Source organism: Heterodontus francisci, chromosome 3, assembly GCF_036365525.1.
Source record: "Heterodontus francisci isolate sHetFra1 chromosome 3, sHetFra1.hap1, whole genome shotgun sequence".
Classification (NCBI taxonomy): domain Eukaryota; kingdom Metazoa; phylum Chordata; class Chondrichthyes; order Heterodontiformes; family Heterodontidae; genus Heterodontus; species Heterodontus francisci.
This window is the reverse complement of record NC_090373.1, coordinates 76,907,116-77,051,294: the sequence shown is the minus strand read 5'-3', so window position 1 is coordinate 77,051,294 and position 144,179 is coordinate 76,907,116. Positions and strand designations below refer to the sequence as shown.

At 43.9% G+C, this 144,179-nt stretch overlaps 1 long non-coding RNA gene across 1 annotated transcript; it reads left to right on the top strand.

Annotated features, from left to right (window-relative positions):
* The first annotated feature begins 73,125 nt into the window (after window positions 1-73,125).
* On the top strand, window positions 73,126-143,943 carry LOC137352378 (uncharacterized). The gene is made up of 3 exons (XR_010969694.1): window positions 73,126-73,215; window positions 95,781-95,950; window positions 143,382-143,943. It is a non-coding gene; the product is annotated as an uncharacterized lncRNA (long non-coding RNA).
* The last annotated feature ends 236 nt before the right edge of the window (window positions 143,944-144,179 follow it).

The following is a 144,179-nucleotide window of genomic DNA, read 5'->3' as shown; positions in this document are numbered from 1 at the left end:
TATTTCCAGCATTTTCCCCTTGTGTTTTAGACTTCTAGCATCTGCAGTATTTGGTTGGGTAAATTCACTCTCTAGCAGGGAGTCGGTCTCAAAGAGATTGCCAGTTAGACAATCAGGGCCACAGTGTTGTAGCCCTACCTCTAACACATTCTCCCTTCGACTAAAGCTTCCAGTTAGGATGACAAAATTCCTTTGGAATTATCCTCTTTGTCTTCCTGCATTACAACAGTGATTGGCTGTAAAGTGCTTTCAAACATCCAGTGGTCATAAAAGGCACTATATAAATGCAAGACTTTCTTTCTTGTAGTAGGAGGACTATATCTCATTTACACAGAGCAGATGGGAGACAGCACCACTTTGGGCACATCTTTAGCACCCTTGATGCAAGAGTTACCTAGCAATTCTGCCAACATTCTGATTGGTGCCCTGGCCAAGGGAGCCAATCAGTGGAGATTCTAGGCCACATGGGCTCCACTCACTCATTGACTTACTGGCTGCCACATAATGCTGGATCTCAACTCGAGTAGGAATTCTTGGTTTAGGGAATACCTGCCTCTGACTTTGCCTCTGCCCATTATTTGAATTGCATGGGGCAGCCAGAAGTACTGCCCCTTACAAAGCACAAGGGAAACTCCTGGAAACAGTAGATACCCCTGTGAATTGTAATTATTATTCTGATCAAGAAAAGGGACATCAGCATTAGGAAATGAAGTACTTTACTAGCGCCCACTGTCTGGGTAAAACACTCCATGGATCAACCATAGCAGAGGTCAGATGCAATGTAAAGATATCTCAAACTCTGCTCTGCTATATGCCTTAAGTGAGGTTGAAATATTTTACAGGGTAACTAAATTGTAATTATGTCAAGTAAATACTTCAGATCAGCATTCACAAATGGAGAAATGTACTATAGGCAGACAAACAAACCTTGTATTATGATGAAACTCAAGGAATTAAACGCCTACCAAGTACCTGGACTAAAAGGTATCTGATGTCATGACCAAATTTAAATTGTAAATATCACCCAAACTGTAGTGGTGATGTTGGGAATGGCATTAAACAGGTAATTAGAGACGCATGCGATAAAGGAACATCAATAATTATGGGTGACTGTAATCTGCATATAGATTGGGCAAATCAAATTAGTCACAACACCATAGAGGAGGAACTCTTGGAGTGTATACAGGATGGTTTTCTGGACCAATACATTGAGGAACCAACTAGAGATCAGGCCATCCTAGACTGGGTATTGTGTAATGAGAGAGGAATAATTGACAATCTGCTGGTGTGAGACCCCTTGGGAATGAGCGACCATAATATGATAGAATTCTTCAGCAACATGGAGAGTGACATAGTTGATTCTGAGACTAGGGTCCTGAGTCTTAGTAAAGGAAACTACAAAGGTATGAGGCATGAGTTGGCCATGATGGATTGGGAAACATTACTTAAAGGGATGACGGTGGAAAGGCAATAACAAACATTTAAAGAGCGCATGGATGAACTGCAACAATTGTTTATCCCTGTCTGGTGCAAAAGTAAAACGGGAAGGTAGCCAAACCATGGCTTACAAGGGAAATTAGAGATAGCATTAGATCCAAGGAAGAGGCATATAAATCTGCCAGAAAAAACAACAGACCTGAGGATTGGGAGCAGTTTAGAATTCAGCAAAGCAGGACCAAGGGATTGATTAATAAGGGGAAAATAGAGTACGAGAGCAAGCTTGCAGGGAACATAAAAACTGACTGTAAAAGTTTCTATAGGTATACGAAGAGAAAAAGATTGATGAAGACAAATGTAGGTTTCTTACAGTCAGAAACAGGGGACTTTATTATGGGGAACAAAGAAATGGCTGACCAACTAAATGCATACTTTGGTTCTGTCTTCACAAAGGAGGACACAAATATCATACCAGAAATGTTGGGGAACACAGGGCTTAGTGAGAGAGAGGAACTGAAGGAAATCAGTATTAGTAGAGAAATGATGTTGGGGAAATTGATGGGATTGAAGGCCGATAAATCCCCAGGGCCTGATGGTCTGCATCCAAGAGTACTTAAGGAAGTGGCTCTAGAAATAGTGGATGCATTGGTGGTCATCTTCCAAGATTCTATAGACTCTGGAACAGTTCCTACAGATTGGAGTGTAGCTAATGTAACCCCACTATTTAAAAAGGGTGGTAGAGAGAAAGCAGGGAATTATAGACCAGTCAGCCTAACGTCGGTAGTGGGGAAAATTCTAGAGTCCATTACCAAAGATTTTATAGCAGAGCACTTGGAGAACAGTGGTAGAATCAGACAGAGTCAGCATGGATCTACGAAAGGGAAATCATGCTTGACAAATCTACTAGAATTCTTTGAGGATGTAACTAGTAGAGTTGATGAGGGAGAGCCAGTGGATGTGGTTTATTTGGACTTTCAGAAGGCTTTCAACAAAGTCCCACATAAGAGATTAGCGTGTAAAATTAAAGCGCATGGGATTAGGGGTAGTGTATTGCGATGGATAGAAAATTGGTTGGCAGACAGGAAACAAAGAGTAGGGGTAAATGGGTCTTTTTCCGAATGGCAGGCAGTGACTAGTGGGGTACCGCAGGGATCTGTGCTCGGACCCCAGCTATTCACAATATATATTAATGAATTAGACGAGGGAACTAAATGTCATATCTCCAAATTTGCAAATGACACAAAACTGGGTGGGAAAGTGAGTTGTGAGGAGGATGCAGAGAGGCTTCAGGGTGATTTGGACATGTTGAGTGAGTAGGCTAATGCATGGCAGATGCAGTATAATGTGGATAAATGTGATGTTATCCACTTTGGTAGCAAAAACAGGAAGGCAGATTATTATCTGAACAGCTATAAACTGAGAAAGGGGAATATGCAATGAGAACTGGGTGTTCTTGTACACCAGTCGTTGAATGTAAGCATGCAGGTGCAACAGGCGGTAAAAAAGGCAAATGGTATGTTGGCCTTCATAGCGAGAGGATTCGAGTACAGGAGCAGGGATGTCTTGCTGCAATTATACAGGGCCTTGGTGAGGCCACACCTGGAATATTGTGTGCAGTTTTGGTCTCCGTATCTGAGGAAGGATGTTCTTGCTATAGAGGGAGTGCAACAAAGGTTTACCAGACTGATTCATGGGATGGCGGGACTGACGTATGAGGAGAGATTGAGTCGGTTAGGATTATATTCGCTGGAGTTCAGAAGAGTGAGGGGGGATCTCATAGAAACCTATAAAATTCTAACAGGACTTGACATGGTAGATGCAGAAAGGATGTTCCTGATGGTAGGGGAGTCCAGAACCAGGGGTCATAGTCTAAGGATACGGGGTAAACCTTTCAGGACTGAGATGAGGAGAAATTTCTTCACCCAGAGAGTGGTGAGCCTGTGGAATTCGCTGCCACAGAAACCAGTTGAGGCCAAAACACTGTATGTTTTCAAGAGGGAGTTAGATATAGCTCTTGGGTCTAAAGGGATCAAAGGGTATGGGGCGAAAGCGGGAATGGATTACTGAGTTGGATGATCAGCCATGATCATAATGAATGCCGCAGCAGGCTTGAAGGGCAGAATGGCCTACTCCTGCTCCTATTTTCTGTGTTTCTATGTAATGAAGAATTGAGGAAGAAAGAGAAGTGGAACTCCATTACTATTTCATGCTCTAGAATTCCTGGCTTAGATCTTCTACCTGGTCATAATACAAGGGTGGAGTTTCCAGTGCAAATATTGTCGGGTGGGATCATGCCAGTATTCCAAAGACACCTTAGTTTTGACCACTGTCCATGGCCACTTTTATACTCTTATCCTTCCACCACTTTTGCACAGAGTGGGAGCCTGATTTGCACTGCATAGCCTACAAAAACTGTTTGCATCCTTGTCTCAGAAAATAAAATTATGCGATCCAAGGAAGATCAGCCCTAGTAGGTGAGCTAAGAAACATTGGGCTTCTAACCATGGCAGCAAACCCAATCCCCACCACTGTTCTCTCGATATTGCTGTCCTTGTCCTTCTGGCATAGGAGTACCATCACATATCTCCTATTCTTTAGATGTTCGACAACCGTGTCTTTGGTAACAGTATCTCATGATTAATAAGGGTGATTCCATGGTCCCAAATTGATTGGAGCATGGAGGTGGACAAAAGTGCTTACTATCTTGTTGCCCTATCACTGGCCCTTTGTTCATGGATTTCCAGCTGCATCATGGTATCATGTATAGAATTGATTATAATCTAGATTTTACAAAGCTTATGCTGATTTTAACTACCAGCAGAAGATGGGCAAGCAGTGGCCAGAGCGTGCCCATTACTCACCCATTCCCACTGGTGCGATGCCTGCGTCATTTTGAGACTCAGGCCTTTTTTACATTCTGAAGCTTGCCTGTTTTGGAGGGGCAGGAATTGGCCAGCTCCCACGCTGAACTGACCGACAGTTGGAGCTGGAGGTGGGAGCTGGGGAACAGGTGTTGGGCAATGCTTCTCCCAGCCCCAGCAAAATAACAAATAGACATTTTGTGACAAAAACAAGAAATGCTGGATTCACTCAGCAGGTCTGGCAGCATCTGTGGAAAGAGAAGCAGAGTTAACGTTTCATTTTGTGAGCCTCTTCCAGCTGTCTGTTTAAACAGTTCCTCTGCCCATTTGTACCTTAAAATTATAATTATATATAATCATATAATTATATTATGTCATATAATGTCATTGTATATGACATCTATGTCTGCCATTGGACTCCAATTTGCACATTACAAGTAGCTGAAACAGGCAGGCACTCCAGCCAGCCATCTCAGGGTCCTACCACAAGGTGGCAGCAGCCAGAGTGGAAGTGTTAGTGGAGCAATAAGGGCCCTGATGCCATTTTCTAACTCTGCAATCTTATTTATACCAGGCAGAGAGTGTTAAATTTGACCCTCTTGTTTAAAACCAAATCACCTAGCACTTATTATAAACAAATGATATTTCATATAAAGCTGAACCTGTGCCATAAGAGGGAAAGGTAACCGACACTCATCATGGCAGATCTTGACATTGAATGAAAGTGTAAAATAGGTGATAGCAAGTTGGCAGCCCATTTTACATCTCTCCCAACAAACTGCCAACCCACTATCACCCCTTTATATGAACAAGCTTTACCCCATCCTCTGCTAATACTTCTTTGACGAATACTTTAGGAACTAATGAAATAAAGAGGTGGCCAAGATGGGGTCTTAAGCTGAAATGCTGCTTTAGCCCAAATTTAACGCAAAACGCCATCTTGGTAAATGAGTTGAAGCCAGAACTAGGAACAGCCGCCTGAAAGTTTGCTAAACAGCTGATTGCCACTTTAAATTCACGCTAGCATTCATTAAAGAGATTACACTGCATTTTGGTGGCTACAGCTTCAAATAAAACCCTGTCCTAACAGTTGCCAGCTGATTGGGAGTAAACACAGCACTGAGGTTGATTTCAAGTAGTACTTAAAGAGAAACTCACCATTTCATGATCATTGCTGCTGGAGCTATGAAGAAGATGACTGAAAGACATTGAGAGACTTTAATGGGACACTTTGTCAAGATTTCACCAGCACTTGAGAAACATTTATTCCAGAAATTCTCTGAAGACTTCACCTAAAAAACAGTAAATGATGTGCTACTCCACCTTATAGGAGTCGCCAGGAGAAAGGCAGTGCTTGGTCATCGGCATCTCACTAGGAATCGCCCTTGCAGCTTGACAAGGTATGGGAGGAGGACATTAGACCAGGCACAGTAGAACAGCACCAGCTGCTGCAGGAGGGAAGGGATCGGAGGTGAAGGTGACATCTTCTCCCTCTGCAGGTGCAGGATATTCCTCCTCCACTGGACTCCGAGAACCTGTACGCCCTGTCCTTTGGTCCTTAAGCCATCCTGCAACGTGGCACTGTGTGCCTAATAGAGCACACCATAGCTTCAGTGGCGGTGGGTAAGTGGAGCCCACATATACTGCTCCATGAAAATGTGTCTAATCAGCACTTGAGTGCTACACCTGCAGTTGTCTGATCAGCACCTACAGGCAAGTTCAAATTACAATAATCAGCAATTTGGACCAAAATTGTGTGCTAAATCTGGACTTTAAAATAGGCGTGAGTTATCAGCACTGCACACATTTAGTGCATGTTTTGGCCAAAGTAAACACCAGAACATTTGAAAATAAATGTTCCTAATTTTTCAAAATATAGTCTTAATAAACATTTTATTTTTACTAATTCTAATTTAAAATAAGGTCTTTTGTGTTTTGTTGTTAGCTAGGTGTCATTTTCCAATTCGCTATTGTTCACCTAACCATCCACGACTTACCTTCAATAATAAACTTTTGATGCTAAAATACCTTTCAAACAGCATAATCAATGGACTCTGTAGATGCAACTGTGCTGAGAAGAACATGTTGGGGATGAGTAGAAGTACAGAAAGCGTACTTTTCCAACTGGGATCTTAATGTCCTGATACAGAATGTTGAGTTGCCATACTTGGCATGTAGGACGGCAGTATCTAATAAATCACATGAGGACAGAGAAAGCATAGCAGAGTATCGCAGGCTGAGTGACCTCTAGCTCCATTGAAATCTGGACCTGATAAGAGATCTGTAAAAAGTTCTGAGACCTAGCAATAAGTGAAGACTGTCCCACTGCCTTAAATAGAACATAAGGGACTTATTTTGCCATCTACAATTGTGAATAATATTCAGTTGTGAATGACAAATGCCTTCATTAAAGACATTAATATGCTACAGAACAAATTATGGTCGAAATTTGATTGTATGTCCTGCAATTTTCTGGCGCTAAATTGATATTCCATATGCCAATTTCACAGGAGGCCATCCTGCGCTGTAAGCAAATGTGAAATCCGATGACTGCTTTATTGGTTAAGGTGCTCCTGGCAGCCGCGTGAAATGAACACTGAGTTCATTAAAATATGTAAACAGGAGTCCAGTGTTTCAATTAAGACCCTTTTGGGAATTTGGTGCCTGCAGAACTCATGATTCTGTTATTCTTAAACCCACCCAGAAAAAATATGGCACAAACACATAGGAAGCAAGCAGAAACCATGGTATTCAAAGGAATCCCCAGTTCTATTAAGGTAATCGCTCAGATAATTGTGTTTGGCTCCTGAGCATTTTGTAGCCCATTTTATGGCTGGTTTGGCTGACTTTGTAAAGCCTTTAATACTAATTAGCTGTTGGATGGCTGACTTTTGGCTGCAGCTGTACCCTGTCGCTTCACTGACTGCAGGAGTATTGAAAAAGATGGGAATGTTTCTGGGATTGCCACTGAGGCTGCCACATCAGGGAGAACAGCAGCAGCAACAACAAACACAGCAGACAGGACAGAGCTGCAGAGGGTAAAAGAAGTGGGCAAAGGAGGGCTCACAGAATACAGCTGCTCAGCATGGCAGGTGCAATGTATAAGGAGGTTGTACTTCAGCGGTCAAGCAGTCACTGACCTATGTCACCTGAACGTCCTGTAACTATAAAATGCAGTCTTTAGTTGTTGGTGGCAGAAATAAAGAAGAAAAAGACAGAAAGAAGCAGAAACGAGAGACAGGGAGAAGAACGCCTAGACAAAGACAGCAGAAATAGATGAGAGACAATGGGGGGAAATTTATGCTGGCAGCGGGAAACCGATGCCGAGATCCCCATGTCACCTCTTCTACGGAAGGCCCACCGAATTTAGTGCCAATCAGGCACTAGAGTGGACAGTGGCGGGTCTTCCATAGGATTTAGGACCCTGTCACCATAAGTCCCAGCCTTGCAGAGCTCCAAATCTGCCACGGGGGAGAGCATAAAATTCCACCCCATATTATCTGACATACCGGGCTGAATTTTACCAGACCCCAACGTCGGGGGTCGTGGCAGGGGTCCCGGAAAATACTTTCGGGAGAAGCCCGCCACGTTCCCCGATGCCGGGAATGCCCTGCCCCATTTTACCAGCAGCGGTGGGACCTCGGAGCAGCCCCCATCCCGCTGCACGGCAGCAGCACCCCAATTTAAATATTCAAAGTGCTACTTACCTTGCCTCATGATGCATCCCGCTGCCTCTCAGTCCACAGTTCCCCATTTTTCAATGAACGGGCATGTCACACGTGCCGTCCTGTTCACGACTAAGAAAAGCCAGTGGGACAATAGAAGTAGCAGTCATCGGAGCCTGTGCAGGTAAGTCTTTTGAGACAGGTCCCAACTCCGCATACGTGTGTACGGAGGTGGGATGGCGGATGGCATTACTGGGGACACAACTCTGCAGGCATGAAGGGAGGTGGGAGGGGGGTTGGTATTACTGGAGGCGCAACTCTGCAGGCATGAAGGGAGGTGGGAGGGGGGATGTTATTACTGGAGGCACAACTCTGCAGGCGTGAAGGGAGGTGGGAGGGGGGATGTTATTACTGGAGGCACAACTCTGCAGGCATGAAGGGAGGTGGGAGGGGGGATGGTATTACTGGAGGCACAACTCTGCAGGCATGAAGGGAGGTGGGAGGGGGGATGGTATTACTGGAGGCACAACTCTGCAGGCGTGAAGGGTGGTGGGATGGGGGATGGTATTACTGGAGGCACAACTCTGCAGGCATGAAGGAAGGTACTGCGTACCCGACCTCCGTAAAGGGTGGCTGCTCTGCACCATTGTTTGTTTGTGTGAGCGAAGGAGCAATGGCAATCCAGTCACCCTGTGTGGGGAGGGTGCCAGAAATGATAGGCATGTAAAGGTTATCTGGCTGGTGGGCCAATTGAGATCGGCGGCGAGATTCAAAAACGGTGGTGCATGAGATCTTCTCCGCGGAGCCGCAATATTTACATGGCTGGGGCAGTCCGCCCATTCCCGATGATGTGGAGGGGACGGGAGCTCCGTCCCCAGCAACGCCATCCAGGACCACTGCGCAGGCACCGACACCATTTTTAAAGTTAAAGGAGAGATAAAATTAAAATGCAAAATTGAATAAAAGTTTCATCCCCTCTCCCATCACCCCCATGACTAAACAATTTATTCATTGTCCTCTCCCCCCAAAAAAATCATCTAATGATCCCGACCTTCCCCCCCCCCCCCACAGAGTTTATAACCTTTTACCTTCAACCTCTTCCCACCATCACCTCCACCAATCGCAATTGTTTTCCCTGCTCCCACCACCGCCCCCCCCACCGCACTGCAAACATACCTGCTCCCCTCTCCCAACCAGTGTTCTGCTTCAGATTTCTGAACGGAGATCCGAAGGGGCGGGAATTCCGGCAACCGGCTGGAACATCGCAGCGGGACAGCTGGCGTGACGAGGTAAGTATTTATTCATTAATTTAAATAGATTAACATATTTTACTGATGTTCCCATCACTGAGCGGCAGAAGGCTGCCAGGAGGCCTCACCGCCGCCCGTAATATAGGGCAGGGCCTTCCCGGTGTCGAGGCCAGTGGCCTCTCCCGGAGGTATTTTCTGGGGCGCCTGCCAGGACCCCCGATGTCGGGGCACCAGTAAAATTCAGCCTGTTGGCAATATGTTGGTTATTGTCCCGTTGTTCTGTCACACCCTCATCGTTGGCATGTGCTCTTTCGTGTCCGCTTTGCACAATTGGAGCATTGCACACTTCTCTTAATTGGCTTTGGTTCCGCCTCAGCACTGCTCCACTCGATGTTATAACCTCGTAGGACCTAGGCTCACTGCATACTTTAGATACCTCTGCGGGTAACCATGTTCTCATTGTGGGGTACTTGACCCTGACCTTTTGTCCTTCTGCCCCGGCATGTCGGTCATGCACTATCTTCATTCTCCCCTGTTTTTTGAGCAGTGTCTCCCGCATCTCGGAGAATTTAGACAGACGTTGGCTTGGTAGAGTCATTCACACTTGTCTGCCAAATATGATCTCTGCTGGTGATGGTAAGCTCATATCCATAGATGTAGCTCTGAGGTGTAGCATGGTAACATGAAAATCTTGTTTTGTTGTTCTACACATCTGATGTGATTTAACTGTGCAAACCATTCGCTCGGCAAGATCATTAGATCTAAGGTAATGTGGTGAGGACGTCACATGGTTTAAATGCCATTTGGGACACATATCCTTGAATGGTCTGCCTATATACTGTGGCCCATTGTCTGAAATAATTTCTGCAGGTGCACCGAACAGCCTGAATATGGCACTCAATATGTCTGCGATAACCACGCTTGAAGTGTCTTTTACCTCTCTGACAATTGGAAATTTGGAGAAATAATTGGTGACTAAGATAAAGTTGTCTCCATTAATGGAAAATAGATCAGTGGCAATTTTGGACCAAGGGACTGACAGAATCTCGTGAGGGTGTAGAGGTTCTTTACATTGTTGCACCTGGTGGCTCTGGCATGCCTCACATATCCTTAGTAACATTTCGATGTCACCATTGATCTCTGGCCAATAAACAGTGTCTCATTCACTCTATGCCCATATGGCCTTGGTGAAGTTGTGACAAGCTGTCCTCTCGGATAGCTTTGGGCACAATCACTTGTTTTCCCTTGAAGGTGACACTTCTCGAGATACCAAGTGCATCTCTATAAGGCCAAAAGCATCTCAGAGTTTCTGGCACTTCCTTTACTGCATCCGACCAACCTTCTATGTTGACTCTCCACAGTGCCTTCAGTTGTGGGTCAATGGCTGTTTCTGATTTTAGTTGGTCACATTTATGCTGACCAAAATGCAATAAATTGATTTTGAGCACATCTTCCGCCTCAATGTCTAGGGTACCTACTTGTAGATCCAGTGGAACTTCTTAATTCTTGTTCGGGTTTGGCAATCTGCTCAGCGTATCCAAGGTGACCATTTTTAACCAGTTTGTAGCAGACATCGAAGTCGTACCCCTGTACTTTCACTAAGAGTCGCTGTAGTTGAGGCGGTTCGCTTGTCAATGGTTTGCGCCAGATCATCTCCAGTAGTTTGTGGTCAGTTTCCACAGTGAACAGCTAGCTGAACAGGTAGGTGTGACACCATGTGATCCCAAACACCAGAGCAAATGTTTCACGCTCTATGTTTGAGTAACTGGATTGTGCTGAGGATAAACACTTGGATTCGAATACAATTGGTTTGCCATCCTGCAGGATGCATGCTCCTAGCCCTTTCTGTGAGGTGCGACTTCCAGGATTGTCTTCTTCCTTGGATCATAGTACTGCAGGGTACAGGTTTCTGCTGACAATGTTTGTTTGAGAGACTCAAGCATATGCTGATGGTCCTCCTGCCATAGAAATGGTACGCCTTTCTTTAGGAACTCTCTCAGCGATGGTGCTTTGTCAAAAAATTTGGAATTTATGGTGCCAAAAAGTTGAAAAATCCAAGACATCTCTGGAGATCTCCTGTCTTGTGGGATACGCATATGCCTTACCTCTTCAACTTTGCCTGGGTTAGGATGGATTCTGCAACCTGAATAGATGGAGCCAAAGAAATTGATCTGACTCACATTCACCTGGCACTTCTTGCTGTTAAAAACGAGCCCTTCACGACAAGCTACTGCCATCAATGAGTGAAGATTTCGATCAAGCTCTTCTTTGGTTTTGCCCATTACCGCAATATAATCGGCAATACATATACATCCAGGGACGTTTTCTATAATTCTGTCCATATGCTACTGAAACAGATCGTGACTGACAGATAAGCCGAAGGGTAGTCTCTAGAAGCAATATCTTCCAAATGGAGTTATGAAGGCGGTGACTTCCTGAGATTCCCTAGCTAGGTGTACCGACCAATATCCATGTTTAGCATCCAACTTGTGTTGGAAGCTTGTGGGGGCATGTCTTCAGGGAGTATTTAGACGCCTCAGATCTAGACATACTCTGATTGCTCCATCCTTCTTCAGTACGCATGTAATTTATCTGCACCAGTCTGTGTGATGATGCACACAACAGATGATGCCATTGCGTTCCATGTCATCCAACTCGCACTTAAGCTTTTCTTGTATGTGCACGCTGCACATTCTGGGAGGGGCAATTGACAGAATTGCATCCTCTCTGTACGGCATCGCCTTTGAAATCTCCTATGGCATCAAACCTGTCCGGGTATATTTGTCGTAGGTCATGGACTGACTCAATGTGGGTACCCTTGATATCTTCTGCTGTAACGGGTACCTAGGTGAGCTCGTCGATAGTTACAATGTTGAGGTCCTTACACGCTGGTAGCCCTGTCACTGCTGGTCCGCTTGTGTCTACCAGGTAAATTAATTGTGGTTTCCATGCCAACTTGTCATCGCTGCATTGTATTGATAGTGTGCCACTGCAAGGATTGGGTGACCCATTGTATACAGTTAACTTTGCAGTTGTCAGTTGTATGACTAATTTCCAACGACCCCGGTACATATTGTTCATGATTCAGACTGGTAGGATGTTTGCACTAGCTCCCGTGTCAATCTTAGCCTTGAGTGTGTGTTTGCTAGCTTTCAATGGGTACTTGATATTGATAGTAGCAAAAGCTTACAGTTGTTTGACTTCATCAACACAATGTGTTAGGTTCACAATGTGACATGCCTGGTCATCTTCTAGCTGAGAATCGCTCCATTGTCAGCCTTGTCTTAGGTCTGTTTCGCTATGGACTACATGCATCGGCTTGTGTTTACACAGGTCTCTTGCGCTCTCTTTGCTGCTGTTGCCCTGTTGCTGCACTTCTCTTCTGTTTGTTTGTGTTCTATTGTGACTTCTGGTTGCATCCTTAGAGCCAGATTTCATGCGTAAGAGGGTCCAGTGTCCTTTTGCACCACAAGCCTTGCACAGGCTTTGAAATGCATGACAGCTTCATGGTGAGTGGGACAAACCACATTTATCACACATCTTGCTTGCTTTTTTCGACCTGGTTATCATGCCAATACTGTCAGTTGCACCTAGTGCTTGTAGATGCCATTGTGCAGCGACAATGACTTCGTATTTCCTGCTATCTTCCAGCAGCATGTCAATGCTGTGACCTTTCTTTTTCCGAAGAGGTCTTTCTGAAATGTTTCAATAGGTGCTGAGACAATCACCAGCTCCATTATTTGCTCCGACAACTCAGCTTCTGGAAAATCGCATTCGTTGCCCTTACTATGGCATCTACTGATGAACAGATATATTGGTTCCTGTGGCTGTTGTCTATAGGACATCAATTCCAGGTGATGAATTCTAAAATTCATTTTTATCCGAAGCTGATCTTCTAGCACTTTTCATATCTTTGCGGGATCTTTCTGGTCCTCTTCAGATAGGCCAGAGGTATTGATTCTGTATAACCCCTCATTTCCAACTGCTTTCAATATTTTCACAGCTTGCCTCGCTGGTTCTACAACTGCTTGGTCTGTGAAGCATAACTGCATTCTTTAAAAAGTTTGAAGGTAGATAGGATATCAATGGCCTTCCAGTTCATGCTGGGAAATTTGATATCCATCTTTCTGCTGTCCTTCTGCTTTATGCTCTGTATTTAACATTGTTCAGCTCTGCCTGCAGCACTGTATTAATTATGACTTGTCTATTCATGACTTAAAAGCTGCTTTAAGACTTGTGCTCTTAACTGCACTGTTTCTCCTTGAAGAAATTCTCTTTTATTTAGACTAGCTGCTTTTATGAAGAGTTGCAGATCCTTGACCGTGTTCTTTGTTTATATTGCTTTCATTACTTCAGCTGTATGTTTACACAGCTGTTCAATAGGCAATTCAACGGCTTTCCTCTCTGCTTTGATCTTCTAGAGATTGCTTATGTTCTTCACACTTGAGTGGTTTAATGATTTTTTTAGCTTTGGCTGAGTGAATGGAGGCTCTGCAGTGTTTGGGGCTACCCACGCTTTTTTTTTCTGAATGCCTCCTGTAATGGTGCTGACTTGATTAGCCTGAGAGCATCTCCTATGGCGCCTTTAAAAAATCAATTTTTTTAAGCACTTCAAAGCTTTTTTTAAAACCAGGATCCTTCGACCATCAGCACAATGACTCATCCAATCACAGGAATGTGTTTGCAGCCTGTCATTCAGTACTCTGTCTTCCACAGCTGGAGGTAAGTTCTTCTGCTTTCTACTGTTTGGGTCAGTATTTCTTTCACTCTTTTCAGGTGCTTTTTAAAGTTTCTTCATTGGTTTACTGGTTTTGCCTGCAGTCTTCAAGGTTATGGCTTGTCTTTTCACTGCAGCTGCCACCATATCATGTGTTCTTTGTGGTTAGCACTGCAGCCTCACAGCTCCAGGGACCCGGGTTCGATTCTGGGTACTGCCTGTGTGGAGTTTGCAAGTTCTCCCTGTGTCTGCGTGGGTTTTCTCCGGGTGCTCCGGTTTCCTCCCACAAGCCAAAAGACTTGCAGGTTGATAGGTAAATTGGCCATTATAAATTGTCACTAGTATAGGTAGGTGGTAGGGAAATAGAGGGACAGGTGGGGATGTTTGGTAGGAATATGGGATTAGTGTAGGATTAGTATAAATGGGTGGTTGATGGTCGGCACAGACTCGGTGGGCTGAAGGGCCTGTTTCAGTGCTGTATCTCTAATCTAAAATCTAATCTAACACAATGAGTTACGTGGATTCCAATTCTTTGAAGATCTCAAACAGGTTTATTAACAGCTAAACTATTACATACTATACAGAGCAAACTATGTACAGAACCTTTGTCTAAGGAGTTACAGTTGCAAAGTGACTATGGCTCGAGTCACATGGCTACATCCTGGCACTTAGCTCATTAGCATACTGAGATCTTAAAGGGACATCACTCTTGAAGCAATCATACAACAGGGTGGGCACCATCTTCTGACATCTAATAGGCACCTTTTGTGACATTCAAGGCTGTGAGCTTAGTGTTATGGTTTCCACTCATCTTGCCAGACTGCACCAGGTCATTAATTTGCTTCCAAAACTGGAACAATGTCCATGGAGCCACCCCGAGCCTACTAGCCATCTCTGCGACCTCCAGTCTTGCCCTCTTGGTCTGCCTTGCTGGCCTCCTCCTGCTCTCACATGGGAAGAGGGCCTTTTCTCTGACTTTGTCGCCTGGAGGAACACCTCCAGGGAGGTATCTGTGAACCTGGGTGCCACCCAGCCCCTAGCAGCTGCCATTGCGCTACCGCCACCCTTGTCTGGCCTCCCTTTCAGTCTTCTCTGACTTACAACGGAGTGCTGCCTCCTGTTTAAGTATGGCGCCTGCTTCTTAGGTACTGGGACATACCCTGCCTGCTCCCCATTATTGACCGGCTCCCAGCCATTAATTGGAAGGTCCCGAAGAATTCCCTTTCATTCCTGGTCCCGCATGGCCACACCACCCACTTTGAGTCCTGTCGTTGGGACTTCCTCACTGGCAAAAAAATTGCAGCCCCTGTTTCTGGAATCTGCTAGTGGGTCAGTAGTCACCATGAATTCAAACATAGCAACCCGATGGCCAGCAGAATTTCTGACCCAGAGGCCAAATTACTACCTTTGAGCCAAAGCTGACATTTATAAAGCTATATTATCATTGAAAGAAATAACAGTTGGCCAAGTATTAACAATTGTTGAATATTATTTGCATAATATGTGTGACAAACTGCTGTAACCAGCCTATATTTGGGTAGATAAGAGATGGTGCGCTGGAAACCAACTTTGGCATGGAAATGGACAGTGCCGTCAGAAAGAACAAATATTGTTGCAGAATCTGAAAGTGTTCTGAGAAATTATGTAAAACATGTTTATAAATTACACGCATCTGCCATTTATACCAAATATGTATAGTTTTCATGGCTGATAGCTCTATTTTGATGGGTTTCCATAGTTTACGTTGAATCAACACTTAACTAGAATCTATAAATCTTTTTTTTTTAAGTTATAAAAAGAAATAAGGAAGAATTTGTATTCCTCAAGTTGAGGCACAACAGGGAGTGAAGAACTTTTGCATTTTTACAGTGGGGTAGATTTTAACTTGTGTCACAGAGTGAAAACAGGGTAGCAGCAGCGTTAAAACAGCTAGGCAGGACTTGCCGCTGGTGATCCAGACTCCATCATCCTGAAAGGGAGCTACCAGTGGGCAGCCAGCGGGCCCATCTGTTTTAGGTGGTAGGCCCCTTGAATGTGCAAATACATGGTGTACATAGGACTTCCACTGCTACTGTAGGACTCAACTGGGCACAGCACTCGCTATGCCTGTTCTGCCCAGTTTTATGAGTGGTATGTCAGAAGGGGCCCCGAAAAGGGAAGTTTAAAATGATTTTTATGATGCCAGGAGCAAAAATTAACTGGGTCACTGCTGCCCCGGCTGCACCTGCTCTGCGATCTCCGGCCCCGCACTCCAGGACTTATCTTGTTGCTGGAGAGGCCACCCAGTGTTATGCCAGTCCCATTTGGTGAGTTTCATTGAGAGATCTATTTGACAGCCACAACGTGCCAATTCTATTAAAATGAGGCCCATGTCTCAAAATGGCTCCTGCCTCTTTGCTCCCAGCAGGGATGGGAAGCTCGTTCTCTCTGCCAATTGGCCTCCCAAAAGTTAGCATCTACCTCGATGTCAGCAATCATTCCTGATGTAGTCTCCCGCACAAAAATACTCTTCTTCCAGGCAAGTACAACCCCTTACCATGGCAGAAAATGTGAGTTTACACAGTGGCATGGGGTTAATAATGTTCCTTACAAAAGCAAAATACTTCAGATGCTGGAAAGCTGAAATAAAAATAGAAAGTTCTGGAAATATTCTGCAGATCTGGCAGCATCTGTGGAGAGACAGAGTTAACATTTCAGATTGATGACTTTTCATTAGAACTAAGGTGCATTGCTAGTTCCAGAGATTTCTTGTGAATAGTATATATTTCCTTTCACCTTGTTAATGATGCAGAGAGGGCATGATAGGTAAGGGCGAAGATGCAAATGTCTTTCATTCCTACAGGATATGCCTGGGAAATAAAGCTGTCGCTTACCTTAGCCAACTTTGTGGGGTTAATAAACCTGTTTCTGCACTGTGCAGCAGTTTATCAGATGCTTGAAGTTGTCTTGACTGCCACTGCTGCCTCCCTCCATAATGTTTCTCCCACTCCTTTATGGGGCTTCCCGTTCTCAGTTCCCAAGAGTCGATCTCTTCTAGCTTCCACGTCAGCAAGCAGAAGACTCATGGATGCATCAGAAAACTTGGAACTCTCATAAGGTTGCTTTTCCATCAATCATTCATGAAGTCTTTCACTTTTTTTGGTGCAGTTCCAGAATTCATAAACAGCATGTGACTTTTCAAATGCTGCAGCAAAACTTGATTTCCCTCATTCTCAGCGGCAGTAAACCAATGGCCAGTGGTTTAACACTGTAAACCAGTCCTGCTTATAGAATTAGAATGATCCCATGAAAAAGCAGGTATGCACTATGGTCCTACTGTTAATCCATCAATGGGAGTAGCATATATCCCTGTATGAAGCAGGCTGTATAAAAACAAAACTGGACATTGAATTCCAATTGAGGCCAAACCAAGGTCTTATAAAATGAATACAAGAACACAAGAAATAGGAGCAGGAGTAGACCATATGGCCCATCAAGCCTGCTCCGCCATTCAATACGATCATTCATGATCTAGGCTTCAATTCCACCTTCCCGACCGCTCATCCTTGATTCCTTGAGAGACCAAAAATTTGTCGATCTCAGCCTTAAATGTATTAAATGACGAACCATCCACAACCCTCTGGGGTAGAGAATTCCAAGGATTCACAACCCTTTGAGTGAAGTAATTTCTCCTCATCTCAGTCCTAAATGATGAGCCCTTTAATCCTGAGACTGTGTCCCCATGTTTTAGATTCCTCAACCACCGGAAACAATCTCTCAGCATCTACTCTATCCAGCCCCTTCAGAATCTTGTATGTTTCAATGAGATTGCCTCTCATTTTTCTAAACTACAGAGAATATAGGCCCAATTTACTCAGCCTCTCGTCATAGGACAATCCCCTCATCACGGGGGCCAATTTAGTGAACCTTCGCTGTACCGCCCCCAATGCAATTATGTACTTTCTTAAATGTGGACACCAAAACTGTACACAGTGGGCTGGATTTTATTAGTGCGCCACACTCCCCAGCGGCACACTGTGAGAGCGGCGGCTTTCTGACATGGAAATGCCACTGCACAGCCCCGCGATATTAGACGCGGGGGCTCATTTAAATAGAGGGGGCAGAGCGGCCGCCCCCGCTGACGTAGAGGGGGCAGTCGCCAATTCCCTGGCAACGGTGTCCAGTGCCAACGCACAGGCGTGGTGCCATTTTTAAAGGGCTCCAAGCCCTTAGAAGTCATTTTAATTTTTAAAGGTACTGTATTCATTTATTTTTTATTTAACAAACAATAATGATATGGAGGCCCTTTCCCAACTCTCACAATGGTTATTTCATTGCCTGATGTTACCAAATCTTGCCTTTTTCCTGACCTGAATTTTACGTCCTCGCTTTTGCCCTTGAACCCCTTCCCACCATCCCACATCCAATCAAAATTGTTTTCTCCACTCCCTCACCCCTCCCTCCCTCCCTGAAAATTGTATTCCTCCCCCCTCCCCACCAGATTCTCACCTTGGAACTCCATAAGGAGTTTCAAAGGCGCGCGGGGAACGAACGGCGGCCGTAAAATTGGTGTGGGACGGCCGCCGCCAGCACCTAAGTGAATTTACATATAATTTAGGCTAATTTCAATATGTAGATGAAGGCCTCGCCACCAAGCAGCAGGGGGTCCGCACCAATGTCGCCCCGCCGCCGGTAATATGAGGCGGGCCCTTCTCGACATTGGGCCTCTCCCCACAGAATTTTACGGCCCCCCCACCACGACCCACGGTATCGAGGGCTCGTAAAATTCAGCCCAGTATCCCAGATGTGGTCTCGCCAAAATCCTGTACAATTCCTTATTCCTGTCCTCCAATCCCCTTGTAATTAAGGCCAACAGCCATTTGCCTTCTTAATTAATTGTTGTACCTGCATGCGAACTTTCTGTGTTCCTTGTACAAGCACACCCAAGTCTCTTTGAACATCAACACTTACAAGTTTCACATCTTTTAAAAAAATTCTGCTTTTCTATTCTTACAACCAAAGTGAATAACTTCACACTTCCCTACATTATACACCATCTGCCATCTTTTTTCCCACTCACTTAACCTTATAGACATATAAATAGTAAAATGGTGGTAAAAGGTGGAGGGGGGCTGATGCGGGATCAGAAAGGGGATTTACACATGGAGGCAGAGGGCATAGCTGAGGTATTAAATGAATACGTTGCATCTGTCTCTACTCAGGAAAAAAATGCAAGCGAGACCGTGGTGAAAGAGGAGGTAATTCAGACACTAGAAGGGTTTAAAATTGATAAGTAGGACATATTAGATAGGCTGTCTGTACGTAAAGTGGATAAGAAACCAGGACCAGATGAGATGCATCCAAGGATACTGAGGGAAGTGAGGGTGGAAATTGCAGAGGCACTGGCCATAATTTTTCAGGCTTCCTTAGACTCGGGTGGTGCCAGAGGACTGGAAAATTGCAAACATTACACCCTTATTCAAAAAAGGGTGTAAAGATAAGACCAGCAACTACAGGCCAGTCAGTTTAACATCAGTGGTAGGGAAACTTGTAGATAAAATAATTCGGGAAAAAAATTAATAGTCACAAGGGCAAATGCAGGTTAATTAAAGAAGGCCAGCATAGATTACCAAAAAGAAAATCATGTTTAACCAACTTGCTGGAGTTTTTTGAGGAGGTAACAGAGGGGTTGATGAGGGCAATGCTGTTAATGTGGTGTACATGGACTTTCAAAAGGCATTTGATATAGTGCCACACAACAGAGTTGGGAACAAGGTTATAGCTCACGGAATAAAAGGGATGGTAGCAACATGGATATGAAATTGGCTGAGTGACAGGAAACAAAGTGCAGTGGTTGATGGATGTTTTTTGGGCTGAAGGAAGGTTTGTAGTGGAGTTCCCCAGGGGTCAGTGTTGGGACCCTTGCTCTTCCTGATATATATTAATGACCTCGACCTTGGTGTACAGGGTACAATTTCAAAGTTTTCAGATGATACGAAACTTGGAAGCATTGTGAACTGTGAGGAGGATAGTGTAGAACTTCAAAAGGACGTAGACAAGTTGGTGGAATGGGCAGACAGGTGGCGGATGGCGTTCAATGCAGAGAGATGTGAAGTGATTCATTTTGGTAGTAGGAAGAACATTCAGAGATAATATAGAATAAAGGGTACAATTCTAAAGGGGGTGCAGGAGCAGAGGGACCAGGGTGTATATGTGGATAAGTCATTAAAGATGGCAGGACAGGTTAAGAGAGCAGTTAATAAAGCATACAGTATCCAGGGCTTTATTAATAGGAGCATAGAGTACAAGAGCAAGGAAGTTATGTTGAACTTGTGTAAGACACTAGTTCGGCCTTAGCTGGAGTATTGCGTCCAGTTCTGGGTGCCGCACATTAGGAAAGACATGAGGGCATTGGAGAGAGTGCAGAAAAAATTCATGAGAATGGTTCTAGGGATGAGGAACTTCAGTTATGAAAATAGATTGTATAAGATAGGATAGTTTTCCTTGGAGAAGAGAAGGCTGAGAGGTGATTTGATAGAGGTATTCAAAATCATGAGGGGTTGGGACAGAGTAGATAGAGAGACACTGTTCCCACTCATGAAAGGATGGAGAAAGAGAGGGCACAGATTTAAAGAATTTTGGTAAGAGATGCAAAAGTGCCATGAGGAAAAACATTTTCACACACTGAATGGTTAAGGTCTGGAATGCACTGCCTCAGAGTGTTGTGGAGGCAAGTTCAATTGAAGCATTCAGAAGGGAATTAGACTGTTATATTAAAAGGAAGAATGTTATGGTTACGAGGAGAAGGCGAGGGAATGGAACTGAATGAATTGCTCTTTCAGAGAGTTGGCGCAGACATGATGGGCCAAGTGGCCTCCTTCTGCACTGTAACAATTCTGTAATTCTCTGTGATTCTGTCTGTATCTCTTTGTAGCTTCTCAGTGTCCTCCTCACAGCATACCTTTCCACCTATCTTTGTATCATCAGCAAACTTAGATACAGTACGCTCTGTCTCTTCATCTAAGTCATTAATATAGATTGTAAATAGCTGAGGCCCCAGCAATGATCCTTGCAGCACTCCACTATTCACTGCCTGTCAACTTGAAAATGCCCCAATTATGCCGCTCTATGCTTCCTGTCCATTAACCAATTCTCTATCCATGCACATATACTACCCGCAACTCCAAGAGCCTTATCTTGCATATTAACCTTTTGTGTAGCACCTTATTGAATGCATTTTCGCATGTATACTAGATTCCATTTATTTACCTACTAGTTACATCCTCAAAAAACTCCAATAAATTTGTCAAAAAGGGTTTCCCTTTAGTAAAACCATGTTGACTTGTTCTAATCATACTGTGCTTTTCTCAGTGCATTGTTAAGACTTCCTTAATAATATATTACAGCATTTTCCCAACGAATGATGCTAGGCTAACTGGCCTGTAGTTCACTGTTTTTATCTCCCTCCTTTCTTGAAAAGCTGTGTAGTGTTTTCCAACTCACAATCTGATGGGACCATTCCCAAATCTAAGGAATTTTGGAAAATCATAACTAGCTCATTCACTGTCTCTGCAACTATCTCTTTTAGAACCCGAGGGTGAAGGCCATCAGGTCACAGGGATTTGTCAGATTTTAGTCCCTTATGTTTCTCCAATACTTTTTCTGTGCTGATGTTAATTTATTTATTTAGAGATACAGCACTGAAACAGGCCCTTCGGCCCACTGAGTCTGTGCTGTCCAACAACCACCCATTTATACTAATCCTACATTAATCCCATATTCCCTACCACACCCCCACCATTCTCCTACCACCTACCTACACTAGGGGCAATTTACAATGGCCAATTTACCTATCAACCTGCAAGTCTTTGGCTGTGGGAGGACACCGGAGCACCCGACGGAAGCCCACGCGGTCACAGGGAGAACTTGCAAACTCCGCACAGGCAGTACCCAGAACTGAACCCGGGTCGCTGGAGCTGTGAGGCTGCAGTGCTAACCACTGCGCCCTACAGCGCCACTGTGCCGCCCTTAATTTCCTCACTCTTTTTAGCTCCTAGGCTACCATCTATTTTGGGTATGAAACCTGTATCTTCTACTGTGAAGACAGACACAAATTATTTGTTCAATGCCTCTGCCATTTCCTCATTCCCCCATGATAATTTCTCCTATCTCTGCTTCTAAAGGACCAACGTTTACTTAAGCTAATCTCTTCCTTTTTATATATCTATAAAAGCTCTTCCAATCTGTTTTTATATTACTGGCTAGTTTACTGTGAAAACAGTGCTTCCATTTTGTTTTGTTAAATTTTGAGGACTTGAGTTTTAAAACTGAAAAGGATTCTATAGAGGCTGGACTTTGTGTTTTCTTTTTTTAAAAGAGGCTATTGGAAGGTCTTTGGGACTTGGTTTATAAACAATACTTGCTGGAAGTCACCTGTCTTCAGATAAGTACCCAGTGGGGACTTTTTGACCTGGGAAAGATGTTTACGGAGAAGTGACAGGTCAAGATTTATAGGGGTCAGGGGGCTTGACTCTTGAGATATTTTTTTGGTTTCACTTTGGACAGTCAGTCGGGGTATGGTCAGTGTTTTAAAAAGGAGTTAAAAATCAACCTGCCGGGTACAAAACCCCACTTCTCCTTTCCCATCTCTTTAAAACACCTGCCAGTTCTTTCATCTCTTTGAGATGCTCTTAGAAGCCAGTGTAAGAAATAGAGAAATTGATGCTGCATTCCTCCTGAAAAGCCTGCTTGAAACCCCTGTTGCTGCATTTCTCCTGAGATACTCGACAAGCCTGCCAGATAAATCCTCGACGCAGCCTGAATGAATTGCTCGAGAAAAGGATCGCAGTGACCAGTCACCGTATCCCCGGATGCCAGTCAAAAAAAAGGAACATCTGACATCTTTCCATATCTTCTCTTTTTTGTTCAAGAATTAGCAACGACTTGCCCAAAGTATTCTTTTTCTGGGTTTTTTTGGAACAGAGCTCTAAAGAGAAAATACCATTATTTTTGAGTTAACTAGTGTGTGTGTGTGTGTGTGTGTGTGTGTGTGTGCGGCTAAGGTAAAAAGGGAACTTTCATATTTCAATCTGTGTGTTAATGCTTTGCTTCATTACTGGTTAAGACTTGTTTTATAATAAATTGATAATTTTGTTGTTTATTAAAGAAACCTGGTTGGTATTTTTATTCTAGGATAAAATTAGAGTCCATGATTGACCGTATCTGAGTGAAAATTTAAATATATGCTGTCACCTGTGGAGAAGTGGAACTAGAAAAACAGTGCACTCCTCCCGCCTCAGTCGTGATGACTCTCATTCTATTTTTTCCTTTTTTATCAACTTTTTGGTGGCCCTTTGCTGATTTCTAAAACACTCCAAATCCTTAGACTTGCTACTCTTTTTTGCAACTTTGTAAGCCTCTTCTTTTAATTTAACACTATCCTTAACCCCCTGAGTGAGCCACAGACGGGTCTTTCTTGCTGAGTTTCTGTTTTTCAATGGAATGTATTTTTGGTGAACATTTTGAATTGTTTCTTTAGATGTTTCCCACTGTTCATTTACCGCCATACCTTTTAGTCTACTTGCCCAATTTACCTTAGCTGGTTCACCCCTCATACTTACATAATTGGCTTTGCTTAAGTTTAGGTTTCAAATCCATTTCCTGTGGAGTTTATGTATTTGAGCATTAGACTTTGCCATCTGCATAACACTGCAGTTTTCGAAGATAAACATAATTTGCCAAACATTGGCCGATAATGAAAATATATTGGGACCTACCTACAGTAGTTGAGCATCCTCTAGACTTCTAACACTCACACATAACTTGGTATCATCCACAAACTTGCAAATCATTCCCCAACACCCACATCTAGTTCATTAATAAAAATAGTAAAGAGCAAAGGTCCTAACACTGATCCTTGCAGTACACCAGGTAACCAGTTTCCAAACAGATACAAATCCATTGACAACAATTTTCTGCCGCTGGGCATTCAGCCAATTCTCTATCCAACACAGCAGGTTACCACTAATTCCACAGGATTCTATTCTGTAAAGAAGTCTCTGGTGAGACAACCTTATCAAAGGCTTCTGAAAGTCCAGAAGAAAATGTCCAAGGAACTTGGCCATGTTTCCTGCCTTCCTTCTATTGTACCTCCGGCCATTTATAGTGACAGAGGAAGATTCCACTGGTGGCTATACTGACGTGTGAGGCCATGGTAGGGCCACATTTTCATCTCTTCTGCCACCACACTTTTACAGGGACAGTCCAATGGTTCATGGTGTACTTTTAGTTCCAATGTTTAAAAACACATATGGGGCACTTCTTCCCACTTTAAAGCTGCCTCCTACTCTTCCTGAAACTGTATTAAATGTACCACTGTAGTGCCATTACTTTTGTTCCCTGGAATTGGTGGAATTTTTTGATTGGCAGGGATATTTGAGAAGCGCAACTGCTCTATAATGACCACTGATCCAAGAAAATGCATCTGGTTCATGACAGAGGCAATGGAAGAAACTCCTACTCTGATCCATTGGCGGCAGCGAACTCACACCCGCATGTAAGTCCAGCTTGTTATGTTTCAGTCAAAGAACAGCACTTCCAACTCAGTGCTGCTGCACTGCAATTTATGTACTGCAATAAAATAGTCCTGCTGAAGCTCACAGAAATCCAAACACAAATCATGTCAGTAACCAGTCAGATATTATGTAGATAACATGAACAATATGAGCACATTCATTTTAAACAAAACAGTCTGGCATACAATTCAATCATAGTTAACATTTCAGGTCTGTGACCTTTCATCAGAACTGGCAAAGGTTAGAAAAGTATCAGGTTTTAGGCAAGTGAAGGGAGGGTGGGGAAGAGAACAAAGGGAAGGTGTGTGATAGGGCATTAGGCAGGAGAGATTAAATACGGACATACATACGAACATAGGAATTAGGAGCAGGAGTAGGCAACTCGGCCCCTCGAGCCTGCTCTGCCATTCAATAAGATTATGGCTGATCTGATTGTAACCTCAACTCCACAATCCCACCTACCCCCAATAACCTTTCACCCACCATGCTTATCAAGACTTTATCTACCTCTGCCTTAAAAATGTTCAAAGACTCTGCTTCCACCGCCTTTTGAGGAAGAGAATTCCAAAGCCTCACGACCCTCTGAGAGAAAAAAATTCTCCTCTTCTCTGTCTTAAATGGGCGACCCCTTATTTTTAAATGGTGACCCCGAGTTTCAGATTCTCCCAGAAGAGGAAACATCCTTTCCACATCCACCCTGTCAAGACCCCTCAGAATCTTATATGTTTCAATCAAGTCGCCTTTTACTCTTCTAAACTCCAGTGGATACAAGCCTAGCCTGTCCAACCTTTCCTCATGAGACAACCTGCCCATTCCAGGTATTATTCCAGTAAACCTTCTTTGAACTGCTTCCAATGCATTTACATCCTTCCTTAAATAAGGAGACCAGTACTGTACACAGTACTCCAGATGTGGTCTCACCAATGCCCTGTATAACCTCCCTACTTTTGTATTCAATTCCCCTCATAATAAATGATAACATTCTATTAGCTTTCCTAAATACTTGCTGTATTTACATACTAACCTTTTGCGATTCATGCACAAGGAGACCCGGATCCCTCTGCACCTCAGAGCTCTGCAGTCTTTCATCATTTAGATAACATGCTTCTTTTTTATTCTTCCTGCCAAAATGGACAATTTCACATTTTCCCACATTACACTCCATTTGCAGATCTTTTCCCACTCACTTAACCTATCTATATCCATTTATAGCCTCCTTGTGTCCTCTTCACAACTTACTTTCCTACCTATCTATGTGTCATCAGCAAATTTAGCAATCGTTCCTGCGGTCCCTTCATCCAAGTCATTCATATAAATAATAAAAAGTTGAGGCCCCAGCACTGGTCCCTGTGACACACCACTTGTTATATCTTGCCTACCAGAAATGACCCATTTATGCCTACTCTCTGTTTCTTGTTAGCTAGCCAATTTTCTATCCATGCCAAAATGTTACCCCTACACCATGAGCTTTTATTTTCCATAATAGTCTTTGACACTGCACCTTATCAAATGCCTTCTGGAAATCTAAGTACAGTACATCCACCGGTTCCCCTTTATCCGCAACACATGTTACTTCTTAAAATAACTCCAATAAATTGTTTAAACATGATTTCTCTTTCACAAAACCATGTTGACTCTCCCTGATTACCTTGAATTTTTTGAGGTGCCCTATTATAACGTCTTTAATAATAGCTTCTAACATTTTTCCTCGGACAGATGTTTGGCTAACTGGCCTATAGCTTCCTGCTTTCTGTCTCCCTCCCTTTTTGAATAAAGGAGTTACATTCGCTATTATCCAGTTTAATGGAACCTTCCCCGAATCTAGGGAATTTTGGAAAATTAAAACCAACACATCAACTATCTTATTAGCTACTTCTTTCAAGTCCCTAGGATGAAGTCCATCAGGACCCGGGGACTTGTCAGCCCGCAGCTTCAACAATTTGCTCAGTACCACTTCCCTGGTGATTATAATTTTCTTGAGTTCCTCCCTCCCCTCCATTTCCTGATTTACAGCTATTTTGGGGATATTATTTGTATCCTCTATGGTGAAGACTGATGCAAAATACCTGTTCAGTTTGTCTGCCATGTCCTTATTTTCCCTTATTAATTCCACAGACTCACTTTCTATAGGACCAACACTCACTTTGTCAACTCTTTTCTTTTTAAATATCTATAGAAACTCTTACTATCTGTTTTTATATTTCTAGCCAGCTTTCTCTCATACTCTAACTTTTCCCTCCTTATTAATCTTTTAGTTGTTCTTTGCTGCTTTTCATATTCTTTCCAATTTTCTGATCTGCAACCCATCTTTGTGCAATTATATTCTTTTTCTTTAAGTTTGATACGATCTTCAACTTTTTTAGTTAACCATGGATAGCGGGTACGCTCCTTGGAATTTTTCTTTCTCATTGGAATATATCTATTCTGTGTATTCTGAAATGTCCCCTTAAATGTCTGCCACTGCGTCTCTATTGACCTATCCCTTTACCTACTTTGCCAGTTCACTTTAGCTAGCTCTGCTTTCATGCCCTCATAATTGCCCTTATTTAAGGTTAAAATACTAGTCTTAGACCCACTTATCTCTCCCTCAAACTGAATGTAAAATTTAATCATATAAATAACAAATATGTCTTGGGACAAAGCCAAAGAGAGTGTTAATGGGTGTGGTGAAAGACAAAGCATTAGTCCAGAGAGAGTATTAATGGCAGAATAATGAGCATCTCTGTACAAAAGCACAACATGAAAAACAGGCACATGGTTAAAAAATTAAAATACAATAAAATAAATTATATATAAACAAATAAGAAAATAAATTAATGAATAAAAATAAAAAGGCCAGTCATGCATTGAAATTGTTGAACTTAATATTGAGTCCACAAGGCTGTAGAGTGCCTAATTGAAAGATGAAGTGTTGCTCCTCAAGCTTGCATTGATGTTCATTGAAACATAGCAGCAGGCCAAGGAGAGAAACGTGGGCATGACAGCAGGGGGGTGTGTTGAAATGGCAAGCAACCGGAAGCTTGAGGTCATGCTTTCTGACTAAGTGAAGGTGTTCCGCAAAGCGGTCACCCAATCTATGTTTGGTCTCCCCATTGTAGTGGCAACTGTTTTGTTAGCAGTGAATACAGTATACTAAATTGAAGGAAGTACAAATAAATCATTGCTTCACCTGGAGGGAGTGTTTGGGGCCTTGGATGGTGAGGAGAGAGGAGGTAAAGGGGCAGATATTACACCTCCTGCGATTGCATGGGAAGGTGCTGCGGGAAGGGGACAAGGTGTCAGGGGTAATGGAGGAGTGGACCAGGGTGTCGCAGAGGGAATGATCCCTTTGGAATTCTGACAGGGGAGGGAAAGGGAAGATGCGTTGAGTGGTAGCATCATACTGGAGGTGGCGGAAATGCCAGAGGATGATCCTTTGGATGTGGAGGTTGATGGGGTGGAAAGTGAGGACAAGGGGAATGCTGTCACAGTTCTGGGAGGGAGGGGAAGGAGTGAAGGTAAAAGTGCGGGAAATGAGTCGGACATGGTGAGGGCCCTGTCAACCACAGGTGGGGGGAATCCTCAGTTGAGGCAAAAGGAAGACATGTCAGAAGCAGATGCAATGGAGACGGAGAAATTGGGAGAATGGGATGGAATCCTTATAGGAAACAGGGTGTGAGGAAGTGTAGTCAAGGTAGTCGTGGGAGTCGGTGGGCTTATAATGAATATTAGTGGACAGCCTATCCCCAGAGATGGAGACAGAGAAGTTGAGGAAGGGAAGTGAGTATCAGGGATATATCATGTGAAGGTGAGAGAAGGGGGGAAATTGGAAACAAAATTTATGAAGTTTTCCAGTGCAGGGCGAGAGCAGGAAACGGCACCAATACAGTCATTAATGTATCGGAAAAAGAGATGAGGGAGGGGGACTGAGTTGGACTGGAATAAGGACTATTCGACATATCCCACAAAAAGACAGGCATAACTAGGACCCATGCGGGTACCCATAGCAACACCTTTTATTGAAGGAAGTGAGTGGAATCGAAGGAGAAATTGTTCAATGTGAGAACAAGTTCAGCCAGGTGGAGGAGGGTGGTGGTGGATGGGGACTGGTTGGGCCTCTGTTTAAGGAAGAAGCTGAGAGCCCTGACACCGTCTTGGTGGGGATGGATGTGTAGAAAGATTGGACATCCATAGTGAAGAGGAGGCAGTAAGGGCCAGGAAACTGGAAATTGTCGAAATGATGTAGGGCATCAGAAGAGTCAGAGGTGTATGTGAGAAGAGACTGGACCAGGGAAGAAAAGATAGAGTCAGGTCAGGAAGAAATCAGTTCAGTGGGGCAGGAACAAGCTGAAATGATGGCTGTACCAGGCCAGTCCTGTTTGTGGATTTTGGGAAGGGGGCTGCGTGACTATGAGGTTGGAAGTTGTAGAGGGAAGATCTCTGGAGGAGATGAGGTCAGTGACAGTCCTGAAGGCAATGGCTGATGTTCGGTGGTTGACCGCTTTGACGAACACCTCCACTCAGTCCGAAAGCATGACCCCGAGCTTCCAGTTGCTTGCCATTTCAACACACCACCCCGCTCTCATGTCCACATTTCTGTCCTCAGCCTGGTGCAGTGTTCCAGTGAACATCAATGCAAGCTTGAGGAGCAGCACCTCATCTTACAATTACGCACTCTACAGCCTTGCGGACTCAACATTGAGTTCAACAATTTCAGAGCATGACTGGCCTATTATTTAATTATTCATTTATAATTTATTTTATTTTATTTTATTTTTTAACCATGTGCCTTTTTTCATGTTGTGCTTTTGTACAGAGCTGCTCATTATTTTGCCATTAACACTCTCTCTAGACTAATGCTTTGTCTTTCACCACAACCATTAACACTCTCTTTGCCTTTGTCTGAAGACATAGAACATAGAACAGTACAGCACAGTACAGGCCCTTCGGCCCACGATGTTGTGCCGAACATTTAACCTACTCTAAGATCAAACTAACTACCTACCCTTCATTCTACTATCATCCATGTACCTATCCAAGAGTCGCTTAAATGCCCCTAATGTATCTGCTTCTACTACCACCGCTGGCAGCGCATTCCACGCACCCACCACTCTCTGTGTAAAGAACATACAAAGAACAAAGAACAAACAAAATTACAGCACAGGAACAGGCCCTTTGGCCCTCCCAGCCTGCGCCGATCCAGATCCTCTACCTAAACATGTCGCCTATTTTCTAAGGGTCTTTATCTCTTTGCTTCCTGCCCATTCATGTATCTGTCTAGATACATCTTAAAAGACGCTATCGTGTTCGCATCTACCACCTCCGCTGGCAACGCGTTCCTGGCACCCACCACCCTCTGCGTAAAGAACGTTCCACACATATCCCCCCCTAAACTTTTCCCCTCTCACTTTGAACTCGTGACCCCTAGTATTTGAATCCCCCACTCTGGGAAAAAGCTTCTTGCTATCCACCCTGTCTATACCTCTCATGATTTTGTACACCTCAATCAGGTCCCCCCTCAACCTCCGCCTTTCTAATGAAAATAATCCTAATCTACTCAACCTCTCTTCATAGCTAGCGCCCTCCATACCAGGCAACATCCTGGTGAACCTCCTCTGCACCCTCTCCAAAGCATCCACATCCTTTTGGTAATGTGGCGACCAGAACTGCACGCAGTATTCCAAATGTAGCCAAACCAAAGTCCGATACAACTGTAACATGACCTGCCAACTCTTGTACTCAATACCCCGTCCGATGAAGGAAAGCATGCCGTATGCCTTCTTGACCACTCTATTTACCTGCGTTGCCACCTTCAGGGAACAATGGACCTGAACACCCAAATCTCTCTGTACATCAATTTTCCCCAGGACTTTTCCATTTACTGTATAGTTCACTCTTGAACTGGATCTTCCAAAATGCATCACCTCGCATTTACCCTGATTGAACTCCATCTGCCATTTCTCTGCCCAACTCTCCAATCTATCTATATTCTGCTGTATTCTCTGACAGTCCCCTTCACTATCTGCTACTCCACCAATCTTAGTGTCATCTGCAAACTTGCTAATCAGACCACCTATACTTTTCTCCAAATCATTTATGTATATCACAAACAACAGTGGTCCCAGCACGGATCCCTGTGGAACACCACTGGTCACACGTCTCCATTTTGAGAATCTCCCTTCCACTGCTACTCTCTGTCTCCTGTTGCCCAGCCAGTTCTTTATCCATCTAGCTAGTACACCCTGGATCCCATGCGACTTCACTTTCTCCATCTGCCTACCATGGGGAACCTTATCAAACGCCTTACTGAAGTCCATGTATATGACATCTACAGCCCTTCCCTCATCAATCAACTTTGTCACTTCCTCAAAGAATTCTATTAAGTTGGTAAGACATGACCTTCCCTGCACAAAACCATGTTGCCTATCACTGATAAGCCCATTTTCTTCCAAATGGGAATAGATCCTATCCCTCAGTATCTTCTCCAGCAGCTTCCCTACCACTGACGTCAGGCTCACCAGTCTATAATTACCTGGATTATCCCTGCTACCCTTCTTAAACAAGGGGACAACATTAGCAATTCTCCAGTCCTCCGGGACCTCACCCGTGTTTAAGGATGCTGCAAAGATATCTGTTAAAGCCCCAGCTATTTCCTCTCTCGCTTCCCTCAGTAACCTGGGATAGATCCCATCCGGACCTGGGGACTTGTCCACCTTAATGCCTTTTAGAATACCCAACACTTCCTCCCTCCTTATGCCGACTTGACCTAGAGTAATCAAACATCTGTCCCTAACCTCAACATCCGTCATGTCCCTCTCCTCGGTGAATACCGATGCAAAGTACTCGTTTAGAATCTCACCCATTTTCTCTGACTCCACGCATAACTTTCCTCCTTTGTCCTTGAGTGGGCCAATCCTTTCTCTAGTTACCCTCTTGCTCCTTATATATGAATAAAAGGCTTTGGGATTTTCCTTAACCCTGTTTGCTAAAGATATTTCATGACCCCTTTTAGCCCTCTTAATTCCTCGTTTCAGATTGGTCCTACATTCCCGATATTCTTCCAAAGCTTCGTCTTTCTTCAGCCGCCTAGACCTTATGTATGCTTCCTTTTTCCTCTTAGCTAGTCTCACAATTTCACCTGTCATCCATGGTTCCCTAATCTTGCCATTTCTATCCCTCATTTTCACAGGAACATGTCTCTCCTGCACGCTAATCAACCTCTCTTTAAAAGCCTCCCACATATCAAATGTGGATTTACCTTTAAACAGCTGCTCCCAATCTACATTCCCCAGCTCCTGCCGAATTTTGGTATAGTTGGCCTTCCCCCAATTTAGCACTCTTCCTTTAGGACCACTCTCGTCTTTGTCCATGAGTATTCTAAAACTTACGGAATTGTGATCACTATTCCCAAAGTAGTTCCCTACTGAAACTTCAACCACCTGGCCGGGCTCATTCCCCAACACCAGGTCCAGTATGGCCCCTTCCCGAGTTGCACTATTTACATACTGCTCTAGAAAACCCTCCTGGATGCTCCTTACAAATTCTGCTCCATCTAGACCTCTAACACTAAGTGAATCCCAGTCAATGTTGGGAAAATTAAAATCTCCTATCACCACCACCCTGTTGCTCCTACATCTTTCCATAATCTGTTTACATATTTGTACCTCTATCTCACGCTCGCTGTTGGGAGGCCTGTAGTACAGCCCCAACATTGTTACCGCACCCTTCCTATTTCTGAGTTCTTCCCATATTGCCTCACAGCTCGAATCCTCCATAGTGCCTTCCTTCAGCACAGCTGTGATATCCTCTTTGACCAGCAATGCAACTCCTCCACCCCTTTTACCTCCCTCTCTATCCCGCCTGAAGCATCGATATCTTGGGATATTTAGTTGCCAATCATGCCCTTCCCTTAACCAAGTCTCAGTAATAGCAATAACATCATACTCCCAGGTACTCCCAGATACCTCTGACATCTCCCCGAAACCTTCCTCCAATCACCTTAAAATTATGCCCCCTAGTGATAGCCCTTTCACCCTGGGAAAAAGTCTCTGACTATCCACTCTATCTATGCCTCTCATCATCTTGTACCCCTCTATCAAGTCACCTCTCATCCTTCTACGCTCCAATGAGAAATGCCCTAGCTCCCTCAATCTTTCTTCGTAGGACATGCCCTCCAGTCCAGGCAGCATCCTAGTAAATCTCCTCTGCACCCTCTCTAAAGCTTCCACATCCTTCCTATAATGAGGCGACCAGAACTGAACACAATATTCCAAGTGTGGTCGAACCAGGGCCTTATAGAGCTGCAGCATAACCTCGCGGCTCTTAAACTCAATTCCCCTGTTAATGAAAGCCAACACACCATACGCCTTCTTCACAACCCTATCAACTTGGGTGGCAACTTTGAGCGATCTATGGACATAGACCCCAAGATCCGTCTGTTCCTCCACACTACCAAGATTCCTGTCTTTAAGCCTGTATTCCGCATTCAAATTTGACCTTCCAAAATGAATCACTTCACACTTTTCCAGGTTGAACTCCATCTGCCACTTCTCAGCCCAGCTCTGCATCCTGTCAATGTCCCGTTGCAACCTCCAACAGCCTTCCACACTATCCACAACTCCAGCAACCTTCGTGTCATCGGCAAACTTGCTAACCCAGCCTTCCACATCCTCATCCAAGTTATTTATAAAAATCACAAAGAGCAGAGGTCCCAGAACAGATCCTTGTGGAACACCACTGGTCACCGAGCTCCATGCTGAATACTTTCCATCTACTACCACCCTCTGACTTCTATGCGCCAGCTAATTTTGTATCCAGACAGCCAACTTTCCCTGAATCCCATGCCTCCTTACTTTCTGAATGAGCCTACCATGGGGAACCTTATCAAACGCCTTGCTAAAATCTATATACACCACATCCACTGCTCTTCCTTCATCAATGTGTTTTGTCACATCTTCAAAGAATTCAATAAGGCTTGTGAGGCATGACCTGCCCCTCACAAAGCCATGCTGACTTTCTCTAATCAAACCATGCCTTTCCAAATAATCATAAATCCTGTCTCTCAGAATCCTCTCCAATAATTTGCCCACTACCGACATAAGACTGACTGGTCTATAATTCCCCAGGTTTTCCCTATTCCCTTTCTTGAACAAGGGAACAACATTTGCCATCCTCCAATCATCCGGTACTACTCCAGTGGACAGTGAAGATGCAAAGATCATCGCCAAAGGCGCAGCAATCTCTTCCCTCGCTTCCCATAATATCCTTGGGTATATCCCGTCTGGCCCCGGGGACTTATCTGTCCACATATCATTCAAAATTTCCAGCACATCCTCCCTCTTAACGTCAACCTGTTCGAGCATATCAGCCTGTTCCACGCTGTCCTCACAAACGACCAGGTCCCTCTCACTAGTGAATACTGAAGCAAAGTATTCATTTAGGACCTCCCCTACCTACTCCGACTCCAGGCACAAGTTCCCTCCACTATCCCTGATCGGCCCTACCCTCACTCTGGCCATCCTCTTGTTCCTCACATAAGTGTAGAACGCCTTGGGATTTTCCTTAATCCTACCCGCCAAGACTTTTTCATGTCCCCTTCTAGCTCTCCTAAGTCCATTCTTCAGTTCCTTCCTGGCTACCTTGTAACCCTCTAGAGCCCTGTCTGATCCTTGCTTCCTCAACCTTAAGTAAGCTTCCTTCTTCCTCTTGACTAGCTGTTCCACATCTCTTGTCATCTAAGGTTCCTTCACCCTACTATCCCTTCCCTGCCTCATCGGGACAAACCTATCCAGCAGTCGCAGCAAGTGCTCCCTAAACAACCTCCACATTTCTGTCGTGCATTTCCCTGAGAACATCTGTTCCCAATTTATGCTCCCCAGTTCCTGCCTAATAGCATTGTAATTCCCCCTCCCCCAATTAAATATTTTCCCATCCCGTCTGCTCTTGTCCCTCTCCATGACTATAGTAAAGGTTAGGGAGTTGTGATCACTATCACCGAAATGCTCTCCCACCGAGAGATCTGCCACCTGGCCTGGTTCATTGCCAAGCACCAAGTCCAACATAGCCTCCCCTCTAGTCGGCCTATCTACATATTGAGTCAGGAAACCTTCCTGGACACACCTGACAAAAACTGCTCCATCCAAACTATTTGCACTAAGGAGGTTCCAATCAATATTAGGGAAGTTGAAGTCACCCATGACAACAACTCTGTTACTTCTGCACCTTTCCAAAATCTGCCTCCCAATCTGCTCCTCCATGTCTCTGTTGCTATTGGGGGGTCTATAGAAAACTCCCAACAAAGTGACTGCTCCTTTTCTGTTTCTGACTTCCATCCATAATGACTCAGTAGACAAACCCTCCTCGACGACCTCCCTTTCTGCAGCTGTGATACTATCCCTGATTAACAGTGCCGCTCCCCCACCTCTTTTACCTCCCTCCCTATTCCTTTTGAAACATCTAAACCCTGGAACATCCAACATCCATTCCTGCCCCTGTGATGTCCACGTCTCCGTAATGGCCACAACATCGTAGCTCCAAGTACTGATCCATCCTCTAAGTTCATCACCCTTATTCCTGACACTTCTTGCGTTAAATCTTTGTTATTTAATCTCTCCTTCTCTCTGCCCTATCACACACCTTCCCTTTTGTTCTCTCCCCACCACTCCCCCTACTCACTTGCTTACAACCTAATACTTTTCTAACCTTTGCCAGTTCCGATGAAAGGTCACAGACCTGAAACATTAACTCTGCTTCTCTCTCCACAGATGCTGTCTGACCTGCTGAGTATTTCCAGCACTTTGTGTTTTATTTGAGATTTCCAGCATCTGCAGTATTTTGCCTGTATACAACTCAACCAGTTGTCCTTGATTGAATAAATCAAGTACAAGTTTTGCTTATAAGTGAATTGAAAAACAATCAAAATTGAAGAACATTTAGACCAAACATTTAGGGGAACTTTTGCAAACACAGCCTATTTTCCTTTCGTTTCCCTCATCTGGTGATGGTGCTGACATGTGCTGAGACCCAGTTCTACATGCAACAGCGGCCCTCAGTTATTTTGCCAAGAAAACATTCCTCAAGTTTAACCCTTAATATTGAGAGATTGTATTTCCCTGGGAGTTCCTCCAATACTCTGCCGTAACTTTGGTGCAAGATCTGTGGAAAACCAGGAAAAACCTATCCACACTTTTTATGCCATTTCTCCAGAGTTTCCACAAATCTTCCTCAAAGTGACAGTGAACGATTGGGAAAACACCTGCCAAAATTCAGCTGAGTGTTGGGAAGCTACTGAAATGCAGATAGCATTACAGCCAAAATAATGCTGTTCTCCAGTGACTTTCATATATGTGCTCACACACTCTTTGTGACAATGCACTGGATAGTGCTCACCAGAGAAAATCCTGGCCAATTATTCCCTTTTGTAGCTGAACAACACTGAGACCAACTGCAGTTATCTCACATAAATAAAAACAGAAAATGCTGGAAATACTCAGCAGGTCTGGCAGAGAGAGAAACACAGTTAACCTTTCAGGTTGATGACCTTTCATCAGAAGTGATCTCATTACTGTCTTGGCATGTTGAGCAAACTCAGCACAGATCATCGACTAAACCTAAGATCCTCCTGGTTGTGCATTTTACCAGCACACCATTGAGCCATTGGGCAATTCCCACATAGAGCCTCTTATCAGGCTTATCATTAACATTTTCATCTTATTTTAGACTAAATCGGTAATCTCGGAGAAGATAAATCACTGGATATTTAGATTCCACCCTATGAAGATATTGTGCAGTAAGACAAAACATACAATGATGGAAATTGAGTGTTTTTCCACATGTAACTTTCGATATTCCAGCATAGTTGGTTATTTCTAAATGAAGTATGTCTCAGGTCAAAAGGAGCTGCAGCAGAACGGGGCAAAGTCTGCTTTGCCTAAACAATGATTTCAGAGGCACAGAAATAATTATCATCTCTTGCATATGACATTTCTAAGAGGATTTAGTACTTATTTGTTTTCTCTGAACTTTTGTCTAGTGCTGTGGATTATGTGGATATGAAAGATTAATTAATATACAATTTGAATTATTTACATTTATTTCACCATCTGTTGACTAATTTATAGACTTTCCTCTTTATAATGGAAATCTTTTAAGTCTGAGCATAAAACAAGTCAAATTCCTAGCCCTGCATTTAGTTGAAGCAAAGCAAAACTAAAATTTTATGATGTGATATCCTGTTCAAAAGCAGTTAAACTCACACAGCAACTCAATTTTTATATATTTGATAAGAAGGCAAACTTAGTGCACATAATTAAAGCATCAGAAAGTAGAAAATAACACAATGTCCATCTCTAATGGTGCAGTTAAATCACTGGTACCAATATCTTACTAATACAATTTTTGCAATGTTTTGAGTGGGTAACATTCAGATACACTTCCATTTTGCATCACTCTTCAGTTCAGGAAACCAAAGTTTTACGAACGCATATTTAAACACACGCAGAATTCTCACTGGCCTCCAAATGTTGGTGGCAACTGAAAGTTTCTTGTAATAAAAGACAGCGACCTTAACAGGCATCTCTTTTCTATTTAAAATAATTCAGGTATTTCACCAAACAACCTTTAACATTACAGGTTCAATATTTCAAAATATACGACAAACCAGTGCAAAGCTAAAGTGAAGAATACCTCCTGTGCTTGGAAAACATTGAAATTATTCCAATTAAGCTACCATTATACCATTCATCCTGCATCAGAGCAATAAACTGTTTTGCACCAGTACATGCAATGTAACTATTCTCAGAGCTTTAAACACAAAGAGAAAATGCGGACGAAGTACCCAAACTAACGGAATCACCCAGAATAAGAAAGAGGGAAGAAAATAAATAATTTCATTGGAAATTGATCAGAGTCAACTGTAAAGACACAGACCAATACACACACACACACACACACACACATTAAAATAAGTCAGAATCAATGGGCACAATTTTCCTCGCCAGGTGCAGGCAGGTTTTGGTGCATGAGGGGTGGGAAAATCCTGAAAATTGGTGCCAGGTTGGGATCCTGACATCATTCCACCCTCTTTTGACTTTCCCTGGGGCGAGAGAACCCCCATGGGTCTGGTGGGAAAGCAATTGAGGTGATTAAAAAGGCAATTAAGTGCCTTTAAAACCATGGAGTCCTTTATCCCAACAGTGCCGAGTTCAATGCTGTGTCTTCAACTCGTCAGGATAACTGTGGCAAGTGCACACGGGAAGATCTTCTTCAGTGAAACTGACAAGCTGGGAAGGCTTTGGTCAGTGAAACTGAAGAGCTCCAGCAATTCTTCTCTCAGACAGTGCTTTCACTGACTGACAGGTGATTGCCAACTTCATGAAAGGCACTTCACCTGTCTTGCACTTCACTCACCTTCAGCTGCACTTCCCTGCTGCCAGCCTTCACCAGGGCATGGGAGCAACTTAAGCAGCTGATCCTTCCATCCCTGCTAAGGGGCAAGGGCAGAGGCCACACCACCACAAACAGCTCCAGCAGCAGGAGAAACACCAGCAGCAACACGAGCTACCTTCTCCTCAGCCACATGCCCCTCCACAGAGCAGATGGGATGGACACCAAGATTCAGCTAGAAGGAGGTGAGACCCCCAAACACAGGGTCTATGGGCAGAGGATCAGTTCTCTCTTCATGTCTCAGCATCAGCACCTCAGGAGCCTAAGGCTCACAAAGTAGGTTGTTGCTGACATCTCCAGCCTCCTCGAACAAGACCTCCTTCCCAGTGCAGCATTGGACACACATTGTAGGTGGCTGACAAAGGGTTGAATTTTATCAGCACGCTGCATATTGCGGCGGCACCCTTTGACATCAACGGCCTTCAGGCACAGATGCGCCGTCGCTGAGCTCCTGCGAAATTTCACACGGGGGCACGTTTAAATGGAGGTGAACGGCCACCCCCGATGAAGTAGAATGGAACAGCTGTTCCATCCCCAGCAACAGCGGCCGGCGCCACCACACAGGCGCCAGCAAAATTTTTAAAGGACTTCGAGCCCTTCTGTGTCATTTAAATGTTCCAAGAGACAGGTTTCTGAAAAAGTGAAATAAAATTTTACTAACATTTCCAATCCCCTCTCCCACCTCCCAATGAATAAATTGATTTTTTTCTTCCATCCCCCACAGAAAAGTGAGTTTTCACTCAGGTCCTTCCCCACTGAACTTTATTCTCTTTGATCCATATCCCCTTCCCACCATCCCTGCAACCAATCGGAGTGGTTTTCACCGCTCCCCACCCCCCCGCCCCCTGAAATTTTCACTCGTCCCCGTTCCCTACCAGTGTCACACCTCAGAACTCCAAACAAAGTTCCAAAGGCATGCGACTTCTGGCCGGCAACCGTAATGTCGGTGTGGGGCGGCCGCCAGGGCAAGGGTAGTTGATTGGCATGTTTATTCATAACTTTTAATATTTAAATGAAGGCCCTGCCACCGAGTGGTGGGGGGACCACACTAAGGCCTTGCCACTGCCAGCAAAATGCGGTGGGGCCTTCTCGATGTCGGAGGTCGTGGCGGGCCTCTTCCAGAAGAATTTTTCCGGGCCCCCCCACCACGACCCCCGATGCTGGAGGGCTCATAAAATTCAGCCCAAGTTGTCTGACACTGGAGAGTCAAACACCTTCCTGCACATACCCACTCTTCCCCACCCACCAGGTTTCAAGGAGAGAAAGCAGAAAGATATGAGTGCTCATAATGGCTTCTATGAAGAGGAGGGAAGGACACTATTTGTGGAGGGTGACTGTGTGGCATGAGTGTGAGAGAGGTAGGCTGAGGGTGAGTGTGAGTGTTGGCTGTTTGGATGGCAATGTGAGATGCTGGAGAGATTGTGCAGGAAGGAGGGCTTTAGATTCCTGGGGCATTGGGACTGGTTCTGGGGGAGATGGGACCTGTACAAGCCAGCTGGTTTACACCTCAATAGGGCTGGGACCAAAATCCTTGCCAGGAGGTTTGCTCATGTGATTGGGCAGGGTTTAAATTAGTGTGGCAGGAGGATGGGAACCTGAGGCTAGACTCAGATGGGGCAAAATCAGAAATGGAAATGGAAGGCAGAAAACTATTGAGTGAGTCTGGAACACAGAGGATAGAAGATAAAAAAAAAGAGTTTGGCAGTACTCAAGGGTATATACTTTAATGCAAGGAGTATAGCAAATAAAGCAGAAGAGCTGAGGACACAGATAGACACGTGGCAGTATGATATCATAGCTATTACAGAAACATGGCTTAAATAGGGACAGAAATGGCAGCTCAACATTCCTCGTTACAGGGTTTTCAGACGCAATAGAGAGGGGGATAAAAAAGGAGGGGGTTGGCAATTCTGGTTAGAGAAGCAATTACAGCTGTGAGGAGGGATGATATGTTAGAAGGATCGTCAACTGAGGCCATATGGATTGAGCTTAGGAACAAAAATGGCGCAGTCACACTACTGGGAGTGTACTATAGTCACCAGAACAGTCAGAAGGAGATAGAAGAGGAAATAGGTAGGTAAATCTCTGAGAAGTGCAAAAACAATAGGGCAGTAACAGTAGGGGATTTTAATTACCCCAATATTAACTGGGATAGTTTTAACGTGAAAGGAATGGAAGAAACAGAATTCTTAAGGTGCATTCAGGAGAACATTTTTGGCCAATATGTAGCAAGTCCAGCAAGAGAGGCATGGATCTGGACTTGGTTTTAGTGAATGAAGCTGGGCAGGTGGAAGGAGTGGCAGTGGGAGAGCATTTTAGTGGTAGTGATCATAATTCAGTTAGTTTTAACATAATTGTGGAAAAGGGCAGAGATAGAACATGAGTTAGAGTTCTAAATTGGGGTGAGGGCCAATTTTACTAAGATGGGGAGTGATTTAGCGAAAGTGGACTGGAAACAGCTACTTAAAGGTAAATCAGTGTCAGAACAGTGGGAGGCATTCAAAGGGGAGATTCAAGGTGTTCAGGGTAAACACGTTGCAACAAAGAAAAATGGTGAGACAGCCAAATCTAGAGTCCACTGGATGTCCAGGAGCTTACAGGGTAAGATAAGGCAGAAAAGAAAAGCTTATGTCCAACACTGAGAACTCAATATTGCAGAAAGCTGAGAGGAGTATAGAAAGTGGAGCGATGAAATCAAAAAGGAAATCAGGAAAGCAAAGAGAGGGTATGACAGAATATTGGCAAGCAAAATCAAGGTGAACCCAATGTTGTTTTATCAACACATTAAGAGTAAGAGGATAACGGGGGAAAGAGTAGGGCCCATAAAAGAACAAAAAGGTAACTTATGTGTTAGGGTGGAAGATATTGGTATGGTTCTTAATGAATACTTTGCATCTGTCTTCACAAAAGAGGGGGAACAATGCAGACATTGTAGTGAAGGAAGAGGAGTGTGAAGCATTGGATGTGATAAACATAGGGAGAGAGGAAATATTAAGGCGATTAGCATCCTTGAAAGTGGATAAATCACCAGGGCTGGATGAAATGTACTCCAGACTGTTAAAAGAAGCCAAGGAGGAAATAACAGAATGTCTGACCATCATTTTCTAATCCTCACTGGATACAGGTGTGGTGCCGGTGGATTGGAGGTCTGCTAACATTGTACCTCTGTTTAAAAAGATACGGAGGGATAGACCGAATAATTACAGGTCAATCAGTCTAATGGGCAAATTATTGGAATGAATTCTGAGAGACAGGATAAACTGTCACTTAGAAAGGCATGGATAAATCAATAAATAAAAACAGAAAGTGCTGGAAATACTCAACAGGTCAGGCAGCATCTGTGGAGAGAGAAGCAGAGATAACGTTTGGGTCAGTGACATTCCATCAGAACTGGCAAAGATTAGAAATGTAATAGGTTTTAAGCAAATAAAGTGGGGGTGGGGCAAGAGATAACAAAAGGGAAGGTGTTGATAGGACAGAGGGTCACAAAGAATAGCTGATTTGGAGGTCAGGAGAAAAGGCAAAGAGAGTGTGTTAATGGTGTGGTGAAAGACAAAGCATTAGTGCAGAGGGAGTATTAATGACAGAATAATAAGCAGCCCTCGCCAAAAGCACAAACATGAAAAAACCAGTAAGCAGGCACATGGTAACAAACAAAAAAAATGGAACAAAATGACATTAAATAAAAATTAAAAACGGCCAGTCATTCTCTGAAGTTATTGAACTCAATGTTCAGTCCGGTAGGCTGTAGCGTGCCTAATCGGTAAATGAGGTGCTGTTCCTTAAGCTTGCATTGATGTTCACTGGAACACTGCAGCAAGCCCAGGACAGAAATGTGGGCAAGAGAGCAGGGGTGTGTGTTGAAATGGCAAGTGACAGGAAGCTCGGGGTCAGGTTTTCGGACTGAGCGGAGGAGTTCCGGAAAGGGGTCACCCAATCTATGTTTGGTCTCCCCAACGTAGAGGAGATTGCATTGGGAGCAATGAATACAGTATACTAAATTGAAACAAGTACAAGTAAATCACTGCTTCACCTGAAAGGAGTGTTTGGGGCCTTGGATAGTGAGGATAGAGAAGGTAAAAGGGAAGGTATTACACCTCCTGCGATTGCATGGGAAGGTGCCATGGGAAGGGGACGAGGTGTTGGGGGTAATGGAGGAGTGGACCAGGGTGTCACAGAGGGAATGATCCCTCCAGAATGCTGACAGGGGAGGGGAAAGGAAGATGTGTTTGGTGGTGGCATCACGCTGGAGGTGGTGGAAATGGCAGAGGATGATCCTTTGGATGTGGAGGCTGGTGGGGTGGAAAGTGAGGACAGGGGGAACCCTGTCGCAATTCTGGGAGGGAGGGGAAGGGGTGAGGACAGAAATGCGGGAAATGTGTCGGACATGGTTGAGGGCTCTGTCAACCACTGTGGGGGGGATCCTCGGTTGAGGAGAAAGGAAGACATATCAGAAGTGCTGTTGTGGAAGGTAGCATCATCAGAACAGATGCGTCGGAGATGAAGAAATTGGGAGAATGGAATGGAGTCCTTACAGGAAACAGGGGATGAGGAAGTGTAGTCGAGGTAGCTGTGGGAGTTGGTGGGCTTATGATGAAAATTAATGGACAGTCTATCTACAAAGATGGAGACAGAGAAGTCGAGCAAGGGAAGTGAAGTGTCGGAGAAGGACCATGTAAAGGTGAGAGAAGGGTGGAAATTGGAAGCAAAGTTGATGAACTTTCAAGTTCGGGACGGGAACAGGATTAATCAAGGGTAGTCAGCATGGATTTGTGAAGAGAAGGTTGTGTCTGACTAATTTGATCGAACTTTTTGAGGAGGTATAAGGAGAATTGATGAGGGTAGTGCAGTCGATGTGGTCTACATGGATTTTAAAAAGGCTTTTGACAAGGTCCCACATGGCAGACTGGTTAAAAAAAAAGCCAATGGGATCCAGGGGAATGTAGCAAGCTGGATACAAAATTGGCTCAGTGACAGAAAACAAAGGGTAATGGTTGACGGGTGCTTTTGCAACTGGAAGGCTGTTTCCAGTGGTGTTCCGCAGGGCTCAGTAGTAGGTCCTCTGATTTTTGTGGTATATAGTAACAATTTGGACAAAAAGGTAGGGGGAATGATCAAGAAGTTAGCAGACAATACAAAAATTAGCCACGTGGTTGATAGCGAGGAGGATAGCTGTAGACTGCAGAAAGATATCAATGGACTGGTCAGGTGGGCAACAAAGTGGCAAATGGAATTTAACCCAGAAAAGTGTGAGGTGATGCATTTGGGCAGATCAAATAAGGCAAAGGAATACACAATTAATGGGAGGATACTGAGAAGTGTAGAGGAAATGAGGGACCTTGGAGTGTATGTTCACAGATCCCTGAAGGTAGCAGGACAGGTCGATAAGGTGGTTAAAAAGACATATGGAATCCTTTCCTTTATTTTCTGAGGCATAGAATAGAAGAGTAGGGAGGTTATGCTGGAACTATTTAGAACATTAGTTAGGCCACAATTTGAGTACTATATGCGGTTCTGGTCACCTGATTACAGAAAGGATGCAATTGCACTAGAGAGGGTATAGAGGCGATTTACGAGGATGTTGCCAGGACTGGAAAATTGCAGCTTTGAGGAAAGATTGGATAGGCTGGGATTGTTTTCCTTGGAACCGAGGAGGCTGAGGGGAGATCTGATTGAAATGTACAACACTTTGAGGGACCTGGATAGAGTGGATGCGAAGGGCCTATTTACCTTAGCATAGAGGTCAGTGACTAGGGGGAATAAATTTAAAGTGATTGGTAGAGGAAAGAGGGGAGATGAGGAAAATGTTTTTTCCCCAGAGGCTGGTGGGGTCTGTATCAACAGCTTTACCCTCATCTACACATCTAGTCACCGCCTCGAAAAATTCAATCAAGTTAGTTAGACAGGATCTCCCCCTGACAAAGCCATGCTGACTATCCTTGATTAATCCCTGCCTCTGCAAGTGGAGATTAATCCTGTCCCTCAGAATTTTTTCCAGAAGTTTCCCAACCACTGATGTTGGAGTCACCGGCCTGTAATTACCTGGTTTATCCCAGCTACCCTTCTTGAATAATGGTACCACATTTGCTGTCCTCTAATCCGCTGGTACCCCTCCTGTGGCCAGAGAGGATTTGAAAATTTGTGTTAGAGCCCCTTCTATCTCCTCCCTTGTCTCACATAACAGCCTGGGATACATCTCATCTGGGCTTGGGGATTTATCCACTTTTAACCCGCTAAAACAGCTAATACTTCCTCCCTTTCAATGCTAATACATTCAAGTATATCACAATCCCCCTCCCTGATCTCTACAGCTACATCGTCCTTCTCCATAGTGAACACAGATGAAAGTAATCATTTAAAACCTCACCTATGTCCTCCGGCTCCACACACAAATTGCCACTTTGGTCCCTAATGGGCCCTCTCTTTCCCTGGTTATCCTCTTGCCCTTAATATACTTATAAAACGCCTTAGGAATTTCCTTTATCTTCCCCACCAGTGTTTTTTCATGTCCCCTCTTGTCTCTCCTAATTACTTTTTTTAAGTACCTCCGTACACTTTCTATACTCCTCTAGTGCCTCCGCTGTTTTCAGCGCTCTGAATCTGCCATAAGCCTCCTTTTTTTCCTGATCCAATCCTCTATATCCCTTGACATCCAGGGTTCCCTGGAATTGTTTGTCCTACCCTTCCTCTTTGAATGACTCCCACTGGTCTGATGTAGACTTTCCTACAAGTAGCTGCTCCTAGTCCACTTTGGACAGATCCTATTTTATCATATTGAAATCGGCCTTCTCCCAATTCAGTACCTTTATTTCCTGTCCATCTTTGTCCTTTTCCATAACTACCTTAAATCTTACAGAGTTATAGTCACTATCCCCGAAATGCTCCCCTACTGACATTTCTACCACTTGTCCGGCTTCATTCCCGAGGATTAGATCCAGTACTGCCCCTTCTCTTGTAGGACTTTTTACGTACTAGCTCAAAGAGCTCTCCTGTATGCATTTTAAGAATTCCTGCCCTTTAAGCCTTTTGTACTAATACTATTCCAGTTGATATTGGGGAAGTTGAAATCCCGTACTATTATTACCCTATTATTTTTACACCTGTCTGAGATTTGCCTACATATCTGCTCCTTTAGCTCTCCGTGGCTTCCTCCTCATCCCAGTCTTAAATGGCCTGCCCCTTAGTCTGAATCTGTATCCCCTGGTTCTAGACTCACCAGCCAGAGGAAACATTCTATCCACATCTACCCGGTCATGCCCTCTAAGAATTTTGTAAGTTTCAATGAGATCACCTCCATTCTTCAAAACTCTAGAGAATACAGGCCCAGATTCTGCAATGTCTCCTTATAAGACAATCCCGTCATCCTAGGGATTAGTCTGGTGAACTGCTGCACTCCCTCTATGGCAAGTATATCCTTCCTTCGGTAAGGAGACCAAAACCATACACAATATTCCAGGTGTGGTCTCATCAAGGCTCTATATAACTGTAACAAGACTTCTTTACTCATGTACTCAAAATCCTGGGTCAAAATCCTGGAACTCACTTCCTAACAGCACTGTGGGTACACCTACCCCATGTGGATTCCGGCGGTTCAAGAAGGCGGCTCACCACCCCCTTTTCAAGGGCAATTAGGGATGGGCAATAAATGCTGGCCTAGCCAGCAATGCCCACATCCCATGAAGGAATAAAAAAATTCCCCTTGCAATGAAGGCCAACATACCATTTGCCTTCCTAATTGCTTGCTGCACCTGCATACTAGCTTTTAGTGATTCATGAACAAAGACATCCAGGTCCCTTTGGACATCAACACTTCCCAACCTCTCACCATTTAAGGAATATTCTGCCTTTCTGTTTTTTTCGACCAAAGTGGATAACTTCACATTTATTCACATTATATTCCATCTGCCATGTTCTTGCCCATTCACTTCCAGGTCCCCTTGAAGCCTCCTTACATCCTCCTCACAACTTACATTCCCAACTAGGCCGTGATTTTACAGAGCTCCCGACATCAGGCTCCATGGCAGGGGGGTCCGGAAGATTAATCGAGAAGCAGCCCGCCACGGAGCCCGATGCTGGGAGTGCTGGGCCCAATCTTCACGGTGGTGGCGAAGCTCTGTGGCGGCAGTGGCGAGGCTCCATGGCGGCCGCACCCCCCACCACCGCCCGTGGGTGATGGGACCGGGATTAACATATTTAAATTAATGAAATGAATATATTTAAATAAAATCAACAGCGATCTTACCTTTGGGCCGCGATCTTCGAGCTGCAGCCAGCACCCACGCACCTTCTCATTCCCGTCCAGGGAAAGCAGGTGCCACCCTGGTGAGGGAGGTGGGAACCTATGACTTTTAGTGCAGTTGGGGGGAGGGCTAAACAGGCTCTAATGCAAATTACTAGTGTAGGGGAGGGTGGGAAGGGGAGACCTCTGCACTTTCATCTGTTTGGGGGGGTCAGAGGGCAAATGTTGAATTTAATTGTTATTGTGGGGTCAGGGGCGATAGATTTATCGGCGGTACATTGTGGGGGCTTGCCCTTTAAAAATTTAAATGACCTGTAGGACTGGCCTCCCTTTAAAAGTGTCACCAGTGCCTGTGCACAGGCAGCTGATGCCATTGCTGGTGTTGCAGAGCCCGCCCCTCCATGTGATTGGGTGGGGGTGGGGGTGGCCCAACCAGCTCATTCTCCTGGGCTGCATGGGGAAGATCGCGGTGGCATGGCAGCACGCGGCCTGCATGTGTGGGCAGCCATTTATTTCACCCGCCGCTGCTCCCGGCGACGAGAGAAGAAAATCCAGCCCCCTTTCTACCAAAGTGGATCACTTCACACTTATTCACATTATATTTGATCTACTATGTTCTTGCCCATTCACTTAGCCTGTCCAAATCCCCTTGAAGCCTCCTTGTATCCTCCTCACAATTTACATTCCCACCTACTTTTGTGTCATCAGCAAATTTGGAAATATTACATTGGTCATCACATACAAATCATTGATATAGATTGTGAACAGCTGTGGCCCAAGCACTGATCCTTGCGGTACCCCACAAGTCACAGCCTGCCACCCTAAGAATAACCCATTTATTCCTACTCTCTGCTTTCTGTCTGTTAACCAATTCTCAATCCGTAGCAGTATATTACCTCCAATCCCATGTACTCTAATTTTGTTCACTAACCTCCTGTGTGGGACCTTTTCAAATGTCTTCTGAAGTTCTTAAGTGGCTTTCATATATGTGATCACAATGCACTGGATAATGCTCACCAGAGAAAATCCTGGCCAATTGCAGTGATCTCACATAAATAAAAACAAAAAGTGCTGGAAATACTCAGCAGGTCGGGCAGCATCTGTGGGGAGAGAAACACAGTTTCCGTATCAGCTCTTTGACCTTTCATCAGAAGTGATCTCATTACTGTCTTGGCATGTTGATCAAACTCAGCACAGATCATTGCCTAAACCTAGGATCCTCCTGGTTGTGCATTTTACCAGCACACCATTGAGCCATTGGGCAATTCCCACATAGAGCCTCTTATTAGGCTTATCATAAACATTTTCACCTTATTTTAGACTAAATCGGTAATCTCAGGGAAGATAAATCACTGAATATTTAGATTCCACCCTATGAAGATATTGTGCAGTAAGACAAAATACACAATGTTGGAAACTGAGTGTTTTTCCACGTTTAACATTCGATACTCAAGCACAGTTGGCTCTGGGTGGCACAGTGACGCAGTGGTTAGCACTGCAGCCTCACAGCTCCAGTGACCCAGGTTCAATTCTGGGTACAGCTTGTGTGGAATTTGCAGGTTCTCCCTGTGACCGTGTGGGTTTCTGCTGGGTGCTCCGGTTTCCTCCCACAGCCAAAGACTTGCAGGTTGATAGATAAATTGGCCATTATAAATTGTCCCTAGTGTAGGTAGGTGGTAGGAGAATGGTGGGAATATGGGATTAATGTAGGATTAGTATAAAATGGGTGGTTGTTGGTTTGCACAGACTCCATGGGCCGAAGGGCTTGTTTCAGTGCTGTATCTCTCTATGACTAAGTATGTCCCAGGTCAACAGGAGCTGCAGCAGAATGGGTCAAAATCTGCTTTGCCTAAATTATGATTTCAGAGGCACAGAAATAATTATCATCTCTTGCATATGACATTTTTAAGAGGATTTGGTGCTTATTTGTTTTCTCTGAACATTTATTTGATGCTGTGGATTATGTGGATATGAAAGATTAATTAATATACAATTTCTTCCGCCATCTGTTGACCAATTTACTGACCTCTCTCTTTCGTTAGCGTGGGAATCTTTTCAGTCTAAGCACATATCCAAGTCAAATTCCTAGCCATGCATGAATATTGTAGTAAAAGCAAAATACTGCAGATGCTGGAAATCTGAAATAAAAATAAGAAATGCTAGAAATACTCAGCAGGTCTGGCAGCATCTGTGGAGAGAGAAGAGTTAATGTTTCAGATCAGTGACGCTTCTTCAGCACGAAAGAACTAACGTTCTGAAGAAGGGTCACTGACCTGAAACGTTAACTCTGCTTCTCTCTCCACAGATGCTGCCAAACCTGCTGAGTATTTCCAGCATTTCTTGTTTTTATTTCATGAATATTGTAGATTTATTTTATCTAACATGTAAAAATTAAACCAGTGTTGAACTTCAAATAATGACACTGAGCCACATAAGGTGATATTAATGCAGGTGCTAAATAGCTTGGTCAAAGTTTTTAAGGAGCCTTATAGGAGGAGAGAGACCTATGGGCCCCCCTGAGTTGGGGGGGGGGGGCACAGAGTATCATGATTGATGGCAGGCGGCAGAGGGCCCTTCGCCTGCCCGTCACCAAGCAACCTTCCGGGGAAAGGATCAGCCGATGACAGCTTTCCTGCCCAGAGGCCAATTAAGGGCCTTATATGGCCTATTAATGGTCAATTAACGGCCTCCCCGCCGCCACTGGGACCTTACCAGTGGGGGAAAGGGTGGGGGGGGGTTCTCCACCAAGTGGGGGGGCACCTTGTAACTCAAAGCGCACTCCCTGTGGGCTTGGAGTGGGGGAGGGGTCCCTCCTCCATGGGTAATCTGTGGCCATGGGACACCCCCTCCCACTGCATTACACAACTACCGCACCACCACCCCCTCACCAGGGTCTTCCGGACTGGCCCCAGTGACGCCGCCTCACTTACCTGAGGCCAAGAGTTCCAGCGCTGGGCCTGTCACCAAGGCCTCTGCAGTACCAGCAGTGGCACTGCTGATATTGCTGAGGTGCTGGCCCTCTGATTGGCCAGCAGCTGTTGGAGGTGGAATCCCCATCTTTAAAGGGATGAGGATTCTGGCACAGGACACTTAGGCCAAAAAAAATTGCAGGATCGCTCCGTGGGCGGTGGGGGGGGGGGGGGTGGGAGGGGGGGGTGCACAAAAGGCGGAGGTGAGCCTTCCTCTGTCTTTTTGACCACAAAATCCAGCCCGTAGAGAGGCAAATAGGCTTAAGAAGGGAATTCCAGTGCTTTGGACCTAAGGATGTGAAGGCATGATGCCAATGGAGAAAAGAAAATAGGGATGTGCAAGGTGCCAGAATTGGAGGTGCACAGAGCTATCAGAGGATAAGGTGGAGAAGATTACAAAGATAGGGATGGGTGAGGCCAGGGAGGGATTTGAAGACAAGAATGAGAATATTAAAATCAAGGCATTGCCAGACTGGGAACTAATGTTCGTCAGTAAGCACAACGTTGATGAGTGAATGGGACTTGGTGTGAGTTTGGATACCTTGGTTAATTGCTTCCCGACTCAGGCGTTAGTTAAAAATAGTGGTCACTCCTTGATGATATCAATAAAGTCTGATCTGCAAATTTAGAGAAGGACCCTCTCTGGATTTGTTTAAAATTGCAGTCAGCAGGACAGTGGTTGACAGAATAGGTAATCTCTGCCCCTGCTGCATTTTATCTGCCCACCACCTAGTTTCTGCAAGGCTAGGGAATTAAAATCTACTCTATGGTGACAATTGCAAAACTTATGTAAAATCTATAATGTTTTATCACAGATGAAGAAACTGTGACACAGAAATGAAAATTCTTTGCCAGTTTTGGCAGATCATAGTGATCTGATGGTCTCTGGTCCCAATTTGAATGCAATGAAAGTGACCAAGATTGATATAATAAAATATTATAAAATTTGGAGGTAAATTATCTATATGTCTGATAAGCCTGAAGAAAATGAGAGAGTTTATTAAGGGAAGCTAGGAATAGATTGCCACCTTAGGCAAAGTGAAGCACTGAATTAATTTTTGAAACTGTCAAACATTTTGACTGAATTGAAGCCCATATTGAGCTTTAAGCTGCTGAGAGAAACAAAACAAATCCGACCAAAAAATGTCAGATACTAGCACCAGCAAGATAACTCTACAAATAGGACTGATATAACAAATACTCCTTTGAACTTAAAGTGGGACAAAATGTTCTATATCTTGAAAGTTGTCATTTCCGGTGCCTAGGTTGATGCCAGGTGGGCTGTCCAGTTTTATTCTTTTTTGACTTTTCTGTAGTGGTTTGTTACAACTGAGTGGCTTGCTGGGCCATTTCAGAAGGCAGTTAAGAGTCAACCACATTGCTGTGGGTCTGGAGTCACATGTAGGCCAGACCAGGTAAGCACGGCAAATTTTCTTCCCAAAGGGCATTTGTCAACAAGCTGGGCTTTTAAGACAATCCAATACGTTTGTAGTGGCTTTATAGCACCACAGAATCACAGAATAATACAGCGCAGAAGAGGCCCTTCGGCCCATCGAGTCTGCACCGATGCATTAAAGACACCTGACCTGTCTACCTAATCCCATTTGCCAGCACTTGGCCCATAGCCTTGAATGTTATGACGTGCCAAGTACTCATGCAGGTACTTTTTAAAAGATGTGAGGCAACCCACCTCTACCACCCTCCCAGGCAGTGCATTCCAGACTGCCACCACCCTCTGGGTAAAAAAGTTCTTCCTCAAATTCCCCTTAAACCTCCTGCCCCTCACCTTAAACTTGGGTCCCCTCGTAACTGACCCTTCAACTAAGGGGAACAGCTGCTCCCTATCCACCCTGTCCATGCCCCTCATAATCTTGTACACCTCGATCAGGTCACCCCTCAGTCTTCTCTGCTCCAGCGAAAACAACCCAAGCCTATCCAACCTCGCTTCATAGCTTAAATGTTCCTTCCGAGGCACCATCCTGGTGAATTGCCTCTGCACCCTCTCCAGTGCAATCACATCCTTCCTATAATGTGGTGACCAGAATTGCACACAGTACTCCAGCTGTGGCCTTACCAAAGTTCTGTACAACTCCAACATGACCTCCCTGCTTTTGTAATCTATGCCTCGATTGATAAAGGCAAGTGTCCCATATGCCTTTTTCACCACCCTATTAACCTGCCCTTCTGCCTTCAAAGATCTATGGGCAAACACGCCAAGGTCCCTTTGTTCCTCGGAACGTCCCAGTGTCAAGCCATTCATTGAATATTTCCATGTCACATTACTCCTTCCAAAGTGTATCACCTCACACTTTTCAGGGTTAAATTCCATCTGCCACTTTTCTGCCCATTTGACCATCCTGTCTATATCTTCCTGTAACCCAAGACACTCAACCTCACTGTTAACCACTCAGCCAATCTTTGTGTCATCCGTGAACTTACTGATCCTACCCCCCACATAGTCATCTATGTCATTTATATAAATGACAAACAATAGGGGACCCAGCACAGATCCCTGTGGTACGCCACTGGACACTGGCTTCCAGTCACTAAAACAGCCGTCTGTCATCACTCTCTGTCTCCTACAGCTAAGCCAATTTTGAATCCACTTTATCAAGTTACCCTGTATCCCATGTGCATTTGCTTTCTTGATAAGTCTCCCATGTGGGACCTTGTCAAAGGCTTTGCTGAAATCCATGTAAACTACATCAACTGCACTACCCTCATCTACACACCTGGTCACATGCTCAAAAAATTCAATCAAATTTGTTAGGCATGACCTCCCTTTGACAAAGCCATGCTGACTATTCCTAATCAAATTTTGCCTCTCCAAGTGGAGATAGATTCTCTCCTTCAGAATTTTCTCCAATAGTTTCCCTACCACTGACGTGAGACTCACTGGTCTATAGTTCCCTGGCTTATCTCTACAACCTTTCTTAAATAGTGGGACCACATTAGCTGTTCTCCAGTCCTCTGGCACCTCCCCGGTGGCCAGAGAGGAATTAAAAATTAGGGTCAGAGTCCCTGCAATCTCCACCCTCGCCTCCCACAGCATCCTGGGACACAAATTGTCCGGACATGGAGATTTGTCCACTTTTAAGCCTGCCAAAACCTCCAATGCCTTGTCACTACCTATGACAATTTGCTCAAGAACCTCACAGTCTCTCTCTCTCTGAGTTCCATATCTACTTCCTCATTCTCTTGGGTGAAGACAAATGTGAAGTATTCATTCAACACCCTACCAATGTCCTCTGGCTCCACCCACAGATTTCCCCCTTGGTCCCTAATGGGTCCTACTCTTTCCCTGCTTATCCTCTTCCCATTGATATACTTATAGAATATCTTGGGATTTTCCCTACTTTTACCAGCCAGAGCTTTCTCATGTCCTCTCTTTTCTCTCCTAATTGCTTTCTTAAGCTCCATCCTACACTTTCTCTACTCCACTAATGCTTCCATTGACTTGCTCTCTTTGTATTTGCTAAAAGCCTCTCTTTTCCTACTCATCGTACCCTGAATGTTTCTGGTCATCCATGGTTCTCTGGGCTTGTTGCCCCTACCCATTACCCATCACCACTACTGACTGAGCTGGCTAAATGCTGAAGGACATATCTGCCAGCCTGAGACTGCGGTAGGTGGTAGTAAATCTGCAAGAGGGAAAAACCTGCTTGACCTCGCCCTCACTAATCTACCTGTTGCAGATGGACCTGTCCGTGACAGTATTGGTAAGAGTGACCAACACAGGCCTTGTGACGACGAAATCCCTTCTTCACACTGAGGATACCGTCCATCGTGTTGTGTGACACTGTGCTAAATGGGATAGATTCAGAACAGATCTAGCAGCTCAAAACTGGGCATCCATGAGGCGCTGTGGGCCAATAGCAGCTGCAGAAAAGTATTCAACCACAATCCGTAATCTCATGGCCTGGCATATCCCCCACTCTACCATTAACATCAAGCCAGGGGATCAACCCTGGTTCAGTGAAGAGTGCAGGAGAGCAAGCCAGAAGCAGTACCAGGCTTACCTAAAAATGAGGTACCAACCTGGTGAAGCTACAACACAGGGCTACATGTATGCTGAACAGAGAAAGCAGCATGTGACAGACAGAACTAAGTGATCTCACACCAGCAGATTAAATCAAAGATCCACAACTAGCCACGCCCCTACAGCTACAACACTGGCATTTATCCCGACAATATGGAATATTGCCCAGGTATGGCTTGGCCACAAAAAGCAGGACAAATCCAACCCGACCAATTACCGCCCTATCAGTCTCTTCTCCATCATCAGTAAATTGCTGGAAAGTTTCATCGACAGTGCTCGCAAGTGGCACTTACACAGCAATAACCTGTTCACAGTTGCTCGGTTTGGGTTCCACCAGGGCCACTCAGCTCCAGACCTCATTACAACCTTGGTTCACACGTGGACAAAAGAACAGAACTCATGAGATGTTGTGAGAGTGATTGCCCTTGCCCTTAACATGAAGGCAGCTTTTGAATGAGTGGAGCATCAATGAGCCCTAAAAAAACTGAAGTCAATGGGAGGGAATATGGGATTACTGTAGGGTTAGTATAAATGGGTGCTTCTTGGTCGGCACAGACTCGGTGGGCCGAAGGGCCTGTTTCAGTGCTGTATCTCTAAATAAAAATAAAAAAAAAAATCAGGTGGAAAACTCTCCACTGGTTGGAGTCATATCTAGCACAAGGAAGATGGTTGTGGTTGTTGAAGGTCAAATAACTAAGCTCCAGGACATTGCTGCAGGAGTTCCTCAGCTGCCTAACCAATGACCTTCCCTCTAACATAAAGTCAGAAGTGGAATGCTCGCTGATGATTTCACAGTGTTCAGAACAATTCGCGACTCCTCAGATACTCAAGCAGCCTGTGTCCACATGCAGCAAGACCTGAACAATGTTCTGCATGGGCTGATAAGTAGCAAGTAACATTTGTGCCACACAAGTGCCAGGCAATAACCATCTCCAACAAGAGAGAATCTAACCATCTGCCATTGACATTCAACGGCATTACAATCGCTGGATCCCCCACCTGGGGGTAACCCTGGGGCTGAAACATAACTGGACCAGCCATATAAATACCGTGGCTTCAAGAGCAAGTCAGAGGCTGGGAATTCTCTGGTGAGTAACCCTCCTCCTGACTCCCCAAAGGCTGCCCACCATCTACAAGTCACAAGTCAGGAGTGTGATGGAATACTCCCCACTAATCTGGATAAATGCAGCTTCAACAACACTCAAGAAGCTCGACACCATCCAGGACAAAGCATTTCAATTGATCAGAACCCCATCCAGCAACTTAAACATTCACTCCCTCCACCAACAGCGCACAGTGACACCATATACAAGATGCACTGCAGCAACTCACCAAGGCTCCTTCGACAGCATCTTCCAAATCCGCAACCTCTACCATCTAGAAGGCCAATGGGAACAGTGGTGCAATGGTTAGCACCGCAACCTCGCAGCTCCAGTGATCCGGGTTCAGTTCTGGGTACGCCTGTGCGGAGTTTGCAAATTCTCCCTGTGACCGCGTGGGTTTCCGGTGGGTGCTCCAGTTTCCTCCTGCAACCAAAGACTTGCAGGTTGACAGGTAAATTGGCCATTGTGAAATTGCCCCTAGTGTAGGTAGGAGGTAGAAGAATTGAGGGAAGGTGGGGATGTGGTAGGGAATATGGGATTAAATGTAGGATTTGTATAAATGGGTGGTTGTTGGTCAGCACAGACTTGGTGGGCCGAAGGGCCTGTTTCAGTGCTGTATGACTCTATGACCACCACCTGCAAGTTCCACTCCAAGCCACATACCATCCTACCTTTGAACTATGTATCATTCCTTCACTGTCACTGGGCCAAAAACCTGGCGCTCCCTTCCTAACAGCACTGTGGGTGCTCTTACATCAGATGGACTGCAACAGTTCAGGAAAGAAGCTCACCACCACCTTCACAAGGGCAAATACGGATGGGCAACAAATGCCAGGGCAATTCAGCTCCAGATCTCATTACAGCCTTGGTTCAAACATGGACAAAAGAGCTGACATCAATGCAGCATTTGACCAAGTAAGGCATCAAGCAGCCCTAGCAAAACTGGAACAGGGGGAAAACTCTCCGCTGGTTGGAGTCATACCTAGAGCAAAGAAAAATTGCTTTTGTTGTTGGAGGTCAATCATCTCAGCTCAAGGACATCACTGCAGGAGTTCCTCAGGGCAGTATCTTAGGCCCAACCATCTTCAGCTGCTTCATCAATGACCTTCCTTCAATCGTAAGGTCAGAAGTGGGGATGTTCACTGATGATTGTACAATGTTCAACACCATTCGTGACTCCTCAGATACTGAAGCAGTTCGTGTGGAAATGCAGCAAGACCTGGGCAATATCCAGGCTTGGGCTGATAAGTGGCAAGTAACATTTGCACCACACAAGTGCCAGGCAATGACCATTTCTAACAAGAAAGTATCTAACCATCTCCCCTTGATATTCAATGGCATTATGCTCGCTGAATCCCCCACTATCAACATCCTAGGGGTTACCATTGACCAGAAACTGAACTGGAGTAGCCATATAAATACCGTGGCTACAAGAGCAGGTCAGAGGCTAGGAATCCTGTGGTGTGTAACTCACCTCCTCACTCCCCAAAGCCTGTCTACAATCTACAAGGCACAAGCCAGGAGTGTGATGCAATACTCACCACTTGCCTGGATGGGTGCAGTTCCAACAACACTCAAGAAGCTCGACACCATCCAGGACAAAACAGCCCGCTTGATTGGCACCCCATCCACAAACATTCACTCCCTTCAGCACCGACGCACAGTGGCAGCAGTGTGTACCATCTACAAGTTGCAATGCAGCAATGCACCAAGGCTCCTTAGACAGCACCTTCCAAACCCGTGACCTCTACCAACTAGAAGGACAAGGGCAGCAGATTCATGGGAACATCACCACCTGAAAGTTCCCCTCCAAGCCACACACTATACTGACTTGGAACTATATTGCCGTTCCTTCACTGTCTCTGGGTCAAACTCCTGGAATTCCCTTCCCAACAGCACTGTACGTGTACCTACCCCCCATGGACTGTAGCAGTTCAAGAAGGCAGCTCACCACTAGCTCCTCAAGAGCAATTAGGGATGGGCAATATATGCTGACACAGCCAGCTGCACCCACGTCGAAGCAATGAATAAAAAAATACTCTGCATTTTTAGTGAAGTTGAGGGAAAGGGGTCAACTCTGCACTTAGTGCAGTTGGGATTGAAAAGGGGTAATCTAGGCTTTTCTGGTGTAGATGGTGGGGGGGAGCTTTATTTTTGTTGCATTTGTGGGGAGGACAGGGTCAACTTTGATCTGTCAACGCAGGCCTGACAGCCCTTTAGAAATGGAACCAGAACCTGCGTAGAAACAGGCCGCCCTCGCCACATGATTGGCAGGGGTGTGGCTGCCCTGCATATTATAATGAGCTGCTGGGCTGAAGATCACGGTGGTGTGGCGGCGCACAGTCCATATGCGCAATCTGCCATTTTTGGTGGCTCAAAAACAAATTTTGGCCCATAGGGTGGAATTTTATGGGCTACGCAGGAGTGAATTTGGTGGCATGCGGGGTGATTTAATTGGGCAGGAGGTGTTTTTTTTGGATTCCTGACGGCAGGATATTTTGGAGAAATTAAGCTGGCAGCATGTTTGCAGTGTTCCAGAGCTCCCCCAGTGTGGTGGCAGATTGCAGCTTTGCATTCATTTAAATAACATGAATACTCATTACCATATGCATAGTTACAATTCAGTCCTACCTGCCAGATTAAGTGAATGGTGAGTGATATGCCAACTGGTTCACAATTGTTTCAGCATGGTGTGCAGCAGTCAGACTTGTGCAGTTCAGTCTCAGGTCTGTGCTCCTCTCTCTTTAACTCATCTGCTGAACTAACGTCAGCATTGCAATTTGAAGTTCCCCTCCAGACTTGGCACCAGCAAAGGTGAATCTTCTCAGGAGATGGTGGCAAAGGCATTTATTTTGAGATACAGCACTGAAACAGGCCCTTTGGCCCACCGAGTCTGTGCTGACCATCAACCACCCATTTATACTTTTTTTCTTTTGGGCCTCCTTATCTCGAGAGACAATGGATACGCGCCTGGAGGTGGTCAGTGGTTTGTGAAGCAGCGCCTGGAGTGGCTATAAAGGCCAATTCTGGAGTGACAGGCTCTTCCACAGGTGCTGCAGAGAAATTTGTTTGTTGGGGCTGTTGCACAGTTGGCTCTCCCCTTGCGCCTCTGTCTTTTTTCCTGCCAACTACTAAGTCTCTTCGACTCGCCACAATTTAGCCCTGTCTTTATGGCTGCCCGCCAGCTCTGGCGAATGCTGGCAACTGACTCCCACGACTTGTGATCAATGTCACACGATTTCATGTCGCGTTTGCAGACGTCTTTATAACGGAGACATGGACGGCCGGTGGGTCTGATACCAGTGGCGAGCTCGCTGTACAATGTGTCTTTGGGGATCCTGCCATCTTCCATTTATACTAATACTACATTAATCCCATATTCCCTACCACATCCCCACAATTCTCCTACCACTTACCTATACTAGGGGCAATTTACAATGGCTAATTTACCTATCAACCTGTAAGTCTTTGGCTGTGGGAGGAAATCAGAGCACCTGGCGGAAACCCACGCAATCACAGGGAGAACTTGCAAACTCCACACAGGCAGTACACAGAATCGAACCCAGGTTGCTGGAGCTGTGAGGCTGCAGTGCTAGCCACTGCGTCATTGTGCCGCCCATTGAGGGATCTACATGGAGGAGCAGGGAAGGTTACTCAGGGAGGGAAGGGTGGGGTGATCAGGTGCATGGAGGAGTAGGAAGGATATTTGGGGAGGGAAGTGATGTGATTGGGTGCATGGCGGATCAGGGCAGGCTACTCAGGAATGAAAAAGTGGGGTTGTTTGGGTGCATGGAGGAGCAGGGGAGGGAGGAGTGGTGTGTCCAGGGTGCGGAATGGTTGCTGTTGATGCTGAAGCTGCATGTTGTTGGCTACAGGGGTGGTGGTTTGATGAGAGCAATACAGTCAGAAGATACTTGGCAATGGCCTAAAGGGAAGGATGAGTGCTGTCAATGTCAGAGAGCTGTGAGGCAAATTGATGGTACTGGCTGGCAGAGGGAACGGTCACAGTCAATGGGGGCAAATGTAGGGGGGAAGGTCAAGTCTAATGGGTGGGTATTTGACAACTTCATAGGGAGGGGAACGGGACTCGGCAACAATGGTCAGTTCAATGTGAGGAAGTTCAAGGTTAAGAGTCGGCAAGTCGATAATAACGGGAAGAGGAACAGTGGGGAGGGATGACATTAATAAATTAATGATGACACTGTGCACCATAATGGGAGAATGGTCAATGGTAACGGAGGGAAGGGTAACGGTAACCTTGGGTGGGTCAAGGGTGTTGGGTTCAACCTGGAAGGTTGCAGGAGGAGGTTGGAAGGTGGGGAGACTTGCCCTGAATTCTACACACACCATCCTCTCCATCGATAATGCAAACTACGTGGCCATTCAAGGATTGCAAGGAGAGTGGGAGGAGGCAAACGACAGTGAGTGTGTCTTCTACCTGGCTGCAATTTGAAGGCAGATGTAAGGGAACTGCTTATTGCCTCAATATTTTAGCTCAAAGGCAACAGATGGCTGAATCACCAATCTCTGATTATTTATTGTTCAGAAAAGCCACAACGACATGGGTCTCATACACTCAATTTGTCTCATACTGGGGAAGAAGAGCAAAGAGAGAGACTAAGGAGGGCTCTTTTCCCTGAACTCATGATGCCTGAATGCCAGCAACAGGGAGAACAGGAAGGAGAGGATGCTTCGAATGATAACATCCAGGAATGGCCTTATGGAAGACGGGCACTGGCACGTCATCGCATCCTCAGGACAAGATCAAATTACCTACAAATATCAGAGAGGCAATGTCAGAGACGCCTAAGGATGTTGTGTGAAATGGTCACAGAAATTTGTAGGATCCTGCAGCATAACCTGCAGCCGCTTGGCTTAGGTGGGAATCCCGTGCCAGTTGCCCTCAAGCATTCAATTTTTTGCTAGCAGGCACTTCCAGGGATTCACGGGCGACATATGTTGCATCTCGTAGTCTGCGACCCACAAGTGCATCAACGAGGTGACCAATGCCCTATTTCGACGTGTCAATGATTTCATCTACCTGTAGACGAGGACAGCCAGGCAGCAAGGTCTGCAGCCTTTGACACTATCGCTGGATTCCCTAGCATGCAAGGGCGGCACAGTGGTAAGCATAGCAGCCTCACAGCTCCAGCGACCCGGGTTTGGTTCTGGGTACTGCCTGTGCAGAGTTTGCAAGTTCTCCCTGTGACCGCGTGAGGTTTTCTCCCACAGCCAAAGACTTGCAGGTTGATAGGTAAATTGGCCATTGTAAATTGCCCCTAGTGTAGGTAGATGGTAGGAGAATTGTGGGGATGTGTAGGGAATATGAGATTAATGTAGGATTAGTATAAATGGGTGGTTGATGGTTGGCACAGACTCGGTGGGCCGAAGGGCAAGTTTCAGTGCTGTATCTCTCTATGACTGTACTCATGTGGCCATTAGAGCTCCCTGGGACCAGCCTGCTGCATTTGTTAATCACAAAGGCTTCCACTCTTAAAGTGTGCAACTGGTTTGCGACTACAAGAGAAGAATCATGCATGTTTGCACACATTTCCCTGGGAGCTGTCATGACTCCTACATTTTGAGGAACTCCCAGCTACCAGCAGTTTTGAGGAACCAGCCAAAGTAGATGGCTGGATTCTGGGTGACAAGGGTGACCCATTTTGTACATGATTGATGACACCTGTACGTCATCCTCAAAGTGCTGCTGAAGAGAAGCACAATGCTGCACACGCATCCACCAGAGCCATCATTGAACACATCATTGGCATGCTGAAAATGTGATTCCACTGCCTTGACCAGTCTGGAGGTGCTCTTCAGTACGAATAATCATTGTCTGCTGTGCCTTGCACAACCTTGCAATTAGACACGGCACTGTTCTGCAGGCGAAGGAACAGGAGGATGAGGATGACTATGAAGAGGGTGAGGAGGAGGACAACAATGACAATAATGCCATCATTGATATGAGGGCCATGGAGAGACATGGAAGGGACATTGGGGCGAACCTCATTTTTGCATGTTTCAACCAACAATAAGCCACATCATCAAGGAATGTTAGGAGGAGAAACATAAAAATTCCCCACAGATATTCACATATGCCTGAGATCTTACTCATAACTACAATCTTAACAAAGCATTGCTGCACTTTCATGTGATTGGCAGTTGAAATCTTCTATGGGCTAAGATGGATGCATATGCACATCACTGCAAGCAGTGTTATGTTATGACCGCAGAGACACAGAAGTAAGGCATCGCAGTATTGGAAAAAGTGAATAATCATCAATGGGAAAACAGCCATCATTGAAGAGCAAAGGCTCTAATAGCAATAAGAAATGGACACTGGACATTTTCTAAGATGCTTTGCAAGCATCAAGGTGTTCCTGCCATAGGCCTCCAATGAACATCTCTGTTTTCATCTGAAACCAAGCAAAAGATTTATGAGAGTGCATCAAATGCCAAAGTAAATAAAGATGCAATGAAAATTATTGACCAGTTGCATACTATTTACAGCACCCATGCCCGCTTCGTGCTCAAAACTGTGTCATGCTTCACTTTCTCCCACTACGTCTAGGTGCTACCCCTACATTAGCAGCTGAGGTGGAGGCAGTCTGTTCAGTGCACTGTCCCGTGCTGTAGATAACTGTGGCAGGCATCCGCTGGAGGAATGAGACCTTGATGGTTCCATCTACTGGGTGTCTGCAATACAAGTACGTGACTATCCCCCACGTACTCACCTGCTGGAGGTAAGGGGGTCAATATTAGGGGAAGGACGAGACACCGTTTACTCTGGGGGTCTCCTGAGAGGAAGATCCCAGGGCAGCTGGCATGCGCTGCTCCTTCATCTGGGTGCATGATGGCACCTACCTGTCTCCCTGAGGGGAAGGAGCACCTGGAGGGAGGTCTAGGTTCCTTGTCCCCCTCTCACTTAGCCTCTGCTGCATGGAGTCCACAGCAACAGCGATGGAGTGCAGGTCTGATCACATATGGTTCGAATGCTCAACCAGACTCGCCACGGAGCTCACCAAACTCTTGACTGAGGAAGCCATACACTCAAATGCCTGGGACATGGCAGACATCATGGCTTGCATGGACTCCTCCATGGCACGTGCAAAGCCACGCATGACCTCAGGCATCTCCGACATATTTTCCACATGGCTTTGCTGCACATCCAGCAGACTCTTCATAGCAACAAACAGAGGATCATCATGAGTGTGGGGCTGAGTAGGGGCCTGGTCCTCAGCAGTCCTCCAATTGTCAGGGGACCCGGCTGGCACATGCTCCCTCAGCTGCTGGGATATGTCTGTGTCATGCACCAGCTTGTGACCCAGATTCTAATCTTAAATCCCATGGACTGTGTGGATGTATCTGCGCTGACTGAGGTGGAAGAAGAGGCAGGTGATGGTGCACCCTCTGGGACACTATCTTCCACTTCCTCACCAGAGGAGGAGTCTTGAGTCTCGTGGCTTCCAGGACTCGAGTGCGGGCACCTGCAGTGCAGACACAAACAGAGGCACTTTAAGCATCAGCTTCGCATGAGTTCAGACACTTTCAGTGGGTGTGTATGCATGTCTACAAGACTGAAGATGACACTTCATCCTTGCACCTTGAGGATCCTGTTTCACCATCTAATATGGCCCTGCCTCCCTCCTCTTGCTATTTGTGCAGTCTCCTCTTCAGCCGGTGTCAGCGACACCGCCTCCTTGTCTTGGTGCTCCTGCACTGGTTGTGGCTGCATTTGTCCTGCAGGATATAGTACAGCTGGAACGAGATTTTTTTTTAAGAATCACAACCATTGTGAACATGTATCAACATCACTCATTCAGGACTGGCTTTCACATGACATATCCAAACACGTCAACAATCGTCAACTTTGCATGTAATCATTTGGAGTATGGCACCAAGGCTGCTCATGCAATCCAATGCATGCTTTGTTTGCCAACAGTCTTAAAGAGATGGAGCCAGGGTGAAAAACAGCAGTTTTGCCAAGACCAGTGACCCTCGCTGATCTGAGGAAGTCATTGATGTGTTTGCGACACTGTACCCAGGTTCTGCCATCACCCTACAGTTCTTGACCTCCTCTGCGATCTCCATCCAGGCCACCTTGGTGAGGCAGGAGGGTCTTGACACTCCATCTGCAGGGAAGAGGACCTGCCACCTTTCCCTGATGGCATGGAGGAGGGCCTGCAGGGAGGCATCGCTGAACCTTGGGGCGGGACACTGTCTGCTGGGTGACATCTTCTTCAGTGGGACTGCAGAAATAAAGTGATGTGACGTTGGTACTGCACTACAAAAATTAAGGGAGGCAAAAACATTTTGGATTGATTTAAAGCTTTATTTCGGGCTCCTATTCAGACACTTACACAGACACTTACATGACAGGAAGGTTTCTGATCCTTGAGGCTGCAAACACAGAATGCTTTATATCCATGGGGATCTTGGTGCTTGGCCCAATGATGGTGAGTTCCACCAATGAAAGGCCGTCCCCACCATTGAATCCCATGTGACCCCATGCTTCATTTACATATGAAATCATGTGGGAAACAGGAAACATGGTGGAAGCAGAAGTTACGCCAACTTCCAATTCTGCCAACTTCCTGTTCTGCCATCGGGAATGGTGCGGGGGTCATGAAATCCTGGATAAAATATTAAAATGGAAAAGAAAAGGTGCCCTTCTAAACGCACCTCTCTCCCCTAGTGAATCTTCTCTAATTATTTTGGGATCTTTCCCATCCAAAGAAATGTGTTAAAATAGATTTTTGTGTAAAAGTTGGTAAATGATAAAAGTAATCATTGAAATAACATACTTCATGCAAGGGTATGATAGTGAAGCTGTTGGAGCCAATCTTGCCCAAATTGATTGGGGGCGTGCAGCCATCTACTCAGATCAGATAATTTTACACAGCAAATACTGTTTCTTCCAACAATTAAATGATTAAGGTATCATCACTTATCAGCAAACTTTTAAAAGGTAAATCGTGCTACATATCTAGTGGACAATTTTCATAAAAGAAAGAGCCTCTGGTTCACTCATGCTGAACTATACTGTAGCAGAATTTATGTAACTATTAATGAATAGCAGCAAAGCACATATTGGGGCTCAAGAATCAAAATTAATTTACAATTCTTAATTTAAAAAAGAGAGCAATTCAACTTAGTTGACCACATTAAGTGACAGAGAAAGTTCTGTCCAGTAGAGTAAAATAATGGTATTCCATAGTTCGACCACCTCATCTTAGGGACACTGGAGCTCAAAGATATAAGCAGAAGATTTTACAATTTGCTATATTAATGCAGACCATTTTATATCAAGTCTAGCTTGTATTGGGGCAATTGTATTAGGATAATCGTGTCAGATAGCTGAGTTCTGCTGAGATAATTGAATGAGTAAAATATATTTTAATGTATGTGTATGATGTATGTACATAAATTTTAATTAATAAGGAAGTAATTTGGGAAATTTAAAGGCTGCAATTTGTGTAGCCTTCACATTGGAAAGTAATGGGGTAGGAATCAACAAAGAGCACACCAAAAGCAACCAGGGGTAAGTTTCGGGCCAAGAAATGTTGGTTAAGCCTTTCAAGTGACAAAGGAATTGTGTGGAAGAAAAATTACTAATATTTGGTTTACCAATTTCTTGGAGTAAAATAACAAGGTGACATTAACCTCCTTGAAGAATCCGGTAATGTATGAATGCTGCAGAATATCTCCACAGCAGGAATTACATGGACAGTCAATGAAGGTTAGAGACCTTAATGTTTTATCAACATGAGGCAAGTGTATACATGGAAGAACTATTAAAGTGGATTTCATAATGTGTAATGGGCCTTGAACCTCAATTTAGTTTTTCACAGTTGGTGTTGTAAGCTGTGTCAAACAATTTTGTCAAACAAATAAGCTAGGTGAAGATGGAGAACTGGAAAGAGAAGTGCAAATATTTGACAATTGTTTTTTGCTGCTAAAAGCTCAATAAAACTGATTTGTATTTCTAACAGAGTAAACATTATCTTGTCTGGAATTAATACCTCAGTTTTATTTAAAAAAGTATGTTGCTTCTTTTTCTTGAATGAAATAAGATCCCAGTTATTTACTCATTATAAATAAATTAAAAAATACTGACAAATGCAACATTTCTTTTCTTTGCAGAAACTGCATTTTAAATTTTTATAAACACCTAGAATAAATCACCTATAATTATTATATATAAAACATGTATGGTGACAACATTATCCCTATTATTGCCTGCTCTAGTTTTCAAAGGTGAACGTAAACTGTAGAGCTATAAGTAAACAGAGACAAGGGCTGAATTTTACCCCACCCCAAAGAGCGGGATGGTGGCAGGGGGATGGTGTATAATGGAGCGGGAGGCTCCAGGAGCCCTTCCCAACTTGCTCCCACCTCTGCCGCCACTGTACGCAGGGCAGCGATGGCAAAAAAAGCCCGCCCACCCCAGGCCAATCAAGGCTCTTAGGTGGCCACTTAAGGGCCTTCGCCCATCTCCACGCAGATTTTAAACATGGCAAGTGGGCATCCTGGGCCCAAGAGAAGTCGCCTGACAAAAACAAGTGGCTCTCAAACGTCCCGGGGGGGGGTCTTCATGAGCGGGCAGCCTGTGCTCGATGGAGGGCTGCCCCTGCTACCTCAACCACCCCCAACACGCCCCCTCTTCCCCCCAACCAACCACCCTTGCCTCGCCGGGGCCCGACTGATTACCCCTGGCGAGGCAACCAAAACTTACCTTTGCTCCAGGCTCCCCGACATCTCTTCATGCTGGGCTGTAGTCCCAGCAGTGGCCACCGCTCCCAGTGACGCTGCTGGGACTAAGAGTTGCCAGCCCGCTGATTGGCCAGCAGCTCTATTAGGTGGAACGTCCTACCTCAAGTGGCTGGAAGTCCTGCCTCACACCAATTGAAGTTCGGCAACCCACAAAATACGGGTTGGATCCTCAGGCCAGGCGGAAGCAGGTTCACCACCGACTTTTCAGTCAGTGGCCAGCTCCTGTCCGCCTCGGGTAAAATCCTGGCCTAGCAAATGATTAGCCTCTTAGAAGAAACTGATCTTATGATTTTTGATTGATTATATGCAGAATCTATTAGATTATGATTACAGTGCTGAGAAACATGAATTAAAATATTGCCCAAAGCCAAAAATAATTTGTATCATCATCACTCTAGAAGAAGCCAGTGAACCTTGAGATTCATTTAAGTAGATAGCTTTTAAAGTAGCTCTCGTGGGAAACATACAATAATTGAAACTAATGCAATTTGTTTTTCCAGCAACAGTGAGATCTGGGCGTACAGGTCCACAGGTCACTGAAAGTGGCAACGCAGGTGGATAAGGTAGTCAAGAAGGCATACAGCATGCTTGCCTTCATCGCTCGGGGCATAGAGTATAAAAATTGGCAAGTCATGCTGCAGCTGTACAGAACTTTAGTTAGGCCACACTTAGAATATTGCATGCAATTCTGGTCGCCACACTACCAGAAGGACGTGGAGGCTTTGAAGAGGGTACAGAAGAGGTTTACCAGGATGTTGCCTGGTCTGGAAGGCATTAGCTATGAGGAGAAGTTGGATAAACTCGGATTGTTTTCACTGGAACGACGGAGGTGGAGGGGTGACATGATAGAGGTTTACAAAGTTATGAGCGGCATGGACAGAGTGGATAGTCAGAAGCTTTTTCCCAGGGTGGAAGAGTCAGTTACTAGGGGACATAGGTTTAAGGTGAGAGGGGCAAAGTTTAGAGAGGATGTGCGAGGCAAGTTCTTTACACAGAGGGTGGTGAGTGCCTGGAACTTGCTGCTGGGGGAGGTGGTGGAAGCAGGTACGACAGCGACGTTTAAGAGGCATCTTGACAAATACATGAATAGGATGGGAATAGAGGGATACGGTCCCCGGAAGTGCAGAAGGTGTTAGTTTAGGCAGGCATCAAGATCGGCACAGGCTTGGAGGGCTGATTGGCCTGTTCCTGTGTTGTACTGTTCTTTGTTCTTTGTTCCTTGTTCAGCCGGTCAGTGACTGTATTCAGTTTGGTAGCAGTAAAAATTACAGCATTTATGCAGCACACTATGCTCCCTATTTTAAACTTTGAAACTGTTAGCTCTGGTAGTTTGGTGTGTAAAGTGCACTTCTACTTTTGGCCATGAACGAGCCCTACAAGTTTCTCGAGCAATTTGATCTTTCTGATACCTTGTACTATAAGAATATGGTTGTAGATATAATTATAAAGAAAAAAGGAAGACTTGCATTTGTATAGTACCTTTCATGACTTCAGGATGTCCCAAAATGCTTTACAGCCAATGAACTATGTTTAAAGTGTAGTCAGTGTTGCACTGTAGGAAACACAGCAAGCAATTTGCGAACAGAGAGGTCCCACAAACAGCAATGTGATCAATGATCAAGCAATCTTTTTTTAAAGTTAATTGAGGGATAAATATTGGCCATAAAACTGGGGAGTACTTTCCTTATCATAAGCATAACAACAAAAAACAACTTTCAAATTTAAGTGGAATGAGTATCTATATGATTAATATTATCATAAAATAACAAAATTTAACTTCTTAGCCAAAATAGCAACTGGTAACTAACATGACCTCTACAAATCGGAGATGGATTAAAGGAAGACAACGCAAATATGGTTTTAGCTCCAGTTCATTTCAATGGACCTTCTTTTATCTCTTCTTATTTCTGGAGAGTTGGATTCTTCTGGTGTTATGGAGTAAAAGGGATCTCCAAAAGTACAGGAGCAAATAAGCGTTATTCATAAGTGAAGATTTTGATGCAGCACTGAAGCACAGTGATGAGGTGTCATTGAGAATTATTGTATGTTTTTGCTGTTTTACCTGAGTTCCAATGAGAAAAATAGATCCCAAGCCATTGACTCACTTGCAACCAACAACAAAGAAAAGCCCTTCACTTATATCACTTCCACTGACTCGGTTGGCAGTATTTCTGCTTCTCAGTCAGAAGGCGATGGCTTCAAGCCTCTTTCTAGGATATAAACACATAATAATCTGGACTGACACTTCAAGTGCTGTGCTGAGAGAATGCTGCATTGTCAGAGGTGATACTTTTCAGGTGTGATATTTAATTGCAGCCCTATTAAGGTGCATGTAAACAATCCCAGTGTAGATTTTCCTACACATGCTGTCTGACTTTTGGGAATTTGCCATGTCATTTACCTGTCCAAATTTCTGGTGTCACTACAGATTGTGCATCCAAATGCAGATGGGTTGTAATGATATTCAAACAGGTGGGCAGAAGACTTAACAGAAAATGACAATCTTGCCAGCAAAGAAAATATAAGTTGAACAAAGAAGGGGAGGGAATTCTCCCAGTGTCCTAACCGACATTCCCCCACCACCAAAAATAGGTTAACTGCTCAGTCATTTATCTAATTTATGTGATTCTGCTGCATAGGTCTGCAATTGTGTTTGCCTTCATAATGGTGACAATAATTCAAAGATAATTAATTGCTTCTGAAGTGTCTTGGGGATGATGAGGTTCTATACAAATGCAATTGCTTTCTTTACATCAGAATAAATAATTCTCCTTCCTTCATCTGTCTATAGTAACCAAACTGGTTTCTCATGCTGCTAAGTCACTATGAGAGGAGTTTGACATGTTAGTTAGTGTTCCTCCTTCCTGAGCCATTAATCTGTTCCTGCAGTTTGAAAATGTTGTCTGTGTGTCAATGAAGTGTTGTATCAGGGGAAACCTAGATTTGTCGAGGGGTGATTTTCATCTTAATTCAGAATGTAACATACTGGAAAAAGGGACAGAGGCTCATAACACTGGGCATCCAATCTTGTCACGCATTACATTCATTTCTGATGTGCCTCGGGAGGGATGAGGAAACTCGATCCTGAAACAGGTGGAAACTTTAGATGATATTTTTATTATGATGTTCAAATGATGTAGGAGAAACATTTTAAGCCCCCTGTGTCTTTTTCCAACCTATGCTCCTGTACAGTGCCAGGTGAAAGTCATACCCATATGTAATGGGCAGCCAGAGTTGCTGGATCAGTTACAGGTGAAAGATCATTTAAAAGGCATGGCAAGAAGATTAAATGAACATTTTCTATGCAATCTCTGTGCTGATTTTCTTATTTTAAGTTTACTTTTTTTGCTGCCACTTTTGGATTTTATGAGACTTTGTGACAATTGCTCTGCTGCTTTTTATCTTCTATCTCCATTAATGGGTTTCCCAATCGGGATGCCCATATGTGTGAGCTTTTTGGAGGAGGAAGAAGAAGGCTGACAGCTGGTACAGCAGGCTATAGCAGAGATGCTTCATGCCCATCTGTCAATAATCCTCACATCTGCATCTATGTTCAGCGGTGCACATACCTCACTTTGGCATGTGATTAGTGTAAGTGGAGACTTCAACTCTCAAAGTTAGTTGTGACATCGTGGATATATATATGAAGGCCTGAACAATTGTTATGCTGGATGGTTCTTCAGAAGCCTCCTGATCACAGCATATTATGCCTTAAGTGCTACTGCGTGAAAGAGATCATCATCCAGCAAAGTTTGATTGGTCACATGCACCAAGATGTCAGCAACCGTATTTGCAGACATGGTTGCACCTACCTGGCAATAATCTCTGGGAACTGTCTTCACAGGGCTCAGGTCAGCAATAAGGCAAATGCAGCACTGTGCCATCTGCTTGAAGGACACACTATAGACCATAAGACCAATAATAGTAACAGTCAACTGAATCCTCTGCTCTCCAACTCCTTCTCAACCTGTTGTTACAACCAGGTGAGAAAGGTGTCTAGGGGTTCCTTTCAGCCTTCACCTGGTCTTACTGTAACAGAGTTTAATTTTAAACACACATTGTTTTGAGATCCCCCTTGGTGAATCCTTGTTCACCACTTTCCAATTATAAGGCAAAGAAATGAGCACTAACAGGCTTTCTTATGTTTAAAGAAGAAAAGTGAAATTTATTAAAACTTAAACTTAAACTCTAATTCGGTTAATGCCTACGGATACACGACGCGCCCGTGCTAGCATGCATACGTGATACACACATGCAGAAAAGGACAGAAAAGAGCAGGAGAAAAAGAAAGTGGAGAGGTTTGAGGCCGTATCTGAAGAGTTTCTTGTTACTGTGCTTCGAGCTCACTGAAGAGTCCTTTTGTAGGTAGTTCTTGCTTGTAGGTAATTCTTGCTTTTCGTTGAGACCTAGTATTCTTCTTAAACCTTGTTCGCTGTAGGAGACTTTTCTCTCTTGGGGTTCATGTGTCTTCAATGGATTCCAAAGCTGGTGAGAAAGAGATGGGAGCAGCCAGGAGAGATATGTTCTGAATCCAGAAGCAGGAGCTTTCTGTCTTCAAACACACTGTTTCTCCAATTTAAAACTCTCAGTTCAAAACTCTGCAACAGCCAGTTAGTCATGTGACTAAACAGGTCTGACCACGTCCGCTCTGTGGATTGGGAGCAATTGTTCCAACACTGTCTGCTAGAATGTAAAAAGGTCTTTCTGGCTAGAAGCCTGGCAATTCCTTGTAATAGGCCCTATTTTCTTCCCAGCAACAATTTGAAGTTTAATGTCCATGTGGCGAAATGAATGTGCCTCATTCTTGGCAGGTTGGGGCCTGCATGGCACTGTGAAAATGGAACATTAGGGAGACTAACAGGGCTAACCTCTTTTCAACTACTCAATGCCTCTCATCATTTCAGCAGCGAATGAAACATTCAGGAATTAAAATCCTATTGTCTAATGTAGAGTGAGAGGAGAACAATGTTTTGTCTCTCCCTGTAACAGGTACACCAGAATAACCGCTTTATTTTGGACTAAACTGTTATTCTTTTTAAATTGTCTAGAATCACATTGTCAAATGTCAGCAATGAAGTTAAAAATCAGAAAGGGTAATACACAAGGTAAGATCACATGGGGTTAGGGGCAATTTATTAGCTTGGATAGAGGATTGGCTAACCAACAGAAAACAGAGAGTCAGGATAAATGGGTCTTTTTCTAGTTGGCGAGATGTAACTAGTGGGGTGCCACAGGGTTCAGTCCTTGGGCCCCAACTATTTACAATCTATATTAATGACTTGGATGCAGGGATAGAAGGTACTATAGCCAAATTTGCAGATGACACTAAAATAGGTGGGATAGTAAGTTGCAATAAAGAAATAAGAAATTTACAAATGAATATGGATAGGTTAGGTGAATGGGCCAAAATTTGGCAGATGGAGTTTAACGTGGATAAGTGTGAGGTTAAAAACAGAAAGTGCTGGAAAAACTCATCATCTGTGGAGAGAGAAGCAGAGTTAATGTTTCAGGTCAGTGACCCTTCTTCAGAACTGGCAGATATAAGGAAGATAAAAGATTTTAAGCAAGTAAAGCAGGGGTGGGGCAAGAGATAACAAAAGAGAAGGTATTGATAGGACAAGGTCACAGAATAGCTGACCAGAAGGTCATGGAGCAAAGGCAAACAATATGTTAATGGTGTGCTGAAAGACAAAGCATTAGTACAGATCGGGTGTTAATGGACTGAAAACTGAACAGCCACATGCATAAACGTGAAAAAAACAGTGGGTAGGCACAGTAGAAACAAATTGAACAAACTAAAATAAAATGAACACACAAAAAACACAAAAAGTGTGAGGTTATCTATTTTGGTCAGAAGAATAGAAAGGCAAATTATTAGCTAAATGGAGAGAAACTTCAGAGTACTTCGGTGCAGAGGGATATGGGTGTCCTCGTGCATGAATCACAGAAAGCTAGTATGCAGGTACAGCAGGTAATAAGGAAGGCAAATGGAATTTTGGCATTTATTGCTAAAGGAATAGAATATAAAAGTAGGGATGTGTTGCTGCAACTGTACAAGGCATTAGTGGGACCACACCTGGAGTATTGTGTACTGTTTTGGTCCCCTTACTTCAGGAGGGATGTAGTTGCATTGGAGGCAGTTCGGAGGAGGTTCACTAGATTGATTCCAGGGATGAGGAGTTTGTTTTATGAAGAGAGATTGAGCAGTTTAGGCCTTTACTCTCTAGAGTTTAGAAGAATGAGAGGAGATCTAATTGAGGTATATAAGATGATTAAGGGGTTTGACAAAGTAGACGTAGAGAGGATGTTTCCTCTGGTGGGGCAATCTAGAACGAGAGGTCATAGTTTTAGGATAAGGTGTAGCAGATTTACAACAGAGATGAGGAGAAATTACTTCTCTCAAAGGGTCGTGAGTCTGTGGAATTCACTACCCCGGAGTGCAGTGGATGCCAGGACATTGAGTAAATTTAAGGAGGAAATAGACGGATGTTTAATTAGTAATGGGTTGAAGGGTTATGGAGAATGGGCAGGAAAGTGGAGTTGAGGCCAAGATTAGATCAGCTCTGATCGTATTGAATGGCGGAGCAGGCTAGAGGCACTGAATTGCCTACTCCTAGTTCTTACATTCTTATGTTCTTATATTTGTGGAAATAGAGCTAAAGTTATCTTCATTGAGTTATTTTTATTGACCTGGTGCCCGTTAAATTAGGTAACAATAATTCAGTAAATACCTTGTGCATCTATAGTTAATGCTTTGTTTCAGTGTTGTTATTATATAACTTACCTTCAGGCTTATACAGTCATTTCAGACATATATTTAACCTGCCTTTGTCAAAGAGCCCAACTTCTATAGGGTCAGATCATAACTACTTCCTATTTTTCCAAAGTGGCAGAACTGCATGAATGGAAATCAGTCACATTTGCCCAGTTCAATCACATAGGGACAATATTTCCTCTTTTCTTGATAAACAAGGAAAATGTCCATTTTTATCATAGTTTACGACAAGTGAATACAATTACTTAAGCATGGGTTTCAAACTGTGCACCTCCTAAGAATGTGGTTGTGTTTGTAGGAACAAAACATAGCAGCAATCTTGAGACACCTGCAGCAGCAATCCTTTAATAGTCTTAAGCAACTAACCAGCCATTTAACCAACATAAATGTTGTAAAATCATTAGTCTAGTTGTGCATTTCACTGAGACAGAAAAACATTAGCAGTAATGTAGTATTGGAGACTGTCAGAGTGCAAATTACATTACACATGCCATGATGGGAAACAGAATGAACTGCAGGAAAAAAATTCCCATGGGTCAAATTGCATCATTTCAATCCTTGCTGCTCTCACATTAAAGATAAAACTTACACAAAAATGTGGACACAAATTGAAGTAGATAGTGGAACATATAACTCAGAAACAAGTCACTACATTTGAGGAAGAAAAAGTTGTTATTCAAGGGGTGCATAAAACTACACATATGTACCATACTAATCATTTTTTGTGATTTATGCAAATCAAATATTGATTTTTTTCCACCCACAATGTCCACAGTGGGTAATTATACATATAATGGCAGTACAGTTCCAAAACCAGCAAAAGGCAAGTTCACAATTGATGGTTGAAGGTGCTCCTTAATAGTAGAGTCTATCTGCAGCCAACACAGAGAAGTTCACAACACACAAGAAACAAATGTGGCAGTGCACCATACACACAACACTTTAAACAACTTAATAAAATGAATTCACTTTAAACAACTTAATAAAAATGAATTCACTTTTAACAAATTGGTTCGTTCTACAGAAAAGAACGTGCCAGATATTCAAAAGCCAAAAGGTAGTTATGTATCCTGTTTTAGAAATGAAAGTTTTGACTTCTTTTTATTAATAAACAGTAATGAATTAGAATACTGTTGACCTCCACTTTCTGCTGAGTTCATTCAATAAGATTTTGTTAACCTCAGTGGCAGAAGTCCGGCACTAAGGACACATCTGAAGTGAAGCCTGTTTCATAAGTTTTCAAGTGACTAACTAACACCTGGGTTAGTAATTATCAGTGTCATTAACCCAGCTATAGAAAGCAATAAACTGAGCAGAGCCACAGGACCATTGTACACAAACGTTGCTTTGGCTTGAGAGAAAAAGGACAGTCTTTTGGGGCTAGCAGAATTGACAACCACCATCACCTGTCAGTAAGTAATGCAGAACAAATATTTTTCCTGCAGGTAAAGTGGGTGTTACCAAGGTTCCAGATCTGGAAGGTTTTGCAAAGATTCTGGACCTGGAGGAAGGTTTGGAAAAAGTGCCACAACCTCAATAAGAGTACCAAGATCAAAGAGCAAGATAAATTAAATTTCTTCACCCTTGAAAGGCAATGAACAAAATTAGATCTTACAAAGTCATGCAAGATATTAATTTTGAGTAGAAAAGAATGTGGAACACTATCATTTCAGGACAAGGGGAAACAGGGAAAACTGACAAATGGCAAGTTCATGATTGATGTTAGAAAGCATTTCTTCACACAAAGGACTGGATCTTATTCTCCTCCCGATGCCGGGTTTTGTGGTGGGACAGCCGGAGAATTGGAGTGGTAACGGCTGCCACGGAACCCGGGGCCGGGATTGCCGGTTCTGATTCTCCTGCCCAGAGACCAATTGAGGCCCTTAAGAGATCATACCAGTGGCGGGGGGAGGGCCTCCGCTGTGTGGGGAGGACACCTTGGAAAACGAAGTACCCTCCCTGTGGGTTTGGGGGAGACCCTCCTTCACGGGCAATTTGTGGCCCACAGAGGATCCCTACCGGGAACCAATATACCCCCAGGACACCCCCAACCCCTGGACCGAACGCCCAACCCCACTTTGCCAGGGCCTTCTGGACTAGCCCCAGCGGTCCCACCTCACCCACCTCTTCTCTGGGGTTCCAGTGCTGGGCCTGGGTCCAAGGCCTCTGCAGTACCAGCAGTTGCCACTGCTCCCAGTGGTGCTGCCAATACTGCTGAGCTGCCAGCCCTGTGATTGGCTGGCAGCTCTTGGAGGTGGGATCCCTGTCCCTCTTTCATCTTTAAAGGGATGGGCATCCCGTCTCCTTGAACTTTCACCCCAAAAAACCGGAGGATCGTTCCGGGGGGGGCCCACTTCCTGCATAAAATCCAGCCCAAAGTGTAAACAGTACCAGAAACGGGCACCCAGATGGGAAAGTGAAGGCAAAAATTCTGGAATCATTCAAGAGGCAACTAGATGCTGTACTGGAAAGTCTGGATGAAGCGTAACAACATAGGAATACAAGATCAAGAGTAGACCATTAAGCCCCTCGAATCTGTTCCATCAACTAAGGTCACATTATAACTGATGTGTATGTCAACTGCATATCCCTTGATGTGCTTACTGAACAAAAATCTATCAATCTCAGTCTTGAAAATTTCAATTGATCTTGTATCCCTTTTTAAGGGAGAATAGCCTCCTTCAGCTGCAGTTGTCTTTGTCAAGAGAAGTGTAAGTTAATGCAGGCTCAATATATGTGACCTTAGTTCCGTTTTTAAATAAATGGAAATAAAAGTCAGAAGAGATGTAAAACAGGCCGCAATTCACTCTTACCCATTTTACAGTATTGCATAAGGCCAAAGTCTACCCCTTTATTTACAGTACTGCATTTTCTGCAAGATAATAGGTTGGTGACAAACATAACAACAGGGTTAAAGTCAACCATTTTTAATCAGTAATATATCACCACTAAAACAACACTCTACCATGAATTTATGCATGAAGTACAAACTAGTTATATATAAACCTCAGCAGAAATAGTACTGGAGCACTCTATTGTTTGGGCTTATTGGCATTACATGATTGCTGTTTCTCTAAACAAAGAAACAAATCATGCCAGAGTTTAAAGGAAGTCAAATGCCATTGAAGAAAAGTAATTAAATAATCATTCTACCATGTCATATGCTTTTAGCTTTCCTACTTTCTGAAATTATCCATGATTCAGCCATTTTGCTGCAGCACTTAATCCATTTAAACATTGCCCTTGACCCATATTGTTCACAGGAGGCTTTAGTCCTGCTAAAATTCCACATTAAAGAAAAATAAGCCAAGATGGCATAAAATGGGCAATATATCTGTTTCAGAGTTTCTAAGTTTATTGCAGCAATTTGAATATGATGAATAAATGCATAATGCAGTTACAGTACACATTCTGATGGAATCCCCACATGCCAAATGGAAAATATTAATTTCATCATATGGAACTCTGTCTGAGTCCTTTTTACTGGATATTATTACAAATAACTTTTTTTAAAAAGCAAAACAGAACAGCAAAAGATGGCCACACACAATTTGCATATGAGAAGCCAAAGGGAGGCAGCTGGAAGACAGAGGTGATTGCCCAATCTAGCCAGAACAATGGGGGTGCTCCCTGATTGAATTAACTAGAAGGGTTTTGTCAATGTTGGTCATCAAAAACCATCGACACCCATTGACTTTGAAAGAGCCAAATCCATCCCCCCTCCACCCCCGCAACAAGTACGTCTAAAGAACTTTGAATTTCAAATGAACCTTCCAGAAACTTCTGTTTTCAACAAAGAGGGGGTCACATGACATACCTGCTTGGGTAACTCTGAGTTTGTGAATTGTGCCTCAGAAGAGAGACAGTAACTGAACTCCAAGGAAGGAACACCTCTCTCTCTCCTGTCTCCCGCTCCAGCAAAGTCCCAGGGGAGCCTCAGCTGCAGCTAAACCTCAAATCTACAGACCCTCACAGGCAACAACCAAGAGGATGGATAAAGCCTCTCTTCGGCCTTCTGGAACCAGAGAAGGAAGCCTGAATTGTGCACGTGGTCCAGCGAGGACTTCAAACTTCAATTTCACCTAAGGACACTGGGACTACACTGCCATATTTAAATTCCATTTTTATTAAGGACTCTACTCCAACTTCCGAACTCTGCCTTTTCCCTCTGTATCTATTTGTCTGTGTGTGCCTCTCATATGAATATGAGCATGGATGCGCATGTATTTTAGTAATTTTAACCAGTTTAGAGTGATAAGAGTAATAAACTTACATTTTTCTTGTTTAAACTCAAGAAAACCTGTCTGATTGGGTCATTTACAATTATAATTAGAGGAGCAGGAGCAGGAGCAAGTGCTCACTGAGGTGGTAAGTTAAATCATTGTTTTTAAAAGATAAGCCCTGTAGCGGTCAAACAGGGAAGGAGCGAAAGGGGATCCTGAACCCCTTCTTCACCTGGTCGTAATGACATCCATTCAAATTAGAGGATTTAGTGGGAAGAAAGAGCAAAGGATGGTAGCAGATGGCCACGGATAAATGTAAACAGTGAGGAAAACAGCTCTTTTCCATCTTCCTCGTCGCAACACTCTACCTCATCTCCATGAAGTTCCCTAAGGGAGTAGATCTACTCAACAGGATGAGTGGGAAATTCGTGGGAATCTCTTGCCTAAGACCACCCAAAATGAAGAAGAAGCATCTGCGAAGGTGCCAGCCAGTTCGAATAACGTCGACATGCGCAGGCAGCGACCAAGTGCAAACAGCGGAAGCAGCATTCGGAAATTCAAGCATCCCATTCACTCGCCTCACCAAACACCACCTGCCCCACCTGTGGCTGAGTGTGCAGATCCAGAATTGCACTATTCAGTCACCTAAGGACCCACAATCCTGGAGTGTACGAAAGTCATCCTCATTCCCAAAGACATTCAAATTAGTTTGAGAATAAGAAGTGAATATCTACTTTCTGCTGCGATCAATATAATTTACTGTTCTAATTTGGATCCAAGTAAGATGAAAGAAAGAACTGACATTTATATAATGTTTTTCATGACCTCAGGATGTCCCATAGCATTTTACATTTGAAATGTGGTCAATGTTGTAATGTGGTGCACAGCAAGGTTCCACAAACTGCAATGAGATATATAGCCAGATAATCAATTTCTGATATAAAAACAAGAAATGCTGGAACCACTCAGCAGGTCTGGCAGCATCAGTTTCTGATACTGGTTGAGGGATAAATGTTTGTCTATGTCAACAGGAAAAATCTTCTGCTCTTCTTTAAGTAGTGCCATGAGATCTTTTACATCCCCTTGAGAGGATAAGTTGGGGCTCAGTTTAACGCTTCATCCAAAAGCTTTGGAACATCCTGAGGAATGTGGAATTTTAGCAGTACTAAAGCAATATCAGTCAAGTTCATCCAAAAAACATCTCCAATCATGCAGCACTTCTTCAGTACTGCATTGAAGTGGTAGCCTAGATTATGTGATCAAGTTTCTGGAGTGGGAAATTAACCTAAAGGCTTCTTAGATGAGAGTGCCACCACCGAGCCAGGGCTGATACCTTATCAGTTGTTAGCATGATGTGCAATCTTAAGGGTAATTTATATAATTATAATAAAGGATTTACAGGTGATCTTGTCTGGCACTAATGCACCACTGACACTGTGAGTAAGATATTCATCCTAGCTGGTCAATTCATCACCTGATAGGCCACTGAGCCAGTCAAACCAACAAGGTTTGATCCTCAATCTCTGCTCAGTTAGCTGCTTTCAGATGGGATAGCTGCAAAGGTACTAAATTAGACCCCAATTTAAAGCTAAGAAGGGGAAAATCAGTCAGGGCAGCAGCTCCTGGACAATAGCCAGTGATCTCCTGTTGGAAAATGCTCCTATCTGGCTGTGATGCCACCATGATCGAATAGTCTGCAATGATTAATTCGTGCTTGAAAAAAAATCTCTTGATGAGGTATCAAAGTAGTGCTGACAACTACAGAAACTTATCCTAGTCTCGACATATTAATAAAAGCTATTTCGTTTATGAAAAGTCTGTTTACACATTTAGATATTTACATGGCTAAACTCCTCTTAATTTTTCTTGGAGCCTAAACAGTTCAATGCATTACAGAGCATTAAATGTAAAGTCTTATCATCCATACACATAATGCATTTTACAACATGACATTAATGGTCTCAATTTCTATCTTTGCAGATAGTGAACCATTAATTATTCATCCCAATACATCAGTTTATTAAACATTCATCCCAATCAACCAGTTCGTCATCACACAGTTCATTTAATGTTTGAGTGGGGTCACTATGTCATTGTAAAACTCATGCTTCATATCTTTCCACAAAGCTCATCAAAAACCTGACTTAACCTTCAGTGTATCTTATTCTCCAATTTATCATACAGATGACTTCAAAGCTTTAAACTCCATTAAGCACTACAGTTTGGTCAGCATAAATGTCCTAGGTCTTATACTTCCATTAAGAACGTTAAGATGTCTTAACTTGTCCTTGCCAGCAAAGAAGAGAAATTTAAAATAAATCTGTGATTGATAAATCAATGTCTGTCTGTCTATCATTGATTTAGCCTTATTTTAAAATAATATTTCTGTAATTTTGAAATCAGACTAAGTCAATAATATATGATGCCAGAATGGAGCTGGTTGTGTACACCTGCTAACATGTGTGCAACAGAAAAGTGAACAGGGTTGGATTCTACTCTGATATATAGCAACAGAGGAGCATGGAAAGCGGAAGGTCTACTGCCAGATCCCCACTCTTGTGAATACCACTTCACATGTTCTTCATCTCCAACCCCCCACCCCTCACTCCACCCCAAACTGCAAGGATCTCAGCCACTCACTCCTTGCCTGGCGTGTCACATGTAACTGATGTGGCAGAAGTGAGGGAAATCAAGTTACTTTTCTGTCATCTTTCCGTATACCACAAACCCCGTGTAAGATCTGTATGTGGATGGGGAGGCAGTAGGAAGATTATTGAAGAACCTGTTAGAGGGAGAGGGCCCAGTATGATAATTTGATAATTTGATAAATGATAATTTACCCATCTCATCTGCTCCAATAACTGTAGCAAAAGGGGCCTGTTACGTCCAGGTGAGAAAGGTATCTAGGGGTCCCTCTCAGCCTTCACCTGGTCTTACTGCAACAGGGTTTAATTTTAAACACACCGTGTTTACCCCTTAGTGAATCCTTGTACACTACTTTCCAATTATAAGGCAAAGAAACCAGCACAAACAGGCTTTCTTAGGTTTAAAGAAGAAAAGTTGAGATTTATTAAACTTAAACTCTAATTCGGTTAACAGCTATGGATACACGCCACACTCTACGCTAGTGTGCACATGCGATACACACATGCAAATAGAGACAGAAAAGAGCAGAAGAAAAATAAAGTGGAAAAGTTTGAGGCAATATCTGAAGAGTTGTTGTTATGTTCTTCGAGCTCACTGTAGAGTCCTTGATTGTAGGTAGATCTTACTTTTCGTTGGGGCCCAGTATTCTTCTTAAACCTTGTTCGCTGTAGGAGACTTTTCTCTCTTGGAGTTCATGTGTCTTCAGTGGATTCAGAGGCTTGCGAAACAAAGATAGGAGCAGGCAGAAGATATCTTCTCAGTCCAGGGGCAAACAGCTTTCTTCCCAAACTGTTTGTATAAATTCAAAAAAATTAGGTTGCCCAGCAGATTAGTCACGTGACTAAATGGTTTGACCATGTCCATTTGTGTATTCAGCCCTCTTAACAGTCAACCCAGAATGGTCATTAGCAGGGGAGGTAAAGCATTTGAAGCACTTACAATATTTGGATCATCCTCATCCCTGCACCCTTTTTGACACTTTCAAAGATAGAAACATAGGAATAGGAGGAGGCCATCCAGCCCCTTAAGCCCATTCAATTCGATCACGGCAGGTCATGACTTCTACTTCATTATCCTCACTACAACCTTCCCATTACATCTCCATTCTGATAGCTTAGCTAGTGGTAGAGCTGCAAAATTGTACTCCTATTATCACTGAACAAGCCCACCAATCTGATACCTGGAAGTGCTATATTATCTTCAGTGCAACATTTACAACTGCCAACAACCCCTAGCAATGAATGTGCGTCATTAAGCATATTGAAATTAACCTACATATTCTAACATAAACCAAATTTTATCAGGGCTTATGCCAAGAACAATGAATGTATATTCATGTTGGTGAGAATAGCTGCACCTACGGGGAACTGCAGTTTCTCTGATATCCAGAATACCACTGTTCATGTGCACCAATGCATGATGCGCAAAGTATTCCATACATACGTACAGTGTTCTGAATTTTAAGTTACACAGGACATTACTGATTGCAACAAATATAAACCAGCAAACCTAGGGAAGGAAAATCTATTAAATATGCCTCACTTAGACTGGCTTTCAGCAAAGGAGCGGTAGTCTGTAATACATTCTTATTTTTGTCCTCTTTGAGTTCACTTCAACCATCCTATTCTCCTCCTTCAGTTCCCTCTATGGTCCATCTCCATGGCACTGCCCTCCTGGTTCCACTCCTATTTGTCCCAGCAAAGTCAGTTCATCCCCTCCCATGGCTTCTTCCCCCATGCTGCCCACATACGATTTTTTTTTTATTCATTCATGGGATGTGGGCTTCGCTGGCTAGGCCAGCATTTATTGCCCATCCTAATTGCCCTTGAGAAGGTGGTGGTGAGCTGCCTTCTTGAACCGCCGCAGTCCTTGTGAGGTAGATACACCCACAGTGCTGTTAGAAAAGGAGTTCCAGGGACATGATTCTTTGGTGTCCCTTCTATGCCTCATCAATGTGCTGCATCTTGGTGGCATCATATAAAACATAGGGTCAGCTTTCATTTGCTTATCAACGATAGTCAATGCCACAAGTGTATATGTTCACAAAGTATAATTGTTTGATGCTGCAATAACATTGGCAGTGTTTTATTTAATGGCATAAATAGTCAGATGGCTGTTTTTTGAAAACTTATTTTAATGGGATATCACGTGAGATCTCTTCTTGGATTTAATTATTTTTATCTTGTGTGGTAGAGCAGCACTAAAAAGTATTTTGGAAATACTGTGCTTTACAAGAAATAAAAAATCAGAAATATAAATTTCACCAAAAATAGTGAAAATTGCTGAATTCACACTGGTGCGGAAATGGGAAAGTACTGACCTTTAATATGTAACATGCCTCACTGCATTTAAATTGGTAAAAGTTTTCAGCAAATATTATACTGGTCTTCAGAGATGGAGTTACTCTGAACTAAAATTAATTAAAATGTACAAGTGGTAACCAAAAAACTCATAAATATTGCTGATGATAATACTTAACATTTAAATGGTTCATTTGCATTTAATATCATAGTGAAACAATTAACTGATATTAATTATTTTCTCCATTACTTTTTGAAGGTCATTGCCTGTTACAGGAAATTACTTTCATGATGGTAGCGACAATACAGAAATATGAAATGTATTGATTTTAATGCTTCCCTTGACGAAAATTCTTTGATTGAAATCAAAATCTACCATGAAAAAGTGACTTTCTGGTATATAAAGCCTATATAAATATCAACAGGCTATAAGTTTCATTTGTAATTACTCTGATTATTCAACACCATTCTTTTTGTTAGGAATGTCATTATGCAAGCAAAATAGTCCAGTTATCTAATCATTCCTATAAAGTACATAAGGAAAAGAGTTGTCACCTGATAAGAAGATTAATCTGGTTATAAACCCCATGGTCTGACAGTGTGTTTTGATAATGAAAGTTTTCATTGTAAGGAGGAACTGCCATGTTCTGCAGTGATGCCAAATGAATCCACTGGCAATCAAGGTGGGGGTTGGAAAGAGTGGGCTGAATTTTACTGGCTCCTGGACGCCGCAGGACGCATCGCGGGGACCAGTAAAATTTTGCAGGGAGAGGCCCGCCTCGACCCGTGACATCAAGAAGGGCCCGCTGCAAATTACCAGTGGTGGGGGGACCTTGGTGCTTACCTCTGCAGATTATGCAGCCTGCCGCCTTTCCTGCACACTTCCTGATTTTACCTTGAATGGGCGGCCATCACATGCCATCCCGTTCACCATTAGAAAAGCCGGCGGTCATCGGAGGCAGAAGGTTTCACGTCAGAAGGTAAGTTCTGTTTTCAGGGCTCCCATAGTGGCAGCGGTTCTCAAGCTTGACGCCTATGCAGCTTTTTAGGGGTCCACCAGAGACCTTTGTGGGATCACACAGTCAGCAGTGCACCGCTGCATCAGGGAGGTCACCAATGTCCTGCACCGGAGGGCCAGTGAGGATGTCCGCTTCAGGACAGAGTCTCACAGCCAGGCCCAGAGGGCCATCAGTTTCGGCACCATTGCCGGAGAACCATAGATTGTAATGTTCATAGTCTGCACTCATGTGACCATCAGGCCTTCCAGCTGGCTACCACCTGCAGACACCATTAAAGGAGTCCTCTCAATCTAGGTGAAGCTGGTATGTGATCACCGTAGATGCTTCATGCAAAACAGTGACCGCTTCTCAGGCAGCTGTCATGACACCAGGGACCTGCGCCAATCCCAGCTGCCACCGCTGTTCACTGAACTGGCTCAGATGGAGGGGTGGCTTCTTGGAGATAAGGGCTATCCTTTGCAGACATGGCTCCCAACACCAGTGAGAGGTCTCACCACTACTGCAGAGGAGAGATGCAACGCCAGCCACTGAGCTACAAGAGCCACCATTAGGCAGGTGATCGGCATGCTGAAAGAGCATTTCCAATAGCTGGATGGCTAGGGCGATGCCCTGTACTACGGGCCGAAAAGGCCAGCTCCTTTCATGGCTGCTCTGCACAACTACGCACCCAATAGGAGCCAGGCCTGGCATGATGAGCAGGGACGTCAACAGGATTTGTCCTCGGACTATGAGGACGCTGAAGACCTACAACATGAAAGATGCATGGGAAGGCAGATGGCACCCAGGCTCTGTACGCAGGGCTAGCAGTGAGCTAGGGATGTACGGAAGTGGATTATCAGACAAAGACTGTCTGTTCCATAGGAACCAACATGAGCTCTGCAAGCCACACATCACCCTTGCTCATCTGCTGTGCACCTGTCCACATCTGCAGCATCCTTGTGTAAACCATCAGAGGCCGCAGCTGACTGAGCCAATGTCCATGTCACTGCATCCGTGGAGACGCTCATGAGTAATGGTGGTATGGCAATGATGTTATTGCATACATTGGCTCAACTGAAGGGCCAACAGTGCAAAGGGATGTGACATTGGCACTGCATGCTGGCACACATCGCTCGCACAGAGAAAAGGACACACATGCGGGTGAGGAACTTTTCGTGAAAAACGTATTTACATTGCTGTGACACCTGTGCATTCCCATTTGTGTCAGTGTGTTCTCTGTAAACAGAGAGGTTGCCCCTTCTTGGTGCAACCTCTGCACTAGCAGCCAGACTGGAGGAAGGCGGCTGATCCGATTGCCCTTTGTGGATGACTTTGGTGCCAATACCCTGTGTACACGAAGCCTAGCGGGCTCCGGCTAGCTGGAGGAATGTTTATTCATCCCCTTCCAGCATTGGACCCTTTGACAGCGGATGGCCCCATGGCTATTCGCCTCCTCTGCTATCTCCAGCCAGACTGCCTTGTTCTAGCGGAAGGGCCTCTTCTTAGCACCTCTGGTGAAAAGGACCTCCCACCTTGCCCATACAGTCAGGAGGAGAGTGAGCAGGGAGGCATTGCTGAACTGTGGGGCCACCCTAGAGCACCCCTCTGCCATCCTCGGCTTTTGGTGTGGTCCTTTAAATGCAAAGGTGACTCCACCGTGTAACAGCTTTAACTTCTGGCTGCAAGGGTTTTTCTTGCACATGTTCGAAAACCAATGCATGACTAGTGAGGAAATCTGTGCTGTTGTCATGGTTTTTCAACTATTACACATTGACACATGTTCACGAACACTTTGCTTCTGCAGCAGCTGATCATGTTTATTGAGGTAATATTTCTAGTTGGCAATGCAGCTAGAAAATGAACATATTTTCCTGTTTTCTAAACAAAGATCGTATAATAGCAGTTATATCTATTTTCACATAACAGTTAGCAGAGAAATGAATACAGATTCCAAATGCAAATTAGTCTGCGGCTTTTTACAGTCAGATGATTATATGCTCATAGTAGGTAATTATTCTTCAATTATGGTTTTTTTTCTGTTGTGTATTTGTCTTTTATGGTACATTTAAGTCTCAAGTCCTGGAATGTGCGAAATTAAGATTATTCATCCAGACGAGGCACACCTACAAGAAGGAATGTTACACTTGTGGGGGAGAAGAGGATCACAACTTCACAGGACACTGGGACACAGCAGGGTAAGTATGTGGCAGCAAAGCAGAAAGTGCTGGGGAAACTCAGCAGGTCAGGCAGCATCTGTGGAGAGAGAAGCAGAGTTAACTTTCCTGTCTGAGAATTTAGTGAAGTTAACTCTGCGTCTCTCTCCTCAGATGCTGCCTGACCTGCTGAGTTTCTCCAGCATTTTCCATTTTGCTGCCAGATTGACAGCAGCCCCACTCTTCAGCAGTCAGGTAAGTATTTCTTTGACAGCTGTCAGAAAGCAGGTGCTGGGGCGCTTTAAATAGGGCCCCAGCACCTGCTACACAGTTGTCAAAGGGTTCCTCACTGCACCGAATGTCCCACCTCCCCCCACGTAATATGACAGGGGTGTGGGCGGCTCGGCGCAGTGATGCTAATGAGCCCCTGCACAAAATATCGCGGGGGCTCTGCGGTGGCCGCTAAATGCGGGCACCCCGCTGAGTTTAAAGGGCGCCGCCACACATCTTTCACGAGAGGATGCTTTATAGAAAAGACAGAGGTAATGTATTGATTCAGTAGCAACACTGCCAGCTAGTCAATTACCCAATTACTATACTTTTAAATATGTCTTCTGCCTTTCACTCACTCATTCCCTTCGTAACATACATTAAGATCCATGTTTTGAGAAGAAAAAATGATTATATCATTCTATGAAATTTCCTTTAAAGGCAGCAGTCAGAGGAAAGCAAAGCCTGGAAATGACTGTGAGCAATATTATTTCATACAAATGTTTGGTGCATTCATACTAATTTGTTCTCTCTGCTGTTTTAACAGAGGCGTTAGCCCCTTCAAACCCAGCAGTTTATTATTTCCATTGAAAGAGTGGTGAGAGGAGTTTGCAAAAATGGCACCGATGATAATGTTTCTCACAGTCATTTCAGGCTTAAGCATGCAAGAGCAGTTTATTATTGCACATAAACAGAGCAGAAGACTAAATAATTGTTTTTAAGGTTGACAAATCTAGGTTTGGACCAAATCCAATCACGCAGGATACTACCAGAGCTGAAAACAAAGCTAAGCAAAAGAAGAAATGGCCAGGTGATGCCAAGTCTAAGCCCTAAAATGTATACAATGATAGTTATAACATAATTTAATAAAATTCAAAACTTACATCATGTACAAAGAATTGTCATGGCAGTATTTTAGATTGGTTAGAAGTAGATAATGGTGTCCCATAAGGTTCTGTTCTGAGACTATATACATTTCTGTTCACTATATATCGATGAATTGGATTTTGACTTAAAGAGAGTGTTGTCAAAATGGATTACCAAATTTTAAATTTCTAAGGAACATGTAAGAAGACTGTTGGGAAATCACAATATGATTAGGCAGAGTCAACACTGTTTTATGAAAGGGAATTTATGTTTGACAGATATATTAGAGTTTTTGGGGGTATATCTAGCAGGGTAGATAAGGAGGGAACCAGTGGATGTACTTAATTTGGATTTTCAGAAGGCATTCAAAAAGGTGTCAAACAAAAGATTGTTACTCAAGATTAGGGCTCCTGAAATTAGGAGTAATATATTAGCATGGATTGAGGATTGGTTAGCAGCGAGTCCGAATAAATGGGTAATTTTCAGGATGGCAGAGTGTATCTAGTGGAGTGTCGCAAGGATCAGTGCTTGGGCCTCCGCTATTTACAATCTATATCAATGACTCAGGTGAGGGGGCCACGTGTAATATATTCAGGTTTGCTGATGATACAAAGCAACGTGGGAAAGTAAGCTGTGAGGTGGATGCAAAGGGCCTGCAAAGGGATATAGACCAGTTAACTAATTGGGCAAGAAGGTGGCAGACAGACTATAATATTTAGAGATACAGCACTGAAACAGGCCCTTCGGCCCACCGAGTCTGTGCCGACCAAGAACCACCCATTTATACTAACCCTACAGTAATCCCATATTCCCTACACGAAGGGCAATTTACAATGGCCAATTTACCTATCACCTGCAAGTCTTTGGCGGTGGGAGGAAACCGGAGCACCCGGCGAAAACCCACGCAAATAATATGGGGAAGTGTGAAATTATCCACTTTTATAGGAAGAATGGCAAAAGAGAATATTTTTTAAAGGTGAGAGATTACTTAATGTTGGTATTCAGAGGGATTTGGAAATCCTTGTAAGCAAATTGCAGCAAGTGAACATACAGGTACAGCAAGCAATTAGAAATGCAAATCCTATATTGGCCTTTATTGCAAATGGTTTGGAGTATGATGAAGTCTTTCTGCAATTATATAGGGATTTTGTGATGCCACACCTGGAGTACTGTGTACGGTTTTGGTCTCCTTACCTAAGGAAAGATGTATTTGCCTTAGAGAGTGTGCAACAAAGGTTCACGAGATTAATTCCTGGTATAAGAGCCCTATGAGGAGAGATTGAGTAGAATGGGCTTATATTCTCTGGAGTTTAAAAGAATGAGAGGTGATCTCATTGAAATATATAACATTTTTAGAGAGTGCTTGACAGAGTAGATGCTGAAAGGCTTCTTCTTCTGGCGAGAAATAGGGTCTGTGTCTCAAGATAAGAGGCAGGGGAAGGTGGCAGATAGTGAAATTTGAATTCAATTAATAAAAAAAAGTCTGGAATTAAAAAGCTAGTCTAATGGTGACCATGAAACCATTGTCGATTGTTGTAATAATTCATCTGGTTCACTAACGACCTTTAGGGAAGGAAATCTGTTATCCTCACCTGGTCTGGCCTATATGTGATTCCAGATCCACGGTAATGTGGTTGACTCTTAAATGCCCTCTGAAATGGCCACTCGGTTCAAGGGCAATTAGGGATGGGCAATAAATGCTGGTCTAGCCAGTGATGCCCACATCCCAAGAATGAATTTAAGAGATAAGGAGAAATTTCTTTACTCAGAAGGTCATGAATCTTTGGAATTCTCTACCCCCAGACAGCTGTGGTTGCTCATTAAATGCATATATTCAAGAGTGAAAGTGATAAATTTTGGGGCACTAAGGAAATCAAAGTATATGATGAGGTTAAGGCTAGAAAGTGAAGTTGATATAGAAGTACAGCCATAATCTTATTGAATGGCGGAACAGGGTCAAAAGGCTGTACGGCCTACTCCTGCTCCAATTTCTTATGTTCTTATGTTCTAAAATTTACACTAAGTTTGAAAAAAGATTTGGCTGCTGCAATCATATTGTTTATGTGGTTCAGGAAAAAAAACAGATGTGGAAATAGGTTTGTTTAAAAATCATACCTTAATGGATTAGTTAATGCTAACACAGAGAGGAAAATATTGGTGTCTATTTTATTATATTTTAAAGTGTATGAGCAATTCTACAAAAGTCAAAGTGATACATTTTTTCAACTCCATCTTACATTATTTATCCTTGACTAATTGCATTCCTTAGTGTGACATTTCTGTCATGCCAGGAAATCATTAATAATCAAGTGACACAGTGTATCAAACCAACAGCTTATAACTCAATTCTATTCCTAACCAATCATTTTATTCAGAATTTTTTGAAAGATGTGAATTCACACAGCAATAATTGTTATCAAATATTTTCTTATCTTTCATCTTGTTTGAGGTTGTTCGTTTTACACTTCTACTCAACTGCCATCACAGGCCTGATATTCCTTTTCTTGCGTTCACTGAAGTATTGTAGACTCTCATGGTTAAGATTTAGTCAAAGTCGGTGGCGAGGATCCTGTTATGATTTCTCAGGTGGGGAGTTTTCAAAATCACCTTGCAGCCTCTGCCTCTGTGGTTTAAAGATATTACAGGCAGAGTCTCCTTCTTGGCTAGAATGAATCTCTCAGCTTCCTGGCTGGCTGGCTTTCTGTCTCTGTCTTTCAGAGAGCTCTTTTTTAAGAAAAAACCTCATCAGGCTTGGTTTTGGTCAGGTGACCATAGATGCCATTGTTTCATAATGTGGTTTGAATGTGGCTTATCTTGATGAAGTGGTTTTATGTCCCACCTATTATGTCCCATTTGGCTTTGAATCCAGAGTCTTCCTGTTTTCAAAGGCCTCTGTCAACCCAATTCTTAAAGATAGGAGCCATTTAGCATTGAATGGCTGTTTATCATTTTAAAGTGCCTTCCCCAGGACTAGTCCAGCCACTATGTATATTTACAGTACAGGAGAGGGAACCTTACCTCTTAATCCATCTTGTCTGCATCAAAAGTGGTGTCCATTTATTGGAGTTTAGTTCATCACTTCATTTTTACAGTTCATAATTGCTCCAGTTCACTTTAGTTCATAACTGTTCCTTGCATGAGCATGACACATGGACTTGACAGATTGTATAAAAGATTGACAAAATTCAATTTGGAGATCCCTGGATCAGTACTAGCATTTACGTTGCTGGATTAGGCTAAGATTTCTCATATGGACAGGCTACTGGTTCTAACTGGTATTCATTTCTCAGAGAGGGAGACCCTGTTGGATCGGATGTCTACCGCCTTGGTGGCACAAAACAATAGAGGACTCAATGACTGCCAGATTTCAGAATGGTCCAGATACCGGATGCAGGTGTTAATACAATGGAAGATTAAAAACAGGCAGAATGAGGATAAAAACATTTTTATCAGATCTGGCTACTACAACAGAAAACAGTAGCAATGATAGGTGAATGAATCCCAGGAATGCCAAAGGAACAGTTAATAGGTGCTTCAGGTGTGACTTTATGCATTGAACTGCCCAAAGTGGAAAGGCAGGGTCCTCAAAATGAATCTGAACAAATGATACTAGTCACAAGGAGTTTTGGTCCTCTGATGAATATATTAGTCATGAGCCTGTTTAACTGTGCTGTGCTTCCACTTCGACAGTGGAACAGATTTGTTGAAATGTTATCTTGATTCATTAAGTAGTGAGGATCAACACAAGGTCAAGGAATATAAAAGTACTATTTACTTTATATTTGATAATGATAACACATTGAAGTCAGTATATAATTCCATGTAAAGTAGTTGGAGTAAGCCATTTTATAAGTACTGATGTAGTCTCTAGTGAGACAGCTATGCTGCTGAGTAAACTTTCTATGAAAAAGGCTTAAGTTAAACTTGACGTGGAACATGAAAAGGCAATTCTTTTTGGAAAGTCAGTTGAACTGCAGTTTACCCAGTCAGGGCATTATTGATCCCCTTAACAAAACCTAATGTTTCTCATCAGAGTATTAGACAAGTATTAATGGTATCAGGTGATAAGAATCAGAGAGAAAAAATGCAAATTGTCTTAAAGTTACATAAACAATTTGCTCACCCTACTTGTCAAAGGTTAAAAATCCTGCTAAAGGATGAAGGTGTAGTTGATAAAGGGTATACGAAGCTAATAGAAGAGATTAGTGAGAAGTGTGAAATCTGTAAAAAGTATCAGAGGACTCCACCACGTCCTATTGTAAATCTTGGCCCATGACTTTAACAAGGCAGTTGCCATTGATGTAAAGGTATGGGATAAAGAGAATATTTTTATTCTACATTTTGTAGGCCTGGCAACCAGATTTAGTCTTTCTATAATAATAAACAGTAAGGACAAAAGGATTATCATAGGCAGATTCATGGAGAAATGGATAGGAACCAGAATTGGGACACCAGTGAAATTTCTGACTGGCAAATTCCCCTCTATTGTCAATGATGAATTCAGAGACATGTGTGAAAACATAAACGTCATGGACATGAAAGTCCTTTCAACAATGGACTCTGTGAAAGGAATTATGCAGTGAGTGATGAAATGCTGCATAAAATTTTAGCTGGTCATCCAGACTGCAAGCTGACAACTGTCCTGGCATGTTCATGAACCGGTGGTTCATGCAGAAAATTCACTCCAGATGATTGGAGGGTATAGTCCCTATCAATTAGCCAATGGGTGAAATCCCAAATTGCCTTTAGTGCTGTGTGATAGTCCTCCTTCTGCGAATGTACGACTATTAGTCGCAATTTTCTGCACGCTTAAATACTTTACATGCAGGCAGATGGACTTTCATCAAGGCAGAGGTCTCGGAGAAGATTGGGAGAGCATTGAGACATTGTATAGACCATCCAAGAATTTGGTGTACATTAAAAAGGAAAGTCATAGGGAATGGAACGGTCTGGTAAGATAGTAAGTAATGATGGTTAAGACAGTACTTATCATACATGGAAATCAAACTAATAACCATTTGATTGGAACATTCCTCATGATTAGTGAGAAGTAATTGCAAAATCTCAGACTCTGAGCAAATGATAGAAGTAAACAAGGCACCTGTATCTCAAATGCTCATGTGTTTTGTGATGAAGGTCCTGAGGAACATAATATGGCAGATCAAGGGCTGGATAGTGGTAATGTGAGTGATCATGACACACAGTACAGAGCTTTCACATCCAAAGGCCAATTGCCCCGAGTGCGTACTCAGGTAACATATATTCCAGAGGGGTCTATTGGATTGGAGGATGTGACAATTGTGGGACGTGCAGGACAGATAGTGGCAAGTTTAAATATTGGTTGAATGTTCAGAATGATGATCAAGATGTGAGTTCCATGGACTGGCAGAATGGGGTGAAAGACTGGAGAGTAAAAGGAAAGTACAGTGCAAGTACTGATAGTGGGTCCTGAATTGACTCTTGTGTCAGAAAACAATTATGTACCAGAGAAAGAGCCTCTGCTAGTGCAAGAAGGAGATCTCATGGTAGTAGTCCTGACAGACAGAAAATTGCAAGTCGAGACCATAGCTTAAATAGATTACATAATGAAATAAAGGCCACAGAACTGTCTCAAAACAGGACTAGAAGAAGTCGGTTCTGATGGACGGTCACAGACCTGAAACGTTAACTCTGTTTCTCTCTCAACAGATGCTGCCAGATCTGCTGAGTATTTCCAGCACTTTCTGTTTTTATTAAGGAAGAAGTCGTCATCATGGTCATGAGGTTTTGGTGCCTGCTAATAAACTTGAGGATAAACTAATGGCTGAGATTTTTCCCTCGGCGGACGGAAGCCATCCACCGACAGAAAAGTCAGTGGCGAACCCGCTTCCACCTGGCCTGGGAAACGATCCGCATTTTGCAGATCCCCAGCCTTTAATTGTTCTGAGGCAGGACTTCCACCTGTTTGAGGCAGGAAGTCCCGCCTAATAGAGCTGCCAGCAAATCAGCAGGCCAGCAGCTTTTAGTCCCAGCAGCGCCACCGGGAATGGCAACCACTGCTGGGATTGCACCCCAGTTCCGTGAAGAAGGTGTCGGGGAACCCCGGAACCAAGGTAAGTTTTTGTTGCCTCGCCAGGGATGATCAGTCGGGCCCTGGCGAGGCAAGGGTGGTTGATTGGGGGGTTGGGGGGGCGTGTTGGGGGTGGTTGGTGCAGAGGGGGTGGCCCTCCATCGAGCACAGGGTGCCCGATCATAAGGGCACACCCCCAGGCCGCCAGAGAGCTGCCTGCTTTTGTCAGGTGGCTTCTCTCAGGCCTGGGCCACCCGTTTGCCAACAGTAAACTCCCTGTGGCGACGGGCGGAGGCCCTTAAGTGGCCATTAAGTGGCCACTTAAGGGCCTTGATTGGCCTGGGGCGGGTGGGCCGTTTTTCACCGCTGCCGCCTTGCATAAAGTGGCGGAGGAGATGGGAGCGGGTCAGGAAGGGCCCCCCCCCGAGCCTCCAGCTCCATTTTATGCCTCACCCCACCACCGTCCTGCTCTTTGGGGCGGCATAAAATCCGGCCAATAGCAGGGGAAATATGAAGGGAATTAGATAGTTGGAGAGATTTTGGAGTTTATTCTGAGGTACCAGATAAGGGGCATCCAACTTTGTAGCATAGATGGATTTGTACTGAAAAAGTGCTTGCAGGTTGGACTGAGAAGGCTAAAGCAAGGCTAGTTGCTCGGGATCTTGAAGAGCGACTGAGTGATACAGATGTTAGAGTGGACTCTCCCACAGCTGGAAAAGTAACTTTGAAAATCTTGTTAGCTATTTCAGCCACTTACTGGTGGGTGTGTAGATCAATTGACATAAAAGCTGCATTTCTGCAGGGTGACATTTTTCAGAGAGAAACGTTTCTGAAACCACAGAAAAAGGCAGCACCTGCAGAAGGAAAACTATGGAAACTAAACAAATGCATCTATGGTCTGAACGATGCTTCCAGGGTGTGAAATTTTTTGGTGAGATCTGTTTTGTTGAAAAGCGGATGTGTTCAACTAAAAGCAGATCCCACGATGTTTTATTGGTATCATAAAGGAAAACGTTCAGGCATTTTCATGATCTATGTTTATGATTTCTTATGGGGTTGTACTGCAGATTTGAGAAATATGTTATTAATAAAAGAGTCATTTACGGCACAGAAGGAGGCCAATTGGCCCATTGAGTCCATGAGCGTAGAATGTAAAATTGGGAGTCAAACTTGTGGGACTTTAAAATATATTGGTTTAGACATTAAACAGAGTAGGTCTAGAATAACTTTAAATGAACAATCCTATTAGAGTGTTATTCCCTTCCCAGTTGTTCATTCTAGGTTCTCACAGAAAGATGATGTTATATCGAAAGAAGAGACAGAGCAATTGTGAAGCATGATTGGTCCATTGAACTGGTTAGCAGTCAGACTGGACCAGATGCTAGTTTTGATGTGTTGAGTTAAGTACTACAATGAAACACCCTAAATTTGAGAATGATTTAGCGGCAAATAAAGCATTTACAAAAATTAAACCTGGAGAAATGAATACTTATGTTTCCAGCCTTAGGTGAACCAAAGAACATGAAATTAGTCAGTTTAAGTACTTTCGTTGCTGAAACACTGGTTCTTGTGAAAGCACTGGATATGGGATGCTATTTGTCAAATACCTTGAGTGAGATTCTGTACAATGGGTGTGCTGAATGTACATAGATAATTGTTCATTGTTGGATAATGTACACTCTATGAAAAGTGTGAGTGAAAAAAGGTTACAGATTGACCTTGCTGGCTTGAAACAAATGCTGTAGAGAAAGGAAATCTCAAATTAAATGGGATGATGCAAGTCATCAAATGTCTGATTGTTTTCCAAAAAGAAATGCATGTATGAAGAAATGGTTTGGGCTCCTAGAGAAGGGGCATTTCGCAATATAATGCTTTGTACAGTATATGGAATTTTTTGATTTAAGTTGTTTTGAAATTTTGATTGTATATATTAACTCTAATTTTGATTTAATGAGAGAAGGGAATTTGCTAATTGTATATTAATTGTGTTTAATTGTAAGAAATCCAGGCAGGAAAGCAATGGCAGTTGATGGGACTGATTAAAAGTCATGCAAATGCTCCAATAAATACTCAGTTCCCACAGCTGTATTCTTACTACTAGTGGGAAAGGATTTTTTCACAGTACTGTGCAGTGAGGTTACTTTCTACAGTTTGGAGGTTTGCTGAACCTTATCATGATGGGTAGTGCTTTGAATAGTTTAGACTAGACCACACAAGGAACAAGATTACCATCAGCAGCAACAGGCTCTTATGGAAAGCCTGGCAGCTGGGCAGCAGAGACGGGAGCAGCAGAGGGGTGCAGCTCACAGGAGGAACTATCTGCAAAACAGGATCTACGGCCAGAGGCTGAGCTTCCTTGACCTCTTGGAAGAGCAGTTCTTCTTCCAGAGGCTCAGATTGTCACATCAGGTGGTGACAGACATCTGCAGTCTTCTAGAAGACCAGTTCTCTGCTGGATCTGGGTGGCCATACATTGTCAAAGTGACAACCGTTCTCAACTATTTTGCCTCCAGGTTCTTACAGGACTCTGCCAGAGACGTGTTCAAGATCTCCCATTTGGCATGCACAAATGCATAAGGCAGGTCACTAATGGGTTGTTTGCCAGGACTGGTAATTATGTGAACTTCATCTGCAATAATGCTGGTCTGAATGATCGTGTGCTTGGGCTTGCATATTTGGCGAGCTTCCCCATAGGTGGCAAGCAAGGCACCCACTGATCAACTGCAAGGGCGTTTGTCAACTGCAAGGACTTGAACTCCCTCAACATGCAGCTGGTGCACAACCACAAAAAGGTATTTATGCAGGTGTATGCAAGACTCACATGGAGCTGACATGAAGCTGTAATTCCTTTCAATTTATATCTTTTCATTCATCATCAAGCAAGTGAAAAGGTGAGTTGTCAGCCAGCACCTAAGAATAGTTCAACACAAGAAACTGGTGCAAAGTAATAAACTGTAAGTAATTCTCCTAAAGAACAGAAACTACATAATGTAACATATTCTCAAACTCCCCTGTGTATACCCTTGTGCAACTGCAAAGTTTTCTTCTTCTTCCTACTGCTCCTACATGGTGCAACTCCTGTGGCTTCACCAGAGGTCGAAGCAGGCTGCTCAGATCCCTGCTCTGACTGCTGAGATGCTCTTGGCCAATGACATTTGGGTTTTGGAGCCTGTGAGGGCCCTACCAAGGACTGTTCCACCTGCAGAGGCAGGCTCACCCATCAGGAGGTGAGCCAGTATGTCGGGTACTGACAGGCTGGGGAGCAACGTGTGAGAAGTGGAAGTGCTTTGAGTGGTGTTCCCACTTCCATGTCCCCTATTGTTATCATTGGTCTCATGGGCAGAGCAGTTCACTTCTACCATTGTCCTGGAGAGCAACTTGGTGCAGATCAGTCACATACTGTAAGCCCAAGGTATTTGTCATCCTATTTAAGACATTTTGGCATCCAGCATGTGCACAACCATGTCAAGGCATTTATGGACTCATTTGATTGCTGCGATTGATGTTCCACGGAGTTGACCACTCTATTCATTCAAGGAGACATTGTCGCAATGCCCTGCAATATCAACTCAAACATGCTTGAGGCAAACTCCTCCATTTTTTTCTGCAATCAGTTAGTATGCTTGGAAGGCCTGTCAGTATATCACACATTTTCTGCTGCTTGTCAATGATTATCTTTTTTATCGATATCTCCGGAATACAGCATCAGCTAAGCAGAGCTCGGAAAGGGCTCTGTCATCTGAAGCGGACTCTGCACAGCTGTCCCTTCCATCTCTATCTGCTCTTGCTCATTTATTAAGTGTGAGTCACAGATGAAAGTCCAACTATTTGCCTTGCTGGGCCCACCAAAGTGTGCTTATCTGTGCTCATCATGGTAAGCATGAGTCCTGTGACAGTGCACCCTCAGAAAGAACAAGCTTCTCTGATAATTTGTCAATCATGAACTGCTGATGGCCACATGAAGGCTCTGGTGGAGAGAAAAGATATAAATCAGCACTGGCAAGGTAGGAATGTTGCAACTTATCATTATGAAGATGATCATATTTTACTCGCTGATGAAACCATGTCAACAAAACTGAGTGTCGTATGACATGTGTGTGCATTATAATTCATTCCATCACTAGGTAGCTGGGAGATCCCAACCCCCCATCTCTGAAGGACAGGGAACTATGATGCCACTGATCTCCAATGCTCTCTCCTCTAGAGTTATCAGTTGTGAGGCCACAACTTTCCCTTTTCATAGAGTGTACATTATCCAACAAAGAACAATTATCTATGTACACTCAATGGGTATACTATCTTCAGTACATCCATTGTACAGAATCTCACTCAAGGTATTTGACAAATAGCATCCCATACCCAGTGCTTTCACAAGAACCAGTGTTTCAGCAGTCAAAGTACTTTTAACAGCTATTTTTATTTTCTTAACTTCCCACGCTAAAGGACAATATTTTCCATTTTCACCCATCAGAAATATTATGAAACTAGCTACACTGGAATACCCATCTGGAAGATGAACATTGGAGCATCACTAAAAATGGTTCGGAAGGGCAGGGGCATGCACCAAAACCTGGAAGAAGCGAGTAGCCAGGATACACCATAAACTGAGCATGTGGGAGCAGCAATCTGTCTCCATTTTGGGTAAGAACTTGGTCATCAGGTATGAGGCGCTTATGTTGTTGCTGTATTGGTGCAGGTCTGGCTCATACCCCACTCCTGTGCCGTAGCGGTCACCCGAGCCATTTTCCACTTTATCTGGATATCCAAAACGGACCGGGTCCGGAGGGACACAATGTTCAAACCTCTGCATAAGGGCAGGAAAAATGCACCCAATGTTGCCCACTTCCTAATGGCCACTTTCGTGTGCAGCTGCATCAAGCTGTGCATAGAGCCCCAGTACACAAACACCAAGTGTCACTACGTGCTGAGGTTCTGTCTGTACCCGGTATTGCGAAGGATGGGTCTGGTCATACTGTCGTGGAATGCTCCATCCAGTTGGACTGTGCCGTACCATCTATCCTTTGTGAAAATGTTTCTGCGGAAAAACACCTTTGACCACCAATCCATCAGGCAGTGGTTTGCACAGAATGCCCTCGAGGCCCTACGGGAAAAGGAGATGGTGGATCCTGTTGGATGGTTCCCCGAGCAGACTGCCAAAGTCATTTGGCAGAATGTCTCATCACCAGAACTTTCAAACAAGCACCAAGACGTAGCTTGGCCAGGTGGTGAGAAGGGCCCTCCCCATCAGATCCTTCCTGCTCGTCCGGAGTCTCACCCCCTCCCCACGCTGCCTTCGAAGTGACTGTGGTGGGGAAGAGACTGTTGCCCACCTCCTTCTGGAATGTGTCTTTGCAAATCAGGTGTGGAAAGAGATGCAGTGGATTTTGTCGAGGTTCATCCTGAGCAGCTCTGTAACACAGGAGTCTGTGCTCTACGGGCTGTTCCCAGGGACACACACCGAAATAAACATCAACTGATGCTGGAGAAGCATCAATTCAGTGAAAGACGCTCTTTGGTCTGCCCGAAACTTGCTGGTCTTCCAGCGCAAAGAGTTGTCCAAATGTTGCAGACTGTCACATCCCAAGGTCCACGACTACATGCTGAGGGACGCATTAAAGCTTGGGGCAGCCGCTGCAAAGGCTCAATGGGGAAAGACCACTGTGTAAGGTCCTCCCGCCATAGTGAACTGAGGGGCTGGGTCCATGGAAAACCCCTCAGGCTATATACACCAAATATGCTGTAAAATGTACATGGCATGTAAAATTGAATGGAAGGGTTGTGAGGCAATTCACTCCTGTATTGAAGAAAACTGATTTCCTTTGCACTTTTTGGAATGTCAACTTGGTGCTGGTTTGAACTGTGTTGTAATGTATTTTTTTACAGGTTTTAATGAATAAAGTATCTCTAAGATTGTTGCTGTACTGTCTTAGCAGCCCGGGATCTGGAGCTGCAGAGCCTGGTTAGCAGCTGACAAGATTTGTGTTCGATTGCCTGCTATGAATCACCCTGCCCCTGTCACGAGGCAGGTCTGTGTGCAGTTTGCAAGCGTACACAGAACTCTGCTTCCAGACATTACATTTTAAATGTTTTATGAACTTGCGCAGGAGCTGACCAAGACCACTTTTTAAACCCAGTCTGACACCACACTGAAGTTACGCTGTGTGCGGTGTCAAACCCAAGTGGTGATAATTATCATGTGGCTTGCACATGATTAAAATCTAAGTCATCTTTGTAACTTTCCCTCAAAGCTTTTTCAACAGAGGCAGTGAGTTCTTATCTTGCTGTTGCTGAGTTCTGACCTAAATCCACACTTAAAATCTTCATGTGTTTAATAGTCAGACAAGTAAAACCTCAGTGACATTTTCTAATTACTTTAGTACAATCTGAAGCCAGTAATTTAATCTGTTGTAATGGCTATCTGTCATGTGCTCATTTTTTCCTGTTTTATACTCTCCAGAGACAGTGCAGATTGCATTCAAATATTACTTGTGATTTACATTTGGCTAGGATATTGGATTTCTAGATTATAATATTAGTGACAGTTTCTTCCAAGTATACAGTGTGCATATAACAGCCAAAATCTGACAAAAGTACAGTCACTGATGAAAATAAGTTATCTGTACCTCCTATTAGATGCCAACCTGACTTATCACTGCCTGCAGAATCTAGATTCAATTGATTTTGTTGTTAAAGAGGAGTATGACATGCCAGATGGCCTAGCAGGAGCCTTTATATATTGTGCAAAACCTACTGAACCTTGAAATTAAACAAACACTTACCCAGCACTAACAGATCCATTGATCTGCATTGAATGCACTGATGTATTCGATGATGTTTTGCATCAAGAATTACCTGTAACGAGCAGATCTGCTTGATAGCGCTTGGAGTTTCCTATTGATTCTGTTTACATCATGATCAGTAGCAATTTTAAAACAGAAATAATAGGTCGTAAAGCCTTTTGTTTTATTTCTCCATTCCCTCCTCAGAAATGGAATTAATTAAGCAGAATTAAATCCATTCATTATCATACACAGAAAGTGAAGTAATAAAGCTTCTTATAAGCATGCCATGTCAAAAACGATCACCGTTGGACCTGAATAGGGGTGGTCCTGCTTACTCATTATCATAAGTTGCCTCAACCCGAGAACCACAACATTCCTAGTCAAAGTAATGTCTAGAAACCTAGATCTATCTATATACTCTTCCTGCAAACACCATGCAATGAAAATGTATAATGGCTTCATAAAATATAAATGCAATTGTATGTTCAATAAAAAAAAATGAACCATTAAGCAAAAATATTAGCAATACAAATGCAGTACTTAAAGGTAAATCAACCCAGCTAACTATCTGGTGTTAAACTTATTGGGATTGAAGGCAGACAAGTCCCCAGGGCCTGATGGCCGACATCCTAGGATCTTAAAGGAAGTGGCAGCGGAGATAATGGATCCATTGGTTATAATATTCCAAAATTCCCTGGATGCGGGGAAGGTTCCAGTGGATTGGAAAAATGCTAATATAACGCCCTTATTCAAAAAGGGAGGGAGGCAGAAAATAGGAAACTATAGACCAGTTAGTTTAGCATCTGTCGTTGGGAAATTGTTAGAATCCATTATTAAGGAAGTAATAACAGGACATTTAGAAAGTCAAAACGCAATCCATCAGAGTCAGCATGGATTTATGAAGGGTAAATCATGTTTGACTAATTTGCTAGAGTTCTTCGAAGATGTAACAAATAAAGTGGATCATGGGGATCCTGTAGATAAAGAAGAACAAAGAACAAAGAACAGTACAGCACAGGAACAGGCCATTCAGCCCTCCAAGCCTGCGCCAATCTTGATGCCTGCCTCTATTCCCATCCTTTTCATGTATTTATCAAGATGCCTCTTCAACGTCTCTATGGTACCTGCTTCCACTACCTCCCCCAGCAACAAGTTTCAGGCACTCACCACCCTCTGTGTAAAGAACTTGCCTTGCACATCCTCTCTAAACTTTGCCCCTCTCACCTTAAACCTATATCCCCAAGTAACTGACTCTTTCACCCTGGGAAAAAGCTTCTGACTATCCACTCTGTCCATGCCACTCATAACTTTGTAAATCTCTATCATGTCGCCCCTCCACCTCCGTCGTTCCAGTGAAAACAATCCGAGTTTATCCAACCTCTCCTCATAGCTAATGCCCTCCAGACCAGGCAACATCCTGGTAAACTTCTTCTGTACCCTCTCCAAAGCCTCCACATCCTTCTGGTAATATATATATATTATATATACAGATGTAGTATATCTGGACATCCAGAGGCATTTGATAAGGTGCCGCACAAAAGGTGAATACACAAGGTAAGATCACATGGAGTTGGGGCAATTTATTAACTTGGATAGAGGATTGGCTAACCATCAGAAAACAGAGAGTCTGGACAAATGAGTCCTTTTCTGGTTGGCAAGATGTAACTAGTGGGGTGCCACAGGGGTCGGTCCTTGGGCCCCAACTATTTACAATCTGTATTAATGACTTGGATGCAGGGATAGAAGGTACGTAGGTAGTCAAATTTGCAAATGACACTAAATTAGGTGGGATAGTAAGTTGCAATAAAGAAATAAGAAATTTACAAATGGATATGGATAGGTTAGGTGAATGGGCCAAAATTTGGCAGATGGAGTTTAATGTGGCTAAGTGTGAAGTTATCCATTTTGGTCAGAAGAATAGAAAGGCAAATTATTATCTAAATGGAGAGAAACTTCAGAGTGCTTCGGTGCAGAGGGATCTGGGTGTCCTCGTGCATGAATCACAGAAAACTAGTATGTAGGTGCAGCAGGTAATAAGGAAGGCAAATGGAATTTTGGCATTTATTGCTAACGGAATAGAGTATAAAAATAGGGAAGTGTTGCTACAGCTGTACAAGGCATTAGTGAGACCGCACCTGGAGTATTGTGTACAGTTTTGGTCCCCTTACTTGAGGAGGGATGTAGTTGCATTGGAGGCAGTTCAGAGTAGGTTCACTAGATTGATTCCAGAGATGAGGGGTTTGTCTTATGAAGAGAGATTGAGCAGTTTAGTCCTTTACTCTCTGGAGTTTAGAAGAATGAGAGGAGATCTAATTGAGGTATATAAGATGATTAAGGGGATTGACAAAGTAGACGTAGAGAGGATGTTTCCTCTGGTGGGGCAATCTAGAACGAGAGGTCATAGTTTTAGGATAAGGGGTAGCAGATTTACAACAGAGATGAGGAGAAATTACTTCTCTCAAAGGGTCGTGAGTCTGTGGAATTCACTACCCCAGATGAGATCAGCCATGATCGTATTGAATGGCAGAGCAGGCTCGAGGCGCTGAATTGCCTACTCCTGCTCCTAGTTCTTATGTTCTTATTAAAAATGCTGGTCAACTTCCCAACTAGAAGCTGTGACAGGACCTGGGTGTTTAAGTGGCAGTGTTGGGGGTGGGGGGGGGGGGGTGGGGGTTATGGGTGCAACATATCTGGGGTGAGAGTGTAGTAAAGGCTGAGAGTGTGGTTTAGGGTGGACCTGAACCTTCAGGGACTGACTGTGGGAATAGAGTCAGTCCGGTACCCAATGGAGATCAATCATGGACAGTTGATGACAGCAAATCATGAGAAATGGCGACCAGGACCAATAACAGGAGAGACTGGTAGTCATGTAATTCCAATTGACTAATAAGATTGCTAGAAATAGACAACCAGAAATTGGCAGAGTAATATTTGTTTTAATAGTATACATCTAGCTGCGTTCCTGTCTATAATTTACAAAAATTCTTGTGTACTGCACACACTACCTATAAACATTTTTGTTTCACTTTTTACATCACTTTTTATTAGCTGAAAGTCAAGCAGCAGAGGAAACTAATATAAATGTAAAAAGTCATATCTTATAATATCATGATTAAACTTAACTATAAAGTTATCATTTGTGTCTTTGAATATCTTCATTAATAGTTTTCTTTTGTTTAAAATCAAAGTCTTTCTCAAAAGCTGGATCTTGGACTTGATAGCTGTACGAAAAACCATCAACCTGCCAACTGATAGGAAATTCAACTGTCTGAGCACATACAGTGCACATATTTCTATTTTTTTCTATCAATATACATCTACCTGTATCTCAATCTATAACGTGATCATTTTTACGTAGAACATCCACAACATATAAGGGTGAAAGTTATTTCTGTCACACTTTCACCATCATAACTTATTGACTGTCTCAAAGTTAAACAGTAGCAGAAAAAGTACATATTTCACAATGACATGATTAAATGTACCAATTAAATGGTCTTTTTGTCATTTACTTGAAGGTCTCAGCTTGTCCCAAATGCTTGGACTTAGATTTGATGCATTTGCCCAGAGCCTTGTTTCTGTTCAATGATAGATTCTGCAAGTTGAGCATGTACGATGTGTTCATTTTCTCAGGATGTATCAGTTGGCTGATAAAATGTTTCTCTTCATCTTACATCAGTGTCTGTCTTGTAGCTTTTTCAAAATGATCTGAAGAAAAGCTAAAGGAAATATTTGAAAAACTTCATTCAGTAAAGTTTATTTGACATTTTTTTAGAGCAGGCTGTGAGAGAACAAGAGAAAAAGTGTCTGCCTTCAAACAATTTATGTGGCTTTTATGTTTAAATTACTTGCAGTTTTTTTAATGCAGTTGGTGTATTTTTGAAAATGATTTGAATACAAACAAGATGATGAATTTGATTAGGGTTTGAAATAAATTTTTAAATAAAAACTATTAACTTGTGTTTTAGAAAATATGTCAAACTGAGTGAAAGAGAAATAGAAAAAGGTACAGAAAGAGATAAACAGAGACGGAGGGCTGAATTTTTCCCTCCCGCCCAGGTCCCGACGTCAGGCCCGAAAGTGGGGGGGCCTTCACGTGCAGGCGGTGGACGGCTGAGTAAATAAAATTACAACAGCGCCAGCCAATTAACTGCCGGCAGGTGCGAGATCCGCAGTCCACAGCGGTCAATGCGGCATCAGGTCATGCCACAGTAAGTGCTGATGCCATCTGAAGAGCTGCCAGCACTTCCTGAGAATATGAACGAACAATTGGAGAGGCAAACAAAAGATTCCAGCCACAGCAGCATCCCAAGGTGCCCCCACAGTTTAATGATGCCTCCCTTTATGTTCGTCCCAGACTGTGCAGGCACAGGGGGGGGTCCTCTTCCCCCAGGATGGGTGGAGGAGACCAGCCTCCCAAAGCAAACAAGCCTGGATGGAGATTGCAGAGGAGGTCAGCAGCCGTGAGGTCGCACCACCACCCCGCACCCCACCCCCTCAACCACCACACCTGGTTCTAATGCCAGAAGAGCATGAATGATCTCCTGCACTCTGCCTAGGTGAGTGCAGAACACAGTGCGAACCCCTCAGCCTAACAAGTGTTAAGGGGTTCAAGTGAGATTGCCAACAAGGGTTTTCCCACTCAGGCATTGTCAATGCCCAGGCAGCAACACTGGCTGTCAGAGGCATGGCAGTCTTGTTGTGAAGGGCCCCAGTCAGACACGGAAGACAACTGTGCCATGGCTGTTGAGTGGCAGCATGCAGGAGGCATGTTGGTGCCTCAATCATGGCTAGGCATGCTGCCACCTGCTCAGGCATTGTGCTTGTCTATGCCAGGCATCTAACTATGCTCCTTCTCTGTACTTGCAGGAGAAAACCACACATAACTCCAGAGAAAGTGCAAAGATGGGTGGAGGTCTTAGCTTTCTGCAGATGCTGACACCAATGGAAGAGGAGGCCCTGCAGATTTGAGGACCACTGGCGGGCCATTCCATTGCCGATGGTGAGACTGGAGTCGGGAGAGTGAGTGGCCCAAGGCCTGGCAGGAGATTGTCTCTGAATTAAGGGAGGAATGGTGCTCCTCTACCCAGAACTAGTGGTCCTGAGCACCAAAACAGGGGCAGTCTCAAGGGTACGTTGACATTTCTGTAACCCAATAACTACCCTTCTCTCTCATGCAGGTCAAAGTCAAAAGCAGCCACGAGCCATGACCAGGGGACTGTCGTCCACCTCTGGGGAGGAGGAGAGGGCCTCAGAGGGTGTCACACCATTCCCCCGCACCCTCCACCAGATACTCTCACCTCAGTTGGTATGTGCAAGTGTTTAGATGTAGGGCTACAACCTGGTGAGCACAGCACACATGCGCCAGAACAGCTGACAGAGGCTGTGACAGCCCAGGACACTGACTCTCGGAGAACTGCGGGAAGCCAGGGTGATGCTGAGCCTCAGGATGATACCTCTGGAGTCATCCGCAAGGCACCAGCTGCTGGATCTGCAACATGAGGTCAGGGATATCTGGTGGAGCTGCCAGAGGCTATGCGCACCCTAGCACGGACAGTGGAGGAGTCCATCTAGACCATGAATGGAGCCTTGACTCTGGTGTGCACAAGTTTGGCTTCCTCCATTCAGACCTTAGCAACTCTGAGGGAGAGTCAATTACATTAGGTCACTCATTAGATGCAGGAGATGTACTCGGCTGCCATCGCCACCTCCATTCACTCCAGGGAGCAATGGATTGGCAAGATGGAGCAAGGCACCTGGATTTGCCACCAAGTCCCCGAGCCTCTCAGGTGAGAAGGAGGTCCAAGTGTCCCTTCAAAGAGAAGAGAAGTAGCAGGCTGATGCAGCTGGTGGCTCCTCTCAGGGCCCTCTGGAGTGGCCACTGCCTTATCAGCCCCTCTGCTAATGACACCTGAGCCTCAACTGACACCGATGATAGAGGAGACCCTTACAGCAATGCAGGAGGCCCTCAGTATGCCGGGGCCCTCCAGGCCTCAGGCATCCAGAGGACGGCTGCCAAGGTCATTGAAGACATTGGGGCAGCATGATCAGCTGCCTGCCTCCACCTCAGCTGACAGCACAGGGGGAGCACCTCATAGGAGCACCCATAAAAGTTTTAAGCAGAGCACCTAATTGCACTTCAGGTTCGCGGGTAACTATTGTTATGTCATTACCGCTCGGGACAAAGCCCCCAGTGAAAAAATATGGTTCTGATTACAGTGGGAGCAATGCACTGTCAATTCAGTCCCGCTGCCCCACAGGTTGCATAACATATATCTTTAAACTTTCCAAATCAAAGACAGCAGCAGCTGAATTGAACAATCTAGTAACCCCCGAATGAGGTGAACCAAACCAGATAACTTTAGATATCAACAAATTAACTGTTTAATAAAAATAAAATCTTAAATACAACTAAGAAAAAACAATATCTAAAGACCTTATAACTTATTTAAAAATCTAACTCCCACATTCGCAAACATATACCCAAACTATCGGAAGTTTGGTGTTTAATTAGCTTCCCAAAAAAAAAAGAATAACAATAAAATCTTTGCAGATTTACGGTCCTGATGAAGTGGAATCTTCCAATGTAGAACAGTCCAGGGTTGCTTGAATTCTTCCAAGGCCTGATGAATCCGATGATAGGAGTTCAGTAATTACAGTTTTGTAGTTGAAGCATCAAACTCTTCTTCTTTCCAGCAATGAACACAGTAGATTGACAAATAGCTTTTTGTTAAAAAAGAATTAATCTGCCTTGACTTTTCAGAATTCTGAGAGAACAATAAATAGGATTTAAATTGACTGAGAGACCTCTTCACTTTCCTTCATGTGTCAGAACAGTCTGTGTCCCAACTATCTCTGCAAAGCCAGTTTTTCAAAGTTATGCAATAACATTGTATGGCCTGTTCTCCCTCTCTGTATAGCTGTATCCAGGGCAACCAAGATGCACTTTCTGGTAACTTCTGAAACTGGCTGCCTTAAAGAAGTACTGATCTCTTACAGCCTTAAAGGTACACCGCATATTTCCCAAAAGAAAACTGTATCATGACAAAATTTAGTTTGTAAAGAGAACTTTCAGTTTGTGATGGCCCCAAATAAAAATGGAATGTAGCAAGGCAAATGTTAGGGCTCTACTTATCTTGAGTTCTCTGGCCTTCAAGGCACCCTGGTTCCCTCAAAGGGAATGCTGGAAGAGACTACAGCACATGAGGTTAATACCAACCCATGCCACTGTGTCATTTCTTGCTGTGTGCAGGTGCACTTGGAGTACAATGAAGCAGTAGGCATCAAGGCTGCAGAAACCTGGCACTTTATTGGATTGCTTGTGTCATACAAGCAGCTTCAACTGAAACGTCTCTGTCTACGTGCCTCGCTATCTTCCCTTGCATGCCTCATCTTTCTACTTGAAGTGCCTCTTCATCTTGTGCCTACTCATCATCTACCTCCAGCTTCTCTTTTGTCAAAGGAGGCAACGTACTTATGGTCCTTCTCACTGGAAATCCTGAAGCCTGACTGGATGAGGCCCATGGCAGGTCTCTGCACAGAGGCTTCAAGGCCTCCTTCCCCCAGACCACCACCCCTCCCCAGCCTTGAAGGTTGGCACTGTACCAGCCAACCCCTGATGCTCAAATTTATTTCCAACCTGCTCCTGGGTGTCAATGGCAGTGCCCACACTGTCCCACCCTCCCCTCATTACAAAACTCTCAGCACCAATGGCTTCCGTCTGCAGCCATTCCATCCCCTCACTGTCTCCATATAACTGACGAGACTCCAAAGCCCCTTGATCCCAGTGCACCCTTTATAAAATTCCATTTGCCCAGTAAAGTTTTAGTCAACTGCCTGATTAACAGGCTCAATTACCTTACTGCCACGTTGAAGCGGCTGTTCCTCCCGCTATGCCAGCTGCCCTTCAGAAAATCTAGAACTGATGTTAAGCGATCAGATTTCTGTTCCAGCTCCGTCCGTCCGTCATTATTTTACCAGATGTCCCACCTCCAGACGCGCCTCCCACTCGCTCGGAAAATTCAGCCCACAGTGCCAAATCTTTCTGTTACTGCTTGAGAATGTTAGATTACCTGGGTGCAGTGAATAGAGGAAACATCAGGTAGGGAGGAATGCACACGTGTCATGGAACTTGCCCAATTTTCCATCAACTCAAACTTATTAGTTCAATCTTGGGCCAACTCCTTTACAATTGTGCAGTTCTCCCCACCTAATTTTGCTCCAGGCCCTACACCCAGGTGACCCAATATGCCCATTCACTATAACAGGGGAATATGCCCCATGACATTCCTTGTCTTGACTTGAGCTTTTTCATTTCCTAAAATTAGGAACAACTGAATTGAGTTTTGAATCTATCTCAGGCAAACAAAAGGGCTCTTATTAGCATCGGTCTTGTTTTGTTCACTGAAAATGAATGTTTTAATCAGTGACAACCATAAGAAAGGGAGACAGAAACCTAGAAATACAGAGACATAGGTTAGGCACCAATCACAAAACATTAAGTTCAGTGCTTTCTGAGATGGTTAAAAAAAAATCCTTACAAACTAACGTTGTCAGTTGTGAGAATGTACCTCCCCACAGTGCTGTCAGGCTTATGCCCCTGCACCCACCCCCACACAAAAAAAATCGCCTCACTAATCTGCCAGCAAATCACACCTCCTATTGTACTATCAGCTCTGTCAATCCTTAGGTGCTCCCTTGGAAGTTCTGCCAAATCCCATGTTCTCTCACTACAGTGCTGTTAAACCTGAAGACAGTGCTACCCCTCACACCAACTGCCCGCCAACCCCCCCATACCCAAAACAGTTCTGCTAAAATCCAAAACAGTGCTCCTAGAATTGCTATACTTTACTAAATTAGTAACTAATTAACTAATCGAATAAATAAATAAGGTTAGACAGACATGGCAGGGCGGGTACTGTGCCATAATTGCAACATGTGGGAGTATGTGGAAAGCAGTGCAATAAGTGTTTGCAGCTCGAAGAATGCCGGCTTAGAGTTGTTGAGCTGGAGTCTGAGCTGCAGACATTGCGAAGCATCAAGGACGGGGAGAGTTACCTGGACACCTTGTTCCAAGAGGTAGTCACACCCCTTACGTTAAGTAGAACTTTAGGGTTGGTCAGTGGTCAGGGACAGGAGGGTGTGACTCCAAGTCAGGCGGGTATGGGGGTTCGGGATGTAGTGATGGTAGAGACTCGGCCCTTAACTTTGACCAACAGGTACAAGGTATCTGCTATCTATGTGGCTTTGGTGGCGCCACACCTGGAGTACTGTGTGCAGTTTTGGTCTCCATATTTAAGGAAGGATATACTTGCATTGGAGGGGTTGCTTTGCAAGTTCACTAGATTGATTCCTGGGATGAGAGAGTTGTCCTATAATGAGACACTGAGTAAATTAGGCCTCCATTCTCTGGAGTTTAGAAGAATGAGAGGTGATCTCATTGAAACAATCAAGATTCTGAAAGGGCTGGACAGGGTAGTCACTGAGAGATTGTTTCTGCTGGTTGAGGAATCTAAAACACGGGGGGGTGCAGTCTCAAGATAAGGGGTTGATAATTTAGCACTGAGATGAGGAGGAATTTCTTCACCCAGAGGGTTTGAATCTTTGGAATTCTCTATCCCAGAGGGTTGTGGATGCTCCATTGTTGAGTATATTTAAGGCTGAGATAGACAGATTTTAGTTCTCTCAGGGAATCAAGGGATATGGGAAGCAGGCGGGAAAGTGGAGTTGAAGCCCAAGATGAGCCATGATCATATTGAATTGCGGAGCAGGCTCGATGGGCCATATGGTCTACTCCTGCTCCTATTTCTTATGTTCTTATGTTCTTATACCCCTAGTGCTATAAATGCCCAAGACTGCACTCAGTACACCTTAACCCCATCCTTCCCTATCACCGCTAAATACCAGGTATTGTTCTCCGAATGATACATTTTGCATATCACCTTGCAGCATATCATCAGCTTTAAAAAGGGGAAGCTATAAATATTTTATACATAGTAAAGGAATATAGATAAAATAATCAGCACTTATTTATGGCTTCCACAGAATAATGAACAGATTCGCAGAATTCATTCCCCAAAGCTGTCATAAAAATCTCAGAATACCATATCATAAAAACAGAATGAATCAAACCCACTTTTCTGTGTCCCTGATGTTATGCATTACATTAAACAACACTCCTGTTGCTATAAAACTGTATATTCTCTGACACATTGTGATCAATAGTACAGGAAATCTGATAGTAATATAGTAGAAAAATATTACAACTAATCTGCATTTTGTGCTTCTGTTGTCACTTTCTGGCATAATTTCTGAACAGGTATCAAATACTGTGCTACATCCAGATCTGATTGGCTGAAAATTAGGTATTCAGAAAGGAGCAACAAATCATGACAAAAGCAGTTGGGAATGTATGAATAAAATATAAAGAAAGCAGATATATAAATTTCCAATGAGAAATCATTATGAATTTGAAAACAGTAAATTAAGGATGGGCAATCAACAAAATATATCAATAAAAAGAGGGAGCTGAACCAATTAAATTGTTCCAAATAATTTTTAAAATACTATAAAGAATAGTCTTTTGTATTTTTTGGCCTTTTACATTACTGTTTCATTCAAAGATCTGGTTGCTTCTGAGAAGTCTGATATCCTGGGCTGAATTTTTCCACCTTTCTGCCGATGTCGGTGGCAAGCTTCAAAAACGACGCGGCACATGTGCGAGATGTGCGCCATTGAGCCGCTGCGATATTTAGCAAGGCGGCTCATTTATATGGAGGGGGTGGAACGCCCGCCCTGATGATGTAGAGGGGGCGGGCACTCCATCCCCAGCGCCACCGTGCAGGTGCCTGCACCATTTTTAAAGGGTGTCAAGCCCTTCAGGTCCATTTAAATTTTTAAAGGTACAGGTCTTTAAAAAATAAATTTAAAACTTTATTAGCAGTTTTAATCCCCTCTCCTATTCCCCCCAATGACTACTACATTTATTAATTGCTCTCTCCCCCCACAAAAGAGTCAACTCTCGATCCCGACCTGTCCCCGCTGAACTTTCATCACTTTAACATTCAACCCCTTCCCACCATCCCCTCAACCAATAGCAAGAGTTCTCCCTGCTGCTCCCCCCACCCTGTAACCTTCGCTTCTCCCCCATCCCCACCAGTGGTCCACCTCGGATCTCCGAATGGTGATCCGAAGGCGCGGGAGTTCCAGCAACCGGCCGGAATATCGGAGACGACGGCCGTTGTGTCAAGCTAGATCTTTATTCATGTAATTTAAATAAATTAAAATATTTTAATTGGGTTCCCGTCGCCAAGCAGCAGGGAGCCACCACGAGGCCTTGCTGCCGCCAGTAATATGGGGCTGCGCCTTCCCGACATCGAGGTCCATGGCAGGCCTCTCACAGAGGTATTTTCCAGGCCCCCCTGACGTCGGGGGCTGGTAAAATCCAGCCCATAGTTTAAGGTTGAATACTGCATTGGAGGCCCTTTCCTAGGGCTTTCTAATTTTTTTTACGCTTGTGGTGTGTTGCAATACACGTATATTGTGACAGGTTGTACAACTTGAACATGATAATACAGTTTTATGTTCTGGTCCCTTTTTTAAGTTTGTTTTAGGGACCTTGCAGTGCTGTTGAATTATTTTCATTGTCTTCACTTTGTTCCAGCATGCTGCCATGCATACGTCCAATTCAATGTGGCTTTACTGAGCTTATTTTCACTTGCAGGTTATGCCACTGTGCTTTCAAATACATTGTTCCCTTTTCCTGAAGCCTCATCTACAGCTTAACTGAAAATTTACAGTCTATTCCTTTGACTGACCCATCAAACCAAGCTGCAGTATTTATTCAGATGCACTTTCCAATGGCAGCAATATAATTACCCTGCCAGTAAAACTCAATGAAACATTTCTCACTGAGTCCCCACAGCGATATCCAGTGATCTCACCATTCAGTGAGTTACTGCATTATATAATTAATTTATTCATTTCATTTGATAAGTTACTTCCAAAATGCATTCAAAAGCCACAGTTGAGGCCTAGCTCATAAGCAGTGAAACTAAAACTCAAAATTGTAATGAAATTATTCACTGAAATTTATTAAATTACTGGCTTAATACTATAATTCCGCAAATTACTCATAATAGATCATAATTAAATCACCAATTTATATTAATTTGCTTAATATGTTATATTTAATTAAGTAATTGATTCATTAAATAATTAACTATTTATCACCACCATTTAGTAATTAATAATAATTAGTCATCAAATTTAAAACAATATACTGAATACACTTTATAATTCAACAAGTTTCTCACTAAAATTAATAATAAAATTTTTGTTTGAACTTATCTTAAAGCTAAAGTTATAACTTATACTCAGTCATTAGAAATCCATCCATTTGTTCCAGGAGATGCCATATGAGATGAACTAGTGTCAATCTCTCTGGATATCTGTCATATATCAAAAAACGGTATATCCTGACTGTCACACTTTAGGCATCACATTTTCTATATCACACTTCAAATGTAAACTATCAACAATTGCACTTAAGGGGCTGAATTTTACTAGCCCTCCTTTGTCAGGGGTAGTGGCTGGCGGGCGGGCGGGGAGTGGGGGGGAGGTGGCGCAGAAAATTCTTCCGGGAGAGGCCCGCCACGACCCCCAATTCTGGGAAGGCTGGGGGCCTTCATATGCAAATGATATTAAAATTAAATAATAATTACTTATCTGGTAGCAACAGCCGTCCCACACCGATATTCTGGCCACCGGTCGGAACTCCTGCGCCTTTGGAACTCCATTCGGCGTTCTGAGGCGTGACACTGGTGGGGAGGGGGGAGGAATGAAATTTTCAGGGCGGGGTGGGGGAAGCGGCTGAATCCTACGTGATTGGTGGGGGGGGGGGGGATGCTGGGTAGGGGTTGAAGGGTACAGCGGTGAAAGGTCGGGAGGGAGGTCGGAATCTAATTTTTAATATTTTTGTGTGGAAAGGACTATTTAGATACAGTGCTCTCATTGGAGGGGTGGGAGAGGGGGCTTGCACTGATAAAGCTTACATTTTAATGTTTTAACAAATATCACTTTAAAAATTTCAATTAAAATTGAAGCCCTTTAAAAATGGTGCTGGCGCCTGCACGGTAGCGCTGGACACCATCGCCTGGGACAGAGCGGCTGCCCCCTTTACACCATCGGGGCGGCTGTTCCGCCCCTCCATTTAAATAAGCCCCCGCGTGAAATATTGCGGGTGCTCAGCAGCGCACAAGTCGCACATGCACCTCGTCTTCCTTCATGCTCGCCGCCGAGAACGGCAGTGAGCTTATGAAATTTAGCCAAGGTGTCATCACACTTGAGGATTTGCATTCAAGGCACTACTGGTGCTCAGGACCAGATTTCTTCTGAATTCTTGCAAATGTCTTGAAGCAGGTTAGTTGATACACAAATTCACTCCAACCTCAATGACCATTTCTTATAGGTGTTTAGCTGAACGTGAATTTATTACATGATTAAAGAACATCAATTGTAATTTGGTCATATGCAATTTGCTTGGAAAGAAGTTAAACCAAGCAAAACAATCTAATTTCTCTGTTAATTGGAAACATTGGGTGAGGTTTAACTCACTCAAAAGCCATCCACTTACAGAGAGTTAAATCAGGCCAATTAGCTCAGTTTCTCTCTGTAAATATGCATGCCCTGCTGAGGTTTTCCAACATTCCCTGTTTATAATTGCTCAAACCATTTACTGCACTACATTTGCAAGTTTGCATTTACAATTTTTCCTTCAGCCAACTGACTGCAGACTTAAAATAATATTTCTAATATAAGTAAAACATTAAAACATATTTCCTAATACCATCACGAAACTTACTATAAAGTTGTCTTTGGTGTTCTGGATTACATTGATTTCCTCAGCTTCTCTTAAAAGCTTGTTTTTTGATCATCTTTCTCAGCTATCAACCTGTTAGCAGATGGGAATTTCCATTGTTTGTGCATAATTCCTCAGGATTTTGTCAACCAAATGAAAGAATGTTCTCTCCAACAGTAAGTAGTTGATTTTCAAAATAACTTGAAGAAAACTAGAGAACTTTATTCAGGTAAATCTAATCTTCCTGTTTGACTAAAAGAAGAGAAAAGCAGAAACAGCTGAGTACCGCTTCAAACACGACAGACAGTATTGATTGCATTCAGTTTTGGCTATCTTAGAATATCAAATTAATTACCTCACTGAAAAAAATCAAATTGTGATCACAACACTTCCATTTCGGAATCAAATAGGGAATTCAGGTGAAATCCCTTTACCCAGAAAGTGGTGAGAATGTGGAACTCACTACCACAAGGAGTGGTTGAAGCGAATAGCATAGATACATTTAAAGGGAGGCTAGGCAAGCATATGAGGGAGAAGGGAATAGAGAGTTATGCTGATAGAGTTACATGAGAAAAGACAGGAGGAGGTTTGAATGGAGCATAAATTCTAGCATGGACTTGTTGGGCTCAATGGCCTGTTCCTGTGCTGTATATCCAACATCTCAAAGCACTTTACAGCCAATTAAGTAATTTTTGTAAATGTTTAGACTGTACACTGGATGTCTCCCATGTCTTTCTTCATTTAAGCTAATTTCAGGTTATTTTGTTTTTCTAATGCCTTTTTCCATTTGACCCCTGAGATTATCTGTTATGAGTGGCTAGAATTTGGACTGAATTTTACAGACGTTGGGGATTGTGGCGGGCGGTGGGTGCCGGAAAATGCCTCCGGCAGAGGCCCGCCATGGGCTTCGATGCCGGGAAACCCCGACCCGATATTGCCAACAGCGGTGAGGCCTCGTGGCGGTCTCCCCGCCCCGGCCGCTCGCCGATGGAAGCTAAATTAACATATGTTAAATAATGTAAATGAAGGAATAAAGTACCTACCCGGTCCCGTCGTCCGCTCCAGTGCAATATTGTTTCCAGTGGCCGGCACTCCTGCGTCTTCAGGTCTCCGTCCAGGGATCCGAGGCAAAACACTGGTTGCGAGGGGGGAGCAGGTAAGTTTTTCCGTGTAGGAGGGGGGAAGCAGTGTTAGAGTGAGTTCATTAGTGTGGGGGATGGTGGGAAGTGATAAAGATTAAAGTTAATGAACTTGGTGGGGTGGAAGGTCAGGTGCACAAGATAAGTTTTATGGTGGGGGAGAGGGCAAGGAATTAAATTTATGGTTGTTGCAGGGTGGGAGAGGGTCAGGATCAGTGTAATTAATTTTTTATAATCATTACTCCTTTAAATTGCAAGTTGGGGCTCAAAGTCCTTTAAAAATGGCATCAGCGCCTGCACAAAGGCAGCTGGCCCCATTGCCAGGGACGGATCGCCCACCCCCTCCACGTCATTCGGTGGGTAGGCCATTTAAATGAGCCGCTGCGTTTAATATCGTGGCGGCTCCACGAAGGTGCCGCCTTTGTTTATGATCGGCAGTGGCAATGTAAAATGCAGCCCTTTGTTGGGAAACTAATGGTGAGTTTAATATGCACAATGTTAATAGTGTGTAAATAACCCAGCAATTTATGGCAAGGAAGAGATTTCCCATGAGTTGATAACCACACAAATTTCTAGACAATTCTAGACCATAAACTCACAAAAACAACAGCTCATTATCAACTTCCCTGTGAGTTTCAAGAAATTGCTGCATTTGTACTGTAAAAACCAGTTAAACTCACTGCAGGAAATTAGGGCCGGTGCTCAGTAAGGTAAGAACCCATATAATGATCATTTTTATGTTTCTGCAATGCCAATCAACCTCTCTGGTCCAGAAAGGGAACAATAGTCTCATTCCATGTCAGCCGTGACTCAGTTGGTGGCATTCTTGCCTCTGAATCAGCAGATGTTTGGTACAAGTCCCACTGCAGAGATTTGAGCACAAGAATCAAGGCTGACACTCCAGTGCAGTACTGAGGGAGTGCTGCACTGTCAGGGGTGCCGATTTTCAGATGAGACTTTAAACCAAGGCCCCATCTGCTCTCTCAGGTAGACGTAAAAGATCCCATGACACTATTTCAAAGGAGAGCAGGGAGCTCTCCCTGGTGTCCTGGCCAACATTTATCACTCAATCAACATCACAAAAACAGATTGGGCTGGATTTTACCTTAGGCGGACAGGAATTCACCACCCAGCCCAGGGATCCACCCCGCATTTTACGGATCCCCGGGCATTAACTGTCCCGAGGCAAGACTTCCACCTGCTTGAGGGAGGAAGTCCCGCCTCTGTGAGCTGCCAGCCAATCAGCGGGCTGGCAGCTCTTAATCCCAGCAGTGCCATTGGGAGCGGTGGCCACTGCTGGGACTGCAGCCCAGCCGACGCCATGGAGCCAGATGAGGTCACAGCATATTATTAAGCTTTCACCAAATCGGAAAAACAGCCAAATTAAACACTCTGCTATCCTCAGAATGAAGCACATGCGTTCAAAAATAACAGTGCTCTGGTTTTAAAGGTAGAGTGTTTAAAAATTAGATGCATATCCAGACTCCTTTTGAATGAGTTGAGGGTCTCTTCCTCAACTACCCTTTCAGGCAGTGAGTTCCAGACCCCCACCACCCTTTGGGTGAAAAAGTTTTCCCTCATCTGACCTCTAATTTTTCTACTAATCACTATCGAATGGATGTTGACTTTCTATACAAAAATAGGAAAGCAAGCAGTTTCAAGGAAGCCAGCCAGGGCTTTTTGACCTCCTCAGAGCAACACTTTGAATGACAGGGAAGGCACTGTTTCTGGCCATGTGATCGGCTCAGGAAGGTTTATTTTCATTTTGGATCTTTACAAAACCAGTGAGTTGGACAAAGCGCAGGCATTTGAAATTTGGTTCCTGATGTACCTGGAGATCAAAGTGGAAGACCCAGAAAAAGACCTCTCTCTGTAAAGGAAACTTGCATCTCTTGAAAAGAAACCCTGTATTTGAAAAGTGGCAGATTCCTATTGCCTCCTGTCTCTGAAGAATTCCTGCATCTTGTGTGGTTCCTGTTTCCTCATGTGTTTTTGGAAATCCTGAAGCTGAAGAAAACTTCTACTGCTATACTGCTGCTGTGAGACCTAAGCAGATCTGTTGCTACACCCCTGCTGAAAGACCTATGTGAGGCCTGCTGTAGACAAATTGCCTTGAACACCTACCCATTATAGACTGTTCATCAACCTTGCCTGGAGAGACTTCAAGTGGCATCTGGCAGGAGCCTTGATGGCCACGTGAGTGCAATCTATGACCCATGACCTGTGGGAATCCCGCGATGGAGCCGAAACCAGTAGCCCTCTGGGCTTGGCTTTCAGGGTCCGTCGTGAAGCGAATATAGTCACCAGTCCTCCGGAATTGGGCATCGGTGACCTCCCTGATGCAGCGGTGCACTGCTGACTATGTGACCCCACAAAGGTCTCCGGTAGACTCCTGAAATGATGCAGAGGCGTAACAATTGAGAGCCGCTGTCACTTTGAGGGCCACAGGCATAGGATGTCCCCCAAAGCCCCTGGACTGCAGGTCATCATTCAGCAGGGCAGAGATGTATCACTGCCTCTCTCGACATCCGCAGTCGCCTCTGACACTGGCACTCTGACATCTGCAAGTATGTCATGCGGGACCTGTAGATGCTCAGCGATCTGTAGTGGCAACCTCTCCTTGGGTGCTGCTGCTCATGACCGGGGGCCTCTATGTTTGATGCAACTGATGGTTTTGCCTGCGGCACATATGGATCCTCTCAGGAAGTGCATCAGTGAATCTAGGGCAAACCATCCCTATCTTCAGGTTGCAATTCAACTCGGTTCCTTCAATTCTTCGAAGGTTCCTGACAGGGCAGAGATTGATGTTGAGTGGTACATCAAGTGCTTTCATGCAGCAGCTATGTGGCATGGCATGACATTGCCCATCTTAGCTTCCACTTAGAGTGGCATCACATGACCACATAAAGATTGTACAAGCTGCATCGATTGGCCCACAAGACATATAAACTTCACATTCCTACCATCTCTGGCACTCTCCCCACATAAAGGGTGGCTCGAGTGCCATTGCTCCTTCAATGACAGAGGCAGTCAATGGCACAGAGCAGCCAACCATTACGGAGGGCAGAATCACAGTGGCTCCCTTCCAGTATGCATAGTGAGACCCCTGAATATCCTCCCTCCTCGCTTCCACAATGCAGAATGAGACCCCTGAGTATCCCCACTCCCTCCTCACTCCCAGTATGCAGAATGGGGGCCCTGAATGTACCCCCTCTCTCCTCCCTTCCAATAAGCAGAGTGAGACCCCTGAATAAAGCCCCCCCTCCCTCCTGACCAACCTGCGGCGTCGAGGGGCTGGTAAAATTCAGCCCACAGTTTTTTTTAATCCGAGGAGAAAAAAATAATACAAGTCTGTAACACTGTCCAGGCACTTGTTATGAAAGTACTTCTATTTTTTAAATATTTTTGTGAGGGCTCGTGTTTTTAAATTGTGGAAATGGATTCCTTTGGGGGACTGAAGTGATTCCATAGATGCTGGACTTTTTTTTTAAAGGTCACTGGAAGGACTTTGGGACTTTGATTAAAAACACTTACTGAAAGTCACATGTCTTCAGCTAAGTAAACAGCAGGAACCTTCTGACTATGGGAGTTGTTTACAGAAAAGTGACACGTCAAGATTTATGGTGGTCAAGAGTTGGTTTTGGTTTGGATATTGTTTTGAGTGAGTTGGGTTTGCAGCCTGCTAAGAGAAGCACCCAACTCATCCTTTCTCCACCTCTCTGAGAAACCCTGAGAATCCAATGTGTGATAGTTGAAACCCCTGATGCCGCATTTCTCTTGGAAAGCCTGCCAGACTAATCCTTGACATTGCCTGAAAAGAACTGCTCCAAAAAGTTTCCATCAACTCATGTTTGGGATGCCAGTAAAGGAACAACTGATATAATTCCATATCTTATCCTTTTCCTTCAAGAATTAGCAAGTATTTGGCCAATGTATTTTTTTTTGCAAAGCGATCTCTGCAGAGAAAACTTTAATTTTTCTTTAACCATTGTGTGTGCATGTGTGTGTATGTGTGTGCATGCGTGAGTGTTGGGCTAAGTTAGAAGGGAACTTTTATATTTAAATCTGTGTTAATGCTTTGCATCTTTACTGAATGCATCTTGTTTTATAATGAATTGATAATTTTGTTTTTTTATTAAGGATACCTGGTTGGTGGATTTTATTCTGAAATAAAAATAGAGTGTATAATTGGTCATATCAGTAACTGGGTAAACATTTAAATATATGTTGTGACCTGTGGAGAAATGGAACTCGAGAAAGACAGTGCACTCCTCCTGCCTTGGTCATAACATATAATTGGGTGCTCTGTGTGGGATAACCCAAAGCTAATGACATGCAATTGTAAGTAGAGTTATAATAATTGGAAAGTGGAAAAGGAAAACACCGGGTTTCTTGTGCATTAGAGTAAAGTTTACACTACCGGAATGGATTTGTCAGTTGCTATGACCTTTCTGAGGAGGGAGGGACTTATCCCTGAGTGATTGGAAAAGCTTAACCAAGGTTAGGCTAAAAGAATTGGCAGAAAAGTTAATGTTAGAGTTAAAACCAGGGGCTAAGAAAGCAGACATAATTGAGGTAATAGCAGAGCATTTGAAATCAAAAGAAGGAAAAAGCAATTCAGATGATACTTCAGTTGAATTAGCTAGAATTCAGTTACAGATGAAGCAGCTTGAACAGGAAAGAGAATTGGAAACAAAAAAACTTGAGCCTGAACAGGAAAAAGAAATTTAAAAAAAAACTGAACTACAATTTCAAAAGGAAAGAGAAGAGGCAGGAGAGAAAAAGAGAGAATGAGAAAAAGAAGAAAGGGAGCAAGAAAGGGTATTCGAATTAAAAAAGCTAGAACTAAAAAACAGGGTGACGTTGACCTCGATGAAAATTCTGGTGAGGAAGGAACTGACTCCAGCCCAGGCCCCAGTGGAGAGCTGTTTAAATTTGTGCAAGCCCTCCTAAAGTTTGAGGAAAGGGATGTAGAGGAATTTTTCATTTCTTTTGAAAAGATAGCTAGGCAGGTAAAGAGGCCACAGGAAAGCTGGACACTACTCATGCAAAGCAGTTGATTGGCAGAGCTCATGATGTTTATGCCATGCTTTCTGAGGAGGCTTCTTCAGATTATAAGATGGCAAAAAAGGTTATTCTTGCTGCGTATGAGTTAGTCCCTGAAGCTTACAGGCAGAAATTTTGGAACCTCCAGATACAGCCTGGGCAAACCTATATAGAATTTGAGAAGGTAAAGCAAATTAACTTTGATCGTTGGATGCGGGCACTTAAGGTAGAGGCCCCATATGAAACGCTTAGGGAAATAAATCTTCAGTCTAACTCCCTCCATTAGTAAGAACCCATGTAGAGAACCAGAAGGTTTCAAAAGACAGACTGGCAGCTGAGATTACTGATGATTACAAGCTTATTTACAAGCCCAAACCCGTTTTCCATCACCCCACAAACCCGAGAAGGATAGAAGGGGGGGAGGGTGAAAGGAAGGCAAATAGTCGAGGACAAGAAGGGATAGTTGAGAATGCCCCGGGATCTCCTCCTCAGGCCAGAAAGGAAGATGCTGAGGTTGGAAGTGAGGTCCGAAAGCTTAAGTGTTTCCATTGTTTCAATTTTACAATTGGGGATGCTTTAGAGGCCGGAATTGGAGGAGTGCAGTTATCTCAGAGGCTTGTGGGGCTGCAGGAGATTACAGAGATAGGGATTGATGAGGCCATGGAGGAATTTGATAACAGGGATAAGAATTTTTAAATTGAAGCATTTCTTAATCGGGATCCAATGTAGGTCAATGAGCATAGGGAGATGGTGATTAGGGAACAGAGTTTGTGGCAGGGACAGAAGACAATAGCTTCAATCTTCCCAATATTTAGTTGGTGGAAATTTCTGCTAATCCAGTTCTGAAAGTCAGACAAGCAGGTCTCTCAGGGTAGAGTAACCATATCCATAATAGTGAGTATATATTGATGTCCCATTTTTGGTAAAGGTCCTACCCAGTCTACCAATACCCTACTAACTGGTTCCCCAAAAACTGGTATAGGAATTAGAGATACCGGTTTTATAGCAGGCTGCAGTTTCCCCACAATCTGGCATGTTTGGCACGTTTTACAAAACTGCACCACATCCTTGTAAAGACCTGGCCAGTAAAAATGTCGACCTATACGTGATTGGGTCTTCCCGATCCCCACATGTCCTGCCATAGGAATTTAATTTGCTTCCCTTAATATTTCCCGGCGATACTTGGGTGATACCGTTATCTGGTGAACAACCGTCCATCCTTTGTCCGCAGGTCTGTGAGGAGGTCTCCACTTCTTCATCAGGATCCCATTTTTAATACAGTAGCCTTCCGGAATTCCCTTTGCTTCAGCTTCAGTTAGAGCTGATTATGCCACTTTACTTAACTCTGAATCGGCTGAGCCTTGATCAGAAAAGATTTATTGAACATTTCCTTCGGTTTATCCAAATCCCCAAAGAAAGTTTCAGATATTCGGCTATCTGTTTGTGGTACCAATTTGACCTCCAACAATGGGACTTGTTTAGCCATTGCTCGGGTCACTACCAGGGAGGAAAAATTCTTGGAACCTTTTCCTGAAACTGCTTTGTCTCTTTGACTTCACTTGGTTTTTCCGTGACTACTGGAGAAGTTATTACTTTTGCTCTGGCCAAATCATTCCCCAGGAGTAGGTCAACTCCGTATACAGGCAAATTATGGACAACTACTATGGTTACTGTTCCAGACATTAGGTCACACTCCAGGTGCACCTGATACAAAGGTACAGGTATATACTCCCCGCCGATACCATTCACTAAAACCTTGGCATTCAGTGTGCTCTCTGGTGAAAAAGTTATGCCTTTCCCCAGCAAATGAGTTTGGGTGGCTCCTGTATCCCTATGTATCAGTATAGGCTTACCTGCTTCACTTGAGGGATAAGGAGTTACTTTTCCTTTTGACAAAATTGCCCTATAACTCTCAGGTATCTTGTTCACATTCCCTGCACTCACAGCAGTTTTTGTGCTTGGCCTGACAGCTGCAGTCAGTGCTACAGCTGGGTCTGTCGTACTCTCAATCAGGGCCCCTTTCTCTGCATTGACCTTGTGTACCCCAATAAGTTCCATGGGTTGACCTTGCAACTTCCAGCATTCTGCATTCTGACTTTTAAAATATAGCCCACCATGTTCTATTTAAAAATAACTCCATTATTCACTATTTTATTTTAACTTAGTTCTCCAAATTGAATGCTGGAATGTTTAATATCAGATGAAGGGTCCTCTGTACAGTCAGAGACAGTAAAGAGATTTCATTTAAAAAAATACTTTATTTGAATTATCTTAGACAATACTGGTAAATTATCTATGGTGTTGCTCATGGTCAATTGATGAATGCAATTTTTTTTCATAAGTAAGATAGCAACAGAGTTGGGAGACTTCAGAGCCACCTGGTGGTCAAGGCCTACAAGTACATCATGACAAATGACATGACAAAATGGGATTGGAAGTCATAGAGTCATAGGACTGAATTAAGCGCACTGCAACTTGTGGTGGTCCACCTGCTTGCTGCGGCTGCCACTGAGCTGTTGCGATATTTCACGTGGGAGCTCATTAGCATCATAGTGACGTGCTATCCCCAATATTACGTGACGGGAGGCAGGACATCCAGCACTGTGTTGGACGTTGGCTCAGTTGTGTAGCAGGCGCTGGGGCCCTATTTGAAGCACCCCAGCAGCTGCCAGATAAATACTGACCTCACTATTAAAGAGTGGGGATGCTGTCAATCTGGCAGCAAAACAGAAAGTGCTGGAGAAACTCAGCAGGTCACAGATCTAAAAGTTAACTCTGCTTCTCTCTCCACAGATGCTGCCATACCTGATGAGTTTCTCCAGCACTTTCTGCTTTGCTGCCACATACTTATTATGCTTTGTCCCAGTGTCCTGTGCGGTTGAGATCCTCTTCTTCCACTCAAGTGTGACATTCCTTCTTGTAGGTGTGCTGCACCCGGGTGAATAATCTTAATTTTGCACATACCAGAACCTGAAACTGAATTGTATCATAAAAGGCAAATACACAATCAGAAATAAAAACATAATTTAAGAATATCTACATACTATGGGCTTTTAATTACCAGAATGTGAAAAGCTGCAGACTAATATGCATTTGTAATCTGTATTCATTTCGCTGCTGTTATGTAAAAGGCATGTAACTGGAATTAAAAGTACTTCTTAAAGAACCAGGAAAATATGTTTATATTCTAGCTGCATTGCAAACCAGAAATATTACATCAATAATTATGATCAACTGCTGCAGAAGCAATGTGTACGTGGACATGTGTTGATCTGTCAGAGATGAGAAACCAGGAGAACAGCACAGATTTCATCACTAGTCCTGCATTAGTTTTCAAACATGTGCAAAAATACCTTGCAGCCAGAAGTTAGAGCAGTTACACTGTGGAATCACCTTTGCATTTAAAGGACCAGAGCAAAAACCAAAGTTGGCAGAGGGGCGCTGTTGGGTGCCCCACAGTTCAGCAATGCCTCCCTGCCCACTCTCCTCCAGGCTGTGCAGGCAGGGCGGGAGGTCCTTTTCCCCAGCAATGGTAAGAAGAGGCCTTCCTGCCTGACCAAGGCAGCCTGGCTGGAGGTGGCAAAGGAGGTAAGTGGCCGAGGGGTTATCCAGCGAGAAAGGGTCCAGTGCCGGAAGAGGATGAACAATCTGCTTCCCACCGCAAAAGTAAGTGGCACTTTGTATCGTGACCCCACACAGAGTGGCGCATGTGTGCCACTGCCATGCCAAAGACAGGGAGGTTGGGCAGGGATGAATGATGTGACATGAATAGATGAAAGTGTGACAGAACTCACCCTTGTCTGCAGTTCACAACATGGCACCTACATGAGTGGCTCACTCAGTAGCGCACACCAAGCCTTCCCCACCTTTGGGCCCAGCACCCCTCTTGTTTCATGTTTTGGGTTGTTGCCCTACCATCCTTAATCTCTGCCTCCTTGCTCCTCAGGGCAAAGAGAGCCCACAATGCACATGAGGGGAGTCGGACTGTTGGAGGAGTGCCAGATATGCGGACAATGACATAGGCTGAGGAGGAGGCCCTCGAACTGGCTGCAACACATGTGGACCGTGCAGTCGGTGCCGTTGAACTTGGGCTCTTGGACGAACATGCATCCATTTAATATACACAATGATCAGTATGATAATCATGCTGTTTAACACAATGCTGTCACAATGGTTACATGTTCACCATAAAGACTGACAGTGTGCTTTTCTCATTGTATCTTGCAGGTCAACACTTTGAGTCAGCAATGGTGGCCCAGGGCACTTCCCGCACCTCAGAGGAAGAGACATGACACTCCTGAACTTTCCAGCAGCGCGGATACAGTCACCTGGGCATCCAGTCGGGCTTACAGTCATGCTCACACACTGGTGAGAGCACTGCACACACGCCCGAGCAGCTGACCGAGGCTGAGACAGCCGAGGCCCCTGACCGTTGGAGGGCTGTAAGTGGCCCAGCCCATGCTGAACCCCAGGCTGCTGATGACCCTCTGTTGTCTACAGCACAGGGCATGCTGGAACTGCAGCAGCAATCATGGCAACATCTGGTGGAGATGCCACCGGCCATGTGCAGCCTTGAGCAGACAAATGGGGAGTTCATCCAGGTCATGACAGCTGCCATGTCCCAGGAATTTGAGCATGTGACATCATACATGGAGGCGGCGGTGGCCCTCTTGGTGAGCCACATTCCAGTAATACGCGCTGACCTGCAATCCCTTGCCGAGGCCATCAGATCCGCAAATCAGTCGCAAGGTGCAAGAGGGCCCAGAGACATGGAGACTGCCCCTGCCCCTGGTCCTTCCTGAGAGAGCAAAGAGGTTCAAACAAGCTTTGAAGTGGAGGAGGCGAGCCTGCGCCCCATATCTGGTACATCTAATGTGGCCACCAGCCCCTCTGCCCCTCCGCCGGTGAGTCAAGCTCCAGCAGCCATGAAGTCTGAGGAGAGTTGTGCAGTGACGCAGGATTTCCCCAGCCAGCCGGGGCCCTCCAGATCTCGTGCGCACAGATGACAACTGCCAAAGTCATCCACAGCCAAAGGGCAATCTGATCAACAGCCTTCCTACAGTCAGGCTGCCAGCGCAGAAGTGGCACCACAAAGGATCATCCGCAAGCATTTCTAAAAAAATACTGTGCCATAAATGGGTCTACACAGGTGACACAACAATGTTGAAAGGTCGAAATCAAAATCTTCTTCACTAACATGTGCGTTGCTTTTACTGTGTGAATGAAGTGTGCCAGCATGTACCAATTGTGTCTCCTCCCATTACATCATTGGCCTTTCAGAAGAGCCAATATATGGAATGACATCATTGTCGTGTCAGTATTACTCATGTGTATCTCCACAGATGCAGTAACAGGACAATGGCTCAGTATTCTGCTGCCAGTCATGGTGGAAGCAAAGATGTTGCAGATGCAGATTGCTGCACAACAGTTGAAAAAGGGTGCTGTGTGGCTTGTAGAGCCCAGTGTGGTTCCTATGACGTGGAGAACCTTTCATCATTGAGGCACTGCCGTGCATCCCTAGCTCACTGCTTGCCCTGCATGCGGTGCCTGGATGCGCTCTGTCCTCCCATGCACATTTCCTGCTGTAAGTCCTCATTGTCCGAGGATGAGTCCTGCTCACGTCTGTCCTCATTCTGCAAGGCCTCCCCCCTATTGAGTGTATAGTTGTGCAGAGCACAGCAGACAGCAATGATGTGAGCTGCCCTTTCCAACTCGTACTGCAGGGCACCACCCGATCTATCCAGGCAGCGGAATCGCATTTTCAGCATGCCGATCGCCTGCGCAATGGTGGCTTTTGTAATTCCGTGTCTGACATTGGATCTCCCCTCTGCAACAGTGGTGGGGTCTCACTGGTGTCAGGTGCCATCGACAGCACCTTCCAAACCCGCGACCACTACCAACTAGAAGGACAAGGGCAGCAAATACATGGGAACACCACCACCTGCAAGTTCCCCTCCAAATCACACACCATCCTGGCTTGGAATTATATCGCCGTTCCTTCACTGTCGCTGGGTCAAAATCCTGGAACTCTCTTCCTAACAGCACTGTGGGTATACCTACCCCAAATGGACTGCAACGGTTCAAGAAGGCAGCTCACCACCACCTTCTCAAGGGCAATTAGGGATGGGCAACAAATGCTGGCTTGGCCAGTGATGCCCATGTTCCATGAATAAATTAAAAAAAAGGGTATCCTTTGTCTCCAAGAAGCCACCCCTCCATCTGAGGCAATTCAATGAACAGTAGCGCCAGCTGGGACTGGCGTAAGATGAAGGCGTCACAGCAGCTGCCTGAGAAGCGAGCACAGATTTGCAAGAAGCATCTCCGGTGATCAAATACCAGCTGTACCTAGATTGAGAGGTATGCCTCAATGCTAATGTCTGCAGCTGGTAGCCTGACAGGAGCACATGGGTACAGTCTATGACCCCTTGCACCTTTGATTATCCGGCAATGGTGCTGGAACCATTGGTCCTCTGGGCCTGACTGTCAGGGTCCATCCTGAAGCGGAGATACTCATCGGCCCTCCGGTACAGGGCATCGGTGACCTCCCTGATGCAGAGGTCTACTGCTGACTGTGTGACCCCACAAAGTTCTCTGGTGAGCCCCTGGAATGATGCATAGGCGTAAAGGTTAAGAGCTGCTGTCACTTTGAGGGCCACAGGCATAGGATGTCCACCGAATCCCATGGACTGCAGGTCATCATAGAGCAGGGCACAGAGATGTGTCACCATCCCTCTCTCGACATCTGCAGTCGTTTCTGCCACTGGCGCTCTGACATGCACTGGTATGTCATGCGGGACCTGTAGATGTGCGGCATGCTATAGTGGCGAGCTCCCCTTGGGGGCTGCTGCCCACGACCGGGGACCTCTGTGTAGGCTGCACCTCTCTGTTGGTTCAGCCTGTGGCACATATGGATCGTCAGGAGAAGCGGATCAGACCATGTAGGATGAGCCATACTGTTTATGGCACCCTTCCCACGCACAGGGTGACTGGAGTGTCAATCGATCTTTCACACAAACAAACAATAGTGCAGAGCAGCCACCATTTATGGAGGGAGGGTATGCAGTACCTCCCTCATGCCTGCAGAGCTGCGCCCGCAGTAATACCATACCCCTCCCACCTCCCTTCCAATATGCAGAGTGCAGACCCCTGTAATAACATCCCCCCCCCACCTCCCTTCCAATATGCAGAGTGCAGACCCCTGTAATAACATCCCCCTCCCATCTCCCTTTCAATATGCAGAGTGCAGACCCCTGTAATAACATTCCCCTCCCATCTCCCTTTCAATATGCAGAGTGCAGACCCCTGTAATAACCTCCCCCTCCCATCTCCCTTTCAATATGCAGAGTGCAGACCCCTGTAATAACATCCCCCCCCACCTCCCTTCCAATATGCAGAGTGCAGACCCCTGTAATAATATTCCCCCTCCCACCTCCCTTTCAATATGCAGAGTGCAGACCCCTGTAATAACATCCCCCTCCCATCTCCCTTTCAATATGCAGAGTGCAGACCCCTGTAATAACCTCCCCCTCCCATCTCCCTTTCAATATGCAGAGTGCAGACCCCTGTAATAACATCCCCCTCCCATCTCCCTTTCAATATGTAGAGTGCAGACCCCAATGTACAGAGACTTACCTGCATTGTCTCCGATTGCTGCCTCTTCTGCTGCCCCACCGCCTCCTTTCATTCGTGAATGGGACAGCACGTGGCAGCCGCCCGTTTAGCGATTAATGCAGAATTGAGGATCAGCGAGATGCATAATCAGGCAAGGTAAGTATCCATTACTCTGTGCAAAGTGGGGTGCCGCCACGACCCCCGACAGCGGACGCCTCGTAAAATTCAGCCCATAGAGTAATTTATTGCACAGAAGAAGGCCATTCGAACCATCACTCAATGCCAGCTCAGAAGTTTTAATATATCTCTTTACAATGGTAAATATCGACACAAAAACATGGCCAAAAAATCATGACAAAGATGTCAAATTTGTGAACAGGAAACTTGTGCCTTAAGCAATATTTTTAATACACAGATTAAGGACCACACAAATGATACAGAAGTATTTTTATTATCCATACTGAGATGTTTATCCAATCCAATACTTCACTGGGTGTGTAAATTGCCAATATTTAAAATATTGCAAATGTAGTATGATACGAACGAGGCTGGAGGAGTGCATTGTCTTTCACTAGTTCCATTTCTCCATGGGGTCACAACATATATTTAAATGTTTTCAAAGCAAAATACTGCAGATGCTGGAAATCTGAAATAAAAACAAAAAAATGCTGGAAATACTCAGCAGGTCTGGCAGCATCTGTGACGAGAGAGGCAGAGGTAATATTTCAGGTCAGTGACCTTCCATCAGAACTGGCAAAGGTTAGAAATGTAATAGGTTTTAAGCAAATAAAGCGGGGGTGGTGTAAGAGATAACAAAAGGGAAGGTGTTGATAGGACAGAGGCTCACAGAGAATAACTGACAGGAAGGTCATGGAGCAAAGGTGAAAAACAAAGCGTTAGTGCAGAGAGGGTGTTAATTGACAGAAAAATGAACAGCCCTGGCCAAAAGCAAAAACATGAAAAAAAACAGTGGGCAGGCACATGGTAAAAAAATGAATGATGAAACAAAATAAAAGAAAAAGAAAAAAGAAAAAAATTACTAAAAATAAAAAGGGGGGGCCCGTCATCCTCTGAAATTATTGAACTCAATGTTCAGTCCGGTAGGCTGTAGTGTGCTTAATCGGTAAATGAGATGCTGTACCTCAAGCTTGCGTTGATGTTCACTGGAACAGTGCAGCATGCCCAGGACAGATATGTAGGCATGACAGCAGGGGGCAGTGTTGAAATGGCAAGCAACCAGAAGCTCGGGGTCATGTTTTTGGACTGAGCAGAGGTGTTCTGCAAAGCGGTCGCCCAATCTGCTTTTGGTCTCCCCAGTGTAGAGGAGACCACATGGTGAGCAGCGAATACAGTATACTAAATTGAAAGAAGTACACGGAAATTGCTGCTTCACCTGAAAGGATTGTTTGAGGCCTTAGATAGTAAGGAGAGAGGAGGTAAAAGGGGAGGTATTACATCTCCTGCTATTGCATGGGAAGGTGCCGTGGGAAGGGGACGAAGTGTTGGGGTTAATGGAGGAGTGATCCCTTCAGAATGCTGACATGGGAGGGGAAGGGAAGATGAGTTTGATAGTGGCATCATGCTGGACATGGCTGAAATGGCAGAGAATGATCCTTTCGATGTGGAGGATGGTGGGGTAGAAAGTGAGGACAAAGGGAACCCTGTCGCAGTTCTGGGAGTGAGGGGAAGGGATGAGGGTAGAGGTGCAGGAAATGGGCCAAACACAGTTGAGGGCCCTGTCAACCACAGTGGGGGGAATCCTCAGTTGAGGGTAAAGGAAGACATATCAGAAGCGCTGTTGTGGAAGGTTGCATCATCAGAACAGGTGCATCGGAGACAGAAAAACTGGGAGAATAGAATGGAGTCCTTACAGGAGGCAGGGTGTGAAGAAGTGTGGTTGAGGAAGCTGTGGGAGTCGGTGGGCTTATAATGAATATTAGTAGACAGCCTATCCCCAGAGATGGAGACAGAGATGTCGAGGAAGGGAAGGAAAGTGTCAGAGATGGGCCATGTAAAGGTGAGATAAGGGTGGAAACTGAAAGCAAATTTGATAAAAATTTCCAGTTCTGGGCAGGAGCAGGAAACAACATCGATACAGTCATCAATGTACTGAAAAAGGAGTTGGGGAGGGGGCCTGAGTAGGACTGGAACAAGGAATGTTCGACATAGCCCACAAAAAGACAGGCATATCTGGGACCCATGCGGGTATCCATAGCAACACCTTTTACTTGAAGGAAGTGAGTGGAGTTGAAGGAGAAGTTGTTCACTGTGAGAACAGTTCAGCCAGGCGGAGGAAGGTGGTGGTGGATGGGAACTGGTTGGGCCTCTGTTCAAGGAAGAAGCGGAGAGCCCTCAAACTGTCTTTGTGGGGGATTCAGGTGTAGAGAGATTGGACGTCCATAGTGAAGAGGAGGCGACTGGGGCCAGGAATCTGGAAATTATCAAAATGACATAGGGCATCAGAAGAGTCACGGATGTAGGTGGGAAGAAACTGGACCAGGGGAGAAAAGTTAGAGTCAAGATAGGAATAAATAAGTTCAGTGGGGCAGGAACAGTCTGAAATGATGGGTCTCCCAGGACAGTCATGTTTATGGATTTTAGGAAGGTGGTAGAAGGAGGAAACATGTTTTACCCAGTTACCGATATGGCTAATTATATACTTTATCTGTTTTAGTTTCAGAATAATATCCATCAACCAGGTTTCTTTAATAAACAACAAAATTATTAATTTATTCTGAAACAAGACTTATTCAATGAAGATGCAAAACTTATTACCCCACAGGTTGAAATATGAAAGTTCCCTTCTAAATTAACCCAACACACATGCACACACACACACACACACACACACACACACAGGTTAAAGAAAAAATAAAGAAGTTATCTTTGCAGAGAATGCTTTATAAAAAAGACAAAAAATTCTTTGGCCAAATACTTGTTAATTCTTGAAGGAAAAGGGATAAGATAGGAAATTTTCCCAAATGGCTCTTTTTTCTGATGTCCAAATATGCATAGATGGCTGTCACTGGGATCTTTTTGGAGCAGATTTTTTCAGGTGACATCGAGGATTAGTCTGGCAGGCTTTCCAGGAGAATTGCTGCATCAGGGGTTTCAGCTATCACACTGGATTCTCGGGGTTTCTCAAAGAGGTGGAAAAAGGATGAGCTAGTAGCTTCTCTCTTAGCAGGCTTACTCCCAACTGACTCAAAGCAATATCCAAAAATGAAACCAACTCTTGACCACCACAAATCTTGACATGTCACTTCTCTGTAAACAACTCCCATAGTCATCAAGGCTCCTGCTGTTTACTTAGCTTAAGACATGTGACTTCCAGTAAGGGTTTGTTTTTAAACAAAGTCCCAAGTCCTTCCAGTGACTTTTTTTTAAAGAAAAACCAAAGTCCAGCATCTATGGAATCTCTTCAGTCTTTCAAATAAATCAATTTCCAAATTTTTTAAACACCAGCCCTCAAAAAATATTTTAAAAATGGAAGCACTTTCATAACAAGTGACAGGTCATGAGATGGCATGACTAAACGAGCAATGAGCAACAGCTCAGCTTTGCCTTGCCAAACCTCATTATTAGAAAAAGGAAAGTTAAATACTTGTAGGATTTGAAGTTCATAATTAAAGCAACATTTACTTCATAAATGTATGGATTAAGGAGCTGTATGCCCCTCTCATCTCAATTACAGCATACGTACAAGATTTAATGATGTGCTTTACATTGTTGCATCAGGCATTTGTAAGGAATCAAAGAAAAAGAGCTAGCATTCATATTGTTCCTGATAACATCCTCAAGACATTTCAAAGTGCTTCACATACAGTATATTACTTTTGAAGGACAGCAAACATGAAAGCCAATCTACACAGTCCCACAAACAGCAAATGAGATGATTCATCAATTAGTTTGTCTTTTGGTAATGATGGTTGAGGGAGGAATGTTGACCTCAATTCAGGAAGAATTCCCTGCTTTTTTTCAAATCATGCCATATGATCGTTTAATGTCACCTAGAGAAGCAGACCGTACCTTGATTTAGCTCCCCAACCAAAGAATGGAAAGGTCTGGAAAACACTTTGTTTTCAAAGTTGTGTCTGAGATGTAATTATTTGTCATAACCCGAGTACTTATATTAAGGTAGCTGAATAAGTTAAATGCTGTTTTCAATTGTATGTGATTGAATTATCTTTACCCGTGTTTAGAGGATGACTTTCTATGATTCCATCCATTTATAAGAAGTCAAATGCTGTTTTATCGCATGAGATTATGCCATTTTCTAGTATTTTAACCAGTGTTTTGGGTTTTGTTACAATGGGGAATATTGTTTCAGGTTCAATAATCAGTTGGGAAATTGATGAACTGGAATAAAAATTTAATTTTACCATGTTTGAGCAACACCAGAATGTTTGTTATAGTGTACAAAAGATATTATTTTAAACTTTTTATTCTGAATTTTATGCATGAATAAATTAAGTTCTGTTTTACTCATTCAGTTTCAATATCAAGCACCGGCATCTGGGGCATAGTCATCTCCTTTTGTACTCCTCCAGAAATCTGGCTCAACCCCAAACAACTGCATCAGTGTGACATTTTCCGATATCCACTGACGCACAGATGGTCATACAATGTAGCTGTAAATGGATTGCATTGTAAACAGACAGTAAAAGTTGTGAATTTGTTGAATGTGGAAATGTGGTGCAGAGGAGGAAGAAAGTGTTGCTTTTTGCCTCTGATAATGTGTCGTGGTTTACTCAAGTTTGAAGCATTGAGTATTAAAATTTTGTCCAGTACTTTAGTGCTTAGTGCAAGTAAGTGAGTAGGAAAAGAAAAAAAAACTTACAACAAACTAAAAAGTAGATATAGATAATATAAATAATCTGAGCTAAGATACTGCAGTGCAGGTTGTGTGGCTGGACTGCATATGTGGGAATTTGTGAACAGCAAGACTGTCCCAGTCAAACACGTCTGCAGTACATCGCTCTATTTCAAATCCCTTTGGCTCAGACTCATTGAGCTGGAGTGAGGGTTGGAGATACTCTGACACATAAGCGAGGGACAGAAGTAACTGTTGAACTGTTCTACAACTGATGTACAAAAATGGACACATTTGGTTATTAGACAAGCATGTATTAAAGGCAGAGTGGTTTTAATGGGGGATTTTAACTTTCATATAAGTTGGGCTAAGTGGACTAGAACATGTCAGAAAGTAGTGAATTTCTTGAATGTGTCCAGGATAATTTTCAGCAATAAGACATCCGAGAACCATCAAGGGGGCATGCCATATTAGATTTAGTAATGGGTAATGAGTCAGTTTTAGTCAACAGCCTAATGGTGCATGAATATTTATTTAATAGCGATCAGAATATGATTAAGTTCAAAGTAGTGTTTGAAAGGGTGAAACACAACGAAGATTCGAGATTTAGGTGAGGCTGACTTTTTTATATACATTCATGGGATGTGGGCATCGCTGGCTAGGCCAGCATTTATTGCCCATCCCTAACTGCCCTTGAGCTGCCTTCTTGAACCGCTGCAGTCCATGAGAGGTAAGTACACTCACAGTGCTGTTAGGAAGGGAGTTCTAGGATTTTGACCCAGCGACAGTGAAGGAACGGTGATATAGTTTCAAGTCAGGATGGTGTGTGACTTGGAAGGGAACTTGCAGGCGGTGGTGTTCCTATGCATTTGCTGCCCTTGCCCTTCTAGGTGGCAGAGGTCGCAGGTTTGGAAGGTGCTATCTAAGGAGCTTTGGTGCGTTGCTGCAGTGCATCTTGTAGATGGTACACACTGCTGCCACTGTGCGTTGGTGGTGGAGGCAGTGAATGTTTTTGGATGGGGTGCCAATCAAGCGGGCTGCTTTGTCCTGAATGGTGTTGAGCTTCTTGAGTGTTGTTGGAGCTGCACCCATCCAGGTAAGTGGAGAGTATACCATCACACTCCTGACTTGTGCTTTGTAGATGGTGGACAGCGCTTTGGGGAGTAGGAAGGTGATTACTTGCCGCAGGATTCCTAGCCTCTGACCTGCTCTTGTAGCCACGGTATTTATATGGCTCCTCCAGTTCAGTTTCTGGTCAATGGTAACCAGAGTGGGGGATTCAGTGATCACAATGCCATTGAATGTCAAGAGGAGATGGTTAGATTCTCTCTTGTTCTGGTTCGCTTAGCCCAACTGATATGAAAGTTAAAATCCCCCATTAAAACCACTCTGCCTTTAATACATGCTTGTCTAATAACCAGATCATTGTCTGGCACTTGTGTGGCACAAATGTTACTTGCCACTTATCAGCCCAAGCCTGGATATTGTCCAGGTCTTGCTGCATTTCTACACAGACTGCTTCAGTATCTGAGGAGCTGCGAATGGTGTTGAACATTGTGCAATCATCAGCGAACATCCCCACTTCTGACATTATGATTGAAGGAAGGTCATGATGAGGCAGCTAAAGATGGTTGGGCTTAGGACACTACCCTAAGGAACTCCTGCAGTGATGTCCTGGAGCTCAGATGATAGACCTCCGACAACCACAACCATCTTCCTTTGCTCTAGGTATGACTCCAGCCAGCAGAGAGTTTTCCCCCTGATTCCCATCGACTCCAGTTTTGCTAGGGCTCCTTGATGCCATACTCGGTCAAATGCTGCCTTGATGTCAAGGGCAGTCATCCTCACCTCACCTCTTGAGTTCAGCTCGTTTGTCCATGTTTGAACCAAGGGTGTAATGAGGTCAGGAGCTGAGTGGCCCTGGCAGAACCCAAACTGTCACTGAGCAGGTTATTGCTAAACTGGACTTCAATGGATTCAGTCAGAGACTTCCCACAGTAAACTGGGCAAATCTGTTAATGGATAAAACAACAGAAGATTAATGAGAGGTGTTCAGAAAAAGATTTAATGTGATACAGAACCAGTTTGTACGCCTAAAGGGCAAGAGCTCTGTTTGCCAAAAAAGACAGCCATGGACAACTAAAGAGGTAAAAGACTACATAAAACTAAAAGAAAAAGCATATAAAAATGCAAAATTTAGCACATATACGGGCAAATTGGAAGGAGGCCATTCAGCCCATCGTGTCTGCACTGACTCTCTGAAAGAGCAATTCCCTCAGTTCCATACAAAGAACAGCGAAGGGTGGCAAAGCAGATAGTAAGAGCTATAAAAAGGAATTATGAAAAGAAGCTTGAGAAATCAACACAAAAATTTTTACATAAGAAGAAGTGAGTGGTCAGGAGCAATGTAGTCCTCTTGAAAATAAATAATGATGATATTGTCAATGAAATAAGGAAATGTCAGGAATAATGAATAATTACTTTGAGACAGTATTTAGGAAGAGGCCAGCATGACAGACATCCCATGGAAACTAATATTGAATCAGGAACAGGGACTCACCAAAATTAACATGAGCAAAATAGCTGCAATGGAAAGAATAATGGCACTAAAGAGTGACATCCCCAGGACCAGATGGTTTGCAGCCCATGTTTTTAAAGGAAGTAAGAACATTGCTGGTGCCCTAACTATAATCATCCAAAGTTCTGTCGATTCAGAAACTGTTCCTTTAGATTGGAAAATTGTGCATGTCACTTCACTATTTAAGAAAGGTAAGAGAGAGAAGCCAGGGAATTATAGACCAGTTAATGTGTTATTGGAAAATTACTAGAGTTAAGGATCGAGTGACTTAAGATCTTGAAAATTTTCAACTGATCAGACAGCCAGCAAAGATTTGTAAAGGGTAGGCCATGCCTGGTTATGTCTTGCGAACGTGATTGAATTTTTTGAAGAGGTGGCTGAAGTAGTGGACAGGGGAATTTCTATGAATGTTATTTATATGGAATTCCAGAAGGCATTTGATAAAGTCCCTCTTGGAACTGAAGGCAAGTTATTAACCTGGTTAGGAAATGGGCTGAGCAAAGGAGACATAGGGCTGAATTTTACTGGACCCTCGATGCCAAGGGTTGCGGCACAGGGGTCAGTAAAATGTTGTGGGGAGAGGCGCGCCTTGATCCACAACATCGAGAAGGGCCCGCCGCATATTACTGGCAGTGGGGAGACCTCAGTACAGCCTCCCCCCCGCCCCCGCCCCCGCCACCGTCACCTGGCGGCAGGCCCTTCATCTGTATATTTAAATCGAAAGTAATTATATTCAAATTAAATTACTTGCCATCCCATGTTGCTTTTATGGCCTCCGTTCGGCCTTCGCTTGCCTTCGGAATCCGCATTGGGTTCGGAGGTGAGAATTGGGTTGGGGTGGTGGGGGTGGGAGTAATAAAAATCTCAGGATGAAGGAATGGGGAAATCAATTTTTATTGGATGTGGGAATGGTGAGAAGGAGTTATAGGCCAAATGTTATAAGTTTAGGGGGGGTAAAGTTCAGCTAGGGAAAAAGGAATGTGTTGGTCATTTCAGGCATTGAAATGACCATTGGGGGGGTTGGGGAAGGACCATCCACATATTTTTGATTGTTTAATAAAAATTTCATACTGCTGCCCATTTAAAAATTTGAAGTAATTCTAAGGGCTTAAAGCCGTTTAAAAATGGTGCTTGCGCTTACGCGATGGCGCCAGATGCCATTGCCGGGGACGTGCACGCTGCCGCTACACGTCATCGGGGGTGGGCACTCTGCCCCCACTATTTAAATGAGACCTCGTGCAAAATATCGCGGGGGCACTGCGATGGCCGCTGAATGTGGGCACTCCGCTGAGTTTAAAGGGCGCTGGCGCCCAAATAAAATTCAGCCCATAGGGTTTAACTCCACGGAGCTGCCACGATATTAGCCGAGGTGGCTCATTTACGTGGACAGGACAGACGGCCCCAATCACCCAGTGATGGAAAGGGGCCGGCGCTCCGTCCCCGGCACAGGTGTCCAGCACCACTACGCAGGCACCAGCACCATTTTTAAAGGGCCTCCAGCCCTTACATTTAATTTAATTTTTTAAAGGATTAGAGACTTACACTTGATTGAAAAAAAATTTAATAAAAGTTTCAATCCCCTCTCCCACAGCACAAATGACCAAACACTTCATTCTTTGCCCTCTCCCCCCCACAAAATACTTACCTTGTGCACTTGACCTCCCCCCGCAAAGTTCACAAACTTTAACCTTTACCACTTCCCATCACCCCCATACCATTGAAAATAGTTTGACCCCAATTCCCCCACTCTCGTCCTGCACTGAGGAACTTATCTGCTCCCCCCTCCCCACCAGTGTTCTGCCTTACAGCACTGGTCGGAGATCAGACGGCGCGGAAGTGATGGCCACCAACCGCAATCTCGGAGTGGGACAGCCAGCGGGAACAGGTAAGTCACTAATGCATTCATTTACATTAATTAACATATTAAAACAGCAGCGGGGGGGCCACCACGAGGTCTTGCCGCCACAGACAATATGTGGCGGCTCTTCCTGCCCCAGGCCAATTGATGCCCTTAAGTGAAGGGGCTGCAGAAGTAGAGTCATAACCAACTCGAAATGTTAACTCTGTTTCTCTCTCCACAGATGCTGCCAGCCCTGCTGAGTATTTCCAGCACTTTCTGTTTTCATTTCAGATTTCCAGCATTCATAGTATTTTGCTTTTATATATTTTCTTTTTTCATACCCTACTTCTGCAGTTCTGTTTCCAATCAGCTTGCTTGTACCTTCTGCTAATTGCTCTTTTATTGCAGCCTCCAACTCACTGCTGGTGCCAATGCATCAGTCAGATTACAAACACTCAGGACGGGATTTTTGCCCTGATATAGGGGGGCGGAAACGGAGGTGCGTGGGCGGGCACATAATTTTGCACCACTGGTTGGCGTGCCAGTTTACTAGCACCATCCTGCTCCCAAGCAGTGGATAGCAAGTTAAATTCATTAAAAGGCCAATTAAGAGCCAGACTGGAATTTTACAGTCCACCTGCCGGCCTCCAGTCAGCCTACAGGTCTCCCATGGTGTCGGCAGCATGGAGGTTTCCTGGAAGTGACCTCCTGGCAGCAGACCAGGAGGCCAGCACTCCATGATGTCTTTGAGGGCCCCTCCCCCTCCAAAATGATGGCCCTGGAACTGTGGCCAATTTTCAAAAGTTTTAAAGTACTGAAAGGGCACCTCAGGTTGGTGGGGGCCTATTTCACTCCCTTACCTGCAATGGCAGACTGCAGCTCCTTCAATGTTGGTGGTTTCCTATTGGCCATCAAGCTTCGACAGCCCACCCACTGTCCTTAATTGGATGGCAAGCGCAGCCACTAATTAGCCACTAATTGGCCAATTCAGGCAAAATCGATGTTGGGTGGCTGTTTCTGACACAGTGCAAGGTTGAGACCTGCATTTAACCCCCAAAATCCTGATCCAAAATGCAAAATCCTGCCCTCTATGTGCATTGGGACATACAGGAACACAAAGTGTGGAACAGTGATGAGTTCTAGGGCATATTAGACAAATCTATTCAAATCCCCAGTACATTTGATTTTGATCTTCAAAGTAATTTCTCCACATCTACTTCAATTCTCATTCAATCAGGTGAAATTCAATCCATTGAAATAAGTAGGCAAAGGAACTGGCAAAAAAACAAATTTTCTAGAAGAAAATTTCTGAACTCCATTAGTGCATTGCCATGCATAGCTTCTGGCAGGAAGTAATTTTTAAGTTTTCAATAAGTAGCAACATGCCCAATAGGGAGAGAAGAATCCAGGGTAAGTACAATTTTTGCAACAGCATTCCAAGCAACCAAATTACCGTGATTTAATATGGCTGGAGTCCTGTCTTGCTAAGAACATGGCCCCAGCTAGTCTGATGGGGAGATATTTTGTAAAGCAAATTAATTATTGATCAATTTAGCATTAAGGATTGTCCTTATGGTTCCTATCCCTGTAACATTTTTAAGCTGGAAAATTGAGAATCTACCACAATCACACCCAGCTTCCCCAAATTAGCATAAACAGTGCATTGGTAGTAAGTCATTAATACAGTCATGTTATTGAGTTTTTATACTAGATACTTCACTCAGGTTCAGCAACAGTGGCCACTCTAATAAGCAGACCCCCGTATCTTCTATGCTCTCGAGTGTGCCTTTTCCTGCTCAATATCTAGGTAAATATGTGACAAAGAGATCAAAAAACCTGTATGCTGTACCCTAACTTGGCATAATACATCATGAGTCACTACATGATTCTAGTCTCCTTTGAATAGCAGACTGAGCATACATTTTATCAGCCAAAGATTCAGATTCTAAACTAACAGATGATTTATTTAAACCAAACAGGGACATGCACAGTACAGAGCAGGAAGTTATTGGGGTTGGTTTTCATCTTGAGTGTAAATTGGGTGGATGATGGATGGGACATGTGCCACCCAAAGGAATCAGAGTGAGGCTCATGCCATTTTTACAGATGGATCTAATTTAAATTAAATCAGCAAGCTGCCAAAGTGGACCATGTTCCTTATAGGCAGCTTGTTGATTGGGAGGGCAGCAAGTCTAGCAGGGCAGCTACTAGACTGATAATCTAGAGAAAGTGAGTTCAACTCCCAACATGGCAGTTTGTGAATTTGAATCCAGTTTAAAAATTCTGCAAGGGTTTATCATTGAGTGTCAGGAAGAAAGCCATGACTGCATAGGTTTGTAACATATCCCTCAGACCATTATCTGCAAGTGGCATTACAAAAGTCTTGGCTTCTCTCATGTGTTTAGTTAGATTACTAATGTGTTTAGATTAGTACGTTAATTAGCTTGATTTGCTTGGCTCATGTGTACAAGCTTTTATCACTGCGATATTTGCCTCCTGTGTTGCAATTATTCTGAATGGGTGCTGTATAAAGTCTTCCACTCAGCCTACATTGCATTAGTCCATGCATCATCAAGTTTAATAGTTTCCATCCCTGCCCAGCATAACAAAGGCCTTCTGTCACCTTGTGAGTTAATGGGTAGTCGTGATTCTCCTCTCTCAAGTCAAGAGGAGTAAATATGCTACTAATTCTACAGTTGGTTTGCCAGTCAATTAATTCATGAGCCTCAGAATGATATTTTGCTTTATCGATGAGGAAGAAATAAAGTAATGCCATAATTGAGATGTTGGGTTGTAGCAATACATGTGGTTACAGCATTAGTATGTGTAATGGCCACCTGATGACCATGGGAATTCACTGGTCAGCCATTATGTAACAATATGAGAGGGCTCTATTTTAACTTCCAGAGAACACGACAAACTGAGTTACCTACCCATCCAGGAGCAGAAACAGGCAGGCTCAACCAATTTTAACAGCCAGCCTACATCAACGTACTACTTGTGAACTTCCCAACTAAAGGGCCGGGTACTTGGCAGGAAGTGGCTGCCAAATAGGGGGAGTTATTGACACCTCTATGTCAGCATTCACAACTTCAGCACTTCAATATTATTTACAGTTTGCAAATCTTGGTTCAGAAAGCACTGATCCATTTCACCAACACACTAACAATGGGGGGAGTTTTAACCCCACAAATAGGTGGATTTTGGTTGGGTGGGGGAGCAGTTAAAGTGTTCAAAGTCGAAATCACAACCCCAACTAACCTACAACCCATCCGCTTCAGGTTTTTACTGGAGTCGGGTCAGGGGGGTGGGGTGAGTGACCAACCCACTCTGAGGAGGCGGGTTGGCACTTTAAATATGATAATGAGGCTGTGTGTCTCATTTGATTCTCCATTTGAAATTTAACTCTGGTCAGCCATGTTTCCTAGGTCCTTGGGAAACCTGTTAGCTAAATAGAGGCGAAGGACTGCTCAATCAGGAGGTAAGTGCCTTTCCGCTTACCTGCTGGATCTGGAGTGTCTGCCTGGTCAACCTCCTGGGATCACATGTAGCCCTTCCAATCTCCCATCAGCTTCCTCCACGAGGCCTTTGATTCCACATACAAACACCTGCGCCCCCCCAGGCCTCTGAGCCTGCTCCTCCCATTTGTTGACCCTGCAATCAGACTCCCCCTTCCAGAATCTCGGATCAGACCGCGCACCCCCCCCCCCCACCCCCGCCCCCGCTTTGGGGTCATAATCCCTCCCACATCAATCAGACTGGTTTCCAGGCAGAGAACTTGTCGATGATGCCACACACACTCTATGGAGTTAAAACTCCACAGCGTGCGGGGGTTCCTTGACTTCCAGGTTTCCCGTGCATTATCACACCCCTGGCTCCAGGCGGGTTAAGAAAGTTAAAATTCCCCCCAATATTTCTGCTTTTAATGTTCTTTCTCAGTTGGTGTTCAGTGCTCTGGAGAAGTCAGAAGATATCAGGGGGCATGTGTTAGAGGATGAATGGAAGCATGCAGGGGGTTATCAGTATGTGCAGGGGAGGGCACACCAACAGCTAGGACTTTGGATCTCATCGTAAGTTCCCAGCAGATCCAAAGATACCCACAATAGTGTCTTTGTCTGTGCATCTGTCTATTTTTCTCTCTTTCACTCTATTTCAACAGGTTTTCCCTGACACTCTAAGATAATTCATTAAAATGAGGAGGACCTTGAACCAAAATGGATCGGGACCCACCTTGGCTCCCCCAGGAAGCCACCATCCACCTGAAAAGAAAAACATTAAAAGCTGAATTGTGGTCAAAATGAAAATCATCCCCTATAAAAAGATTATTTGACAGTCATGAGAAATGTATGACATTTCGAATAATAAAACATAAGGGCCAATTCCCCAATTAGAGAGAAAATCAGGGGCTTAGAATTCATGGGGGGGGGGCGGGCAATGATGGATTGGAGAGTGTCGGGGTAGGGATGAGTTGAAATGTAAAAGTCCTGTAAAGCGACACCAACCCACTGCATATGTGCCTGTCACCATTTTTACATGGTGCAGTTGGGAGCCTAAATTAAATTTAATGCTGGCTGCCTGGGTTACCCAAGACTTGGAAAACCCAGTAGTTCAATGGAGAGAGGAGCAGCCGGATCAAGCAGCTAAATGCTTTTTAAAGCACTCCTTGTGAGCCAGAAGGAGCAGGAGTGCTTCCATCAGGCCGCTTGATCAACCTTCTGCTGATTGATGCCTCTACTGGCTAACCGACCCCCACTCTAAGCCGTGATCTTCACCTCCCTCCTCTCTGCCATACTCCAAATGCCAAACCCTACCCCCACTAAGCCACAATAAGAGTGTGCCTATCTTTGTTTTTATTGGCAACCAGCGAATGACCACACCAAAAACAAGTCACAATAATTTAAATCTTTTTGAGACCCACATATGAAAAATATAAAAAAACAATAGAAAGAACATTATTGATAGGAGGAAGAAGGATTAAAATACATTTTCAGCTTTTTATGAGGTAGTCAAATGGTTGTGGTCGCCGGTGATAAGTTGAAGTTCAAGCTGGATTCAAACCGGTGCATACAGAATCACGCGGGCCAGACCCAAGTGTCTGGTGCTCCTCCTGTTCCTGCTGGAGGGACTGACAGCCGTATCAGCTTGGACAGCAATAACAAACCATCCAGCTCTTGTTGCAGCTGGTGGTGGGGTCCACTCACAACTTGGATGGTTTCAATGGGCACAAAGTGGGATAACAATTAACATCCCTGAACATCTTCGACATAGTTAGATCTAAGCCCTAGATTCTAGGCCAAGTGTTGGGAATTTCTACTGCAGAAGGGTGTCATTTGTACTAATAAAGCCCATTTTATTATCCTATGACCACCTTCCCATAGATAGAGCTTTCTATTATTGGTTTTCCTGCCTGGCAGCTGGCCAAGCTGTCAATCAAGCTGCTTGCCAGGCAGGAAATGGAATAAAAAAAAGATAATGAGGTCCTGCCATTAAATTCACTCTCACCCTCATAACTGCACTCCCCTGCTCCCTCCCCATCTCCCCATAAATATCAGGGTCCCTGATTTTTCCAATGAATTCTCTGTGAGCGCTGATCCTCATCCAGGAGTACCCAATTAGGGAATCAGTCCTATGGTCGGTAAGTAAATATAGCCGCATTCTTAAAAAGGAAAAAAATATTAAAAGCACGTTAAATCTCTACATCAGATGTTTTCCTGCTCACAATACTGAATCCAGACCTTCCTCCATTTCCTTACTTACTGCAGGATAGTAAAGCCAGTACACCTCAGAGAGTTACATCTTGTATAATTGATGTGCACTTAGGATAATTCCAAAGATTCAGAAAAGCTTTGAGTACTTTGTTGCTCAGATAATTTAAGGCAATATTGGCAGCACAGAAAGCTCATCTCAAAATATATGGTTCATTTCATCAATAAAATTGCTCATCACTTAAATGTTTAAAAAGTTCATCTACAGTCCTTCTTTGTACATATTCTTCTTTATGCCTTTAATTTTCTTTCCACATGCAACACGCCCAGTTCTTTCTTCCAGGTGAAATGTTATACGTACTGAAAAGCAGAGTTTCATGCATTCCCTCGTCATCAGCCCCTCTCAAATATTTTTCATGTTCTGTTTGGTGGCTAATTCTGCTACTTTTAGTAAGCCAGGATCTGAATGTGATTTGAGCAAAATTCGAGCCCATGGAGTAAAAGGTTAATGGCAGCACGGATACGAAATTGGCTAGGTGACAGAAACAATTTTTTTCGGACTGAAGTCATAGTCACTATGGCACAGAAGTAGTCCATTCGGCCCATTGAGTCCATGCTGGCTCTCTGTAGAGCAATCCGGTCCATCCCATTCCTCCACATTTATCCACGTAATACTGCACCTGCCATGCATTTGCCCACTGTCTCAACTTGCCCAAATCACTTTGGAGCCTGTTTGCATCCTCCTCACAGCTCACATTCCCACCCACCCCCCCACCACCAGCTTTGTATCGTCTGCAAACTTGTAAATGTTACATCTAGTTCCCTCACCCAAGTCATTAATATATATTGTGAATATCTGGGGCCCAAGAACTGATCCCTGCGATACCCCACTAGTCACTGCCTACCACCTGGAAAAAGACCTGTTTATTCCTACTCTCTGTTTCCTGTCTGTCAACCAATTCTCAATCCATGCCAGTATATTATCCCTAATCCCATGTGCTTTAATTTTGCACACTAACCTCTTATATGGGACCTTATCAAAATCCAAATACACCACATCCACTTATCTATTCTACTAGTTACATCCTCAAAAAACTCCAGTAGATTGATTAAGCATGATTTGCCTTTCGTAAACCCATGCTGACTTTGTCCAATCCTGTTTATGCTTTCCAGGTGTTCTGCTATCACATCCTTTATGATAGACTCTAACATTTTCCCCACTACTGATGTAAAGCTAACTGGTCTGTAATTCCCTGTTTTTCTCTCCCTCCTGTTTTAAATAGTGGGGTTACATTTGCCACACTCCAATCTGTAGGAACTGCTCCAGAGTCTATAGAATTTTGGAAGATGACCACCAATGTATCCACTATTTACAGGGTCACTTCCTTTAGTCTGGGATGTAGATTATCAGGCCCTTGAGATTTGTCAGCTTTTAACCACATTAATTTCCCTAGCACTATTTTTTTTACGAATACTGATTTCCTTCAGTTCCTCCCTCTCATTAGACCCTTGGTTCCCTAACATTTCTGGGAGGTTATTTGTGTCCTCCTTTGTGAAAACAGAACCAAAGTATGGGTTTAATTGTTCTGCCATTTCTTTGTTCCCCATTATAATTTCTTCCGTTTCTGACTGTAAGGGACCTACATTTGTCTTCAATAATCTTTTTCTCTTCACATATTTATAGAAGCTTCTACAGTCAGTTTTTATGTTCCTGGCAAGTTTACTCTCATACTCTATTTTACCCCTGCTTTATCAACCTCTTTGTCCTCCTTTGCTGAATTCTAAACTGCTCCCAATCCTCAGACTTGCTGCTATTCTGGCAATTTTATATGCCTCCTCTTTGGATCTAATACTTTCCCTAATTTCTTTTGTAAGCCAAGGTTGAGCCACCTTTCCGGTTTTATTTTTGCGCCAGATAGGAATGAATAATTATTGTAATTCATACACACGTTCTTTAAATATTATCCATTGCCAATCCACCATCAACCCTTTTAGTAAAGTTCCCCAATCTACCATAGCCAACTCATGCCTCATACCTTCGTAGTTTCCTTTATTTAGAGTCAGGACCCTGGTTTCAGATTCAACTACTTCACTCTCCACCTTAATAAAGAATTCTATCATGTTAGTCGCTCCTCCCTAACTTACCTGAACTCCTGGCTCCATGTCCTCTGCAGGGCTGCAGTCCCAGCAGTGGCCACCGCTCCCGGTGGCGCTGCTGGGACTAAAAGCTGCCGGTCCAATGATTGGCCGGCAGCTCAAAGAGGTGGGACCTCCTCCCTCAAGCAGGTGAAAGTCCCACCTCGGAACAATTGAAGCCCAGGGACCTGTAAAATACGGGATGGATCGCCGAGCCGGGTGGAAGCAGGTTTGCCACTGACTTTTATGTCGGTGGCTAGCTCCCATCCGTCCGACGTAAAATCCAGCCCTTAGTTTCAAGCAGTCCACATACATACGCTAAGATGGGTGGTATCATGGAACATTGGTGACACATGGAGGTATAAATTCATAATGGCATTGTGAAAAACAGGTGATGGCAAAATGGACTTTAATGAAAAAGAATATCAGGCAGATCATAAAATGGGCAGCCAATTCATTATCACCCATCCTGCACTGTCACTATGGTCAAATTTCACCCCTATTATTTTTGAGGGTAGATGGAGTTGAAATACAGATTATCATGATCCTGTTATTTTTTTTCAGGAAATATGCAGTGTGTCTTTAAGACAGAAAAGGATCAGTACTGCTTTAAGGCAGCAAGCTTCAGGAGTTAACGAGGAAAGTGCATCTTGGTTGCCCCGGATACAGCCATTCAGAGACCAAGAACAGGGTATACAATGTTGCAGTTTAACTTTGAAACTAGTTGAAAAACTGGCTTTTGCAGAGACAGTTAAGAGCTAGACACAGACACAGTTGGGCCAGCATGTACTGAAGGAAATACAAGAGATCTCTTGATTAATTTGAACTGAAGGAAGTGAATTTACACTGATTTTTTTTTACCTCTCAAAATTCTAAAAGTTAAGCCAGATTGATTCTTTTGAAAATGGTTGCGAATTGTTGATCTGCTGTAGTCATTGCTGGAAACAAGAAAAGTTTGAAATTTCAAATATTGAACTGAATGGCCTATCAATGAAGAACTGTTTTCCTTACCTCATCAGACCCCAGAAAATTGCGAGTGGACTTTGAATCAGAGGACTGTTCATCGGGAATCATAAATCTGCAAGAACTTTATTGTTATAATGTTTTTAAATATTGTTTTATCTTAGTAGTGTTAAAGATTTTTTTAGTTTTCTCTAATAAACAGTTAATTTGTTGATATCTCAAGGTACCTGATTTGATTCGCCTCATTCGGGGGGGTTAATAGATTGTTCAACTCGACTGTGGCTTTCTTTGAATTGGAAAGTTTAAAGTGATATGTTATGCAATTTGTGGAGTGACAGGACTGAATTGACTGTTGCTCCCACTGCAATCAGAATCATATATTTTGATTGGGGGCTTTGG